Source organism: Strix aluco, chromosome 5 (assembly GCF_031877795.1).
Source record: "Strix aluco isolate bStrAlu1 chromosome 5, bStrAlu1.hap1, whole genome shotgun sequence".
NCBI lineage: Eukaryota > Metazoa > Chordata > Aves > Strigiformes > Strigidae > Strix > Strix aluco.
The window spans coordinates 80,071,320-80,215,498 of NC_133935.1; positions in this window are offsets into that span (position 1 = coordinate 80,071,320).

Genomic DNA, 144,179 nt, shown 5'->3' on the forward strand with positions numbered 1-144,179 from the left:
ACCACACATACAGGCAGGACCATTCATTGGATTTGTTCATGACAGTACTGTCAGGATCATGACACTGGGTTGTGAACTCCTAAAGGGATGGACTGTGTATTGTTCTGTGGTCCCCACCCCTACAACAGGCTATGCCAATGAGCATGTAAGTGCATCTTAATTTTTCCATAGGACCATTTCACTCTTCTGATATGCTTGTCTTATGCTGTAACACTTTTCAGAATGCAATAGATAGTTGGGATGGGATTCAGCTGCCTAAATCTGTATGTCTTGGAGTCCAAGACAGGAGCAGAAAAGACATGTGTCCCTAAAGGGACACCTGCAATTTCCTGTAGGGGCAGCAGGAGACCAGGCATGATACTCTGGAGCATCACAGGTGACACTAGCTTCCTGTGAGTAGCCAGCTGAACCAAGCCAAGATCCTAATCACTTAGGGCTGCTGATAGAGCTCATCAGCTGACCAAAGTAGATGCATGCTTTATGGAGAACTGCATACCTCCTTGGACAATGCATACATCATTAGTGGTGAGAGGGGAAGGTCCAACACCTACCTTCAGACACTGAAGATCAAGATTGAGCATCTTGATCTGTAAGTAGAACCTCTTTCCTGAAGCTTCTTCTCTTCATAATCTACACCTGCATTAGACAAACATGACACATCCTACACAAATGATGTTAATGATTGCAGTATGACACTGATTATGCATCCTCTTCATGATTTCCAAGTGTACATCATCACTTTTAAAGAGAGGACTAAAGTATTATATGTGATCTTAGGTTTATATTGTGTATATGAATGTCTCTCAACTCCAGTGTTTAGAGTACTTTATATTTTTCTTACCAGGTCAAGTAAGGTCCTGCCATTTTGTCCTGTTTTTGAGACATACTCAAATGTCCCCCGATAGATCTAGCAAAGACATTGAAGGAGTCACAACCTAGAGCTGTCTGTGACTGTCCATGACCTAGTGTTCATCATCTCTGTAACTGAGATGTAGTAGAAGATCAGGTAGGATCAAAATGGGCTGAGTGTCTTTGAAAGTTGTAATAATCTGGGTAAGGGATGCTTGTGTGGCATTTAGTGATGTGGGAAGGATAGCCAACTTGATGAGAGAGTTCATAAAAAACAGCAGGAGGCAGTGGTATCTTAAACCACTGTTGCAGCATCCAAAAAAGCAAGACTGATTATAGTCTGCAGTTCTAACCGGATCAGGGCACGAACCAGATTTTTAACAGTAAGGTTGTGAAACCGCTAACTGAAAGACATACTGGCTTCTTACCGGGAATCCCAGTACCTCCCACCAATGCTATATACAGTGTTTTGGAATGATTAAAAGACTAGGCCATCTAGACTGATCTTCCATAGGAGTTTTCCTATGCTACCCCCATGACTTCAGTACCTGCCAACTCTTTCCCTTTTTCTGGGACGGCTAGCTCCTGCCCATGCTTTTCCCTCTCATTTTCTCATACATCTGTTTGAGTGGATGGGTTTGAATGAGAGGTGGGAACATAACCAGGTTAAAAACAGGGTATTTATTTATTTATTAGTTATTTATTTTTCAGAGACAAAGGGTAAAGGAATGGCAAAGGACTGGGAGCAAATCAAGGACTGGGAAGGAGGAAAGGGGAAGAAACAGAATTGCTTCAACATACATGCAACAACCTCTGCCTTGCTTAGAGGCTGTTCTCCCTGAAGTTGAAAGAAACATCAGCCACTGTCCCTGCATTTTGTGGCTCATTTCATGATTTAAATTCTGAGTTTTCATATCTCTCTGCACTTGCCAACAAGAGGAGGGCTGTAAACAGGCTGGAAAATCCCTGCACGCTACAGGGTTTACATTTTGTAATAGCTGTGGTATGTTTGTGTTTGGAGATTAATTTTACAAAGCGAACTAAAGCATGCTTTGTGTGTTTGTGCTTACTACTCCCTTGGCATGAATTTTTCCCCACAGTAAGTGCCTGAAGTAAACTAATGCATCTATATTCCTACCGGTAATTTCTGCCCGCCTCATACTAGTCTTGCATGTGTGTCATACAGAGGGCTTGTGCTGACTGGAGAAGTCTGTTCCTGTGGTTTCAGTCGGGTCCCTTTCTTTCATCTTTTTGCTGAGACTCAGCATTATGGGGAGGTGTAAGCCCGTGCTGTCAGTTGCGCCAGGCCATGGGCTGCTGCTGGATGTGACTCCTGACTCAGCAACATGGCTGGGCGGACACAGGGCTTTGTGGTCACCCACCCTGTCCCGATGACTCAGGCAGAGATAAAAATTCATTCTCTGCCTGAACTCCACTGTTTACAGCCTTCCAAGCTCCAGCCAGGAGCATGCAGTAAATTTCAGAGAGCAGACCATAAACAAAAAAATGCAGTCCAGTATCGGTTCAAGCAGACCTCCTAATATTATAGTGCTGTGTTTCAGAGTATGGGAGTATGTGGTGAGCAATAAAAACAGCTTGCACTGATCATATTATCCATCTCTCAGCTATAAATCTTTTTCCTATAGTAGCTGACACCACAGCCTTAAAGTACTGCACAGTAAACTGGAATTGCAGGGTAATGCTGCCACTGGGCTTTGCAAATTCCAATTTCCCATCTGCAGTCCCTAAGCATAGAAGCAAGCCTGTTGACTTCTCATTTGGGAAAGTGTTGGTTGTTTAATTGTAACCATCATTTGATATTTTTTGATTGCTACTAGTATGAAAAAAGCATTTGTCATCTATGCCGAGGGTCTCATTAATTTAGGAAATATCTGTATATTGAAAATAAGACCCCATTATGCCAAGCACTGACTGAGTGTGATAAAGAGACTGTAAAAGTTCAGAAGTACTGATTGTCTAAATATAATAACAGACAGCTGGTGAATGAAAGAAAAAGGATAATGAATCAACAAAATAGTACCATGAAAACAGTAAAGCAACAATCAGAGTACTCTCATAACCTAAATTCTGAGTTACTGCAGAAGAAGTTTATCTGACCAAAAGGGTACCCACAATACTACTGAATTAGGTTGCTTTGAGGAGAATTGCCTGACTGTGTCACCACAGTGTGTTTGAAAGCAGGGCAGCTGTCCTCTCTCCCTCTAAAAATTATTTATTCACTTAGCATGTGGGTTTGGGGAACTAATGCAGTTTGTAAATTGGACTTTCTTCAGTCAAGAAATAGTAATAAATTTGGAGATGATGAAAGAAATTACTTTGTTTAGTGCTAGACACAAAAGGGCATTTCAGAAAGTTGAGGAAGGGGAAGAGATTTTATCCCCTTGTAGTTTAACGCAACAGTGCAATAATCAGGACACTCACCTAAAATGTAGGACATTTTATCTTGGATGAGAACAAAACCCAGATGTCTGGCTCCTCTGTAGATACTTAATCATCAGTTTATAGGTTTCTTCAGGCTCTGATCCAGCGAGAAAGGTGTTCTCTACAAAGACTTCAGCTGCATGAGTAGGGACCTCTGTGAGATCTTTGGTCCATAGTATGCAGCTCACTGTTTCAGACTGCCACCTCTCTGGATACTGCCCTACAGTGAAGTTTTGACTTTAAATACTGCAAAGCACCTACAAAAAAAGGCCAGCTTTTCTGTGACTAAAATGGTCAAGCACAGCTATGGGTGATGATTTGCCTTGAGGTCCCAGCAGGCTTTCAGAATTTAAATTAGTTGCAGGTGGTGACAATAGGCAGATTGTCTCTAGCTATGGCCTGCCTCCATCAAGTTTTTGGCTTGCTTCTCCAAGGCTTTAGAATCAGGCGCTTCCTTTCAGCTACCCACTATTCTCTGAAGTCCACCCTGCGTTGGACATCCCCGGTTGTTCTCAAGCACACAATGTTTCACTAAAGGCTGATCTTGTAGAGATCCTTTAGAAGAGTCAGGGTCGACATTATTTTTGTTCTAAGAGCTATAGGAACACACACGGGGACAGTACCAAACTCTTCCAAAAAATGCCAACAGAGTCCCTTACCACATCTAGTGTCCACCACATATAACACTGAAAACTATGCTCATAATTTGTCTGTTGCCTTGTTTTTCTCCTAAATCATTTACTTTCCACTATAAACATGATGAGGTCACCACCTGGTTTTGTGACTCACGTCGGGTCCCCTTCCTTCCGCTCCTATCTTAGACTCCATAGGGTTGTACGCACACATCTGAACACTCAGCCTACCAGTGCCAATGTCTCCCTTTCATTGAGCCAGCCACACGTGGGCACACATCCCTCAGTGGTTGTGGTCAGCCCTCACAATGCCGTGGGTTCACCCTCTGATGTTATTGTTCAGCTGAATCAAGGGCCTCTGTGTGCTGTACAAGCCTTGACAGATCTGGGCTGGAAAGTTAAATGCACCTTAGTAATGCAAGTTATTCATGGATCTCTCAGTTATGCTGCAGTCAGAAATGTCTGGGTTCCTATGGGCCTCCCCAGTGCATGTTCAATGCTGGTGCTTTAAAATGTCACAGCTAACAGCCAGAAAGCAAGGTTTTTAGGCATGCTGGACCTGTTCCCTATATTTTCAGTTGAGACTGCCAATCACTGTGGTATCTAAGTACTAGCTGTCCTTTTGAACAGTCTGTGTCACGTAAAGAGGGATTCATCTCACTTATATTCAGTTTTCTACAAATTGCTAATCTCCTTAGTTCACCAGACTCCCTCTGCAGATAAGGTGGAGAGACAAACGTGTCCAGAGTGTTAATTTTCACAACAATTTTTTTGCCCCTGTCTTGCAGTGGAAGTCAGGGGAGGCAGGAGACTCATGAGAGATGTTGTTCATGGACAGCTTTGGCTGGATAGCTTTCAGATTCCTGAGTGAAAGTAGGAGAAAAAAATCACTCGGAGTGCAAGGTACCTGTACAACAAACAGTTAAAGAGTTCTTTCCTTTGATATGTTGCTGTCTTGAGATCTGGTATTGCAAGGTGTTTTGGAGGGAGACATTTCTGACAGTATGTATTTAACAGATCAGAAATAGCATGTGTAAGATCTAATAGCCAGAAGCAAACCCTAGGCAAATTCAGACTAGAAATTCACACAGGCATGCATTTTTAGCAGTATAAGTAATTAACCATTGCAACAGCTCGCTGAAAGATGTGGCAAAGTATCTAACACGTGAAATCTTCAACATGTGAACAATATCTAAGAGATATGTATGCTGTAGCTAATACAGAAATTACAATGCAGGAGTGACTGGGGGAGGTTCGCTGTTCTATACAATATAGAGAATTAAATTTGAAAAACAGTGGTCCTTTCTAAACCCATCTTACAAAATTTGTGAAGTGCACAGTGCCCAATGATGACAGTCAGAGTGGGAGTATGCACAGCTTCAAAGAATTAAGAATCCAAGCCTTCTGAAGTAGAGAGGTGCTTGGTACGCCTTTTCTATCAAGTTGTACATTTATGGCATTGCATACTTGTCTATTCCTTCTTTCACAATTTTGCCCTCATTCTAACTGCAAGAAACTGTTGTAGCAGTGACAAAAAAAGCTCATTCGGGTTACAGGCAGAGTGAAGCCAGTGAATTTTCTGCCCTTTTCTCCCTTTGCTAACTCCCACAAATCTGATCATGTTGAGGGATCAAGATATGTCACTTAAGGAGTGTGGTTGTAGCGATAGCTGCAATGCAAACTAGGGCTACACTTGATGGCCTTGAACCGAAGGCAGTTGAAAGATGTTTAGCGGAGACTGAATGACACATTAGCCCCTTATTCTGAATGTAAAAATGCAAAAATTTACATGCACACAAATTACAAGTCTCTCCCCAAACAAAAAAGGGTGCACAAACTTCTGTCTAGCTGCAATCTTACCTACACCCACTCCCCAGCTGTCCCGAGGGAAAAGCTCACAAACCCTGGAGTGGGCTCTTGGTTTTCACTTGGAGCTGATGATGTTATCCCCTTATTCCAATGATCCCCTGTGTCAACTGTCTATAGTTGCCTATGCCTAAACATGCCCCAGTTGGTTTGTCCCAGTCACCAGAGTCCCTTTTGTGTCTGGCATTTCCCATAACATATTGCCGCAGACCCAGAGATACGATACTTCCAACAACTCAAGTTCCTGGACTGATTCCCTGACGAAGGTTTCCATGCCTGGAGCTCTGTCAGCCACTGGAGCAGATGGCCAGAAGTCAAGACATTGCGTTTGGTGGAAGATGTTCACCAAATGTTGTGACCAGAAGATTTCAGATTTAGCTTTCTAAAGGAACAGAGTTGTACCACAACATTTCCGAACAGCTCCAGTTACAACTGTGTAACACCAGCCAGTATTCAGAAGCTGTGCCAGGAAGCTATCCACTTTGCTGCACTCCTTTATTAATAGCATTTTGCCAAGCTGCCCTCTGGGACAAAATTGTTATATAGTGGTTAAATGTCTGCTAGTGGAGGAATGCTTTATTTTGCCTTTTAACCACAGTCTCACTTGGATTCCAACACACAAACTAAGAGGTACCTGGGATGCATTATAGCTGCATCTGGCTAGGTTTTCTGGCCCTAGAAAAGACCACAGACGAGAGAGAGATTGATTTATTGATCTTTTCTCCCTCCCACAGCTTACACAAGCAGTGGCAACAAGCTACTCCTACACACACACCTGCATCTCAATTTACAGCAGCCTTTTCCCAATGAATACACAATTCCTTTTTTTCTTCTCACATAAATACATCATCTGATACAAACCAAGTAACACTTAGATCCCACTCATCTTTTCTGTAGCCTTCCAGAGCTCCTAGCAAAAACATCCTTTTCAATATTCTGACAAGAAAACCCTAATATGAAGTATGTCTATTGAAGCAGGATAGGGAACATCTTTTTAAAAGAGAAGCCCATTTTGTTGTATACTATGAGTGGGTGAGTGTCCTGAGTCTGTCCCACTGTTAATCTCTTTTGTGCAATAATTCCTTTTATAAAGTAGGTCTGAAACTGCTTTATAACTTTCTGGCTAAATATTTAGTAGTTGTTACTGTGAGAACGGAAGAATAAACAATGCCAAAACTGACACATGGTGAAACACCAGCCAGTGAAGCATTTCTCCTAGTGGCACAAACCAGAATGAACAATAAAGCTCGGGCTGTGTGCCTGTTACAAAAGCAAAGGGACCTAATACAGATCCCATGTGTGTTTTAATGTGAAGGATGAAAATCACTGCATTTTCCTCCTCTATTGAAATATTAGATTATAAAAAATAATGACTAAAGCAACAAGATGTAGCTAGAGGGAAGTTCTAGGAGAGGTTTTTGTTGAAATGAGACAGACAACATACAATGCACAGTCCTTGTCTGAACCTTTTAAAACATGATTTTCAGCTTGTTCATACACTCAGATTACTGGACAAATGAATTGGACTAATTAAAAACTACTATCCTTTGGTGTTTGGCTGCTCTACAAATGTAGAAATATTTTTAAGCCAAAACAATCTCATGACATACGCTTAGTGAATTCTAGTTCTTTGAAGTTTTCATTTCAATTATATGAAAGCTAGGAGCACCTCACATGTGAAGAAAGGCTGAGAGAGCTGGAACTGTTTAGCCTACAGAAGAGAAGGCTCAGGGGGATCTTATCAATCTGTATGAATAACTGAAGGGAGGATGCAAAGAGGATGGAGCTAGGCTCTTTTTGGTGGTGACCAGCAACAGGACCAGAGGCAGTGGGCATAAACTGAAACACAGGAGGTTCCCTCCGAACATCAGGAAACACTTTTTTATTGTGAGGGTGAGTAAGCAAAAGGGGAGTCGAAAGGTGCATCTAGACTGTTAAGTGATTCACAGCTTTTCACCCTGAATCCTTTTCTTCTTAGCATCCACACACACCATATGAGCATGCAAATGGTCTCTGTGTTGGAATGAATCTAGTTTTCTTAGTAAGGAAACTTAGACAGGGTATAAAGGATGATCAGTCTATGCCTGGGCCCATACTCTATGTATTCCACCTGTACCAGATGTGACTGAGTCATGTGAGGGACTCCTTTGTGCTCTCTCAGATCAGTCAGGAGTGTGAAATGCGTTAAAAATTCTTATGTTTTGGCAAAAGAGAAGCAGATGTTTCTTACACTATTGTTGCAATTGGTTGTTCATTGCATGGCTTTTGATAAGCAGTACCATTGCAGTCTTACTGCCCCAAAGGGTTCTGACACAGTAATAGATGTGCACAACCCAGTTCACTGCCATTGGCCAAGGAAGATCTTTGGTATGGTTATCAGTTTGGACATAGGCTAAGAGAAAGTGACCTTTAAAGTTTCTTTTTTTGCACATGTAAAGTTATGTCATACCCTTTTTGCTAGTAAGGAATATATGTGGAAGGGAAGAATGACTGCTACATTAGATCCATATTCCTACCACTGTCCTGCTCCTTCATCCAGAATATCAAGCATGCAGCAGTTTGAGAAATGAAAAACACCAAAAACCCCTCAACATCTAACATATGGGCTTACAGAAGAGCATTGCCATTAAGTATGCTCTGCATAAATGCATGAGGTTTTCCTATGAATGGGGGAATATGACATATAAATTATATGGATCTCACATGAAAAGTAGAAAACTCAACACATCTGTACAAAAGATTTGAGTTCAAGTTTTTTATTCTGTTTTTCTGAAGGGGGTTAATTGATTATGAGACTTAGCTCTAGTTTTCCACTCTTCATTTTGTTTTCCCAGGTCTTAACTTATCCACTGTTGAAGAAGACCAAAGTAAAGGAAATAAGGCAAGAAAACATATATGAAAAATAGGGTAGGATGTATCATCAACGTAGTGGAGGATAAACTGGGACACTATTATATCTCTCTGTTTCTGCAGATTTTCCTCATTTGCTGTTAAGTGCACTGAGCTGATGTTTCCTAGTTATGCTGCAGTTTCACTTCTGTCACTTATACAGCGAATACAATGGGTGCAAAAGGTGCAAAGAGTTCTTGTGATTTGCTTAAACAGGCTTCTGGAAACCTGAAGAAAGATGTGATCAAGCAGGTACTATAATAATAGGAGGGTTACCACTACAGCAAACTCCACACAAGCCAAAAGCCTGGAAGAGAAGAGCAGTGCTCAGCATATTGGACGCTTATTTCTTATCTATTTTATCTCAGTCAAATAAGGTTTCAAGGAGGAACAAATGAAAATTAGATGATTTCTGGACTTTGATATTGCTTAGTCTGGTGTAGGAGATCAGACCATGCTACCAAAACAAATGTTTAAAAAAAATCAGGGAGGGATAGAAAAGTGTTTGGCTCAATTTTGCTTGTCAAGATTTCTGTTAATCAGAATATAATTGTCAACACACTTCTCTAAACTGTTTTGCAATGAAATTAGAGTAATGCATGTGCACTCATATAGCACTGACTACATAGCACATTCTGTATATAGAGTTAAGGATCATTCTAAAATAAGTGGAATATTATGGAATTGTAGAAAAAAACCTTGAAGAGTGAGGTTTTCCTCTTTTTTTGTCTCATCCTTCTCTATGTAGCAGACATATATTGGCAAGATTTCAAGATTTCATTTCTCAAGTTTTGTTTTTGCATGACTTAACTCTGAGCACCTAGAATACTTTAGAAACAGCAATAAATAATGTAAATTTACCCCAGGTGAAACAAGATTATGTACATATCCACCGCAAATAACAGGAAAGCTTATCAGACATGACAGTGATTTGGCCCCATAGAGCACTAACAAGAACTTAAATTAACATATACCAAGCCACAATTCCCAGACAAAATTCTCTCAGGGAGCAGGATTTGCAGAAGCTTCTAATAAGGTAAATGGAAGGGAAACTTCATATTTCCCAATAATATCAGATTAAACTGGCACTTGGAATAGGTGCTACTATCCATCTTTAAAGAATATATTTTGTACACAAAATGTAAAGCCATTGAAAAATAAAAAAAAAATGTTTTGCATATGAAATGCACATGTTAAAATGAAATTATGAATTTTGTCTGGAATTTTGACACAACTAGAGTCTTAATACCTGAATTCCCACATGTACCAGACACTCTGCCACATTACCACAGACAACCATGAGAACTCAAGAAAATAATTTCCCAGAAGACAATTCAATGGTAACCTTTAGCTATTAAAATTGTTTCTGTTGGCTTTTTCAGACCAGGAGAATCATTTCCATGAATGTAATTTAGGAGCAATTAAATCAGTGAATACCGCTGTAGCAAATAATTTCAGTCACAAGAAAGGATGAAAGAACTACTTCATTTGATCCTTTCTGAAGCTGAGGTTTGGGGTTTTTTTGTTTCCCAAAATTCTTTTAAGCTTGATTTCTTTGAAAAAGCAGTGTGTTTATGCTTTTCCCCGCATCCTCCTGAATTTGGCAGTAGACAAGAAAGAAGAACAGACTAAACCAGCCTCAGACTTTGTTTTTTATTGAACCAATTGATTTCTCCACCCTTAAAAAAAACAACCAAACAAAAAAACCACAACATTTGAAAGGCTAATTTGTGTGTATGTTAAAATGTGTTTTTTTGGTCATGTAACTAAAAAGAAAGTGTACATCGCTGCCTTGGTCTGTCAAGGTACATCTATGGTAGCAACTGAACTGGTTCAAGCACTGTGCTGTGGCTACACATATTGTTTCATTTTTCACATCCTTAATAAACATTTGGTTTGTGTCAATTTGCACTCTTTCAGAAATGTCTTGACATGATTCAGACATGGCACAAGTCAGAACTGCTCCTTATAGAAAGCATGAGTAAAGTAAAGCTATTTTGTGTGAGGGGAGAGTTACATCTGTTTGTACAATGCCTACTGCAGTGTGGTCCAGAACTCGATTGCTTCCCTCCAGATAACCCTTGTGGGTGAGGTAAGCGAACATTGTAGGGCCTTGAGGTCCTGAGCTTATCACAGCTCTTGAGTCCTCAGTTCAGCTCCTCTCTACAGCACTACCTCACCTTTGCAATGGATGGCAGCAATGCTGAGAAAGAATAGCAACAGAGGGTTGATCTAGCAGCACTTCCACCACACAGAAGTGGAAAAGTGAGAAAAGTGTTAGCAGTAGCTAAGGTGGTGTTGCTATCTTCATGTGTTGGTACATCCAGTTTGCTGCAAAACTGTCTCTATTTTGCATCACTACTGGTAAGAGGTCTGGGGCAGGAGATAGCAGAGAAAGTGAGCCAAGGTGAATGAAAAATATTGGTGAAGCTAACCTAATAAAAGTTGAGAATAAAGGTGATATGTAAGTGGTAAGAATGTATTACATGTCTTAATGGGAAATGGGAAATCCAGGACTAGTGGAGTCTAGAAATCCAGTGGAGAACTGTGGTACCCAATATAGTACTTATTTTCCACTCATTTCTCAATGCAGTCTCTTTTCGAAGAATGCACATGACAATCCTAGGAGTTCTCAAAGACAAAGCAGACCAGTGTCTTCTCCAGCTCAATGCTATGGAGAGGGGAAGAAAAGGAGTGAAAACAAGCAAGAGGCACTAAATGAATGTGCTGAATCAGGCAGTGTGCCTAGTCTTCTCTACATCTATGTTTGTCTATGATGGTTTTCCCTTTAGCAATATTCACAGGCTCTTTTGATAGCCAAAGCATAGAACACTCAACAAGAAGGCATCATCAGTTATTACCTAATAGGGCCTGATGCCCACATGCTTCTCTCTCAATGACAGAGATGCCATGACCTCATCACCCTTTCCTACATGAATGATCCGTCGTTGTGATAGAACGATTTCTCAGTGTCTAATCTAAATCTTTCTCGCTGAAATTTAAACCTATTGCTTCTCAACAGATGAATAGAGATGGAGAATAGTCCATTGCTTGCTTCTTTGCAGCAGACTTCTACTGTCCAATTGGTGGCTTTTAACAGTCTATGTCAGTGGTGTTCTGTGTTTTGATAATACCTTTTTTCTGCACTAAAGAAAATCCAGATACTATATCACCTCAGTAGTTCCATAATGCAGATATTCAGTAAATTTGATGCTCCCAGGAATACAGTCACTTTACTGCTCTGGTTCAGCCACATCACTCAGCACCTTGGCTGCTCTAGTTGGTGTTGGAGGGAAGGCAAGAGAAGTCTAGAATCTCTGCTAGTCTCCCCAGGGGAATTCATATGCTTGCCACCAGTTGCTGTGTTATTCCCTCAACACAATAGACTGTTCTCACAGACAAAAAATAGTCCCTTTACCACTTACTGAACACCCCCTGTGACACTCCTGTAATACATGCAACCATTGCTGTTAATGCCCGAGACACATTTTTATGGTCTTACAAACTTGAGGGATTCAACTGTTTAAGTATATGGCTTCAGGTATGACTATGGCTGATATGATGTAGAAGTTGGGGCACCTGACGCTTTCATCTGGACAGGCAACTGAGAGTCAGGTAGAACACCTGACAGCTTATAAAATAACCAATATTTAGGCAACTGAGTCTTGCCCCAGGAATGAACCATATGAGGCTCATTTCAGCTGCAGGTACATACACCTAATACCATTAGACATGCTCTAAGGTTAACCATCTAACTTCTAGACAGCTCTAGAAAGGTGCAGCATTGCCAATAAATTGTGTTGTAACTCCAGCTCTATAATAAGCATATTTTAGGATATGTCAAATGACACTAAATACCTATGACTATGCAATTAAATTGAGTCCAAGAGGTGGGATTCAGCTCCATATTTTTAAGATTCCTTATTTTAGCTTCCTTCATACACTCTAGGTATCTACACTCCTATCAGAGACAGTTCAACTCTAAGGAGAGACTCAGCTGCCTAAACATAGACAGATAGTACCATTTTAATTATTTGGGAGTTTCCCTCCTGACCTCCCACTGCCACTCAAGAAGGGCATTGATCTCACACAGATTCTGTGTCCTATCTGCAGGTCCTATGGAGATATCTTGCATACCTTATGCTGTCTGATATGTCATTAAACTTTCATTTTCAAGAAATGGAAATCCACCAATAGTCATTAAAGTCAACTGAGCCCAGAGAGCCGTGGACCTGACCATGTGCTAACTCTAGCATGACATCCCTCCCTCTTCAGCTCTCTTGACTCTATTAATTTCATGGACTTCAACAGTGGCTTAGATACCTCACTCACATACAGAAGTCTAGCTGTAACCCTGCATTGACGTGGCTGAATTTGTGGCTGAATCCTGCCCCAAGCAGTCAGTCTTCAAATCAGGATCTCTGTTTACTTTCCAGAAAGAACAGAAATTCTTTCTATTTGTTTGGCTAAAGAAAGAACGAGCGATAAAGTGTTTCTTTTTGCTAGTTGTTTCCTTTGTACAAATATAACCATGATCACAATACTATTATTATAATTGGAGGATTGTCATGCACATATACACGTACATATACTCTGCCACATGAACAGAAGCAAACTACAAAACTATCTGGTGATACTAGATCAGAAAAATATGTGCCTAGGAAGAAAATAAAAATTGAAAATGGACAATGAATCCAACCATAGGTACTCCAGTTTATAAAAAGAAGGATATTTTCATCTTCATAACAGTAAAGTCTTAACAAGCCTTTATGATGGCAAACTAGGATTCCGCTTGTGGTCAGCAAAAGAACCACAGAATATTTTTATTTCAGTAATCCATATAGAATATGGAAATGCCATATTAAGCAACCAGTTAGATTAATGGTTTTAAGGAATTTAAATACTATAGTTGTACAGAAAGGGAGGAAAAGAAAGAAGTGTGAATGTGTGTGTATATATCTCCATGTTTCTTTGTTTTGAAGTTGCAGCACAAATCAGATCTTTCAAATAACTTTGCTATGGCAATAAAATGGCAGTTAGAAAAGCCATTACTGGCAGAAAGTTATTATTTTGTTTCATAGGATCATAGAATGATTTGGATTGGAAGGGACCATAAAGATCATCTAGTTCCAGCCTCGTCTCCACAGTATGGATTGCTAAAGTACATGAGCCTTATAACAGGTTATCCAGAGCTTTCTATAACAACAGCAAGAGCTATGCAAGCAAGCATGAACACAAAGCTCTGTGCCAATGCCTATTAACTTGTCCCATGTAACTTCTACTCTTCCAGTTCTTGGCCCATGTCCATCCAATTTAAATGTCAAATACAGAAGGGAAAATTGTAAACCTTCTGCACTTACACACTGCATCATTTTTTTTAGCTTTCACTGAATTTTTACCCAGGGAAGGATAGATCAGAGTTATATGCCTCATAGAGCCTGCTTGATATGAACTTTTTAAAGGTTTTAGTTTAATCCTGTGCACCTGGTATTGCTGTGGGTTCAAACAGTTTTATATTTCTTCCCTACCAGCTCTCCTATGATTTTACAAGAACAAAGCTAATAAATTCCACAGCACCAAACACAGAAGCAATTGGAAGCTGTTTTCTAATCCAGACCTACACAGCCTTGTGTCTTTCCCCATATCCCACATCCCTAATGACTGGATTCTCTCTCTGCATGGATATAAAACAGTCTATCATTTGTATTTTAATCCCTTTCTTTAATGTTATTAGACTACATAGGCACATATTTTAAAGAGGTCAGATGGCTTGTTAACACAGTATATATGGTATTGTGTAGTTCTCAGCAAGCAGATTTGGAAGAACGGATTTTGAAAGACCTTAACATGAGCACTTACAAAGTTAAAGAGAAAAATAAAATGTTACTTTCTATTCTTAATAAAGTCAATGTACCTTATGAAATAGCCTAATTGAGGGAGAACTAGCCAGTGCTTTGCCATGTCTCAGCACCATTACTGGATTACAGCTTTATTACTCACCTACCCCTTTGCCCAGAAGTAGCAGCAACATGACATGCATCCTTTTCTCCAAGCAGCTTTCCTTCCTTGCTTGTTTCATAACACTTAAGTGATCCTGAAAAAGGGAAATACACCTTCAGTCCTCAAAGTAGGACCCTACATATCTTCACAAAGGCTAAATTTATTGAAGAACCCTAGTCCAAGGGTGACTTAATAGGGGAAAACTGAATCCTCTCAAAGTCAACTTAAAGTTAACTCTCTTCTGATCTTTAGATAAGCCTTTCCCCTCACCCAGGGAACCTGGAAAGTCTATAGTCTTTGAACCAAAGCTAGTTTTTGTTACCCCAAATAACTGAGGGTAATATTGGGCTCATTGTTCTGCTACTGTTTCTGTGCAGTGAGGCTGGGATATGAGTTCCTTCAGGCATTTCCTTTGCCCATTTTGTCTCTGCACAGTGATAACACAGCATGGTCTTTTTCTCCACTTATAGTTTCCCTCTGTTCAAATAATGGGAACAAATAATAGAAGATATGATCCACAGTACAGCATGGTTTGCTAGTTATTTCCCTCTGTAAAAGTCAATGCAGATAATTGAGAGGATTAAACCAACAATCTGTTTATAGGTCTGCATAACAATTAAAAGTAATTCTTCTTTTAATCCTAGGAAACAAAAGCAAACCATTGTTCTTGATGCTGTGTTTTCTGTTTGGGTGTTTTGAGGACCAAACATTCCTAGGCTCTTTATACACCCAAAGATTTTTGCTGGAATTATAGTTTCCTTTCGTATGACAATGCATCCAAAAGCCTGAAAAAGGAAAAAAAAAAACAACAAAACAAACAGATTTCCCAGAAGTTCCATTTTACCCCAGAGAAAGAGAAAGAGATAGAAAAAGAGGACTGGAAAAGACATCCTCTTGCAGACTGTTAGGGTGGATTTTGTCTCTCCTAACTCTAAGCATTTACATTAATAGGTGTCAATAGCTGAGCTAGTCAACCTGGGCTGCATTTACAGCCAATGATGAGAAATAAGCACTTATGTAATATAATTTATCTGACCTGTTCCAGGTATTTGTTTTAGACTGAACTTTAGAAATGCCTCATTCTCTCTGCTGACTGCGAAAGGAGCTCAGCTTTCCTAGATAACATATGAATGCCTGTTATCGTCCCATTAGATGAATCTTGTATTTTCTCTCTCCTCTTATTTTTAATGCACTTTCTTTTTTGCTTTTCTTTTTTGATAAGTTATTTTTACTCTTTCTTTTTAGGACAGCTTGTCCTTTTTATACATGATCATATAAAGAAAACAATTGTCTAGCCACTCCTGCTTGAAAAATTGCAGAGGAACTCAGCAGCACAGTCAATTGACAGCAATCAACTAAGTGCTGGGTAAGGAACTCACAGGAAAGTGTATCAGATTTGGAATAGCTGGAGAGTTGTTATGTTACACATGGGAGGAGAGTCACGCTGAGAAAGAGATTACAATTTATTCGACAGAATGAATATGTAGACCAAGGATTGACAGATTTCCTCTAACATCCTTCATTTGAGCTGCTCAGCGAGTTCACCAATGTAGTGTGTTTTCTCAAAAAAAACATGCCTATAAAAAAGCAGCACATGAAGGATTTAGCTCTCAAAACACAATACTCCTTACAATTTTTGCTGCATTTCGACTAACGGGTGAATTCTGTTAGTATGGAAATATTTCTAATACTTTGTCAGCATGTACTATTATTAATGAACCTTTCTTCCATAGTACACACGAAAAGGTTGGTATTGAAGAAATCAAGCAAAAGTGAAATTATTTCATTCCAGCAACACCTTTGTTGTTGCTATTGCTTTGGTACCAAAACACAAAGAAGATAGTTTAAAACTAACTTTGATACATACACAGTAGCTGCAGCCATATCTCTGAATATAATTACCAAATAAGTAGGTATTCCTACAAAACTGAATTAAAATAAAAAGATTAAGGAACATATCAAACTAAACAATAGATATTTAAGGTTGCGCAGAGAGTCTATAGAGTCTTCATTCCTGGACATACTCAAAACTGGACTGGACAAAAACTTGAACAACCTGCTCTAGTTTACCCTGCTTTGAGGAGGGGGTTAAACATGATGATCTCCAGAGGTCCCTTCCAATTTGACAATTCTGTGGTTCTGTGAGTCAGAGCATGAAGTCACATTTAATTTTGACTTCACTGAAATTACTGAGAAGCTTAAGGTAACTGAACCTCATACCTGTGTGTAGGATTTAATTTTCAGAATAGTGTCCCAAAGATATGAGCGCACATCCTGTGTTATACATAAAAATGAGCACTTTAGTGTCTCTGTTCTGCAGTCCAGAAAGTCTACATATATATCTAATTGATACGTACAATATTCAAACTTCTGAACAGAAACACACAAAGATGTTTAGAACTCTTTCTTTTCTCATTCAGGGTGGGATTCATTTTGACAGTACTTTTGTGACTTAAAATAGATATCTAGACTAAATTAATCACTAAAGCTTCCTTTTTCATCAGTCCAAAGATACAGGCACTTCTAGAAGATGATTTGACCTATCTGAAGACAGGTTTTGAGAGCACACAAGATGAATATCCGGTGGAGGTCTCCATTTGTTTTTTTTGAGCTACGGAATGTGCCTACACTGCTGACTGAGACTACATGCATAAATTTTAGTGTTGAAGCTTGATGACCTTAATCTGAGTTTCAATGTAGATTAAAAATAGAATAGCTCTGATTCTAACAGTGTTTAGAATTGATTAAAAACTTGCTTTCATTTTTTTTTAAAGTCTTTTGTCTTCAAAAACTGTCTTGGTGAAAATTTCATATGAATGGTGGCTTGAAAAAAATATATGCTGTTATGAACACTCTTCTGAATTCCATTTAGTGGTTTCTTACTCATCTAAAAAATCTTCAGGGCAAACAGTTACTGGGTAATTCTGTGAGCCAAGCTGGAATTAGATACTATGGACAATAAACTGTCCATAAACCATCTGTGCTTCTATCTTATTGAATTGTTTTCAAAATATTCACAGTGCTCACTTTTAAAAAAATAAAGCAACTCCAAAACCAGCAAAGTTGATAACATGACATGAGAGAATTCCATACCATTTCGGTATCCACTAGCTACTGTGTGGAAGGACCAGTTCATTAACTGTTTATTGTTCTAACTTCAATAGCTTATATTCATAGACTGAAAAAGCTTGCAGAGATTCCCCAGAGAATCTCATGGCAATGATTTTTTAGAAACACATTATAATCAGACATGAATTCCATTTTATCCTGATTAAAGTATGTTTTCTGTTGAGTTTTACACTTTAGTCTCATTACAGAAGCAGTTTTGTTAGATTGGTTTATACAACTGAAAAGCAATGTATGTACATGGAGATGTTTAAAGGGATGTTGGACATCTGGTATCAGACAGTAAAACCTTGCTTGCTTGCTTGTGTTTCACACCAATAGGATGCCATAGAAGAACAGCACAGTAAACTGGGCTTTCCTTATTATTATAATTCTTGATTATGCAAGGAAAAATAAATGTTAAGAATCTGGAAAGAAATGATAGATTTATAGCTGAAATCTGTGCTCTGCACATAAAGCTGTGAAAGTGGAATATTTAGTTTACTATTATTTCATGAATCAGTTTACAAAAGCTGACCAAGCATTTCGTAGTTAACCTTGTTAGAGTTCTAGGCAGATGTTAGGAACTCTCTTGAGCCACTCATGGTTCAAACATAAGGATGCCACAGAGCTTTCTTGGCTAATATTAGCTACTACCTTACAGTGTTCTCCTTCTCTTTAGATCCACAAATTACTAGCACTCAGAGTAGTTCAGTCAATTCAGTCAAGATATTTCTTAGAAACCCTGGGGAACCTGTGTAAGTGCTCTGATTACTTTGAAAGTGTTTCAGTCTCCTGCTCTTAAAAATCACTGCCCTAAAGTACAGAGATGTCTTAGGAGCTGCAACATTATTCAGAATCAGCTTTACCTAAAAAATTTTGAAATTGAAAAAGATATATTTACTTAAAAACTCTGATTTCAGTAACAGAGAAACAATTAATAAATCTCAGAAAATTAATTTCTTTATTAGGATCATACTTAAGGTTTTATTCTAGCATTACTTAGGTGGTTTTTTGTGGAGATAGCTAATAGCAGCTGGCATATCATGAAAAGTTTCTAAAGTGGAATCTGTTCAGTTCCTGTTTTTTACAGGAAGATTATAACTAGTTACATCTCAAGGTCCTGCTCTGAATGAAATATTCCCCAGGTAGCCCTCAAAAAAAAATTCCTTCACTTCTTTATTTTAAAAAAAATTTGCCTTTCCCTGTAATTGGCAATGGAACCTCACACAGTACTGCTGAAATTTATCTATCGTGTTTCTCCCTTCTTTTTATAAATGTTGCTGAAATAATAATAAAAGACCCCTATAAAAGTGACAAAATTGAGCTTACTGAGATTTTTACTTAGAGCAAGACAATCACAAAAGAACACAAAGAAGATTCAATTTTCCCAAGTCATTGGCTGAATTTAGATGGATCCATCACAACTGAACTATAATACACCTAAGAGATATATCCAAAGATATTTTTCATAGCTTTTATTCAGCACTGTCCTGGGTGCAGCAGGACTTAGGTGATGATTTTTCCCAGTGTTTCCTGTACCATGTGAATATCCAGTCCCAATTGCATATTTAAGTGCCAAACCCATAAGGGAAATGGGTATAAAAGATCAGCAGTTGGGTGACAGTATGATTCTTGAAAATCCTGGGTTTAACTTCAAGGCATTGCCCCCAACCCAATCCAGGTTAATGCTGTTGTAGCTAGGCTAAAATCAGTCTTCTTTCATTTTTCTATTTTTTTTCTGTATTAGTCTCTGCACAGTGATATATTCTCAGCAGGAGAAGTAGATAATGACTACTTGCAACCTCAGTTATAGGTGATTAGGTCATTTTCAGAGAAATGAGTTGTAATTTTCCAGACTGAGGAGGGAGCAGGATCCAAAAACCCTGCTTGCCAGAGAGCATAAATACAATTCTGAATTGAAACAGTCACTGAAATATTTAAGCTGGGGAAACTGTCTGATTAAGCAGAGATTGTTCTCTGGAGGCTGGATTCCTTCCTCTCCACTTCAGGTACCAGTCAATAAGCGATAGAATGTTATGCATTCCAGAGCATGTTTCAATTCCTTGTATATGCCATGCATTTTTCAATCTACTTAACAACTGGTTCTCCCTCTGCAGGTCTCTATCTGTCCTCATTAACTCTTATGAAGAGCCTACAGTGACCATATTCCTCTTTTAAATGTCTCAGTTAAATATTTAAATTGAGGCAAACTCTATCTGGTCCTAAGACCTTTAGAGCTTTTTGCTAAAGATGTGCTCTGACAGATGCGACTGCTACACAGGAAATTTTAAATTAGGCATCACTGTAAATTCTCTCATGAACTTTAGGCCATAGTCATTAAACTTCATGCTTTTGCTTTCTGTAGTTGATGGCAAAATATTTTCTGTTAAAAAGTCATGTTAAATCCCAGTCTGTCATCCTAAGGTTACACGATTCCAAATAACTCCAGTTCACATGGAGTAATATTAGGAGAAGAATTTCACACTGTGTCTCAGTTGGTACTGCACATTTCCCAAATTTATGTTATGAGCATTTATGTTCTGTAATTAGTGTGGAAAGATAATGGTCTCCATAAAGTCTGATTTCCCTAAAATGTTCAATTGTCTTTACCCGTAGGTTACTATGTTTCATTTTCTAAGACTAGTTTCATTTCATTGAAATTACTTGTCAGGCTTGGATGGATGTGAGTTTCAAATGGCAAACATATATATGCATAGACCCTAATGAACCTGCGGTATAATTATGCAGAAATATGTGCATGTTGGTTACTGTCAATGAATAACAAAAGTACAGAACCTTAATTAAGAAATGGGAATGTGATACTTTTGGATGGTGTTATTGCTTTTTCTGGGAAGAATTATTGCATCTTTAATCACAGACGAGATTCTCAGAAAATCGTTTGCCTCAAGCAAAGAAGAAAGTGGAAGAAGAAATGAGCATACAAAAGAACCCCAGAAAACTTATTTTTCCAATGTGACCAAACAGAAATGTTTGCATGCAATTAATGTAGTTGAAATAAATATATTGTGACCCCAAAGATCATTTTAAAGCACTAGAAGACTCATTCAAGTGAAGCAACTTCATCCACTGCTGCTATCCTAAATTTTAAAGAAAACCCACAAAATGCCAAGAGTTTCTCTGCCAGAACTCACTATCTCACAGACTCTACTAGCCATCATTACTGTAAACAGTCCTTTTTGTTAATCTTTAGTATTATTTTATTGTAACATACATCATTAGCAGACCAATTACATTAACAAGTCCCTTTCTGCTTTGTTTGTTTCTACACATGGCTAAATCTGAGCAGAGACATCAGGAGCATGGCCACAGTGCATAAAGCAATACCGACAGTTTAAACATATATTTACTACTGACCTGGACAGAAGAAACGTTTAAAAAAGGACAGACTGCTAAGTGAGTAATCACTGGATAGATCTCATTTCATTTGTCTAAATGTTTAGAGCACAGAGATGTTCAAATTGGAAGACTTTTTATGGATCCAGTCTGGCCTTTGTTTCCTATTCATGTAATCATAGTATCATAAAATTACTTAGGTTGGAAAAGACCTTTAAGACCAAGTCCAATTATTGATCTAACACTGCCAAGTCCACCACTAAACCATGTCCCTAAGTGCCACAGCTACACATCTTTTAAATACCTCCAGGGATGATGGCTCACCCACTTCCCTGGGCAGCCTGTTCCAATGCTTGACAACCCTTTTGGTGAAGAAGTTTTTCCTATTATCAAATCTAAACCTCCCCTGGTGCAACATGAGGTCATGTCCTCTCGTCCTATCACTTGTTACCTGGGAAAAGAGATTGACACTCGCCTCACTACAACCTCCTTTCAAGTAGTTGTTGAGAGTGATAAGGTCTCCCCTGAGTCTTCTTTTCTCCAGACTAAACAGCCCCACTTCCCTCAGCCGCTCCTCATAAGACTTGTGCTCTTGACCCTTCACCAGCCTCATTGCCCTTCTTTGGACACACTCCAGCACCTCAATGTCTTTCTTGTAGTGAGAGGCCCAAAATTGAGCATGATATTCGAGGTGCAGCCTCACCAGTGCCAAGTACAGGGAGACAATCACTTCCCTAGTCCTGCTGGCCACACTATTTCTGATACAAGCCAGGATGCCATTGGCCTTCTTGGCCACCTGAGCACACTGCTGGCTCATATTCAGCTGACTGAAGTGATAATTGCGTTAATTTTTGAATAATAATAATATTTATATATGAATATTTACAGCTATGGACTTCAATGTTTGTTTCTACAAGGATGTGTCTAAATCACATATTAAAATGGAGGTAAGAATTTGCAATGGCATAGAAGTCCAGCACAGTCACAAATGATTAGTAAGTGGATCACTTATGATAAGCAGTTCAGTAACAGGCCATCCCCTTCTGCTCTAATTGTATAAGATGTGATACCCCTGGAAATAAGGGGATTCTTCATGCCTTGACTTTTGAGCTTTGAGAGCACAACAGATTCTGGATACTATCCTAAGTGACGTAATAAGTTGTCTGAGCATGACTTGCACAGCCAAATCTCAGTTTCTCTGTACCATCACTGTAGATATAAGAAAAGATCCAGAAAAGCCTGCAACACAGCTTGTAGAGCTGATCCACAGCCACTGAGCTGTGCGGGACTGATGCTTACCTATCCCCTTTGAGGAAGATGTGGGCTTTTGTCAGCCATCATCCATTCTGGGGGCATTCTGAAGACATTTTGAAAGATAAGTAAACAGCATGGTGATCTAGAAGGTGTCAAGGCTTCAAGTGCATCAACAGGGTCAGCAACCTGTTTCCTATCCTAGGGTTTAGCTGCCTGTGTTCAAGGTCAGCTCTGATATGGTGAAGACATGTAACCTTGGATCAAAGTTTTGTAAGCACAGCAAGGTACGTAAGAAAACAGTGAGAAACCTCATCTGCTGCTTCTTTACCACAAAAGCTGCACTTCAGCTGTGTCCTTGGTCTTGGACCTTGCCTGGGCTTCACTATAGACATTCCCTTGTTGATTCTGACCTTGCTTTGCTGACTTGGCTTCCTAGCTTGACCTCTGGTCTGTCTCATCACAGCACACTTCCCTGATGATCACTGGACTATTGACTGACCCTGATTACTGTCCTCAGACCTACTCTGCTCTTGTTACAGAGCTGTGGGGTTGTACCCCTTGGTGAAAACATGGCCCCAGCCTGTCACTCCAGCTACTGGCTCTCTTGAGGAGCAGCCACTCCTGCTGCTTTTGAACAGAAGGCTGCAGTGGGGATAGATCAAAAATAGAGGCCACCTTATTTCTGGATATATAACCTGTTAATATTAACACGGGTATACCTTAGGTGATATACTCTCACATATGTTTATACATGTTACACTCAGTAGGAGAAGGCTGTTGAGGGAAATATTCCAACTTTTCTTTAAAAATGCTAGTGGCTCCTGGGTGTAGATAGCAAGGGAGCTGAAAACAGACAGCACTTCCTCATGCTCCAAAAACACACAACATCCCTGCAGATGCCCGGAATGAGAAGCGCAGGAAAGATTTCAGAGAGACCCTTCAACTGAAAAATAATGATTTGCAGGGGATTCTGACAGAGAAAGATAAGGCTTGGGACCTGGTTGCTGGGATTCGAGGAGAAGATTCAGTTGTGCCAAGCAAAACACACATAACTTCACATTCATTCTGAAAGCCATAAGAAACAATAGAGTGTCATTGTACTTGTGGTGTGGTTTGATTGATTTGTTGGAAAGAAAGTAGTGTTGTTTTATTTACTCTGAACTGGAGAGAGAGGAATGTCACATTGTCTTTATTAACTGTATGTTTCCACCCTTTCCTACATAAAAATGCATATATATTTACATATTTTATTTTCTGCCATATACCGCTCTCCTAATTCTTGTTACATGCTTCAGGTACTTCAGCAGGATTAGTTTTATTTTGCGTACACTTCACACAAACATTAAAGTATGACCATATATCTGAATGTCTTTCTGATGCATCCATGATGCAAGCACAGCAATTCCTTTCCAGAAGAGACTGGATAAAGATGTACAGATGAGTAAGGTTGAGTTTTATTTAATTTGGACTGGTTTTGGTGAGACATTGTGATTTGTACCCTTTACTGTTCATATTGGTGTTTCTACCTGCTGTGAGATCAGAACAAAGATGGATCATATTTCTAATCCAACTCTTTCCAAAATGCATGGAGGAATCTCAATTACTTCCACATCAATTTAATTTACATCTGTATGGGAGTAGGAAACTTGTTCCTCAGGATTGAAGAAAGGGCCATCTTTTGGAGGAACCCACCGTGGGATGTGAAGGTTGCTGCAAACATTCAATCAATTTGAGGAATCTGCTCAACACTGTCTCCTCCTGACACAGACTGAATGGATTTCCTTCCCATATATCTGATAAAAATGCTTCTGAGGTTGATGAAACTTCTTTGGACACAAAGAAAGAGATAGGCATACTTTCAAAATTCCTAATCACTAGAAGGAAATAACAGTTATAGCACAATCTGCCAAGTAGTGATAAACTATGATGATGATGGAACCAAGATCTCTAATTAAAACTATGTAGTTGTGGCAAAATATTTTTTTAACTAGAGGTAGGAAAAATTTTTTTTAGATATAGACTATTAAAACCCCAAACCCTTAACCCTATTTTGACCCATCAGAAAATTTTAGATTTGCAATTTAGACTGAACACAGCAAATGCACCAATCTCTCAGAAAATTAGGTATTTAACAACTTCTTGTTTGTGTCCAGCTATTTCATAGAAAGGAGATCCAGGTAAATGGCCCAGGCAGGAACTTCAGTATGAAAAAGAGAAACCTAGTGTTGATTGATAACTGGGGAATGAGAACCCAGGAACGTGCCAGTGAAGTCTCTGGTCACTTCTTCTTGTAACACTGAACCATTGTAGGAACTCCAGGATGCCAGGGTACCTGAGTCCTCACATTTCTTGAAACTTGGAGAGAGACTTGATTCTGTGCCACAAATCTAGGAGAGAAATCTCAAGTATAGCCAGGTCCAAAAGTACTTGGACTGATAGAAAAAAATTCACATTTCCAGCTTTGTTGTCTCAGCCTAAAACGTGGGCTCACAGATCCCGAATATCCAGCCCCAACAAAATCCACCTGTTGTACTTTCTTGGGAACTGTTGTCAAGTGAGTTTCATCAGCTTAATTGTGGAGTCAAGTTAAGGCTCTGCTTTGATAACAGGAGTTTGTCTACTCATATAAATGTAGTGCTTTGGGGAGTTAAAATGGATGTACTCTAAATGTGATTATTGACAGAAATAGGGCTTGTGAAATCAAAGGCACGAATCAGAATAGGAAGCTGTGTTCCCCATGCTATGCTCTATATATGCTTGGTTTTTTACGGTCAGGCACTTATTTAAAAAAATGACATGCTCCATTTAGTGAAAGCAATGGAGCTGCTTTACTGTGAAACAGAAGTAATGAATGCAGTGTGAGGATGGAGACCCCACATATTAAATACAGCTCCGGACAAGAACAGATTCAGTCATCAATGGGGTTGCATGTATTTACAACAGGACTGAGTTTACTACAGTGTTTTGTCTTTTCATTGTCATTCGTTAAGTTACTTAATCTCCCATTTGCCTCCAGAGAAGGAGCGATATGAATATACACTACAGTCTCACTTATTTTTATATGGCACTTCTTATATTTAGACTCCTTCAGTGTGTTATGGTGATGTGATCACTATAATGATTCATAATACAAACATAAAACTCTCTATACTTGTAGTTAATATTCACCAGAAAAGTCTTATCCATTGTTACATGAGAAATATAGAACTGTCACTTCTTATGTGAGTAATGAGTCAAGATAAATCTTACATCTGAAGCCACTGCCATCTTGGAAAAGTTTTAACACACATTTTTGTTCATTCATAGATTGGTAACTTTCGTGACCTTTGATATTCTCTGAAGCTGGACTCACTTAGGAAACATACTGTCATCTTATCATTAAATCCTCATTTAAAAGTTTATTTTGTGTATATTAGTAGGTTTTCGAGTGACATTCATAGGAAGTGATTAGGTTGTGCAACACTTAGATGAGCATTTTGTGTTTACAAATATATCCTATTTTCTCTGCAAGTTTATTTCTCTAACGCCCTCCCTCCTGACACTCACACATGCATGGAATTGTTTTGCAACAGCAACCTGACACTATCTGTCTATCACAGTTAATCTGTTCTTTGGCTGATCAGCTATATTGGCCTACGTTTTATGTTCTGCCAGACCTTGAAGGTGGGGAGATCATAATATTTTGATTATATCTAAGCCACTCTGAAAGCATTCTTATTAATGAGCAAAATAAACAGAACAGTGGAATGACGTAGCACATGAAAGTGCAGCGTTTTTCAGCAGGATAGAGAAGCTTAATAGATCAGCCAGACAAAGTAGTTTTCTGACAAACTGGAATAAGATATTTAAGCTCTTTCATGATTGTAGGACTATTCCCTTTCTCAGCAATGATGAAAGATACTCAGACGCTTCAGTGTCTTTCTGGAGCTCAGCCTCAATAAATTACAAGATTAGAAAACTCATTTGTCCTATGTCGTCCTTCTGAAACACACCAGGTGTCATGTGTGTATACATCCCCTCAGTAATTGTGCAAATGGATTTTTTGCTAGACAGTCTTCCATGAAAAAGACTGATTCTTAGTCAGGTACATGGCTCTGCTGAATTTCCTTTAGCTGAAGATGTAACTCTAAGTTCTCTGTGTCTTTATTTATTTGTTTTGTCTGATAGTTTAAGTTTACCATGGTAGATCACGATGGATATTCCAAAGACATATTTATGTCAGTAAACCAACCAAGTCAGCTGCTTAAATAACCCTCTAAGGCAAGGTTAGAGGTTAAGGTTAGAGTCTTAATCTGCTGAGATCCACATGCACTAGTATCATTCTCATTTCTACATCCTCAATTTCAAAGCTGAGTGGGAGTCCTGTATCCACAGTACGGAAAACTGATGTCCTCCTTTTTGCATGGATTCCTGGTATTGAATCATGGAATACATCCAGCAGGTACTCCTAAGTTAGGACATAAATGACAGGGTACATTTGCCTAACATTAAAGGTGAGATATAGCTCCAAATTCAGAGATATAGGGGCCCTTTTCAGCTGTCTACACATAAGTATCCTGTGGCATTTGAGGTGCCCTTGGTTGTCTGTGATATTAACTGAGGCATGTCCGTTATGGAAGACCTGTGCCCTCCTAGGGCAGTTGAAGGCCAGGCCAAGTATCCTAAGGCATCTCAAATATCACTGCTTATCTACATGTGGGTGACCTGTCACCATTACAGCCAGAAGTTGGGACACTAGTTCCTTGAATAAAGATCTCCGCTTCCCTAAAAGGAGTCTAGAAACCATGGGCATGATTCATTTGCCTCAAGCTTGGTATCTACTGCCATTTGAAATGCCATGGCATCCTAGACATGCATGTGTAGCTGGCAAAAATGACATTGGTTTCACAGAAAATCTGTGACCTTCTGGTGTAGCAGCTGGACACCAGACAGGATTTCATGGGTCATCAAAAATGGCACTAAGTGCCAATTACTAGACACCTAAATTGAAACCTTAGCTTAGAAGTAGAAGATTACATCATAAATACCTAAAGTTAGGGAAAATTAATCCTGTCTTGAAACAACAGATAGCATCTGGACATTTTGCTTTCCTTTATACCAGGGCAGAGGTATACCTTATAGTACATTCATGGCTTCTCCCCATTTTATACTTTTTCCAGTTTTATTTGACATACTTACATACTTCTAGTAATTTTTCCAATGAAGTTGCCAACAAATGCATTTCTGTGTCAATAAACATTTCCAAAATATAAATCTAAATTCTGGAGATAAGGGAACACCTTAGATTTAAAGCTCATTTGTGTTGGGTCCTTTGAGATTACATTATCAATTACCATTTCAATTAGTGCTAACTGAATTGCTGAGGCTTCTAGATGGTGGGCTGATAACAGTAACTCATTTCATCTAGACTAAAAAACTGCCAGGATTTTTCAATCACAAACTCTCTCTTGTGATTATCACATATAGATACTAAAAGGTGGACTTACTAGATAAAAAAAAGCAACTGTCAAATACACTCTAAAACTCACTATTTACCTTGAACGTGTGTGTGACTTTTTTAAAACCTCAAAGTAATAAAGAGAATACAATTTATTACAAAACCCTGAACTTAATTGTCATGACAGTTCAGGGGGTTTCTTGGTGTTGGATGTTATGCTCATAAAGCATGATTTCACTCAAACATAAAGAGGAGATGCTCCTCTGATTTCTGAATTTCCAGAAAAAGATTGATATTGACAATATGGATGTGCTTGCATGTACATACTCTTAAAAATATTTTGCAAATAATGTGACAAATATATAACCAACATATGATTGATTCAGACATACCAGAAGTGGTGTTGATGGTTCTATGACTGTCAGAATTTATGTTTGAAAGTAAAATGGAAAGAAGTCGTAATCCTTTCTTTCCATCCTACATTTTTTTTCCCATGTGTTTGACAACAATCATGCAAGGTTTTAAGCACATGATGTCACTTAAAAGCATGGGTTCCCCAAAACCTTCCCAAAGTCATTGTGTAATGCCAGGGTCCACCCAAAGGCCTTGACTGCAAATCAGGAGACCAGAGAGCTCTTTGTCTAGTCCACATACCACAGCATTCTTTAAGCCTGATGCTTAGATATCTGTTGTATCTGAGTCAGATTTGTTGATATTTCCTTTCTGTTTATAGAAACCTAATAAAAATAATCTTAAAAAAACCCCAACAAACCCACCAAAGGTCTGTATGCTTAGCAAATTTTATTCAAACCATGCTCTTCACATAGTATTTTCACTGGTCTGTCTCTGCCGGTATCAGGAAGTGGCCTTTTCAAACCTCAGAAAGGTTTAGAGGTTTGAGCAAGGATCTCGGCCAATTCCTATTTTATCTGAATCTGGTCTTCTTTATTCCTAATGGTAATAAGATTCTTCTCTCTCCTCCCCCTCCCAAATGCCTAAAAATTGGTTGCTGAAAATAGCCCCAGAGGAAGGATTGTTCAGTAATTAGTGAATCCACCTAAAATTGAGAGGATTCAGCCTTAAATCTCCTTTTCAGACATAGACATCCTATGTAACCATTCCTCTCTGTGCTTCAACTTTCCTTATTAAAAAAAAAAAAAAAAAAAAGAAAAGAGATTTTGCTTTTGGCACGGTAGTGCTGAGAGGCTAAAGCCATTAAAATGATAGAGTGGAAAAAATACTATGCTAAGGGAAGATCATAAGTTCCTTAGGATATATTGGATATATTCACAAGTTTCCAAGTGACTAATTTATCAAAGCTTAATGCATGGTAAGGAACCTGAACATACATAAGTCTATGGGACCTGACAAGATGCATCCCAGAGGCCTGAGGGAATTGGCAGATGAATTTGCCAAGACACTCTCCATGTTATTTGAAAAGTCATGGCAGTCATGAAGTCCCTGGTGACTGCAAAAGGGGAAAAATTTCACCCATTTTTTAAAAAGGGCAAAAAGGACGACACTGGGAACTACCAACCTGTCAGCCTCACCTCTGTGCCTGGGAAGATCATGGAACAGATCCTCCTAGAAGCTGTGCTAAGGCCAATGGAGGACAGGAAGTTGATTCAAGACAGCAAGGCTTCACCAAGGACAAGTCCTGCCTGACCAGCCTAGTGACCTTCTATGATGGAGAGACTAGATCAGTGGACAAAGGTAGAGCTATGGATGTTGTCTATCTGGATTTCTGTAAGGCCTTTGACATGGTCCCCTTCTCTCTATATTGAATGAAATATGGGTTTGATGGGTGGACTGTTCAGTGGATGAGGAATTGGCTGGATGGTCACATCCAGAGGGTAGTGGTCAATGGCTCAATGTCCAGATGGAGACAAGTGGTGTCCCTCAGGGGTCCGTACTGGGACGAGTACTGTTTAATATCTTCATCAATAACATAGATAGTGGGATGGAGTGCACCCTCAGCAAGTTTGCAGATGACACTAAGCTGAGTGATGTGGTTGACACGCCTGAGGGTTGGGCTGTCATCCAGAGGGACCTGGACAAGCTTGGGAAGTGGGCCTGTGTAAACCTCATGAGATTCAACAAGGCCAAGTGCAAAGTCCTGCACCTGGATCAGGGCAAATCCTGGTATCAATACAGGCTGGTGAAGGGATTCAGAGCAGCCCTCCTGAGAAGGACTTGGGGGTACTGGTGGATGAAAAGCTGGACATGAGCCAGCAATGTGCACTTGCAGCCCAGAAAACCAGCCATATCCTGAGCTGCATCACAAGAAGTGTGGCCAGCAGGTCAAGGGAGGTGATTCTCTCCCTCTACTTTGTTCTCATGAGACCCCAACCGGACTACTGTGTCCAGCTCTGGGGCCCTCAGTACAAGACAGACATCGACCTGTTGGAGCAGGTCTAGAGGAGGGCCACAAAAATAATAGGAGGAATGGAACACATGTCCTGTGAAAAAAAGTTGAGAGAGTTGGGGTTGTTCACCCTGAAGAAGAGGAAGTTCCAAAGAGACCTTATTGAAGCCTTTCAATACTTAAAGGGGGCTTATAAGAAAGATGGGGACAACTTTTTAGCAGGGTCTGTAGTGACAGGACAAGGGCTAATTGTTTTTAACTAAAAGAGGGTAGATTCAGACTAGATATAAGGAAGAAATTTTTTTACAATGAGGGTGGTGAGACACTAGAACAGGTTGTCCAGAGAGGTGGTAGATGAGCCATCCCTGTCAATATTCAAGGCCAGGTTGGACAGGGCTCTGAGCAACCTGATCTAGTTGAAGATGTCCCTGTTTGTTGCGGGTGGGTTGGACTAGATGGCCTTTAAAGGTCCTTTCCAACCCAAACTATTCTATGATTCTATGATTGTTTCTTTCCAGATGAATTGTGATTGCTGACAGTAGCATTCTGGCGGACTGCAAATGTGAATTAAATGTTGTAGCAGAAACCATTATGCAGGATATTAAAGATATAGGACATTACTTTGCAAGTAAGAAAGGGTAGGAGATCTACAGAAACTACTACTAATCAAGTCAAGTGCAAAAGCCATTTCACTCACATGAAACCTACCTTTTGGTGAAAACATACTTGAATGGGGTTTATTAAAATTCTGACAGAAATGTGTAATCATCCACTGACTGTGGATATATACAACTTCAAATTTTCTTTGGTGTTCAGGGCTGCTTGGCATCCTAGCTTTGGTTCAAGCTCATTCCTAATTGATTATATTGTAATGAAGGGTACAGAAAAGGGGTAGGAAGAAGAAGAAAGCTCAAAATTGCCTTCCAGGCATAAAATGTGTTTTGATTTACAGTTAATGAAACTTTTTTATTACTCAAATTACTCCTTAATATTGTGGCTGGATTACTCTGGAATGGGGTTATCACACACATATGTCCCATTGGTCTACATCTCAGCAGTCAGGGTGGGTTTATTTTGGCGGACTGGAAACAATGTCAGTGGTTCTCTTTTTATTTAAAGCAGCAATTGGCACACTTTGCAGAATGCTTAATGGCTTGTTTTCAGAGAAAAGAAACTTGTTGCAATTTGGGAAAATGCTTTTATAATCTTAGACATGCAGATGTAGATATAGGTTTATATGTGTATATATACACATACTATTTATGTTTATATGTACGTGTATGTACACATACAGATGTATATATTTTAGAAGCCATTGAAATTTTAAAATTACCTCCTTCCTATTTTAAGACTAAAATTTTCTTCTCAAATATTCAACCCCAGTCATACTTTCCCTCTTTTCATCTCCCAGTGAATATCATTAAGAAGTGATCCTTATGAACTACAGTTGCTGATGGTTTCAAAAAGCAGCTTCAGTGTACTAGTTACTTGCCAAGGAAATTTTAGCAATGTCTCATTTTAGATGTTGAATGGATTTAACAGACTCTTTGCCAGAACAAATGCTAACTGAATCTTGGGAGCTTTGGTTTAGTCCTGGTAGGCCTGAAAATGTTCAAATATACATCTGGGGGCCACTGAAACCACAGGAAGGCTTGCTGTTGATTTCAGCTGTCTTTAGGATTTGGCCTCAGAAAAGCCATCAAGACCCCAATGTGTTTGGGCTCCTCATTTCCCTCTTGACCCCACATGACCCCTGTCTTTTGAAAGAAACTATCACAAATCCAAGCCTCATTCTTTCTTTAGTGGATGAATTTCTGAAGCCCAACACTGTTTCCACCTGTTTTGGCTGAAAAGTATATTTGTTGGGTGCATCTCAGTTCCTGCTTCCTGAAGTCCTTCATATGCAAAAGTCTTTGCTTAGATATTCCCTGCAGACAAATCTTAGCCCAGACAGAATGCAATTGGATCAGCAGCACCACATGGCTCATTCACACAGGTCATTCCAGACAGAAATGCCATTGTTTTTTTTCCAGTTTCCCATAAATGCCATTAATGCAAAACATTATTCCAAATTCAATTTAAAAACATTAGGCTGAAGTGAGTTAAAATTAGAATAACCTTATTAGATGAAATTCAAGACGCATGTAACACATCTTCAGGAACAGTCTTCATAATGTCTGAATAGCTTTATTACTTTCTCTTCAATCCTGTCATTTTTTCCTTTTTAATTAATTGGTAAAACACAGAGGTTTGTACTCTCTAGTATCTGATAGTAATGAATTCTTCCTTTGTAATTTGATCTTGTCATATTGTTTAAATCCTTCAGAATAGACATGTCCTAATAGGTTCTTATAGAAATATTTCCTTCTAGTATTTATATATTCTCTTCCCAAACAAGACCCCACAGAGCTGACTAGCTAACTTTCCAACACACATTCAGTTCTTATGAGGTTAAGCAGGAGCACAAAAATGGATATCTGATAATCTCTAATAGTTTGATTGTTAAAATTTAAATGAAATGAACACTTATTTTGAGAAAACTTTCTTGCAGTCATATGTTTTCCTTTGCTTTGTCCCTGCTTTCTTCGAGTCTCAGCTTCTCTCTCTTTAGGAATGATTTACTAAGTCTATACTACCTAAAGAGACTGAGGCTGAATGCTGCTGAATTAAACAAGCAATAGTTTAAACAAGTATCATAGACAATATAATCTTTTTCAGCCACTTGTGATTTATGTTTCTTGGTGTGTTAAATTTGAAAAAAAAGGACATTTTTGTTTGTATTTACTCTTTTAAACTTTTTCCTAAACTTCAGGGAGAACAATCATATCTTTTCTTCTATTAATCACGATATTCCTGCTATCTTTCACTTATGGAATACATTATTCTCACTTGGAATATAAATTTCAAGTAGAAATTTTTCTTGTAGACTAAGAAATTACACAATAGATTGTAAAATATAGTCCCAAATCTAATTCAAATTGTTATGGCTTTTTCATCTGCTTAATTACCTGTAAGAGACCTACTAAAAATGATTTATAAAGGAGTTTAATGCAGTATTTCAACAACTCTTTTCTGGAATTTGCACTCTCTTGCTGTGTTGCAAATTTATAGAAGGTGATCTATCTTTAGCCTCCCTTGGAGGCTGCTTGCTTAGTGCTTGATGTGATGTTCAGTTTATTCTTTGTTGCTTTTTAAATACAGTAATCATGATCAATAGAAGAAAGATCTTGCCAGCTTTTGAAAAGTATTGTGGCACTTTCTGGGAAACACTTTAATATTTTTCACAAAAGTGGTTACTGCCTCTTTTCTTTTGTGTTAACTTTTTTCATTTTTGTAGATGTTAAAATTTTTTGAGGATTTTTTTATTATTATTTTTTGTGAAGCTTAGAAATCTATCCAGGAAAAACATTTTTTATTAATGTTCTGTTGGATCACAAAGCTGCTTTCTAGAAAAGATAAAAAACAAAGTTTCAATGGAAATCAGTAAACACATAGGTTTATGCTGAAAAATATCACAGAAGCGCTTGTATCTGTGCAAGATGGATGACCAGGGGATCAAGAGTAGACTAGGGAACTTTTGATAGTAGATAGCAGATTGATAGTAGATCAAGAGTAGATATGGGAACTTTTTGATAGTATCCTCAGAGGCTATCCTCAATGGACATTTCATGGGGTCCAATCCCATATTTGTGGTTTGAAGATACAGTGTATTCTTGTGCATGAATCAAGTTTTAGGAAGTGAGTTTGTTCACATAGAAAGCTGCTATCTTCAAAAAATGTTAATTTCATTAATACGTGCATAAGTAGATGCCCTATTTATCTTTTTACTCTTAACATATACCTTTTTTTCTAATATTTTACTGAATCCTGCCTAGTGAACTGCAAGAGTTAGCAGGAATCCTAACTCTGAGCTAGGACGCAGAGGAGAAGGGGTCTCAGACTTCAATATCTTTGCCATACACATATAAAAATCAAATGGAATATTGTCATTTAAGATACATATAATTTTAATAAAAAGCACCAATGGTGTTTATCCCAATGGTACTGTCCTTTTCTAATCACTACTAGTAAAATTACAATACCTAATTACCTCTGAATGGAACTTTTTAATCCAGAAATACTCCCAGTAATCTGCAGAGGAATGAATAAATTATTATATAATGTGAATATGGATGTCATAATCTGACTCTAATCTAATTTGTACATTACTATAGCAAATTAATGAAACCTAGACAAAAGGAGAAAATGCTGTAAATCTGTTTCTACTTTCCATTGTGTGCCTGAGGATTGAAGTATGCATTTATTTGTTTTTTAATACCTGACTGATGGCATAGTGGAGTTCTAATATTTTTTTTAACATCGTGGCATTTCTGGCATGCCCATGATAAAATAAATCTTCCTTACTTAGAGGAACCCTTTGAAAAACAATATTTGAATATATTTTCTCTTGCTGAAGACAGCTGTCACTTTTGCTTCCCTTATCTCCTGGGTATCTAGGGTTGGAAAGGTCTTCTTTTGAATTTATTTTATCATTCTACATTTGTTGCTCATATGGTAGACATTTGCTGACTCTATGGCATATGTGTTATGCAAACCCCAGTGACTGGAGTGTTTTGAACAGCCATGAGTCGTAATTCCAAACATATTAAGAGATTAAAATAATTGCACTGTTTAATTTTACAAGCTTTCCACAACAAACATAGCCACCCACTCCTATACTAAAAGAGAACTAAGTGACGACAAGGTCTACACTGTTTTCTAAGGTTAGCTGTGAAATTACTTTCTTAAACCACATAGATTAAGATAATGGCCTTGCTGTCCTTGCACACCCAAGCCTTCTAGTAGGACTGATTATAACATAACTAAATTAATTATTTCTGATCTTCACCTATAGTTCTTTTTAATAACATCATCAGGAATCACTTGAGTCTGAATTGCTACTGGCAGCTACTATGTGAAAAGCCCGTAAGTACCATAATGGTACATGACCAGGGCTCAAGGACTTGTATATGCTCATCACTGCAGTTTGTTAGCCCAGGTTCTGGCTCCGTTTTGGTCTGTGCCACACAGCCCTCTCCTAAACAATGCTTGGCCAGTGTTCAGAGGACCTTGTTTCTCAGGGGAATCTAGGTATGACCTGTGCTGTGCCACCACCTCTCAGGGCCAGAGAAATGGCCATTGTCCATTTCTTTCACCAAGACAGGTGTAGCCACTGGACAATGCATATATGAAGGCTGTAGTTGTTGTGTGTCTATTTTATAGCTTACTTACATATAAAATGTAAAGCTATACCTAGATAAAAAAAGAAAAACCTTCTAGTAATGCATTTTTAACTGGCTGACAGTTATACTTTTCATCTGGGTTTGAGGATTCTGGGGATTTGGCTTCCAGATATCGGGGTCAGGGACCTTCTGGGAAATTTGCTTGCACAGCCAGGTTCTATGTTCATTTGCATGACAACATGGGGAAAAAACTAAACAATGACTGATACATGCATCTATACAGCCTATATCTTTTTGTCACAGCAGACTCATGTCCACATTGTTTATATATAAATAGATGTATGTAATTTATTATTCTTCATTAATAACAGTAGAATAGTACCTTGGTATAAATTTTGATCTCTATTTTTTTCTTTTTCTCTTAATTTAATCTAATCTGAAATTCTTATTAAAGAGTAATCTTTGTCCTTTAAATATGAGTTATCTAAGAAAAGTACAAAGTACCTGAATCTTATTACAAATGGAGGAAAAAAATCTCACAAGAATAAATTTTACAGTGAGATTTCTGATAATTCCTTCTTGCAGTAAGGTAGGCACTGTTCCAAAGAACACATTCTTTTTTATTTTTATGTATTTGAAGTGCTTCAACTTCTCCTAGAAACCTGAAAATACAAACTTGAAAGGAAGTGCATTCCTGTGACATATGATAAATCACAAGAGAGAAATAAGAAATATCTATGCTTTCCATGATCAAGTATAAAAAAATTCTGTGCATATTTCCAATAGTTTGGGGGATCATTAAATATATTTACAAAAAAAACCAAAGTTAGATTCAATCATTACAAATTTTGGACTTGTTTCTGTAATGTTCCTAAAACCACAAGGATACACTTTCTGACATAGAAGGTCCTGGAAGCTGGGAGATATCTCTGGAAGCTGGAGGACCATAACTGCAAAGTATCACTATATCCTTGCCTGGTTCATACCATGCCACTCCCCCCAATACGTCCACTGTCTGACATGTCAGAGACAGGAAATGGGTCTAGGCGATTGTTTAATCTGACCCTGCATGTTTGCTGTTATATAAAAATCACAACCCAAATGACTCAAGGTTTGCAGAGGAATAACCTTGTACAAAAATCATCTTCTTCAAATCAATGGTAAAACTTCCATGACGGACATTCAAGATAGCAAAGAGTCCCCCAAATTCTTTGGGAACATCCAGTTCTGAATCCAGGCACAAACTGTCTCATCTTTTTGATGCATCTCTGAGCAGAATATACAAATTATTTCTCCTCTCATCACGATTTTGCATCGACATGTACAGCTGCAATAAACTTATCTCCTTGAAGCTATAACTGGGTTGATCCCATCCAGTAAAAGTATGCTGTTTAACTTCAGTCATGCTTGTAAAATGTTGATGAAAGTTTCTGGCCTTAATGTTAGGAAGCATTCAAAAGGGAAGTGGTTTTCCAAGTATGAATAAATGCTGATTAAAATTATATGGAGAAATCCAAATAAATTCAGCTTATTTTTCCGTTTCTTGCATTATCCATTTCTCTATTTAAAAAGAACACCCAAATTTCAGTTTTTGTAGGAGTTTATTTCATTTTATTTAGAGGATTTCTGTAAGAAGAAAAGGGAATATGGTGTAAGAAGGAAGTAGTTATTTGTACTTTTTTAGTTACTTTCTTGACAGTGTTTTGGGAAGTTTTTAAGTGGATTTTCATACAAACCAAATCACAGGATGTTAAAAGAGGTTTGTTTAATCTCAAAGGAAAATTCATTTAGAAAATTAATAGTTTTCATAAAGGCAGAATCAGGTTTTGAAATCAAAAAACAAAAACATTATTGTGTGATTAGGTCAAAGAATAACATGGAACAAATACAATCAGTGACCCTCACCCAGCAAAGGATTTAAATTGGAAGATGAGCATGTGAGATATCTCATTAAAACTAATGGCATATGCAAAGCTAAGTATATTTGTGAATCCCTTCCTGGCCCATGCATGTGATTTGTTTGCACAGTCATCAAAAAATTGCAGAAGACAATGGATATAGGGAAACTAACTGACGAAGAAAAAAATTATGAATGGGAAAAGGAGATTAACTTCAGGAAACTGCTGAATTGTCCTCTCACGTTTAACAAAAGTGCCTGATTCTGTCATGGTGAACACAGAATCTCCAGTTTTAGTCTTCAAAGGGCATTGACAGTAACCCTGGAAGCTTGCTGCAAAGGTTGTCTCTATAATCAGCTACAGCACAGGCCCCAGAAACTTGTAGCCATGTCTCCAAATATTCCTTTCATTTTCCCACATCTCTACCCACACTTTTCTCAATTGACTGTGCTGTAGTCCCATAAACTGAGTGTTATGTGAAGGATTTTCTGTGTTATTAAGTGAAAATCATCCTTCCAAGTTAACTGAATTTCTGATCTTCCCACTGCTAAATAAAGACCTTATCTTAAACGTGGAATCCAGGTGAAGGAGCTGGCTCAAACGTGTGGAGAGGAAATAATATTTCAGCAGGATCATATATGGAAGATTTAGGAACTGCCTCTAAAGCTGACATATGCGCCCTTTATTTCCTCCTTCTCCCTAAAAATATTAATGAGGCTTAGATTAGCTGGTGACATTAAAAATTTAAGATAGTAATCAGGAGCTAAATCACACACTCCTTTATCATGCTGCTCTCCCCCATGGTAGAGAGGTGTGTTGCAGATTCAGAAGGTGGCAAATCTATTCCTTGGGTAGTTCTGATATTTTTCCTTTCATTTCTGCAATGGCTCCTTTCCTGTCACTTTTGTTCTGTCCCATTTCTCCTGTTCATTTCTCAATGATATAAACTCTGCTTAACATCTGGGAAAGCTGTCCAGACCACTTCCTGAACTTAAAGACACTGGTAATAGTAATAGTAATAAAAATAGTGAAACATTTATGTATTTATTACTCCTGTCTCTAAAATACTTGAGGGTCTGTGCAAAAACAAATACTATCCAATCAAAATAAATAGATTAAAAACATAATAAATACATTAAGTAAAATGCTAACAGGTTTGCAGGTGTTGGGACCAAGGTCACCCAGACACATGTGCTTTAGCTCAGCGTAGATTGTAACAAAGCGTGCATAGTCATTAATTGAATTAATCGTATTGCAGCAGTTTCTACTGTACATATTTATTTTGTATATAAGCATGGACCTAGCTTGAAGTCCATTGGAGCAGTCGGTGCTCAATACACCTGATATTCTGCTGACAAATTTTCATTTCCACCTCTATGTCTACAAAGAGTAATAACACACCAAATACAATCAAGCGAATTACCTTAATTGTTGAACCGAGGTGAGATTCTCTGTGCTACTGCAGGTATGTATATATATCCCCTGGTATTCATATGAGTCTTGATATATTGATAAACCTGTAATATTGGTATAGTGTATAATACTGGCATGAAGATATAAATATCCACTGGCAGGTCAGTGCGCTTGTAAACTTCCTCAGCAATCTTTGTCTCTCCTATTTATTTGTTTTCATCTCATATAGACACTACCCAGTGTGTTCTCTCCTAAGCTATGCAACCAACTTTCTACCCTCAGTGACAGCCCAGTACTGGCCATCATGCCAAAAATGGTCTTTTGATACATTACTTGGTAGGCTTGTGTTTTCCTCTGCTGGTGTGATTAAATAAATAGTCTACACTCAGATCTCAGCAAAATCCAGTGGGACTATATGTCCAAGTCACTGTGATACTTTTTTCAAATATCCACACTACGTGATTGTTCTTGTTTCAGCATTTGAAAGGCAGTCATCCAACTCACTTCTGAAAGAAACAATGATGAATAATCTGCCAAATGTCTTAAAGTCTCCTTTCTGCCTCTGTAGTTTTGCATGGATATTATCCACCCCGGGAAATGTGCCGTTCCTCAACTTCATGACGGCCCATTTTCATTTCAGATTGCATAGAGCTGTTTTCCTTGGCACAGGGACTGACTGAATGAATCATCCTCATCATGCACAGCAGGGCTGTCTGGGATGGGATGGTTGAGTAAATTGTTGAAGTGTTTCTTCTTGCTTTCCCTTTCTTTCATCAAGACCTTACCATCTTTAGTCTGACTGTGGTTTTAACAATTCATAAGCATGTCTCACATTTCCTTCATAAGCATGTAGGTGGCATTTAACTCACCCTAATTTTAACCATTCAAATGTTAGTCATTTTTCCTTAACTCATCATCCTGGTCTTCCTCTTGAGTCAGCACAGAGATGCTGGCAGCTTCAGCAGATTCACTGCACCTAAATGTGTCCAAAACAGTTACACTATGTGTCTGTCTTTAATTCGAATATCTGCTCCTTGAGTCGACAAACTGACTTGTATTCTTCTATTTTGACTTTTTCTATTTCATCACATCCAGGACTCTTGATTACTCCTTTTCAGGGTGAACTGCAAATGTACTGAATTCTTGGAGACCTAGAGAGGTATTCAGGTCATAGTGAGACATATTGGTAAAAATCTTACTGAAAGGACTGTCTTAATTACTTTTGTCTGAATCATTTTTATGACATTTATAATGACATATAACTCTGAGACTATCAAAGTTAGGTAAGGTAAAGAGTCTTATCCACTGACTATAAACATGGATGGTAGACTGATAAATGTGGTATACTCTTGCAAGATATGTCTCTTTGAGCATTTTGTTGCAGTTTTGCAGGTGCTGACCCCTTCTGTTTGAGTATAAATTAATGACAGACTATTGTTAGAATGCAAAACTGTTTACAGATGCATGGAAGTGTCTTCCTGCAGTATAAACTCTACATGATAGAAAATATTATCTTTTTTTTTTTGTAGTACTCATCTACCATCATGAGAAACTGCCATCTTCATGGGCAAAGATAAGACTTAATACAAGAATCAGGCAGCAGGATTGAAAATTATGCTGACAAGTTGCCTTTTACAGAGATTCATGGAAGTCACTGGACTGTCCCCACTGAAATCAGTAAGCTTTGTATGCTGTTTATAGGCAGCCAGTAGAAGGAACAAAACTGCTGCAGCTCAGTCCAGTGACTTACACATTCTGAAACATTCCTCTGCCTTTGAGGAATGGGGAATACACAGCCATAACTGGTGGAATTGCTTTTCAAATATTTTTTCTTAATTCACATTCAAGAATTCAGTTTTGAAATACAAAAACTGACTGTAAATTAGGATTGGGAAAGAGATGGGTAAAGTCATAAGAAAATAATAAAGCCTATTTTAAAAATTCCAAATGACATTGGAATGATGAAATTACTAGGTGGTTCCACATCTAGCTGAATGACATTATCCCAGAGGACATATGTATCTACTTTGAGGTTATGACAGAATATCTAATGAAAAATCTGACAAATAAATAGAAAATGTCATGCCATTTAAAAGAAAAAAAAAATCTTTCTATTTAAGCTTGTGTTCATTAGTTTATGACTCAAGAAAGGAAACAGTATTGACAGAAAAATACAAGCCTCTGAACCTTTCACAGTTCAGAGTTCTGAGCTGAAAGGAAAGAATCTGAGCCCCAGACACACAAAGAAATGCTGGGAATGGTGAGTAGTAACAGGAATTCAGACTGCACATACTAGTGTCAGGCTTTTAAGCCTCTCTTACATGTAAGGATCAAGGCTTCATCTCATACAGTCCATACATTCTGTGCTTTGTGTGTGGGTTAATATTATATGATGTGCATCATATAATACGCACAAAAGTGCATTATTAATGTTTGACCAAAGGAAAATGCCAAAAAAACAACTGCACTGAAGTGCCAACATAACGTGATCTACTCTCTGGGGAAGGTAAGTGGCAGAAGCCTCTGTCCACCTCCCTAACATCTCTGGAAGGACTGTCATCAAATGAGACATTTCACAGTAGGCATAACTAGGTCAAAACCACTTTAATTTAGAGGAAGTTTTCTGACCTATGGGAACACAGAGTTATATATATTAACAATTATTTATATTCTGGTTTGGAGTATGCTAGTTTGATATTGAGCTTCCTGGTGTTCTGCATTTGCTACAGCTGTGGGTAAAGACTCTAAAAACTTAATGAAAGTTGTTTTTGGTTAGGCCAATATCCAGTAACGTATTCTCTCAGCAGTCACTGATGGATGTCTAGTGAAGAATTTAAAGACAAGATAAAAATGGAGTGCTGCTTCTAAAAAGCATTCTTTAAATCATTCCTTTACCCTCCAGTTTTTGTTACTTAAAAACTCTTTGTGAAGGATAAAATGTCTTCAAATTTATTAGCCCTTGATTAATTTTTCTTTATGAATTTTTTAGCTGCCTTTTGAACATGTTTTCCTTCAAGGACTTCAACATTTACAATTTTTACTGACTCTCTTTTGCCTGAGAATAAAGCTTTTAATCTTTGTCATGAAAGAATCTATAATCCTGCACTCTGTACCTCTCTGCAACTTTGGTGTCCTTGTAATATTCAGTTTAAATTTTTCCCTTTAGGACCTTAGTTTCATTTTGGTTTAGACAAAACCTGTATCCAATTCTTTATCTTCCAACAGATGACTTAGATCCTGAAAAATATGAACTACTCCTCCCTATGCTACTTTCTCAGTGTTATCATAAGCCTTTGCCTTTCCTAATTTCTGCCTGGTCATATGGAGGGTACTTCATAGTCCTCTACTACCATAAATGCTCTGATTCTTCACTTTCTAGCAAAATGCTTTTTCCCCAGCTGCTGGTGAGTGCTGATATCCTCTGCTGATGACACCTGACACACAGGAACCATCTGTGGAGCTCTTGTGATCTACACCAGATAAAAGCCTGCAAACACAAACTTTTAACAACTTTTTCTTCAGTGTCTTTTCATACGCAGGTACAGCCACAGCTTCCTCACTGAAAGGTAGGCACTAAATTCTTATTCATTTTTTATTTAATTGTCTTTTATTGATTAGACACTCTGAAAATGTAAAGGAAAACCTACACTTGTAAGTCTATGTTGAGATGATCTAATATGCGTTTCCCAAGAGATCTAATATGCGTTTACTGACATCTAATATGTGAGAATTGTCAGTGTTAGGTTAATGGTTGGACTAGACAATCTTCAAGGTCTTTTCCAACCTAGATGATTCTGTGTTTCTGTGATTCTGTTGCATCTATTGATTAACTGGAACATTTATCCTCAGTGACAACTATCATTACGACAATCTACAGATCTATATAAACCACATTGACTAAGGATAGTTTTAGTTTGCTAAAGATTTATTCTTACTAGAAAGGAAATGTTTCCTAATTTTTGATTATATAATCTTTCATATTTTGTCAGGGTGCTTAGGGTGTAAAATAAGACAATAATTGTTCATTTAATATAGGAATAAACAGTGACATTGTGAAAGTGAAGTTCTGTGACTGATATTCATAGCTGAACCTAATTCTTCTACCACGGTAAAAAGCTGTAAAGAACAGATTCACTGTGGCAGGAAAACAATCTGACCAAACAAGATTGTATGCATGTGTGCAAAGAACAAAGAAAGGCAAAGTACGACATGCAGAGACTCATCTGCCTATATGTCAGGATTTTGTATGCTTATCTTGAAACAATATAGGGGCATAAGTAAAAGATTATATATTTTATTATAATGTTTTATTGCCTACACAACCAATGAGTGTTTAGCCTCCTCTTCCTCTCCCTCAAAATGTGTTCTGTTATATGGAAAGAATAGTAAATATATAGATCCATTATATAATCCATTAATTCAGTACAAATTGAACAGACAGATTGCAGTTATGGTACAGATGTTGTCTTTATTGGCTAGAAGTCCAATAAAGGCAGTATTTTGAATTTTAAAATATAAATGTGCAATTTTCATTTGGAACATATACAGAACCAGGTAAATGGGTGCACATGGAAATTACTTTTAAAAGCATTTCTATTTGCAAAATTGCTATATACAGAGCACATGCCCAGAACTCTGGTTACTTTCCATTTCAAATTGCCTATAAAGTTGGAAGTATTTCCATAATTTTAAATTGCCCACATAACATCGGAGGGATTGGAATTATGGTTGCTCCTCAAATTTGTTTTTATAAGCACCTGAATTTGGAACTGATTCAAATGGCATTTTAATATGTGCTGGGTCAGGCCATGCTGATTTAATTTATAAAATGTATTTGTCAAGAAAAGGGGAAATTTAAAGAAGTGGAAAATATAATAAAATATGAAACTAGATGGCAGAAATGCACCCACAGAACATAGCTGTGAAGTAAGTCAATATTAAAGGACAAAATGTAGGACTTTGTGGGCTACTGATGCAAAGATTATGAAAAAGCTCTTGAAAGCATGTGTCTCTCTTCAGAAACACACAGACCTGTGTGTCAAGTGATCTTTTTAGTAGCTGGCAAGCTGAAAACCACTTTTGCTGAGCACACAAGACAAAGGATGATCGATAGTGTGTACAAGTGTCAGCAAATCATAATTTGACTCATACCTTTTGGAATTGATACAGACTCAGCACATTGCTAGCATTTAATCATTGGAGAAGACCATTGATTTTAGTGTTTGATGTACTTATGCATTACACATGCACCTAAAGAACTTGCTGGATTTTTTTTCCTAAGTAATATTTGATTATATGAAAGATTCTCATTCTTTATTTCCTCATAATTTTGAGAAAAAAATGCAATATTTAACATTAATTCATGTGTGCATTATAAACTAGCATTATTAATCTGTTTGTAGAATACAGAAGTTAAAACTAGAAATCAAGTGATTGAGTCAGGATGCTCAGTTCATAAAGAAATATTATGAGTTAACATGTGTGTTAGTGCTTCTCCTAAAAAGTATAACGGACTAGATTTTCAGGATGCTGATTTTCCTGTTTGTCTGAGAACTGGACCCACCAGTAGGGTGCTCCTGGTTTTTGTACGATCCTAAGGAAGGTGCTATGCAATACACAAGGAAGAAAATTGCCACACAGTGAATTGCCAGCAGCGCTTGCAGTAGCACCTGTAGGGACCCTGGAATTTTTCCAGCCAAGCTGCGTCCCAACCCCGCATCAGTGTGCTTGTGGAAATAAGGCTGCAGAGCTTCAGGCTACCTGGATAAAAGTAAAATCACCAATTGTAAGGTGTTCTGGTGGTATGTGTTTATTTATAGACTAACATAAACTTCAATGAAAAGCTCCATGAATGCTGAAAGCAATATTAAAAAAGTGAAATTATGATTACAAACTGCTGAATTTTCTATATTCCTGATTATAAAAAACCCTCCTTCTATTAAAGCAAAGCAGGTATTTCAACCAATAAAACAGCACATTAAATCATAGAATAAGAAATTACCAGAGCAGGACAAATAACTACTTGAAAAAGTGTAAAGCGGAAAAAAACCAATCAAGCAAGACCCAAGCAGAATCCAAAGTTTAAGAAGAAAAACTCCTTTCAGGTACATGGGTGCCTAGCAAAGGGTTTCCTGAAACCTTGCACTGAAATTAGAGAGATGTATGGAAGCAGAAGGAATCAGTGTGGTTCAGTACCCAGCAGCTCTATTAACCATGTTCTTTAGAGATTTATCACCTTTCTGTGGTTTAAAGATGTATTCTTTTAAAAGTCACATAGATTAACAGAGATAGTAATGAGTCCTGGAGATGGTGGCTATGGAGCCATAATGTCAAGCTATTTAAGGCAGGGAAATATTTGGGAAGGAGCTAGAGTAGCAAATAGAGATACTCAAGATAATAGTTTAATAAATCATGAGTATAATGAATAATTATTCATAATGAATCATTGTGGCAATAGCATGTGATGTGTGTTGTCAGAGGATACAAGCTCATAAGAAGATAATTGTGATCTCTAAATTAATCTGCCCTCAGTAATACTTTTTATTAAACTCCAACACAGCTCGTTCACCACACCTTCCTTCTCATCAGTTTGAGTGATTATCTCTGTCATAACTAAATTGTCTGGAAACAAAGAGTCAAGAAGCAAATGGAAGCCAAACTAGCTAGCAGCAAAGTAGTAATTAAAGGGAGTCTAATACATGTAAAATTCATTTAATGTAAATATGTTAAGAGTTAAAACATGTTTGTCTACAGAAGTATTTATCAGAAATCCCATCATTATACCTTGTGGCAGATGCATTATGAGATAGAAGCAAAGGACCATTCTCCAATGTACATAAAGAAATATAGTGCTTTTATCATACAGGGCCACCACTCACTTATGCAAGTATAGACATACTTGAACACAGGTAAACGTGTGTCACTCAATTTAGATTACATCTAGAAATGCTTGTTTCTAGTAGACACAGTCTGAAAAATAGTATTCTCAGATTATTTTGGAATGTTTCTTGAAGAATGAAGCCACTATAAAGGATTTTCTGAAATAACTGCTCCTTTTAAAATAATACTAATAGCTTTGTAAAAATTGGAATATTATTACTTTGGGTTGTTTTTCTCTTTTTTTTTTTTTTGTAATTTTAGAAATAATAATTTTAACGACAAAGCATCAAATGTTCTTATAATTTATGTTTTGGAGAATATCAGGACACATTCTTGATCAAAAAAGTTCAGATAGAAATTGTATGCCAAGGCACTAACATTTCTGGCCAGTTTTCCTGAGAGAACAAATGCATGACCAAGCTTTGCTAGTGATTGCTGCTTTGTAAAGTTTTTACTGCAGTTCCATACACTCAGGGTCAAATCCTCCAAAGCATCCCTATCATGGCAGCCTGAGTTTCAAAGGAATTCAACCTTTACTGATGCACCAAAGGAAACAAATAGGTTTTCAGAGGTGTTCTACGTACTATGTGCTCTCAGAGGGACACAGGATGCAGCTGACCTGAGTGTGTGCAGCAAACTCACTGATTTATAACTATTCTGGTTTCTCTGTGAACCATTTCAAGGAAGAGAAAAACTGAGGGAGCAAAGTGGAAGAAGAGAGAGGTGAAACTATTGTTTTTGGATGCAGTTTTATTGGTGACACAGTATGTTCTGTTCAGAGAGAACTGCAGGAGATTACTCTGCTTCCCTTCAAACATTTTGAATATATTCTAAATGTAAAAACAGATCTCTACTTCTGACATTTTCCCCTCCCCTGGTAAAATAAATGTTATTTGATTTGGCACATTGGTCATCTTTTAAATGTCTCTATCCTGTTTAGATACTAGCAGACAGCTTATGTTTATAAAAGGTCTTTAGAAAAAAAAATAAAAGAAAGGAGAAAAAGTGGTAGGAGAAAGTAAATAAATAAATAAATAAACAATAAAAGGTCAAGTTTTATGCCTTAATTTCTGATTGTCAGTGACTGACTGCTACAGGAAACAGCTTTGTATGTTTGTATGTATAAAATCATGCATTTTTAAATACTGAATGCCTAACAAATCAACCTATGTGTGTCTATACATACATATGTATTTGGTTATACGTGCATAAACATAGTACTTGATGTATGTACATGTAAATACAGATCCAGAACACATATAGTTGCAGTTTACTTATGAACAAATCTGTTTTGTCTCCATCCACTTTGTGTCACCTTGTCAGAGGCAACCTGTGCTCATTCTTCAAGAACTATATCTGGAAATTGGAAATATTATGTCATCTCTACTTCTGACACTGACAGGATTTGTACAAGCCCACCATGTTTCACCTCACTAATGCAACACAACAGCCCTGGCCTTTGGAGTCATTTATGCCTCCCCAGATTTTGTACGTGTGAATAATTCCCTGATATAGCCATGGTCAGTATGAGCAGATGACTTCTACTGCATAGATTTAAGCATGTAGCACTGTGACAGCAAGATCCTGAGACTAAATGTGACTTTTTCTTTTTTTTTTTTTTTAATTGTTTAAATTTTTGTCAAAAATGGAGGGAAGGTGCATTTTTCTTTTGTTCTCAACTGTTATGGAATTTAAAATTACATTTGAAAATATATTTAGGAGAGAGGAATTGAGGGAAAAACCTCTCTACAATATACACAATTCTAATGAGTTGGAAAGTTACAGAGTAATTTCAAAACAAAACAAAAAAACCCAAAACATGGATTGATTTTTATGGAAAGCATTATGTATTCCAGGACTGTGATAGTGGAACACTCAAAAGGCATTTTAATCCTGCAAACTATTATTCTAACACTTCACTCATTTAAGTATTCCCTGAGTGGTCAGTGCTACTTAAGTGAGCAATTCTAGCAGTATATTCGGACTGCTTGTATTAAGAAAGAGAGTCATGACCAAAATTTAGGGAGAAAAAAATATAATCCAGGTGCCAGCTGTCCCAAGGACACCTCGAATACCTTTCCGTGTTCTCTGAAGTCTGATGAGTGTGCACTGTCACCACCACCCTCCAAGGGCTGGAAATTCACTTCTCTGCACACAGAGATGGAGTTTGAGGCAAAACTGAGAATTCAAAGCAAAATCCATAGAAAGAGAAGAAATTGATTTTATCACTGTTTGACATAAAGTAGATTTTTTTAAGATGTAGAAATAAAATAACAGACTAATTATTTGGTATAGTCACTTATGTGGTCTGGTATTCAAGCAACTGCCAAAGGCTCTGTTGGGTGTGGAGTTCAAACTGGTTCAGCTGATACTAGAGCAGTCGTGAGGCATGAAAGAATTTAACAGTAAAGAGGGATTGTATGAGCTTTGGGAGACTCAAAAGCCAATCACATTTACATTTTTGTGGGGGAAGGAAAAGTAGTTCACTGTAGTTTATGTCAGTGTCTTCAATTTCATTTTAAACCTTTGTTTTTACAATTTCATGATTTATTTTTCCAGGTGTTTGCAAAATTCCTGCTTTAAATACAGATGATATAGAAACCAATGGCAGTTTTTGAAAGACAGCATTGACATAAGGCCTTGACACTAGGATATTATGTTCTGTAGTCACAGAAAAAGTGAAAAAAGATTAATTTCCCTGTGATTTTTCACAGGATGGTTTCCCAAAGTTTTGATTATTAAAAGTGTATGATACTCATACAGACCTCATGTATCTCTAATTTAAAGATAAACTGAAATCAGGACAGTAAAACCAGATAGACTCTGCCCCTGATAGTAGAGTATCCTATCAGAGTCCATTATATCTTGTTGACCTGGTCAAAAGTCATGAGCTACGCTCAGGAGGGATTTCCTAGGGGACTTCTTGATATTTAGAATGTACCTTCTTAACATTGTTTTCCCTGTTGTAAGGGCATGATCAATCTTTTTGATTTGACAGAGCCCTCACTCCTTGTTAAGGGAAGCCTTTGGAGGGACCGCTGCTTGCAATGTGCATCAATATTGCTGGGCTTGACAGAAAACATGCAAAGTTTTACTACATGAATTGTAATATCTCTACTGTCTTGCTAGATGGAAATAATGCCTGCAAAGACAAAATAGTTGATTTCCCCTTTTTTCCTGAATCTTGAGAGGGAAGGATAATCAGAAACAGGTGATCATCTTGGATGTCATCAGCTTTTTACACGTTTTTTTTTGTCTTGGGACAGAATATGTGTTCCTACCTCTTTTATTTTTCCCCCTTTAAAAAACAAAACACCAAAAACTAACAGAAATTTAAGGCAGAATCCACTGTGTATTCACCATTTTTCTTTAAGAGTTTACGCATTCACAATTTTTTTAGTTCCTTTTAAAATCTTTGCTGTCAGTATCTGCTCTTGCTTGGTGTCTTGTAAAAGTGTATGTTTTTGGGAAGAGGTTTTCAATGACCAGGAGGCATTTAGTGGAGAACTATCTTAATTAAGCTTGAAAAGGCAATGTTGTTTGCTCTTTTAAACTTTGAGAAATACAATACAGACACTCTAGTTCCCTTTGACATGCTTGGTTCAATTTCAAGTCACTATAAATGAGATTCTGACATGCCAAAAACGTACAGGACATCAATATTATCCCAGGACATCCAGCCAGATGACTATAGTTCACGGATCAGTATAAGCAAGAGTATAGACATGTTTTTTAAATTTCTGCTAAACACATGTTGTTAGTAATTTAGACCTGGAGGTGCATAACATTTCTGTTCAGTGATCTCTGGTTAATTATCTGCTCTGAGTATCCCATATGTTTATTTTAATCACTCTTTGTCCTAACGATGCAACAATGTTCCATTTAGAAAAAAATACACTAAAAAAACTATACATGAACAATTTTCTTTATACTAAAATACATGAGAGCCATGGATTAATAGATTACAGTGTGAAACGTGTATATATATATATGACACACTAGATGAAAGGTAAAATATTGACCTGGAACGTACCATATTTAGCTGAGGTACTGGTTATTCATTATTTTCAATAATGTATCAAAATAAAGAGAAAACAAAGGTAATTTTTTTATTTCTTACTTGGACCTGTGAAAGTCTATATGTAATTGCAACTCCAGCAAAATCTAATGCTACAGGAGAGCAAGGAGTACCATTTTTTTTTTGTCAATTTGCAAAATATTTTTTGCCACTAAATGACATTTCAGTCTGGAGAAAGGGTTTTATTCAGTTTTACACATAGCTAAAGTAAATATCTGATAGCTGAGCTTGTGCGATTCTTATGAGAAAGGATTATTGAAATTGCTTAAGGAACAAGATTCAGACTGTATAAATTCACTTAAAGTTACCCAGACCTACAGTTACTTTTTCCCAGGCAAGTGCCCAAACCACCCAGCAGAGCCCATGCCCTCTCTATCCCTTTGCTGAAGCCAGGCCACTGCAGCAACTGCCATAGACATAAGGATCCTGAGGCCAGAGGGATCATGAGCCTCTTCTACCACTTAATGGTTAGATCTCTTAGCTAAGAGAAGCAGATCGCATACGGATTCCTGCTCCTACTACTGGTGTTACACCCAGGAGTATATTGTTACTGACTGAAAAAAACATAAGAGAATATTAAGGCAAGGAGGAACAGACTCCAGGCCTGTCCCTACTTCAGTACATCCCTCTCTCTGTTTTTCCCATTGAACAAGATAAATTCGGAATTGAAGCATTTTCACAGAACATTTTTATTTTGATGGAACAGTGCTTTTTGACAGAAAGCTGCTCCACTGGAGGGTTTTGTCCCTACCGTCTGTAGTGAACACGAAGTTGCTATATCAACACAGAGATATGAACAGGAATAGAATAGAAAAGACGTAGCAGACTACAGGGCCCTAATGTTACAATATTGTTCTAACCTTTTCATGCATGTGAGCATTACTGAATTTAGAGTGCTTCAGGGAATGCCCAGTTGCAGGAATCCAGGGCTAAGATCCTGTCTTACAGATGCTGTGGAGTGACTCATAAAATCAATGTGAAATAAAAAAAGGAGAGAAAAAGTTAAACTGCACACACTGTAACCTTAGCTTTGAGCCTTTCTGTATCTTGTTAAAGTTAAAAAACAAGCAAAAAATTGCAGAGGACAGCTGATGGCCAATCACGTTTTAAAGCTGATAGGCTCTGCAGTCTGTTCCTAGAAGTACACATTGTGCTCCTCTGTCTGGCTACACACACTGGTGAGAGTCATGTGGATGAAATTAAGGAACTGACTTAGGAAAGGAGAAGGGAAGAACTCCTCTGCAGTGGAAGGTACACATGGATTTATAGAATGTTTTGTTATAAAGGAGGCAAAAAAACTTTATAAAAACTTTATTAAAACTTTTTTATCAACTGGAGGCATGAAATAGTGAAAAAAGCCTAAGTATTAGGTGTATAATTGATACTTTATTCCAAAGGAAGGCTGAATACTGCTTCCCTTAAGTTCCTGGAAAATACTAGGCTTTATTTCCAATTGTTTTATTGCAACACAATTTATTTAATGCATGGAGAGCAGCCAGTGGGAAAAGTCAGTTATTGTTATGTCGCCTAACAAGGAGCAATAGAAGATAATTCTGAAAATTTATTCCAAAGACAGTCTGAAACCCAAGCAAAAGATAATAATGACTATATCCTAATAAAAAAGGTAGCATTTCAATCTGATAGAAGTAGTTTCTAATGGAATATTTTACAAGATATATTCAAAGGAATTAATCCTGGAGCTATGGAAAACAATGACAATAATCCCATTGGTTTTAGTGAGCCTACAATTTCAGTGTAAGATTTTTGGACGGGGGGCCAAGTTAATGAGAAATCTTAACTCTCATGACCACAGGCCTATTCTGAGTAGTAAATTATTTACTAAACCTGAAATCCTTTGATCTCTTTTTCAAACATATAGTATATAATATATATTTCAAGAATATGTGTAGAACAGATGGACAGGTAACATTTTCAGTGTGAAGAAAAGAATCAGGACTCAGAGTCAATTGAGCTGCAACTTTTTCATTAAGGCTGAAGAAAATGAAGATCAGCTATGTGTTTGTATTTTTACATTTACTACGTTTGGCTCAGAGGGAGTGTTTTTATGAGCTTCATAGCCTATCCAAAACCAGAAAATACTGAAAATCTATTCAAGAAGTTTCTCTAAATGTCATAACATTTTCCGTACAATTCCAGGAGAATAGAGTAATTTGATCTTTTACTGGAAATCTTGTAGCAAATAATTCTGCCCAGATCTTCTGCTGCTGTATATTAACTTATCTTCATTGATTTTGCTGACATTTTACCTCTGCACCAGGTCTTTCCCAAATCCCTTTTTAAACTTTCTTTAATTTTCACAGGATTTGTCTTTTCCTCATAGGCTTATGAACCCAAGAACCTGAAAGCATATTTCACAAAGATTATCTTTCTTGTTAAAAAAGTACAGATCAGTTCATGATGCAACTTCTCTGAGAAATTTCCAATTTTTAAGGGAAAATTGTGAATAAAATGATCATCTGGTTGTCTACAGTGTATTTGTTTCTGTTATTATGGCACTACGAAAAAACTCATATAAAGGCTTCTTGTTAAAACATTTCTGTTTCCAATAACTAACCATAAAAACTTTGTGGTCTGAATAATCTTCAATTTATTGGATGTTGCATTGTCAGTTAGCAAAAGAACATGAAATAGCCAAGAAGCAATCACTGAGATCATGGTTGTGTTGACACTGACTCTACAGCTTTACTTCTGCAGAAAATAAAGGAAAATATGAAAGAAAATGTTTACAAGTCTCACCTAGACATGGTCTGAAATAAAAAAGCTTTATGCATGGCATAGCAAAAAACACCTGGGTTCATAGCAACTTTATATGGCAACAGCTGTAACAGAGGACAGCATCACAAACCTGACTTCTGCTGAGCTCTAATCTTTCATATTAGTGTTGGTTCACCAGTAGGAACTCCTGGGAGAGAATTATATGTCTTCATTGGCTGTTCACACTTTTAATATATGCAACATGCTTTTCTTACCAGGTTTTGAAGTGCCACAGTTGTTGAGTATTAGTTCAGAACTGTAGAGAATAACCTCTTCCTTATAACTGCATTTTTATTGTTGTGGGTTATTTTTATGATTTTTTCCCAATTAGTTAATGTTCTTCTATCACAGTTTTATTTTGTTTTCCAAAATATATCAAAACGAGTTGTAGGCTTCCAGGTGTGGCAATGCAGAACACCAAGTATGAATCTTTTATCATCCTAAGGACTTTTGAACTACAGACAGTCTTACATAGGCTGAGTTCATGATCCAAGGAAAGAGTATAATTTAATTAGGTGTAAATTACAGATGCTGAAAGTTCCTGTTTGTTTCCTCCTTGCCCTAAAGCTTGTATAAGCACAGTTTATACTTCTCATTAATTATGACAGGCTTTAACACAAAAGTTAAACTAGTAGTGAAACATGTAACTCTAAGGAGGGAATTGGTTTATTCAGTCTTAAGAAGTCTAAAAATACCTACTGGATGATGTAAAGACTCCTAGAGGTGCACAGTGGAAGGATGAGAGACAATGAATACAAGTTGCAAAAAAGAAATTCTTAGATGTTAGGACTTTATCTTATTTTATTTTTAACCAGAAAGATGGTCAAACACTAGAAAAAGGGCCCAGTCTATGCAGACTTTGTACTTCAACACTTAACTGGACAAAGTCCTGAGCACCTGCTTTAACTAGACCTTCTTTGATCAGATGAACTCTAGAGGTTCCTTCTGGCCTAACATGACTCTACAATTCAGATTCATCTCTATATTTGAGGATTAGAGGAACATTTTTGCTATACCAAGAACTTAAGTGTTTTTTTCATTTTTTTTCCTCTAAAACATATTTTTGATTTGTTATTCGTTTAAAACTAATTGGTTGTATGGAAATGAATGGTCAACTTTGTTTCTGTTCAGAATATTTTTTTTTAACTACCAGTTTTGAGGGTTAAAAATGGTGACCAGAGTAATATGCTGGCTTCCAGCTCTCTATAAGAAAATACAGGGTCCAGGACATGTTTCTTTGCAATAGAGCTTTAAAACAAGTGTCTGGACAAAAGGTGTTTTATAACCACTGGAAAATTTACAGTAATACATTTCAGGTTTGTGATAAGCATTACTTGTTCATTAAAGAGAATCAAGGTTAAATCCTTCAGGAAATGCTGTGGAGCTGTATATTTTTAAAATATCCCTTAATAAAACCACAGAAATGTTCTATATTTCACAAAATATTTATTGCATGCCATTAACTGAAAACAATGCCATCAAAGCTGTGGGAAAGAGGTATATGAGTATCCTAACAGTGATATGAAATTATTTTGCTTGCAAGGTTTCCATTTCCAAATCTACCATAACACAACAAAATATTGAGAGCAAATCCATTAACTGAACCAGTGGTTCAAAATCTTGCTTTTCACTCTGGAGTTAAGCTAGCTAAAGAGCCAGAGTAAAGGTTATGAATAACTTCAGTTGCTTAAAATTCTTGTTAAACACATCTATGCATTATCAGTTATATGATACATCCAAGTGTTTCCTTTAGGCTTTTATTATTTTAGCTTGGAAATATGTGGAAATGTTTCATGGGACTAAAAATTAAAACCAAGCTAAATGTCTGGAACATTAATATTACCATAGAACTCTAGTAAGTGGCATTAATTACTGAAAGGACCATTGAAAATTCCTACATTTTTCAAGCTGTGAGCAGCAGCATCTGTTCTTCAGAAAATACTGTGTTTCATGATGTGCACTATTTTCTCTTAAGACTCTAGTCTCACAATCCATTTCCTGTACAAGAATGATAATGTCTATCTATTTATTTGTAACTCTTGCCTTTATAATTGTGGAAAAAAAAAAAAAAATGTGAATTTTAAGATACACATAGCAGAAAGCAAAAAACAGTACCGAAAACGTTATCCCAAAATTTCCAGTCTAACTGGTGATTTGAAACTTTTTTGTGTATAAAATTCAGATCTGGAGACATATGTCAAGGTTCTGCAAAATATTTGATGGTTCTTAATAAGTTCAGAAGCTCAAGTCATTTAGAGAAACCAGCAATATTCTGACAATGCCTTTCACATCAACTGAATCTTGACTTTTTTTATAGGAAGGCGTTACTATTTGATTTTGAAAAGACAGTTTAGTGTTTGATGGTAAAAGTACTGGTTTTCCTGAATAACTTAATTAACATAATTATTATAATAGTATTTGAAATTTATAAAATGAAATTATGGAAATCCAGAGATACAAGTACACAGTAAATCATGTATTTCAATGAACTTTGTAACTGTTTAATGTAATCATGCAGCTTAATCCTTTTGCCTCCTGTGCTCTTTTCTGTGAATTTTGACATGATGGAGGCAGTGACTATTTCAGCCTTATCTCTAGCATCCAGTTCACTTTCCAGACAAACTTTTTCTTTTGCCTGAATTCTGATGTATCTGCCCAACCTTTCTAACTTACTTTTCATGTCTCTCAGACTCACTGTGAGCCTCTGCCTTCCTGATATTATTCTTGCATGTTTTGTCACTCCTTTATGCCCTTCCTTAGCAGTGAATCCTTAGTTCCATTTCCTTTCTAATTTTCTAATATTTAAAATCTCAGTTGACCTATATAACCATATTGGTCATTGGCATACTTTCTACTTTTCTGTGGTGTTGCAACAACACAGGGTAGGATTGGAGGAACTAAAACAAATAATCAGCGCCAGCTCTAAGTTTTTTGGGTTTTGATGTTTTTTTGGTTTACAACAGTCTCCAGGGAAATATTTACTGTGTCGGATCTCCTGATTATACAGCCCCATTCATTTACTCTCCATGTTTAATCTCTGTGTGCAAGGTGAAAGACACAGAGTCCCATTATACCAGGTCTAAGGCAACTGACAACGGGGAATCTTCACAGAAAGCTTTGTGAGAAAAGCAGGGGCAAGAAATCTTTACTACATTGCTTATGGCCTCCTGAGACCTTTAAAAATAATTTCATTGTCGATCAGTCTGACAAAGAAGGACATGATGGTAAAGTCAAGCTTCTGGTCTTGTAGAGATTGCCCTTCTGAGATCCACCACTGGCAGAAAAAGTACAACATTGCCATCTACATTTGAACACGATCACTCATGAAATAGTCTTTATCCAGCCTACAGTTCAACGACTTCATCTCCCCCACTGCATCAGAGTTCCCTTGGTGATACTTTTCTATAGCTGGTCCATCTTTACGCGTTGGAAAGACTTCAATGGGTGCAATATCAATCACTTCAAGATTTACATTTGAAATGGTTTAAGATTAAAGAAAACCTATTTAACTAACTATGTAACTGAAGACAAGGGATTTTGAGCACAGCAGGCAGTGTGGGAGGGTAAAAGAGTGTGCAGAGGAGTAAGTGATATTGGGAACTTCTCTGTGTTTTTCGTATCTCCACTTAGCATAAGAATAACTGATGCAGAGGAAAAAGAAAACATGTGGCATATTGGATGCTTTCCAGACAAATGAAGAAAAAGTCTAAAACAGATTGACTGGAATTAGTGGAAACATGTTGAGTCTAAAGTTCTAAAAGAATATGATCCTGATTGGGAAACATATGTTTGAGGATTTTATATTGAGAAGAAGAATTGAGATTTATATTGAGAAGCTTGAAACTCGCTGGCCCAGGTTCCTCTTGGATAGTTATTTCTACTTGTGTGTAATTGAGATAAAACAATGCTATCAACGAGCCACACTGATAGATACAACCTGCTGACCAGGCTCTCTGTTGGTCTGCTAAAAGCATCCATGAACCCTAAATTCTGATGCTCACAGTGTTTAAAGCCTTCTCCAGATAGGTCATTAAAGATAGTAATTACTGAGCATTGTCTTCCTAGCCCACAAATCTTAATCTCCTTACTTGGGCAAATAGTATGTATCTTAATTATATAAATTAAAGCTAATAGATCTCTAAATGAAGCTGATGTATATCCAGGTCACTGGCAATATGGATCTGAGAGTAACTGATTCTTCACTCATCCTGGAATCAGACCCTCTCAGAACTTTTGTCAAATCAAAACCATTCACTAATTTCAGCTGTTTTGCATCCAAGTTTACAGCAGGGCAACCTACATGGTTTTGGTAAATACTGTATTTTGTCATATGTCACATCAGATCTCTCTTGAAATCCTTATGCTTATAATCTGTAGGATAAAGAACACAACGGTAAAGCCATCAACAGCTGAATAAGGTGAAGTCTTGCAATAAAGTATTATAGCTGGCAAAAAAAAGAGATTCTGTCTCAGCCTTAAAAATGAATATATTTGAGGATAAAAGGAAGGCAAAGGTGTTTTTTTGTGTTGGGGTTTTTTCTGACATTTTAACCTTTTTATTTTTTTTTCCCCAAACTGTATTTAGATGCTAAATTATATTCTACAATCTAATTTAAAAAACAGAGTTTATTTCAAGTCAGATAATTTTTTCCTTCAATGCATAATATTTTTTATATTTTGAAAGGAAAATTTATTTTTTTCTTTTATAGAGTGTTACATCAATTTCCTTAACAGTTTAGCAAATGTGCTTAAAAACCCAGCTGTTCCTACACTGATTATTCTATTGATACCATTCACTTCCATTACTTGTACATTGATTCAATCCATCCTACTTCATTACTAAGAACATTCATTTGAAGGGAAACATGAGTAGATATTGCTCTTTGTCACCTCAGGTTTACAACCATTAAACGGTATTCAGACCCAAATATTTTCATCACGCTATGGGTAGAATTAGTAATTATTTACATGAGTTGAAACCTAGCAGCTGACATAAGAAGAGAGATTACTATGTTGTGTAAGTCAAACTGAGAAGATTTGGGCCAAATTCTTATTTAGTGTCACCTGATATAGATCTGTTGGATTCAGCACAGTTACATATATTTATAGTAGATGACAAGGTTTTATTTATAAGACTATTTCATTCATTGTGGAGCTGGTTAACAAGTTCAAAGGTAGACATGTATCTATATGTTTATATTTATGTATGCATGTATTAAAGTGTGCATCTTGGAGCATGAAGTATTTTATTATGGATCCCAACTGTATTATGTCAGTGAGAAGACACTTCTGTCAATTACTTCATTTGATGGTAGGGAACATCCTTGTTATTTTTCTCCATCACTGAGAACGGCTTGAAACTGTGAGCTCAGAAACAGAAGTCAGAGAAACAATACGCTATATGTGTTACTGGAATTCCTGTAAGCCATTGCTTTGAACTTTTAGGGTTTGACAATATTGATTTAAAGCAACAGGCTGTGCAATGTCATGTCACATATCATTTGCACTTTGTGTAAGATGATAGAGAGTGTGGACATGTGTGTGTGTGTATCCTCTGTAGTTTATAAATCAGATTAAGTTCAGAAAAGCAAACGGTAATTTCTGATGCCTGGGTTAAATTTAAAAAACTAACTGGATATCCAACAGTGAACACATTCCTGGTGAAAATATCAGTGAGTTATTAAACTATAAATTTAATCTTAAAATTCTATACTTCTAGTAATGAATACCAGCTTGTTGAGAGCTTTTTGTACTGTTCATAGAATTCTGATCAGTAAAATGAGCATTTGGAAGTACTGGGTTTTGCTGACAATGGAAAACAGAGGTGTTAAATATAAATCATGGTACAATGAAATAAAGTAAACTAAGATTTTTTCTATAAAAATGTTATAGAGCCATTTTATAACAGAACCAGCTTACAGCATGTAATCACATTTTAACAGCTGTTGCCAAATTAGGTAAAAGTTCTGATAGAAAATTTGTTAATTATATGATTTAGGCCTCACAGGCAGCATAAATCAGAGAATCAACTGATTCAAGGAGATGATCTTATTATTAGTATTTTTATTCCAATAACAAATACTTGTCACAAGCCTCAAGCTTGGGAAATACAAAGCTGGGTAGTACAGGGTAGAAAGAACTTAAACTGTTCTTTGAGAAAAAGGTAGGACAGAGCATTATTCTTCTTTTATAGGATGCAGAGAGCTTAAGGAATACATTTTCTTGTATCCTCAACTGCATATCTCTGGTTTCTCCATGTTGAAATGGAAGAAATGAGTAGGCGTGCACCCTTAGGCGTTTACCTCAAACACCTATTGTAGAGAAGAATGAATTGCTAAAACCAAGACACTCCTGTAGGCAATTAATTCCTCTCTACAATAGGTCTTTGAGGTAAAAGCCTAAGGGTGCATGCCTTGAAGGTGTGGAGATGTGGCGCCATGGTCCAGGATGCACCCTGCATTAGACTGCTAAATGATTAGGTGGCTCAGGCAGGGTGTGGAGCTGTGCATATGCTTCACATACTGCTACAAGCAGGACTTTTAGTGCACATCCTTCTCTCAGAGATGTCCCGTCCCTTGGTCTAGATCATCATCTGAAGCAAGAATTTGTTTTTGCTGAAATTTTTCACCTCTTGTGAAGTATTTAAGTATGTACTAAAGTAGAGATTTAAATGTGTTTCAAAAAATTTACCCAGTCACCTGCAGTAGAGTTTTCTCCTTGTCTCAGATGTTATTTTAGGCAGGTTTCAACAAGAGCTAGACCTCAGTGTGTTTTATTGTTTGAAGATTTAGACAGTGAAGGTATGTTTTGCAGGTTCAAATCCTTTAAGTCAGATTTGAATCTGTGATATCGAATCTAATGTCAAAGAGCTCTGTGTGCTGAGTTATTTACTATGAAGGGAAAGTGGTTTATTTTCTTTTTGCATGGAAGGATTTACAGCTTAAGTAATCCTCATCTTCTTCTAAGGGTTTCCTTTTGGCTACAAGCACTTCACTGAAAGTTCTGGCTTTTCTGAATTCTATTTTCAGGTCCTTTTTTGTTTTTTTTTTTTTTGTTTGTTTTTCATTGTGTGGGAAGCTGATGTGACTATTGCTGTGAATTCCACTCAGAGGTTATATATGTAAAATATATCACCCATAGAATCTAAGCACCCTTAATATGCTCTAATATCTGAGATCCCCTAGCTTGTGACTACCTAATATGGCCTCTAGGAAATATTAAAACCAGGTTATGTTTTATACTTTCCTCCTCCAGTGACATTACAACCTTACCCTGGTCTCTAAGGTCTCCTGCTTGGGGTTGACAAGCATCATCTCTTCATTTGAGGATCTGGGTCTTATTCAGATTTTGTCTTTCAAAGTACAGCCACAGAAAAGTGAGTTTGTAGGATTGTAGGACACACACCACTCCTACGCCCTTTTATATGTGACTCTTGGAGTTATTTTTTTGCCTGAAATGAATCTATTTTCCACACTGCCTACAGGAATCTGAATCCGTTGCACCTACTCTCTAGGAGAATACTTGACATGACCCAGATACTGCAAGACTGATGTCTTTCTCTCCTGTGGAAACAGCTGTATTTTACATGGAATACTTAAATATTAATTAGGTCAGAACAAGAGAAAACAATCTTTTCTTTTTTTTTTTTCTTTTTTTTAAACAGTTACAGAACTCACCTGAACAAAAATAGTTATGGCTCTTATTTCATTTTCTAATTAATAATTCCCTGGTTTATATTAACTAGTTTGTAGAGCAAAGGCTAGAAGTAAACCAGGTTACTGTCATGGGCCCAGTTAATATTTAATTATTCTATGTAAAGTGGAGCAGTTTCAACCAAAAAAAAAAAAAAAAAAAAAAGACTGGGGCAAGTCAAGTTCAAATTCCTTATGGCGAAAAAGAAAGTCAGATTCAGACTTTCTGTTTCCCAAGTAAGTGTCCTAACCCCTGAGCTATGCATTAATAGCAGAGCCTGGAATGCAATATCTTCATCAAGGTTTTGTGCAGAATCTCATATTCCAATTATGTTGAAGAACACTGTGTGGATTCAACCCTGTTGGGCAGGAGGTCTTGGTCTGTGAACTTGAACGTGGAAGAGATGAAAGGACAGATGAAATGGAGGCAGATTCTTATGGAGAACGGTAGATGGTTGTAAAACATCATGATAAAAAGAAGGAAACGGGCCTACAGTACTTGCAAATTTAGGAGCAGTTGAAAAGGTGGTCCATGAAGACTTCAATTCTGATTTTTGCTTCTAAAGAGGCAGACCTATAAATCCCTTTGTGACTATAGCCAAAAACTCTGTTTCAATGAAAAGTGATTAGAGAAAGTATCTAAGCCACTTAGCAAAATGGTCGGGAAGCTCCCAAATCACATATCTGCTTTCAGAAACATCATTCTTAATAAGCTGTTCTTTCTTAGGACATATTTGGCAACATCAGGAACTAAAGCCAGATTTTCTGAATTTCAGTTTAGTGTATTAACCATAACAGCAGCCTGTTCTCAGAGCTTGAAGTTCATAAATGCAGGTATAAATCATCAGTAATCCACTGGAGAGATGCCAGTGTAAACCAAAGCTCAGTGTAGGACGGAAAAGATTCAGGCAGTAAAAAGTTTCTTATTCCTCTCCTCTTTTCCACTTTTTACCTTTACAATTTTAATCCTCTTTGAAGGTATATGAAAATAATTATATTAAATATAATCTTTGTAAATGAAAAAAAAGAGAGAGACTTATTCTGGTACTTCAGTGCTTTGTTATGTCACTATAACTCTCTAGATTTTTTAACATTAACACCAGAGCTAATGGCAAAAATGTTTAATTTTCCTTCCAAGGAGAAATGTCAAAGCTTTTCAGACCTTCCCTTTCTCCTTCCCTGCTGGTCCTGCTTATATTATACTACTCCATCTGTTCCTGGTGGCATGACTTGGAAAAGCCCATCTGTGTTATGACTACCTGACATAAGACTATATCCTGTTTCTCTGTTCTCCAAGTTATCATCCAGAAACTCTTACATTTTGCCTGTTATGTTGGATTAATTGGATTAGTCACCTGATTAAAGATTGTGTTTTGCAGGATCAAGTTCTTCCTCTCTTCCTCTGTGATAAAGAAAAGAAAAATATTTTCAGTTTTTTTCTGGAAAATACAGATTTTTTTTAATAGAAATTTAAGATTTTTTTATAGAAATTGAAGAATTGTGGGAACTGGTCTTATTCTCCATGGAGAAGAAAAATCTGGGAGGTGATGTAGTTGAAATTTTCAGTATTAAGAAAGGAAGATAAGTGAAAATACAAAGTAAGCTCAAAGGGTGGGCTTTTGTTATTATTACTTAAAAGGGAATACTAAGGGACTAAATTGAAATATTAGGTAACAATGAGCAAATAGGGACTTGGATAGGGTTGCTTCATTCTCAGAGAAAGAAGCATATGGAATAAGTTACTAGTGAAGGTAACTGAAGTACAGTCTCACAGAGATAAGGGCATACCTAAATCTGTTTCTGGAAGGGACAATTGAAGAATAGGGTGAAAAAACAAGTAGGGTGGATTAAGCTAAACTATGCCAGGACAGGCATGTCAGCACATATGAACCTTTTCTCTCTCTGCAATTCTGCTGTTTATTTGCTTTCTTTTATTACCAGCCCATAGTATCAGATCCATACTGTCACTTTAACTCTTTCACATCTATGAATTTCCCCTGTGCTATTCAATCCCCAGTGCATCAGTGAATTCTGCCTCGAGCATTCAGACACTTAGGACTGGTAAAATGATGTGTTCTTGGTATGCAAGCATTGTGAAGCAAGTGATAGACAACTAAGGTGAGATTCTTCTCACTGTACCTAAGTGGAGTATAAGCATCTGCTGCTGAACAGATGCTGTCTTTACATTAACTGAACAGAAAAAAACATATTTTAGCAAGCCATCTGAACTATTTCAGTAGGATAAGATAAATTGTGCCATAAAAGTTTCTGTTTGTTTTCACTGAATATTAAAAGAGCATAGAAAGTTCACACAGACGTAGAAAGCCAAATCTTCGAGGTCAATAGTTATTCACATGAATTGACACCACTCTTAATGCTTTGTCAAGAAACAAAACCAGTTCCATCTGAGTTAGTTACCTATCTGAGGCCACTTCAGCAACCTTGATATGGACTGTGATTCAGAGACACCTGAGCAAATGGACTTGCCTTGAAACCAGCCCAGGGAAGTCAGTGTAAAGCTGATCCAGTTTAGAAGCAGAGTTTAATGGCTTTAGTATAGGTCTGTTATAATGTTTCCATTTGGTTTTGAGAAAAATAATTTCTCTGAATAACACTCCATTGGGTTGAGTAGATGTAACCTGCAATAGAAATGAAATCCTTTCATGAGAAATAATGCCTGATTTTCAAGTCCTCTAGTGGGAATGTTCTTCAGTTACATATAGAGACTGCTTTCTCCCACATATTCTTTTTATGTTCTGCATCTTCTAACCTTCAGAATAAAATCAAGAGCAGATAGACTCAGGAGAGCTGTAAGTATCTGTATTTCTCCATCTCATCTCCTGAAGCATCTAGGATGGGACAAACATTGGAGATGTGATACCAAAATTGATATATCTTTCAAAACATTTTTGCACACTGGGGAGCATCAAAACTTTTATGGCTCAGTTCTGCTTAGACACTGTAGTTTACGGTTTTCAATATTCAGAATACTATTTAGAGCACATGCCTCTCTCATGATCCTTTCCCTTGAAGCAGTTAGACTTTATACAAAACACTTAAATATCCAAAAGAGAGTGATTACAGCCAACTACTTAGGTCACACAGCTAGAATATGGGACATAAGGATATAGCACTAACAGAAGGGAACGAGAAATACTTGCTCTCGAGTAATCTACAATACATTCATCTGTATCTGTAGATATTAACAACTTCAAAAAGAGAATTTTCTCTTAGCTCTTTACTAGATCATTCTTCTGTCTGAACTAGTTAGCTTATCCCCAAGGCTGTACTAATTACAGATTATGAATCCTTCAATATATCTAGTTTACAGTGTTTAAGAGTCCTCTCCTGGGATGTGTCTGAAGTCCGTAGTGTAAATCAGATCAGGAAACTAAGCCTTTGTCTCCCAGAATCCAAGTAGTGGTCTTACACGCTGGACCGTTGAATTACAGAAAAGGGAATAAATTAATCCATCTGAACATGTGCCTTGTCCAAACCTTTTCTCTATTTTGCATTCAGCTGCTTAGGGTTACAAACCTAGACATACATATGGTTTTTTGTAACTGATAAATGCAATTTCTGGATATTAAATACCTATCTGAAAAATAATCCATAGCTGTTTAGAACAAACTTAATCTTGTAACACTTGTGATAAATGATATTAACAGGAATGCTATGGGTAATGTTGTTAACTGAGCATCATGAGAGACTGTGCATCATGCAAAGCTTAGTTTAATTAAGGAACTTATCAATTCTCTTTTTCCACTATTTTTTTCCCCATCTATTAAAAACATATTTTTCCATCTATTAAAAATATGATGGAAAATTTTCAGTCTATTTTATATTATAATGAAGTCTCCGACTTCATAAGTTATATCCACTATTGCAATTGTTAAATTCCTATTAACTATATTGCATTACTACACCTGAAGAACTTGAAATGATTCTTTCAAGTATAATAGAAATCATTGTAATAGAATGAATATATTTCAAACTGATTTGTGACAATTAAGATGTGTCCAAATATCTTTCACCTCAAAATCCTGCTGGATCATACATGTAGTTTCACGACCTTTAGAGGTTTAGTTTAATTTAAAATGTGCCACTGGGTTCTTTGATTGCTCGGAGAAACTAATGAACGGCATAAAAGAATTACGTTCTGTCATTTCTCTCACTCTTACCACACTCTGTGTTATGCAATCACTGCAATGCTCTTACTAAGAACCTTGGCTGCATTCCACTTTGAGGTCTTATTTAATAACTTCATCTCTAGGACTACAAAGAATCCTAATCAGTTTCTATCCAAGTGCTGAAATTAATTTTGTGGAAATCCATCTCTTTATGTTACAATGCTGGCTATTGAAGCAATCTTGAGAGCAGACACCATGTGGGGGGAAGGAAGGACAGGAGCAGGAAGAGAAGAAAAAAGAAAGAAAACTTTGGCCCCAGCTCAGAGAAATCAAGCTGTGTTCAGTGACGCTCTGAAAAAAGAGGGTGGTCTCCTCCCTACCAGAAGTCACGCAACAGGAGCAGATACCCTCTCCAAGCTGTCGCTTGTGCAGTTCTCTATTTCCTTACCTCAGAGGAGTGAAAAGATGCTTCTCCTGAGAGGCTAAATAGGTGAAAGGGTTTCTATTCACAGCATCTCTGAAGGTTACCACAGATGTCTACTGGGATGTCTCAGTGATTTTACTGTCAAACTTATGTACCTTGTTCAGACAATGGAGAGTTCTGAAAAATCTTAAATTAGGTACATAAAGTAGGTTTTAAAACTCTTTAATTTGTTTAAAGTGGTATCTCAAGGCTCTGGATAGGATATATCTGAATTTGTGCATGACTTTTTAGATACCTGCTTCTGTCTTAGCAACCACAGTGGACCATCTGAATATCCTGAACATAGAGCAGTGGAGGTTTAGAAGACGCAAGTGAAGATTTGACCCGCTCTTGGTATTTCCTTACATCATTATATTAGAAAACCGTCTGGAAGTGCCTCTGTTCAAAATTTCCTATCATTTCAAAGGCGTTTGGGTTAACAGTCATCTGGGTAACATAGCAATTCTGGTTAATCCATGACTTCTGCTTCTGCAGGAGTAAACAAGGAATACTAAAGAGCACAAGATGTTAGTCAATATTCACCACTAAGCATGTAAATGATGCCTTAGTCAACTGAGGGTTAACATTAACTGAGATACTCAGAAGTAATCTAGAAAAAAAAACTTCGTTTCACATAATTGCCAGATGAAAACTCTGATGCCGTGCAGATGGTGCTGAAAACAAAAAGGGAGGGACAGTCACGAGCGCTTTTTGTTTAATTTAAGGTTCTATTTTTACCTATGTGATTGGTGCAGTATACACAGTAGTATGTATGTAGCTCTCTGCACACTTCTCTGCTTATTTATCCAACTGGTGTTGACACTACAAGTCTGTGTTTGGCAAAAACTCATGGTCACATGTCAATCTTTTTATGAACACATGCATGCAAGCATAGAGATGAACAAATGGATTTGGCTTATTAACTTATTGATTTGGAATATAGTAGGTTCAGTACAGAGATAAGGGTCTTGCCTTAGTAAATGCTACAAAGGACAACATTCTCCAACTCTGTTCCTTTTTATAATTAAAATAGGCAATGGATACAAGGCAAAAAAAGTGTTGTCATTCATAGCAGAGCTTTCAGTCAGGCAGAAAACATTTAGTGTCAGAGATGTTGCTGTTTACCTCAGAAATAATATTGTTAAACTGTAATACAGAAGTGACCATGTCTTTTCCAATATTTCATTCCTCATGAAACTGTGCCAGGTACTAACACTGTCTGCCGGCGTCCGACTGACACACTCCGGTAGTAATAAATGGGGCACTGTATGTCTAAGCTCCCTAGCTGAGATACGACATTAACTCTTGACCCTCAAATGAAAAGAAAACTCAGTATCTCCTGTTACTATTATAAATGTTGACTTTAGTATTCATTATTAAAGAACACATTTTGGTCTCATTCCACACTGCATCATGCTATGTATGGATCTATAACAGTTTTCATTTGTACTGTTTCTTTTCACTTTGTCTGCATCTGATAAGCCAGAAACCTTGGGGACTGAACCAAAACACAAGCATTATTGAAGAAACAGGCCTGGGAGATTTTCTGCTTCATCTCATGACACCATGCTTGTGTAATGTTATAGAGTAATACAGCCTTTATTGTACAGCATATGAAAATGTGAATACAAATGAATTACATTGTTTATATTCCATATATACAGTATGCACAAATCCCACATTCAAGTAATACATTGCTTGATATCTCTTAGGGCCTCTTTTGGGCCACTTCATAATAAAGATGAGCTGTTGTAGTTCTCAGTGATGAACTTTTAGCTTAAACCACAGAAAATTAGGCTTTTCTGATCCAGTGGCCCTTATCTCACTAATACATGAGCCAAAAATATGGTTATTAGTCAGAAGATTACATGCTTCTTTCAAACGTATTGACTTTGAAATTTGAAAAATAAATCAATTGGCTGAAATAAACCACACCCTGTTACTTCATTGCAGAGCATTAATAGTTTAATCCATTAATTGCACAATGGCAGGAATTACTTGTGGAAGTTCTATTTGTTAGTCTTCCTGGTCTGACCAATAGACACCAAAGTAATCTATTTTCTTATGAGTGGAATGGATATGAAAATTTGGAATTGAAAGGGGGTGTTTCAGCAGCCAACTTGAAAATGTTAATTTTTCAGTTTAATGTTACATAATTATGGAAGACTTTATCATGGATGTCAGGGACTGTCTGACTGCTGAATTATCAGTGCTGTCCCTGGTGGCATTACGGGGAAAGAGGCTGCTGTAGCTACTGGATTAGTCATATATTTAAATTAAGCCCAAGTTTTTATTGACTCTTAACTTTGCCATCTAATCTCTGATGAAAACTGAATGCAATGTGGTTTCTACTGAACAAATCTTTTAATAATCATTGATGTACTTCTCAGCTGAGGCCAGACTTTCAGTACTTTGATCATCTTCTATTCTGTCACCTAAGGGATGTCTTTAAAAGTCCCAGATTGAACTGTGTGAAATGTTTTGCCAAGGGAATACACTCATTTTGCTGTGATACACTCATCCTGGTACCACAAAAAGCATTCCAATCCTTGTGTACTAATCAGGATGGAAACTCAAGTAGTCATGGGAAATATCACCATTCCATGTGCAGAGCAGATACACTGGTTCACCTGTGGAACAATTGCATTCATCTCTATTATATGAAGCTGTTTTGCAGTCATTTAAGGAGCAGAAAGATAGAATAGACAAGAATACCTGTGCACAGGCAACACCTGGTGTCCAATGCCTCACTTCCACAAGCTTGAGGTTGGAACTTGCTCTGCCATCATAAACTGTGGTATGGAGGAATTGATCTAATTGTCCTCATTCTAGGGAACAAGATGTTCCTGTCAGTTACAGCTCCATCATGTAAATCATCTTAACTAAGTATTCATAGATGGTGAGAGTCAGCTTCAGAATAAGATACCTACATTTAGGTGTTTACATGCAAGCTAGGTTGCTGAAGAATAGTTGCTGAAATACTAGGACCTAGTGTCATTTTAGGCACTTTGTAATAAACCACATGGTCTTCATCTGTTGCTCTGGAAGGGTACAGATCCTTTATAAACCCATGTCATATCTTCCACCCCATGTGAATATCTTTGACACCCAAAACTGTCTCAAATGTCACTACAGGCCTGTGTTTAGGAAGCCAAGTCCCACCCTGAGCACATGCGAGTGTGAGACCCTGAACTGAGCCCTCAACATCTCCTTCCATGTGAGCAGAACTGAATAAAACTTTAGGGTACACTGACACAGCTGAAGGTGGTGAAGAAATCTACAGAACATCTAAGCAATGATGGGGGGACAACAGAATCAATGTCCCATGGGGACCAGCCCTCCAGTCACCCAGGAAAAGTTATGCAGTTCTCATTTTGCTATTTAAACTAACAAACAAACAAAAAACCAACCTTGGTTCATCATTTTACGCAACGTGAACTCAGTTTTACCTGTTTTATGATCTTAGCAATTTAAGTAGGCATTTAGAAGGTGATTAATTAACACTACATAAAATTAAGGTGGAAAAGGAACATTCACTGCCCTTGAATATGTGAACTGTGCTACTGCATTTAAATGATGTTGTCTTGTACATTACACCCAGCTTAAAACAGCATAAAAAAGACTGGTCTGAAAGAACCTGACAGATTAATATGCAACATGCCTAAAGGTGACCTTTTCTATAATACACATTAGCTTTTTTTCTCTTCTTCTGTGTACAAGGAAATACGCAGTTTCTCCTTGTCCATTGTGCTCATTTGTAATATAGACTGATACTTGTGAACCACACCAGGCAAAAATGACATTAGAGCCAGCATATATAAATGCATCCAAGCCGACACAAGTTGACAATGAGGAAACAATCCTGGAGAGGTAAATCCTCAGAACTGTATTCAGTTCTTAATGCAGCCTTGCATACAGAATTTGTCTGCAATTAGCAGAGATATTCTAGGCATTTCATATCTTTTTTTTTTTTTTTTTAAATGACAGTACACAAGCAGAGATTTTTCAGTGTTGCTGAGCCAGATTGCAGCCCTTCTAACCAGGAACTAGTCCCACTAATGTCAAAGGGCTGATGGATGTCTTCAACAGCAGCAAAGAGTTCACAGCCTTGCCCACAGAAATAGGCTCTTAAATCAGAGCATGTTCTTATCTTTGAAGCTTGAGTAGCCATTGACTCTTGGGCTGTTTCTGCCCATCAGCTGAGAGCTATCGGGGTCTGCAGTTAGCCCTTACAATTACAATTCTCAGGAGTATTTCCCCGGCTGTCATCAAATCTGTCAGAGATTACTGTTCTGTCCTTTATATGGCCATGGAGCTGGTAATTGCTCTCATGCTGACTGCAGAGGCATGGGTGAAGATTGTTCCAACATGAGGCAGAGCAGCTCAGCAGAATACTGCTCTGCTAAAGTATTGGACACCGAAGTAAGGTTAAAGTATTTCCTGACAAGGATTTGCTTGCCAGTGCACCAAGACTACAGCCTGCCTGCCAGTCCATTCACCTGAACACCCACCTGCCTGTTTTCAACTCTTGTCTGTATTTGAAGCATGAATTCTTTAGGGAACAGAATAATATTCTTCCCCTCTTTATATAGATGAGAAGCACAGAGCTCTAAAACCCACACAAATTCAAATGCTGAATGCAGATGATAATTTGTGAATCTGTTCTTCTCCAGCATAATCATTGAGAGTAAAATTGAAGTAACTTAAACCTGTCACACATTGTGGAGAAAAGGGCATTCATTTTTAGATCACTGTATCTTTGCATGAACTCTACCAAATTAAAGGTCAACCTTCAGAGTTAAGTCCTCTACAGAAATCTTTCAATGTGTAATTCCACTTTTGCAAGTTACAGTTTGGGAGTTTGTGAACCAGGGTCACTTTATTCTGCTGAATACAGCTAAAAATCATAACAAAGTATTGGAGTGTTACTGCAGTCTTGCTCAATTATTTTGTATTTCTTGCAGCAAAGCTTAGTGAATCATGTAAAAACACATTGTTTTGTTTTGCTTTGGAAGAACACTCTTCTTACTGAATGATGTGTGCATAAAATATGTTGGAAACCAACATGTTATTCCGCAATGGGATTCCATTTTTGATGGGAGCTTCTAGGGGCTGCACTAATACTGGTAATAAATAACAGGAACAAACCCAGTACTCAAGCTAAGCTACACCACTGGTTTTAGAGTCACAAAAATATCTTAAGGGAGATGAAGTACCTTCATGTATGTTCAATTCTTTGCTCTCTCCTGTTATTGTAAGTTAATAACAATGACTCTTTCAATTAGGAATTGGACTGAGTCCACCAATTCATGTCACAATACAATCTCCTCACAATGATGGAGAACACCAGATGACCATCAGATATTGGCTGCTTTGTAACTGTTAATGCAGGGATGAAGAGTCAGCATTCTTTTCATTCTAACTTGAAGGATCTCATATGTAAAAATGGAGATGAATGAAGTAAACTAGTGTGTTCATTTTTTTTTCTTCTGAAGGAATTTATTTTTCTAACAGTCAAAACAATAATCAGTTTCAATTCATTTTATGTAAAATGCATCCACAATAGCCAAATAAATTTGATATAATAGACTCAATGATGATTAATAGACATTCAATATTTGTGTGGGTTTTGTTGCATATCACACTGTTAGAGTGAGGATTTGTTCTAATGAAATCTAGTTCCCCTGATATTGTTGGTTTTCTTTATACTAAACCCACTTGAATTCTGATTTTTCAAATCCTGTTCACATCAGTAATGCCTAGATCTGAATGGTTTCCATATGAAGAAAGAGCAAATGCACTAGGATTCTTAAGCTTGGAAAAGAGATGACTGATAGGGGGAAATAACAGAGGGCTTTAAGTCATAAACTATACACAAAATGTGAACAGAGAGTGAATATTCACTCCATCTCATAGCACAAGAACTAGCAGACATATAATGAAAGCATTAAGGAGTAAGTTATACACAAAAGTGAAGTATTTTTTTCCACACAACATATAATTACATTATAGAGCTCATGACCACAGGATTTCATGGAGGTCAAAAATATACACAGATGTAAAAAGGAACAAATTAATGGAGGGTAAATCAAATAGTGTTATTAAACTTGACTTGCCAGAAAGAAATTCTGGATCAGGAAGTTCTGAAACCACTGATTACTGGAAAATTTGCCAGACCAAGACATTTTTGTACATGCCTTTGTTTCTTTTCTCTTCGCCTGCATGTCTGCTACTACCCAGTCTCAGAGACAAGATGGTAGGTATGAAGAATCTTGGTCTGATAGGTCTTTTCCCCTCTACTCTTAATGTCCCATAGGATGCAAGTCACCTCATCCATCAAACTTAGATATCTACAGCATAAATGCCTATGTGCAAGTCCTCGTCATATTCAGATAGCAGAAACAGCCACTCCTAGAGTAGAGAAGTTTGGACTGTTGCAGGCATCTATGTCAGGGAGGAGTTAAGTGAACTGTAAACTTAGATAATTCTACCCCCCAACCCTAAAGAAAATATAGACATCTGTCACAAATAAGGGCATCTATTCCATAAATTAGGTCAGATATGTATGACCTAACTATAGTCCTATTACTATAGCCTTATGTAGATTGTAATGACAAGATTTTCCCTCTAGCCCTCATATTTGTGCCTTATTTCGCATTTAATCCAGTGGAGTAAGGTACTACAGGAAATGAAAGAAAAAGGATCTGGCTCAACATATTTTTCTTCATCAAAAGCATCATAAAGAACAGTTCATAATCTGGCCCAAATTTTATAAAACATCTACACACAGGCTTCAGTCCCATTGAAATTATTAGATTTAAGAATGTGTTTAAGATCATTGCTGAACTGGGACCAGAGTGAAATATGGTAGAATGAAAGCCACCAAAATGTCCGAGACATTGAAATATAGTTCAGTTCCGTTAATAGCACGTTTCTGTTTCAAGTAGGGCTGATCTGACAAAGAGAAGCAAAATTACTCCAGTATATAAAAAAGGTTTCCACTGTACTGTTGAATTCTGATATAAATTATTAAATCCCAGAGAGATTTTTTAGATCAAAGGATCTTTGTACTTTCATTATGAAGCCATTTCTACAGAGAAAAGAAACCGCAAAACATCCTGCAAGGCAGATCTGAAAATATGATCTTTTAGAGCAATTCTGACTTTCTTGCTTTCCCATTTATTTTTTGTGCTGCATCCAGAAACTCTTCTGGTATGTTGCATCTAGCTTCAGAGCTAACATATAACACAGACACCTAAGGTGTTAGTCAGATGTTGCTCATGCAATTACAGATCACTATTTTGGAGTTAACCAGGCAGGTACCGAGAGACATTAACAGTCTTTTTCATGAACTTTACAAAGTACATTGTTACTTTTTCTAGTTACAAATTCAACTATTTCCACATGTTCCTCTAAAAAGACATACTGTACTTTTAAAGATATAGTTGTGGATATACATTTCAATCTTGTAATTTCCATGAAAAAAAGATGATCTGCATTTTTAACTTCTCAGCCATCCAGGCACCAAAATTTTTCCAGAGGTAAAAATATCACTCATTTGGGACATTTTATTTGCCTGAATTAGCCACATTACAACTGCAATTAGGGTGAAATGTTTTTACACCTTCTGCTTAGTAATTAGTTCAGGAAGTAGACCTCATAGAGTCTTATCACAGTAAGTCCATGTTTTCCCACATTTAGCCCTACAAGAAGTAATTAGGCATGTGGAGTCCAACTAAGTCCATCACAGCCATACTTCAGGTCCTATTAAGCCATGCAAAGCTAAATGCTGTGTCATTTACACATCTCTACATGCATGTAATACAAATTGTCAAATAGATGTAAGACTGGATTTTGCCTATGAGACACAGTGTTCACTCTGGGGATGGTGACTGGTGACATTTTCACTATGCAGCTAGGCTGTGTCATCCTATATTCAGAAAAGTTCCCTCTATTCCAAAAATAAGTGTTATTGTGAATAAACAGAAATACAGAACAGGATACTGCCTTTCCTATTGAAGTTGTGTTTTGCCTTTCAAAAATATTACAATTTTTACAGATCAGAGAGAGGGAGTATAAACCAAAGGAAAAAAAAAGGTCTCTGATATTGTGAATAGGGACACTCAATTGACAGCAAGGAATTTTGACTTCTAGTCTAATTTTCTCCAATTAACATTTACTGGAAAACACAAAATAGGACTTTAGATGGGGAAACAAAGCCTGTGACTCTTAAGAAGCCCTAACCAGTAAATTACACAGTTACATCTTATTTCTTTTCTTCTAACCCACTCTTGGGGACAGTAAATCTTGTATCCATTTCCTCATTGGAGAGGTAGGAGGTGTCTCTCGCCCACTCCCATTAACCCTCATGACATAAATTCTGGTTGTCATCCACTCTCTTGGGAATGAGGAGATATGGGCCTGATCCCCTCTGTCTGAGGAAGGAAGGGAAACCAGTTTCCTCACTTCCTGTGTGAGTGTTCTAAGTACTGTATTATTATTTTAAAAACCACCTCTACAATTACTTACTCATTCTATGTCCACACATTAGGTCTTGTCTCAGATGGATTTCATAAGAGTCAGCACCTTTCTATTCATTAGACGCACTTTAATGGGCCATATGCAATGAGTCAAAGGCTCAGATGGAGAAGTAGCTTTTTGCCTCAATCTTGATTAGCTTTAGGTAGAAAGTAAGTAATGAGGCATTAGTTCAGTTGCTAGTTGATTGAAGCTGTCCTGATCTGAGATGCCTTAAAGTTGCTGGACATACACATATACCTACCAAAAAAATCTATACCCTTTCAGAGTGGGGAAAAAAAAAAAAAAAAAAAAGAAAAGCATACTGGGTATCCAGTCTTGAGAAAAGGCTCCAGACACATACGTTAAAAAACCTGAAATAATCTATTAATTTCTCAGGTTAGTGTTGTTTCCAACTGAACCTGAGGCAGACACAGGCCCCAGAAGTCAAGTAGAGATTCACCACAGAAGTGTGGGATTTGGAGGTATCTGCATGAAGTTTATTTGTATTGCAGTTTTCAACTTTTGTACTGCAGCTTCATTTAAGTCCTAACTCAAGTATCTAAGAAAGAACATAAGATAAATCCCTTTTGGGATCTGAGCTTTACTTACCAAGCCAAGCACTACATTTGCTTTGCATTGCTCAGCTGCAGTACTAGAAGAACACACTAAGGAAGGAATTGTCTATCAGAAGCAAAAGTACCAGGTTACACATGTCTGTGCAGGGCTGATAGTTCACTGGAGAGGGATGGAGCCAAGATTCTGCCAAAATTTTCTTCTTTTTGCTCTAGTTACCCTGAGCATAGATTCGCAGATCCAGAAGGTCATGAAGGGCCACGAGACAACCTTAAACATAAGCTCCTTTATATTCTTCTACACTCCATAAACTCTAAACTTGTCTGATGAATTCTGGCACATCTCACTCTTTCCTACTATACAGAGGGCCTATTCTCTCAATACTATATAAAATTACTAGTCTTGTTAAGCATGTGAATCTGTAATGTCTGAGAATCATTCTTGCTTATCTGTATGTCTTCACCTAAATAATACTTCCAAAAGTCAAGTCTTACATTTACTCAAGGCACTGAACTAGCAAAGCATAAAATTTCTAAACTGGGAATGTTGGCATTTCTGAGATCATCAGCAAAGATTGGTTTGCAAACCTAGATGGAGTTTTGATTTGCTTCAGTGCCATACAACAGTTTGGCTTTTAAAGCCTCAAATTGCTTTTTTAGTACATTTAATTAAACTTCTAAGACCGCTTGGCAAGCTTAAATTCCACTTGTTGCAATCAGCAGCATGGTGATTATTTATAATTTCATGAAGATTGTTTCCATCTGTACTTCAGAGCAATTAGGGAGTTTATTCATAATTCATTAATGTTAAAGACCTGTACATAAAACATGATTCTGTGCTCTGACTTGATGTGCTACGATTTAATGACACTTAAGAATACCTGACAATTAACCATGTTTAAACAAACGATTTATATAAGCAGAATCAGAATTAGAAGCCAGTATTGGAATATAGCTTCTTGACTCTGGATTTTGTGTTTGATTTTGCAACATATAAGCAGAGCAATGTCTTTTTGAAGGTTAACCATTACATCTGTCCCTTTGTGATATAGATGAAAGGCTGTTTCTAAGTATTAGAAAGGCAGAATGCAGGGAAAGGGTGAGAAAGAAGAAGGGTAGATTAGATCACCTCTTCCTGTCCAGGATTTCTTGCAATTTTTGAAGACTCCCAAAATTGGACACAATCAGCAGGAAGAGTTGAGGAATATGGATCTAGTCCAGTCTGGTATTTCCTGTGTTCTTTGACAACCACTGACTGTGATTGCAGAGATAATCCATACTTAACAGTAAACCCAGTTACTGCAGTTAAATACCAGTGAAATTACAGGTAAACAGCAATGCAGAAGAAAAAGTCAGAAACTTTGGTCAAGATTAAATAAGCAATCTTTATAATTTAGTCATGGATTTTTAAAAAAATCAACTATCAAAAAAATTGAAATATTATTTGAAATATCATCTCACCTTAATGCACTTTCTCTGTAGTCATCTTCAGGAAAATAAATCAGATGGAGTGCAAAATTTAAAGACTGAGCACTTCAGTCAACATTCAAGTGAGTTGCAAGAGAGCTAAATGTCTGCTGTTATTAGACACTGCGTTTATGGCACAACTTCTTGACTAGATGCTCCTCTTATCTGTTTGTAAAGAACAATGTATGAATAGGTTAAAAATATATAAAAATTCTTGAAGAAAGCAATAGCAAATGTTGGAATTTATCAACTTTCATTTTGCCAGATTTTGCTTGCAGTGTCCTCTGACATGTTGGTGGCATCAGCTAAATCCTTCTCATCCCTCACCTTGCAGAGCTTCTACTTGCTTGGTTTGGGGCAGTCTGGGACAATTTAGCAAAGGACGTAAACTTTTGTAAAGTTTCTTTAAAGCTAACTTCAGTGGAAGAGGGAGGTTAGACACGTACTTTGCTGAATCAGCGTTAAGACACAAATCAAGATGCATGTTAGGGCAGATGTCACAAGCAAGCATCTAGAGAGAATCACAGGTGCTGACACTGAACAAACCCAGAGGCTTCAGAGAATCCCAGTTCAGAATGGGGAATAAAGGCACTATAGACTGTACAGTATCGAATCTGTGAGCTGGAGAGAAGTTGTCCAAACTTTACTACCACTCCTTTCAACCTTAAATATAATTTTCTACCATGGTGATATGTTACCACAATGTTTGTTCACACCAGACTAGAAAGCTGAAAACTCAGTCACTAAGTTGGAAGCTTGGGTTTAATAAAATTTACCTCTCATGTAATTAGTGCCTATCTCTGAGGCACATCTGTAAAATCTTAATTGTAATAACTTTAAAGATGTCAGGATTCTACACTAACATACTAAGTGCATAGATATCCAGAAATTTCTGTGTATGTGTTATATATTAACATGATTTGCACTGTGATCTGTTCATCCTGGATTTCTTCAATATGGTTGAAACATGTAATTTGTTTCCACAGTATAGACTAACAGCACAAATGAAGTTCTTATGTTCTATCTATCTTACACAATAGAATAACATGCATGTCAAAACATTTAAACATAATCAGACATGGGTCCTTACCCAAATCCAAAGCATTGCTAAAGTTTTGGAAAGTATTAATGGTTTATCTCTCTGAAGCTCCAAAATCAGTCCAAATCTTTATCTGAACTCATCCCATCTCTCTGAAGCTCCAAAATCAGTCCAAATCTTTATCTGAACTCATCCTCTTATGTATATCTTTGAGTTTAATGTAACACAGACAAGAATAGTGACATTATTTGCTGGTATAAATCAAAATAGTGGTACAGACTGAACATGGTCTCAAAGCCCACCTTACAAAAACTCAGCAAAATTATTTTGTGTCCAAGCCCACATTTTACACTGGGTAGCTGTTGGGCATGAAAAAAAAGTTATTTGGTCACAGGTTTGCACTAAAAAGATATGTTATAGTGATTCTTGTAGATTAAAAATACAAAATAAAGATGCATAAGGATTATTAAATGTCAAATACATTTTTTTGGCACTTCAGTATTACAAATTGATGGTAAACTTGGAGAAAATAAAAGAAGACTGATATAAATTAACTCAGGAGCTAAAAGAATTGATTACAGAGATGGGCTGAAATATTTAAATATGCACAGCTTGTACAGATCATTGCAAAGTAAATTAAGCTTACTTTCCAACAGTTGGAAATCATTAAGACAGCAAAACCAAATTATTTTATGTTGTATTAGAAAATAATCCTTAAGAATTCCTTTATTAATTTGCAGAGACTTTAGATGTACAACAACAACTATACCATGAGCTTGTAGTATATCACTTAAGAAACTGTACCTGAGTCTAAGACTGACCTTGATTCAACAGTTAACGACATACTGCTGAGAACAACTCCTCATTGGTAGAAACCAGAATAGATGCTATATCCCAGTAAAGTATCTCTTTTTTGTTTTCTTCAATCCTTCTGGTCAAACAGAGTAAACTCTCTGCCTGGCTCCTACTCCAGTGGTCCCTTGAGTGTTGGAGGTCAAACATGTGTTTCTCCTTGTTTCCATATAGTCATAGCTGCATGTTAGTTATAGCACGTGGGTATACAACCCAGGTGATACAACATAAAATGGCAGTCACTGTTTGACACTGCGTAAAGTCAGTGGGTCAAGGCTCAATTTCTTTTTCATGTAATTTCTCGGCTGCCACAATTGTATATTTTCTCTGGCTGCTACATAACCTGGACATACTGATTTAATGACTTTTCCTAAGAGCAAAATCCACTGTTATATTCAGAAAAATGGCTATATATTTAAAGTTTCCTTACATCAATATTATGACAGTACCCACATTGTTTTATAGACCCATGCTGACAAGCCATTAAATTTGTTTACATTAGAGCATGGCTTAAGTTGGAATTTGGAGTTGGATTTCAAATACCCCAATATCCACAGATGTTAGGAGAGGGGTCTTTGGCTTAGATTACTGAGGAACAGTAGAAAATTTGGATCTGGATCTAAGTATGATTTTGAATTTATGCCAGTCTTGAGGTGTTTTGCATCAGAAGCATAAAATGGGGTTCTTCCAGAACAGGGGTGCCCTATTTAAAGGATGCTATGTTTTTAAGTCAAAATGACATTGCATAGTGGGCAAATACCTGCTGAACAGTGGGAATTCTTAGGGTCTCATACCTCATTTTTCAGCCTGTTGTACATATTTTGAGGAAAAACAATTTCTTTGACTTCAGTGAACTTTCTCTTGATATGCCATATTGTGACAAGAGTTAAGGGCTCTATGGGAGGTTTGGCTTCAGTTTCTGGTCCTGTCACAGATGCTCCTCTGAGACACTGTCAAGCTACATCATGATGTCTAGTCTCATTGTGAAAGAAGAATAATTCTATTATAGCTCCCTACAGTTTGGTGAAGATAGACATTTGCATGGTAAAGTGATCCTTGCCCGCAGAGACAAGTACTGCAGAAGGGGACTCTATCGTGAACATGTACACTGAAATCTGGCAAGGTAACAGGCAAATCTTTATGTCCAGGGCTTACTAGCTCAGGCTAATACTGCAGGCATGCAGCTAGGCAGCTTTCAGACACAAGCTCACTTGCAATCTGCCTGTTCTGCCCAGGCTTAAAGCAGGCAGAGCTAGCTTGGTTTGTCTGCAACTTCCAGCATGCTTTAAATGAGCACCAAAAGAGTGACATAAGTACAGTACCATTTCTCCTTACAGTGTTTCAATCAAGTAGCAAAATTAAAAAAAGAACAAAAAACCCACCCCCAAAACCTCAAACCATCTGCAAGAGTAGGATTTCACCAAATTTCTTTTTTCTGTTGTCGAAAAAAGTGGCACTCAGTGACAAATCTCAAGCATGTTTTCATGTCAGGATAAGCTCTAAACAAAGTACTGTATTTCTTTCATGGAGAAAATAATCAGTGTTGGTTTGTATTTCTCACTTTGGAAATTAGGTCCATCTGATGTCCAGTGACTGCACATCAAAGACATCCCCCAAGAACCTTTTTTCATATGGCTACATGTGTGGTATTATAGAGATGAATAGGCCAGCTCCTAAGAAGTGGGACACTGCATTAAAATGTACTCTGTGAACTTAGATTTATGGAAGATCAGAAGACTTTATAAAATAAATAATGTACATTTCACAAATATATACAATGTACAGACTATTTACCAAGAAACTTGAAACGGCTGTTGTGGAAGTGTTCCAGTTTGTCAAGTAATCTGGTTATCAGGTTTTTAAAAAGACCCAATGTATATGGCACAGATAAAAATGGACTAAATATATTTTTTCCAGAAGGAGCAGGATAGTAACAGCAAATCTACTTTATAAAGCAATTAACAAACACTCCTTTAACTGGCAAGTTCTTCCAAGTAACTTACAGGGAAAAAAATAAAAAGTCATCTAATTTGGAAACATGCTTGCAATGCACACATGCATAATTCTATTTTAAAACAGGCCTGCATAATCGACAGCAATGTAATATAGAGGCTCCCAACTAATCTCTAAATTATCTAGCTCAGGTCATGACAGCAACCATTAACCTGTGCTGAGGGACAGGGGTGCCAGACCTGGGTCCCTTCCTCTAACCATACCAGACCTCTGAGGAAAAACAGAGCTTGTCTGCACAATTTTTCAATTTCCTATTAAAAATTGGAGTAAAAAGTTGTGTGATGACAACAATACTGAATCTACACTCTGTGTATGTGTATGGACAATTCCTCTGATTTTTCTTTACTGCTCTCCATGGTTATAGTTTAACCTAGATTTTTTTGTTTTGTTTTGTTTTTTTGTAAATCAGATAGAAAAAAATCACCCCAAATGTGGAGCTTCTGCTGACCTCAAAATGATAGATCTGTAAAAATATCCTGTTATTTTCTGCACCTTAGCAACACTAAGAAAAAAGCATGGGAGAGGGAGAAAGTGGAAAAGTCAATGAGATTTGGAGGAAATAGAGGTAAATTTTTAAAATAGCAGAATACTTCTTTACAAGGTTCTCTCAGTGAAATAACACTGCTCCAAGATAACAAAATATTTTGCTTGGAAATGGAAGAAAATTGAGGAAAAAGGCTTTAAAAATATCTTAAACATGAAAAACAATTTAAATGAAAATAAAAATATACCTCCCACCTCAAACAAATATTTCAAAAGATTGACTTAAAATTTCAGATTTTCCTTAGTTGTAATGGCACAATTTTTGGACAATGCCTGTTTTGGTAAGACTTTAACTAGTTTTCTTCCTTTTCTCCCTTCTCCTGACTTGCAGGGTGTGGTTTTTCTCTAGCTTTGGTCCCTTTTCACAGACACTGAATTTAGGCTACCAGTCTATTTCATAGGTCTGTCACAAATTTAAAGCTTTTTGGAGAGAACATATTTCATTTTGTTACAATGGTCTACAGGATAAACATGATTTAAATTAACTGCACAGATACTTTGGATAACCAAAGGAAGAAGACAGGTTCTGTAAAACTACTACTTATCTTATTCTAAGAGAGTTACTCCTAAGATGACTTGCTCATATATGAACCTCTACATCAAATTTATGTGAGATGAAAACCAGTCTTAAAGGTAAAACTCCCGGTTCATTAATCAATTCTGATTATCAGTCTCTTGAGAATGACACCACGTGTTGTTAATTGACTAATCTAATCAACCTTGTCCAATAGCACTGATTCACAGTAGCTGAGGATCTGACTCATTCTCTTTCACTTACATGAAATCCCTCCATGCCTGAAGTCTTTTGAACAACTGCAAGTATGACATAATTTTGTTTTTCTGGAACAGCTGAAGTTTCTTTTCTGCTTGGAACGCTAAACCTTTGAATACTTTGTTGTTGGGTTTGGGATTATGGACAACACAGAGGGATCAGTTATCACTTTAATAATTCATCCTAATTCTTGTCCAGGGAAAGCTGATAGTTCCAGTGCTAACTCACTGAATTTGCATTTGCATGTCATGTACTCTTTAGTTAACCCTTGGCAGGAAACTCCTAAATGAGTAGAGAAATGGTGTTTAGAACTGGGCCAACTTTATAAATCCCTTAGGTGACATTTCTGTGTCTCAAACAGCTTCCAGATGGACACCTCAAGAAAGCTTGTTTTCCTGTTTTCATGCTATTGAATCCACAAACATATTGCTTCAGTGTCAGATGGTATGTTTAACTGTTGCAATGTAAAAACCAAGTGACCAAACAGCTTTAGCAAAGATACAGAAGCACCACGCTCAGAGCCAAAATTTGGTCTCAGGCTTCTGTAAACCTCAGGTACAACAATATATCCTTAATTTTTTCATTTTCTTTAAGACTTTAGTTTTAACTGTACAGTCATAAGAAATACAGAATTCATGGTGTGAAGAGTTAAGAAAGCAGTATAATCTTAAAAAACAAAAGGTCATATTTTCATAATGCTATAATAGTTCAAGTCATAATAAATTCCATCTGGACTTTTGGAAAAATATATCACCACTAAAACTCAAAATAGCCAAATAGAAAAAGTGGACTATGGGGTGTTAGTGAAAACACCACTTAACAGTTAGGGACCAGGTTTGATCTCTGATATGATTTCTGACATTTATGGACCTGCACAGTAGTTCTTGTTCAGCACTACACAATAAAATACACCTGGATGTCTGACAATAAGGTATGTCCTCAGGCATGAAAAACAAGACACCCATTTCCCCCAAATGTTTACATTTCTCCCTGACAGTGTATTTTTCAGAAAAGTGCTCTGATAAGTACACAGTCACTTTCACAGAAAATTCAAATTTCCCCTCCAGTGAGTGCACATTCCTGAAAGTAGAAGTCGACATGGCTAAAGTATGAGGTAGATTATTTGCAAATGTTTACCTATTAAGAAACAAATGACAGACTACAGGATTTTTGAAGTAATACATGATAGATAGCTGTCTCGTATAAAAACATTTAAAAATATATACATTCACTGAGTCAGTTAAAAAAATAGCCTTTTTTACACTAGTGATTCACAAGGAAATTACGCTTGTGTGCTGTTATATACATTACAGAATTAAGTACTTAGCATGGCTTATAGATGTTAACAGTATATGAGATTAAGTGAAAAAAACCCTATGTTTCAAAGAAGTGAGAAATATGTCTTGTTTCCTGTTGTTAAAAGTGGACAACTGTCACTAATTTAAGTCTTTCAACCCAGCGTTAGACTTTTTTTACATTTCTTCCTCTGGCTTAACTTGCTATTCAGTTTGATGATTTTATTGCTTAATTTATGCTTTCATTAATTACACAGTGATGTAGTTATCATGGGCCAGATTCAACAGAGATGTAAACCAGTGTAATCAGTAGCATTATAGCAGCTTGTATTTGGCTGCTTGTGATCACACTAAAGGTTGCCCTCAAAGTAGGTTGAAGAAAAGCCTGCTAGCCAAAATACATATTTTTCTAGGACTGATGTTAAAAAATTAAGGAAACTCCAGTCTGGAAATGTTTTTATTTCTGCATATGTTTGGCATGTCTTTCCTTCTACCTTCTCTCCTCTTGCAAACTATCACTGCATATCATCTCAGAACAAAACATTAAAACAGTTCAAGCATATTTCAATATGTAATATGTAGCCATTGGAAAAAAAATGGATGTGCAAGCATTTTCACTTTCTCTATCCTCAGTGGCTCTTTCTCCTCTAAATGCATGTTTTCAGAATATATTTATGGGGGTACATTCATGCCATATTCTGTTAATAATTATCCAGTACAAACTCCATTGACTTCGAGGGGGCATACTCAACAGAAAGCAAGATTTAGTGTATGAAATATCAGAATATTATAAGCAAAGTAGTGTGTATATGTAGAAGACATTTTTCCTCTCTCTATTTAAATTCCGTTTTGAAAAAAGGGGTGTGCTCTCTAGGATATAAAAATGTGGGTCTATAGAAAACAGTGTCAAGAGTTTTACATAAGACAAACCTTCCTCTGTAGAAACCTGAATTCTCACCTTGACTTTTCCAATAAACTTGAGTTATGCTGACAGAGTTAAAATTCAAAATTAACTTTTAAGTCTGAAAATGTTTGGTTTCATTTTCATTTTTTCTCTCCGTCTCTTTTTCCCAGGAGTATCAGAACCACTACAAAAAATGGGAGCTGTTTTGAAGGAAAGTGTGCTGCTTGTAGCAGCCTGAGGACCACATTTTCAGTCAAGACAAAATCATGCAAATCCTCTGTCAATAGAGATGCATTCATTCACATGGACTGAATAGTTGGCCCTTCCATGAGTACTTGAAGACAACCTGGTAAGTCATCGTGTGAAAGTGTTCTACCATGGCTAGTGCAAGACTGCACATTTAATATCTGCCCTCATAGTTGTCTCCACTGAATTAACTCCCACCAATTTTAATGCAAACTGTGTGTGTCAGATCTGGATATTGCACTGCTGCCAGTAAATAGAACAGAGAAGGGTCAGACTGCAATACTGCTTAGTATAAATCCTGCAGTCATTTTCCATCTCTCAGCATTGTTTCCATCTGTCTATTGAAGATAGCATTCTTAATCTCAAATATTTGTGGATAATAGATAATGGATAGGTTTTGGTCACAGATTAATGTTTCCGATAACAAAACGACAGAATTTAAGATAAAGATAGCAAGTTAACATAAATTTTTACAGAAAACCACAACTACCAGAAGAATATGAAAATTTCTCATGAATTTGTATATGTTGGGTTACTGAACAGTCCCTCCCAAGTGTAGAATTTCGTTCAACTTTTTGAAATAAAATTCAAGAAAAAGTAACATACCTGCACTGATTTCTGATAAGGGAGAAATTATAAATAGTTATTTGCTTTTAGAATTCTCTTGAGGGAAGCAGATAGTTGATTTTTTTTTTTTTCTTTAAAAGTTTCTTACTGGAAAGGATAAAATAAATTTGAATGGGTCTAGGATGAAGTCCCCTGTTTGTTGGTCACACATCTCAGAAAAAAAAAAAAAAAGCATAATTCAAAAAGCAGAAATAAGATTTCCTTTTCTGCATTAGAGTGTGGGTCCATTTGTTTTGCCTCATTTGCTGTGGGAAACAAAAATGAAGGTGACACAGAAGAATAGGGACCCAAATAAACCACACCAATACTGGCAACTGAAATAAAAGACTAAAATGAATGGAAAGGAAAGATCTGTAGAAAAAGAGAGCTGTTTTGAAGGAAAAGGTTATGCAATAAATATATCTGTTCTGTGACCACAAAGGCTCCTTGTAAATGTGGAAAAAAATTAACAAGAATCATAGTTTGTTCTGTTATTAGGAGTTGGTGATCACTAATTAAAAACATTCTGTGAATCCAGACATCAGCCACCTTTGAGGAAGGAAGAGCTTAGAAATCTGGGTTTGGGTTTGTTCTGTTTTTTCCCAAGAATGAAAAAAATTGTAATGTAGTTTGGAGATCCAAAAAGGCATTGCAATAAATTGTAGAGCAGTTCTGGTGCTCTTACAGAGGCAATAGACTAGGAGAATAAATGAATGAATGGATGGCTTTAAAATTCTGTGGTGACTCAGATGGAAAGTCAAGGCTCAAAAGTTAGTCAATGACTTGGAAAAATATGGAGTAATAGTTTGAAGCCAATAATATTTGTACACTGTTTACAGGAAACGTTGTGGCAAAGCTTACAATAGAGTTCAACTTTCCTTCTGTAACTACCTGACTGTTCTTCCCCACACCTTTTCCACTTCCTCACCCTCTTTCTTCCCTGTGAAGCTCTCCCTGTGCTACTGACTTGACAGCTGCTGCACTGCAGCAGCCAGCGGAGGCACCCCAGACAGGGGCTGCTCCTAAATTAAGCAAGGAGCCACTCCGACACCAAGATGGTCTGGGATAAAGGGAATAGAGTGGCTTTTTAGAAACATCTTCTCCATCCCACATCTTAGCTGCAATGGGTCCAAGCTGGGCTTGGATGAAATGTTAACACACAGGACCTGATTCTTAGCTTGTGTAAATTGGCAAAAGCACATTGACATCAGTGGACCTATACTGATTTAAACCATCTGAGTATCTGACAGGGTTTTTAGTTTATCTCCCTTAAGTTGTGCTTGGTTTAATCACTATGTGTGATACATCGATACGTATTAGATGGACTGGTTTTAACTAGATGAGGAGATAACCATCTGGTAACTATGAGAATGCAAAGTCGGGTTCTCAGAGAGCCGTACGTTCAAGGCACCCTCACTCCTGCTGCACAACAATTTCCTTTTAAATCCTTCTATACTTCACATACACAGAGCAATGAAAAAAGGATTAAAAACTGTGTCTGCATTTATTAGATTCTGGTGTCATTTGGGATATTTTCTGACTACATCCAAATAGTTTTTCCAACTACCTTGGCTGATTTCTGCAGCAGAAGAGCCATGTTCTTCTAATCCAGGAATTCGTTACTGCATGTTTACTGTTGAACTAATTTAATGTCATTCTAGAAATATTTTTCCCCTCTTGAGATGCCTGCCTCAACCTGGAGAAAGAATCATTGATTTGCTAATGGTACAGCACATAAAATTCTTTTTTGTTGATCTTTACCTTGTAAGATGTATTACAGCTGTAGCTCTTGCTGTAGCTGTATTATTTAATGCAAAATGAATTATACCCATATAAATGTATGTTATTCATTTTAATGGGGACCAGGAGATTTACACTGTGATTAAAAATGTTTTTGCTGTAAGTCAACATTTAGAAATCTTCAACAAAGTGTTCAAATATATTCAAAATACACAACTAAGTATGATTAGAGTCATCCTCCATGCAAGAAAACAGATGCAGAGTATGGAGCCTGGTCTGGTGAAGGGATGAGACACCTCCAAGTTAAGCACCACATTGCCTGACTGCTAGGTGTCTGTCCACAGGAGCTTGATCACAGTAGCCTGCATCAGGTACCAAGTTTGTGTATACAGAACATGGGAGAATGTGGTGTCTCATTAGAGCAATCCAGAACCTACACATTAAAAGGAAAGATATCCAGGAGTAGCCTATCAAAAACATCAATCACAAGTGTGGACGTGAATGGTTCTCCACCATGCAGTTTGTGGTCTGTGTCAGAGCTGGGATGGAAATGTTTGTATTCACTTGAAATCTCAGCTCCGTGAAAATGTTATCTGGGGCAAAAAAAAAAATAAAATCAGGCCTACTTTTTTCACATTATGCCATGCCAGCATTATGCCAGCATTTTCATAACTGCTGAGCATTAAGACAACCCTCCAACAGAAGGGAGGACCTTATGGTTTCATACTTTCTTTCACCTCGGAGGATTCCAACTTACATCTGAGTTCAATTTCCTGCTCTGTTAGCTGTTTATGCAGTTTACATTAAACAGTCATTGGAATAATAAAAAAAAAAAAAAAAAAAAAAAAAAAAGAAGCACAAAGAAGAGTTTAGAAACTAGGTTTTCACCATGCCCCAAACTGCTGTAATACAAAGTAACTTCCATTTCGCTTGTGCTTGTCTTTGGCCTGTGAATTGCACGCTGGGACAGCTGGAAAACAATGGTTAACCCCTTCCAAAATAGCTGATCTGGCTGTGAGTAAGGTAGTCTTCTGAAAAGGAGTTTCGAATCCCTAATGCTAAAACAGCCCTGGACCCCAGGTATCTTACTTGCTAGGAAGCAAACTAACCCTTGTGCAGGCATCATGTTCTCCTCCTCAGAAGCACTTTAAAAGAAGGATCCATCCCAGCTGAATGGAAGGCATCATGATGCTTTAGACTCCGATTTCTGTATTCCATTTAACAACTGTTTAATGTAAAATACTTAAACAGGGACCAAGGCAGAAAAGAAAATAAAATTCTTCATTTTCAGCTGAAAGACTAAATGTTTTTTACTGGTTTGCTTGATAATCTAATAAATGTTTCATTCCTTTGCTTAATAGCATAGTACTAAAAGGAGGGATGCAGGAGTGTCTGTCTGTTCCCAGCTCAGTCCCAGAGTTAAGGAACTTCCCTAGAATGGAGAATTTCTGAATTTGTACCCTTTCAGACTGAACAGGAAATGAGACCCAGCTCTGCAAATTCTGCAGACAGTGCTCTAACCATTAAGGTATGACACAAACACTGATTGACATCTTTCTGGTAGTCGCATTTTAAAAGGAAGTGGTGGCAAGAAGGGAATTGAGTATCTTAACACCAATGGCTCATCTCAGAAAACATATTTGCAGGAACTTCCATTTTTCTAGATCACAATTAATGAACAACACTGTTCAATCCTGCTAAAGCAAACAAATAGGAGAATACATTTTAAATTTATAGCAATATAATGAAGACACCTTGGAAGGAAGAACCAGTAAGGATTTTGTCACCTGGCTCTAGTTAACAGGCATGTTTTTCAGAGTCCAAATTCCACTTTAGAGTGCTAATTCTTTCTCCAGAGCCCTTTTTTCTTCTTTTACCTTCAAAGTCTGATTCATTCTTACCCCTTTTCCTTTTGCCTGAGGAAAGCAGAAAAAAATGTTTCACTTCAGTGATGCAGATGATTGCATGAGTCTCAGGCTAACAGTGAAACAGGACTAGAGAAGCAATTTATGTAAAAATGCACAGGAGTTAAACAGTGAAGGTACCACTCGATACACCTGGGACTCCTGGGTGCAAAACCAATACTGACCTGATTTTCTTAGCAATTCAGGTAGACAAGCTCAACATTTTTTAAGATGTCGCTGACTACTTAGCTGCCTAAATGTGTCTGCAGGCATCATTTTTTAAAAATCTGGCATTCCTGTGTAAACTAATGAATCACATTTATCACTGGAAAAATATTTTGCTGTCAAATTGGAAGCATAGAGAAGACTTTTTTTCCCTTCCAGCCTTTAAAGGATCACATGTATCTGTTGTTAGGGAAACTAAAAGAATCACAGACTCACAAAACTGGTTGAGGTTGGAAGGGACTTCTGGAGATCATCTTGTCCAAACCCCTGCTCAAAACAGGTTGTTCAGGCCTGTGTCTACTCAGGGTTTGAATATCATCAAGGATGGAGATTCCACAGTTTCTCTGAGCATTTTGTTCCAATGTTCAACCATTCTCAAAGAAAAAAGTTTTTTTCTTACGTTTAAATGGAATTTCCTGTATTTCAGTTTGCACCCATGGCCTCTTGTCTGTTTGGGAAGAGTCTGGCTCCCTCTTCTTTACAACCCCTTTTCCCCGCCTCAGATATTTATACATACTGATAAGATCCCCCCGAGCCTTCTCTTCTCCAGGCTGAACATTCCCAGCTCTCTCAGCCTCCAGTACCTTAATCCTCTTCACGGCCCTTTGTTGGACTGGTTCCAGTAAGTCCATGTCTGTCTTGTACTGGAGAGCACAGAATGGAATTCAGCACCCCAGACGTGTCTCATCAATGGTGAGTAGAGGTGAAGGATCACCTCCCTCAATCTTCTGGAAATAATTTGCCTAATACAGCCCAGGATACCCTCTAGCTTCAGCCACAATGCTGGCACATGGTCAACTTGTCCACCAGGACCCCCAGGTTCTTTTCTACAAAGCTGCTTTCCAGCTGGTCGGCCCCAGCCTGTGCTGATGCCTGGGGTTATTCCTGCCCACGGGCAGCTGAGGGCCAGTCATTTGGAAGTTGCTGGTTGAACACCACAGGACTTACATGACTGAAGACAATACAGTGCAGCAAAGTCTTAATGTTCGGGTTTACAGAGGAGGAGAAGGATATATAATAGACTGGGTGAAAAAATAGTTTTACTTTAGAGAAATGAACAAATGATTGTAACTAGACAACTAGTTATCCAATTACTGCCACCCTAATTTTAAGATCCCAGTGAGTGAAAGACTGGAGTATTAGACTAATAAGGGAGGCCTTCTGATCCTTCAATCCAATGTCTTTTTGGAAAATATCCATTTCTTGTAAAGGAATTATCCAAAATCTTCAACAATACTTAATAAATAACTAAATGACACTTGGCAGATTTGACTGCACATGCTGCTGTTATCATAAGTTTATTTTAAGACTGGTAAATTAGCAGATGTTTTAGATGGTTTGTCCTTTTAATCCCTCTCATTTAAATTCCCTATTCTCCAGTGACTCATTAACATTCAAAATCCCATCTGCCCTTTTTTATATGGGGTTAATGAGATCCTTATAAATGGATGTTATGTATTACTTTGAATTTTTGATTTTTTTTTTTTTTAAAGATTGATAATGGCACACAGTCAATTCATTACCCATTCTGGAGTCCATAAGTGTTAGTAATTTTTAACACAAAAGCATAGCCATGTGGCATGTCTTAGAATTAGTCCAGTTAAGAATGAGATTTTAGAAACCAGATCCAGATATCAATCATTTCAAATAATTTCTCCCCACCCCTTTATTATTAACACAACATTGAAATGCTTTCTTATGAATTTTTCCATTAATCCAACTCCCCTCTACACACAGATATAATACTGGGACTTGACAGCTGGCCTGTTGGAACCAATTGCTTAGACTCCTTGAGGGGAAAATAAACCTTTTAAAGAACCCTTGGATTTTACAAACAGGTTTTAAAAACAAAAGATCTATCAAATTCTGAGCCTAAGAGATTTGCCAGTACAGCTTTCAACATCCAACTTCATTATCCTCTGTTTTACATCTGTACAGCTAAGAGAAGGTATGGGAGAGCTGTTGATAATGACAGATCACATTATTATTTTCGGGATAGTGTTGTTGAGTCAGGGTGTTATTGAAAGTCTGAATTTATTATGCTCAAGGTGTAACGTTTTTATTTACTTTTGACCCTAGATGCTAAAGTGATTCATACCACATTGTTTGTAAAGACTAGAGGCTCTGTTTAGTTGTTTGTACATAGGCACCTCATACAATCTGATATTCCACACATCAGCCAAGATATGACACAGTATTTTGTACTCCTGGAGAGGCATCTGTAAATGAGGAAGGATGCCTCAGGGCTTTTCAGTGACATTAGGTGCTTGAGTGCACAACCAAATCAAACCTGAATTCAGAGCCAGCTCAGTGCATTTCTCTGCAGGTTGTTTAGCTCTCAGAAATCAGATCTTGCTCTAGTATATCGCCCTGAGCACTTCAGTCTTTCAGCAGTAAGATGCTGACATCCTGTTTTCCACCTCCTCCCAGAAAAAATGCTCAGAGTAGGCACAATTTGTAATTCAACAAAACATTTGTTCAGTGGGTGCAGCCAAAGCAAAATCATTTCCTTCCTTATCTGCAGTGAAAACTGTGTGTCTTCACCTTATATCAAAGAGCAGTACAACACAAAATCTCTAACTGATCTAAAGTCACTATTAGATTATTTTTCATAATTTAGTGGTGAGTGCTGGTTTAGCTATACTGCTTCTTTCAACAGCAAAGAAATGATTGCCATTTTTATACAACAACACTATTAACATTACAAGTAATGGTGTAAGAATAATTTCTGGGGCTGACTTCTTAGCTGGTGTAACATGACCCACGACAAGTTTAAAACATGTGAGGAACTGGCAACGATTGCAAACGAGGATAACATTCAGCAAAAAGGTGTGGTGAGTTTTAGCCCCAAGAGGATTGCCTGAAAAGTTCATCCAAAAGCTTACATCAACATATGTGTAACTAAGGAGATCCTTGCAAACAAGTCATAAATCAGGCACAAAATCACCCTAAGTGAAAAAATAATCTCAAAGAATAAATGGGATTACTGAACAGAAAGTGGGACACGGGCACTATAAAACTCTGATAAAGACCTGTTGATGTGGGAACACTAAGAATCAACATTTATGAAAAGTCTGGAACGAGACTGTCTTTACTCACAAATGAATAAAATTAAAGTATATTCAAACATCAGAGGGATCCTTATAAATATGAAGTAGAAAGAAGGCAATAATTGGAACAAGTTTTGTTTGGTGGTGTTTTTTTTTTTGCTAACCCATTATTTAAATGTCAGTCTAAAGGACTTCCTTTTAACTCCATTTGTCCATGTCTGCTTTATGTCCTTCTCAAGCAAAATCAGTGGACGAACTTCTCAATTTGTGTAAAGTTTGTTTAGAGAAAATTAATTAAATGGGGACAAACCAATTTCAATTACCGAGGATACTGCCTCATAGTAGATTGCAATTACGATATACACTATGAGAAACAGGAGCACAAGAATTTCTGTTTAGTAATGTTAAGGACCTAAACCAGCCCAAAATTAGCTATTCTGATAAACTAGAGTCCATACTGTTACAAAATTAGGCTAGATTAACCCAAACTCTAAAGCCACATGTAACTGTTATTTGCAGAGTCATAACAAGTCCATCCTGACTATGAGCCTTGAGTTAAATAAAGCAAAGAATGCTTTTTCCCTCAGCTTTCACACTGCATGCACACATACAAAACCTGCTGTGGTCTGGCTGCTGCTGGGAGCAGAAGTTACAGCTCTGAAGCAGCCACGTCAGTATGCACCAGTAGCCATGCTTCTTAGCAAGTGTTACAGGTACAGTAAATCTGCTCCAAGATGTGTGATGTTCTGATGATGATGACTTTTGCAGATACACCAAAGAAAATTATTTGCTGGCGTATAGTCTAGATCTCCACAGATCTCTCAAAATGTTACGTACTTTTTTCTACCAATAAAGAACTTGGACTTACATGACCTTTAGAAACGCTACTTTGCCTCTCCCAGTTTGGCCCGGGCATAATAGATCTCTAATTGCTTAATCGGTACTTATTCCTTTAGATTTTTTTACCATAGTCTGCAATTATTTTGCTTCCATTTGGTTGTGTTTCATAGCCTACAAAAAATAACAATCTTTTTCACTACTATAAATGTCCTCATAACTTTTAAATAGGTACAAGCAAACAACTCACGTATTATGTACATCATACAAAATCCTATAAAATAAATAATGCCCTCAAGGTTTTTGCAGTAAATCAAGTACAAATGCTGGCTTCAAAAGTTTGTCCGCCAGTAAGAACGATTTCAATTATAATCTATTTTATGAGTTTTACTCCAATTGAACTCTGTAGCATCACAAGAGATTTAAATGTTATAATCCCAGTAGATCTTGTAGAAACTTTGTTCAAACTGCTCATCAGAGAAGTATTCTTAAATTATCATCCACTATCTATGCTCTTGAACTAATAAAGCAACTATATATGTAATGTAAGAAGAACTGATGACCAAAATAAAAAGACAATCTCAATGTGTATAACACAATTACTTATAAAATGATATGGACTATCTTTAACAATATAAATGAAGCCTGTTCATCCCAATGAATGCAATTTTAGTTTCATTTTGTTCTAGATAACAATATTAACATAAATGACAGAGATTCATTGCATTATGTTTCAGGATCATTGGTATATATCTGAACTATAAAATATAGGAAGACGAGCCAAAAAGGCTAAATATCTAGACTGAGGTACATATATCGCTTTCTGAATTATGATGCTCTTATAAAAGATGAGAAAATTCTGGTTGATTTCCAAGTTAGTGGGTGCAGTATGTACATATCAGAGCTGGTATGATATTAGAGACTAAAGCTGATTTTTTATGTGCTTATTGTCTGTTGAGTCAACTCCAAAGACCGCAAATTAACTGAAACAGTTTTGTCCTACCAGAGCGATGGTCTGATGAGAGCAGGCCTTCATTGTTATGAAACTTACTATGTTAAAAAAGTACATATAAACACAATTCACAGGAAATCAAGGAAGCTGTTGCTCAAGGCAAATGTATAGCTACAATATGCTGGACAGATGAGGACAAACCTTTAAAAATAAATGATTTTAAAAGTTTTCATTTTCCAGACATATGCTAAGCTGCCCTTGGGACAGGAAGTCTTACAATATGGTCTATTCTATTTTAACGTGTCTTACAATATGATCTATTCTATTTTAATCTCCCCCACTTGAGGATTTAGAGTAGGCTGTCCCCTCCGTAGCAATAATGTCTGTATGCCAGGAGACAGCCATCCCGTGGGGAGATAACTTTGACACAGTGACATAAAGCACACTTCGTGTTTAGTGACCCTTCAGGGCTGTTGTTGTGTGCCTCACCTTTCTATAGCTCTCCTCCCTTTTGGCTGCTGTTGTCATTCCCAGCCCCTTGCTGGAACAGCTTGTCAAGGGATTTCCTGTGGTACAGGGGAATAGGTCATTCTGAAGGCTGAGCACAACCCTGAATGCTCTCATCTGCTGCGATGAAAACCACTGGTCCAAAATCAGCATTTTCTTAAAACTCTTATGCAGTTACCAGCTTCTTCTTGAGATGCCAGAGGACCTTCAGCACCTAAATTTAATAGATTACAATTTCTAGGCATTAAAACTCCTGCCTGAAAGTGTTTTATCCCTGACATCACTGACCAACTCGATCCTTGCATGCAAATATTACTCTGGATGGACTAAGTAGGCATTTCTCTGCCTACCTCATCTGAGGAGCCATTCAATCTAGTGTCAGAGAGAAGGGGGAGAGGTGCAAATATGTCTTTAGCCTTGACGAAAGGACTGGGAATGAGGAGCCTGAATTTCAGTATCTTTGCCAATCTATCAAAAGCGTAAGAACAGCTGCACTGGTTCAAATGGGAGCTTCATCTCTGCTTTCCCCATTTCCAACTTTGGGAGTCTGAGGGGCCAGGAGAAGGATGTTAAGCAAGGGTTTAGGGGCATGCTATGTCCAGCCTTTGCAGAACTGTATTCCCTCCCCGTTTTCATCAACTAGAAGTGCTGACTCAGGCTTAGCACAGACCATATATTAGAAGCTGATCCTTGCCTATATTTCCTACATCAGGGACAAGTTTAAGAAGAATGACTAAGCTCCTGTTCTTCTCTTCATGTAGACAATTATTGGTTGGTCTGAGTGCACCAGAGTCATCCCTCCTCTGAGGTCCTCCTCTGATGTGTTCTTGAAATGCTCAGTACTGACTTTGATGGAGGCTATAACATCAATTCCTCTGCTATCAACAGTAGTGAACTATGTACCCAAGTTTAACATACATTTTCTACCTGTTGATTAAGCCTAGAAAATCTTTCTGGATAGTTTTCACAGCAGGTGTCATCCTAATGGGAATAATTTATAAAATTGGCATGCAAACTAATTAAATTGAATGATAGAAATAACATCTAGTCAAAGGAGGATGGATCCCACCCCCTGCTGTTTTGTGAATGGGGTATGCTGATGGCAGACCATTTTCCCTAGATCTTGCCCTGCACAAATATCCCCCTGTACCCTGCGTCATAAAAAGACACAGAAAATCACACCTATCCCATGACCAGAATGGCTCTGAGAGTCCCTACGCCTAGGGAGAGCAAGTTTTGATCTTCCCCAAAAGCAGCAGTCCTCAAATTGCTCAAATCACCATCAGTCCCAGTAACACCTCCCTGGCCACCAGTATCCAGGCTAAATCTCTGTGCAGTCACATGCAGCAGGGGTCAAGGACTCTGAGTACACCCAAGGTGTCCCTGCTGCAGTGTGGCATGCCCAGCACCTGTAGAGAGTTCTTCTCCCTCCCCCAAATTTTCCTGAACCCCTCTGAACAAAGAAGAATGCATGAGAAGGTCTCTCAGGTTTCATCACCAGTGGGCTGATGCCCTTTTAAACAGACAAACCCAAGGAACAGTGTTTGTAAGCAGATGCCTAGGGAAGAGGAAGCAGACAGTCAAAAGTATAGGATACTTCCATCATCATATTGTTCCACCTTTCAACTCTTTGCAGCCTGAAGAATTTCTGAAGCCTGGTGTGGTTTGTCTGTTTGATAACCCCTAACAGATGTCTCTTCTAAGTACTTGCCTGATCTTTGATTGAATCCACACAGAATTCTTGCACACACAACATCCTTTGGCAAGGAATTTCACAGAACTGCTACGCACTGTCAGAGAACCACCTCCTTTTTTTCTTTTAAATCTCTAGCTTCATTTGATGTGCCTTCATTCTTGTACTGGAAGATAGCAAACAACCAAGCCATCATCGCCCAGTCCATACTTCTCATTATTTTATATAGCTTTTGTAACATATCTCCTTTTAGTTATTTTATCTCCCTACTCAGATATTTGATATTAAGCAGTCACTGGTGAAATTTTCTCCATGTTGTACAGGGAACCTGGATTGTCACAATTGTGACAATACAAGAGCCAGTTTTCTAAGAGCTGTGCATTGCAGTTTGATTGCTATTGTGAATCTCTGCTCAAGTGAACTTCTTGACAATTATGTTTCTGAAATTTATGTGGTATTAAATAATGTTTGTATGTGCTCAAGATTTCCTATACTGAAAGAACTTCATAACTTTAATTTACGTGCTTGTATCATCCCAATCTCTGAGTTTAGCATTATGGACAGAGAACAAGACAGCAGGTACAGGTGAACTGTGGCCTTTTCCAGTCTCACATGGGATTACTCTATTCAGAGTTACCATCCTGAAATTGTTCACCTTTTCTTTACTTAAATTGTATGTTACATATAAATGCTAAAAATTCCCTATTGTTACTTTGGGGATGGTAATAATAACAGTAATTAATGTTTGTTAGATCTCCCTCTTTGGATTTCAGTGTCAAAGCAATAATAGTCAGAAGGACAAAAGGGAACAAATAACTCCGATAACAATTTCCTAAATCAACCAAAGAGCTGAAGATATGAGATACTAATTTGGATCCGTCCCACACAAAGTTGGGACAGAAGGGAAGAGAGATGATTAACTACTTCAGGTTCTGAAGATGAGAATGCTGCAGTACATGCTGGGAAAAATGAGACTGATACAAGCTGGTATTTGCAAAGGTCTCATTGCAGAAAAGTAGAGAATATCAGCTGACATGGAACTAGACAGCACAAAATTTGATAATCACACTTCAGAGACCTGAAGTTCCAAACAAGTGGATATGACATAAGCTGAGGCCTCCCTTAAAAAGTAGCACAACAATTAAGAGATTATTTGAGAGACAAAACACAGGGTTTATGCCTCCTTTATTTTGAGGCGATGGAGATACCTTTCCAATTTATGTCTGCACTAGTGAATGTGACAAAACCAAGGCATGTGCCCAAGAACTGTCAGTCGATAACTTACACAACAAAATCACTGGCAGGAGCAGTTGAACTGTTGGCCCAGGCCAAGTAACATTGTAAACAATACCCAGATATGATTCAGGAGCTAGCATAGGCAAATAGACCATATTGTTGTGGCTACTCTGTTGTGGTGGAGAAGAGGGTTTAGCTAAAATGTCATATGCCACTTAATCCTAGGATCAGAGAATGGCTTGTGGATTATTTTGCCTACTACTAAATATGCAAGCACAAAAGTTAGGAGTAATGCACTTAAGCTCCAGAGACAGGTAAAATTTCAGACAACATACTGCTTGTATTTCTAACATGTTTCCTGTTGCCTAGATCTCCCAATCAACTAGGTTTGCTCAGGGGACTGGATGGGTTACTTTTCTGAAGCTTATCATAATCTTTTTCTTTTTTCTTGCTGTTGCAGAGTAAACCTTGGCACCTAGCACAACAATCTGGATTCCATTCTGAGAGAAAATCAAAGCTCATTTTGGACCTAGACTTACTGTAACACCGAAGATGAAAAGAAACAGGGAGGATGCCATGGTACAGTAGGGAAAACAAACAAATTAGAGAGCAGGATAAGTTTTTCTCACTTTATGTACCTCCAATGTTGCCTTTTTCATACAAACTTAAACTCAGAAAAGACAAAAAAGCTCAATCTCAAAAGAAACATGAAAAATACCAGCCATCCTAAACCTCAGTTAAACATGTGATGCTCAGTGATGGTTTTTGAAGAATTGGGGAAAAATTAAAAGATGTAGCTTTTCCTCTACCCTGGGTGGCAAGGGTAAGAAGAGATGATGAAATGGGGAGGATATGTTTCCATGGTAGTTTTAATCCAGCTAGAATAATTTTGTCTTTGGCTTAAAATGTATTTGAAAATATAAATACTTAGATGAACCAGTTTAAACTTTTATGGGGGAGGGAATTTATGTCTTTCTTTTCCTATTGTGGGAGTAGCTTGTATGAGTTTAAACTGCCCAAGTCTGCAGATATGTTTCATTTGGGGAATTATAAATAAATATCCAAAATGCCTCTTTGCTATGTTGAGGTAGTTAACTTCTGTTAGGGGTTTTTTTAGGATTTAATAGAATCCAGTTCCTTGGGACACCTCTGGTAATGGATAAACTTCACTGAATTTAAGACAATTATCTGATTGATCATTGAGTTCATTGTGTGATGAAACATTATGTTTCATATTCTCAAAAAAATACACATTTAACCAACAGAACAAACGGAGCCACTTTAATTGTAGAACTAAATACCAGTTGATTTAACAGTTCCAGCCTTAAGGATATTCTATATTGGCTTATAGGTGAAAAAATAAAGTAGATACCTGTTTTGTTCAATGAAATTCAGATAACAAACATCTTGAATGTATCATGAAATAATAATGACAAATATTAAGCACCGTGAATCAGTCTATATTATAAAGAGGATCAGTGAATTTAGATTTAGGTCTGTCATTTTCACTGAGGGAGATACAAAAGCAGAAGAAATGGGAAAAAAAAACAACTTTTTGAATTTCATGGTTTTTCTCTCTGAGTCAATAAGTATTAGATAAAGTATCTTCAGGAAACTAACACTTGAACCTACAGCCTTCTTGGTATGTATAATTAAATGTAAAAAAATCTATGTCTGTGGTAGAAATGTTGTTACTCATGACAGTGTGGATGAGCTATGCAATAGCTTCTTTCACAAGAGCGAGGAAAGAGAGGAGATGGGAAGATTTCATTTTTATAAGGCACAGATTTTCTCTCCCTTCTCTTTAGATGATGGAAAATGTATTATACATGTTATCCAGAACCCATATTTTACTTATAAAGTCCTCCCCTAATTCTTACAAAGATCAAAAGAACTCAGCTGGGGAGAGGTACCTATATGATGCAAGTTATCTTTTCTACTAGAATTGAGAGTTTGTAACTATTAATCAAATGGTTCATAGAGGAGGTACTTCTGGAGAGCACAGAAGGCTCAGCAGCATAGCTCCAGCCAGAGAAATGGATGACTGATGCTCTGAGTTTTGGAAAAAATTAAAGTGGAATGAAGACCTGAACCAGACTTTGGTGTATAGTCAGTCTTTTCTGAACTACAGAGAGAAGCCAGCAGTCTGCATGACCCCATTATAACCAAAGATTTAGAAACCTAATGTTTGACTGCAAAGCAGAAATCTGGAGGAATTCTCATCTCTGAAATTCAATACATGAGCACACTTGAGCAAGTTCTGCATCCTATTACACATTGCTTGTTTTAATTAATGTATGTTGTATTAGAAGTGGGTAGAAGAAATATTCTGACAGTTTTATTATGTTTGGGACTCTATCAAGGGTTTAGTATATGAAAGGCCAAGTGCTACTGACTGTACATTTCCCTTTCAGATAATTTAAATGGTAGATTTGTTTTGATGTATTATCTTTTGGAAAGCCCCCCTGTTACCTATGCCAGGTATATGAACTGTGTAGTGAGCAGTACTAATCCAGCACTAGCTGATGTGCATCACTGCAGCAAAATCAGTATGTGTGATAATAAATTAATGCACTAAAATATCGTGGTTTAGCCAAAGAACTCCTCTCATGTTACCCAAAGTCTGGATAGGGTGACTGCATCAGTGTTTTTAATTATGAGTCAGTGGAAATTACATTATTTCGTCTTCCTGTGTTTTTTACAGATCAACTTGATATTCCGACGACCTATGATTATTCTTACCATAATGGTTCTTCCTTGGTGGGATAATCTAAGTTTTATGTTTTGCTGTTGGATTTGGCATTATTCTTCAGCTTAAGCAGTCCAGTCAGAGCTACTATTTCAACTTTTCAGTGCTCCTCACAGACATTTATATATTGTACCTTACACTTGAACAAGCACGTAGAAGTACTAAGCCCACATGTACTTTTTTGTTGGTGGTGATGTTTTTTTTACATATTACTGGTCATAGTGTAAATTAAAATGCAGGTTAACAACTGATATCTTTATTATAGAAATGGGGAAGCTCAGACTTGCTCAGGTAACAGAATTTGGAACATCTCCAACTCTGGTTCTTGGGACCCTCTTACTGTGATGAACTGCTTTTCCTGAAGCTATCTTTCTAAAATTGTGCTCTATTCTAGGAATCATTTGGAGAGATGTAGTGTGATATACAATAGCTAAAGTTCTTGTCTTGATTTCAGTTCTGATCTGACTGAAGTAAATGGTTACTTTCATATTAACTTTAGGGGATCCGGGATTTCATTGTATGAATCTTGTACATAGGTAGGAGAATCACACGAGCCTAACCCTTCATGCATGCTGCCAAACTGTATGAAGAGAATGAGTTGTATTGGTTAAAGTACATAAGGACACTGCTTCACCAGACTTCATCTAAACGCCTTGTTCAAGTAAATTGCTTAAATGTTAGTAAAGAGCTACCAGAATGTTTAGAGGTATTTATCCCACCAATGTTGAAATGTGAGCAACTGATGTTTACTGATGAGTACCCCTCTCCATTGACTGTAGTGGAAGTGTAAATGAACAGCACACAGAGAACACCTACATTTTAAGTAGATAAAATTAGATTACATGAAAGTATGTAGTTCTTAAAAGGGAGATTTTCCAGGAAAAATTAGGATAGTTGGCCTTACGTGACCCAGTAACATATAGAGAGCTTTGTGTACCTTTAGTAACCAATTACACCTACAAAGGTACAAGTTGGTATTTCTGCTGCTTCTGGAGAGCTTTGGCACAAGCTCTTTGAAAGGCACTATATTAGAATGTGAAACATTTGTAACATACCAAGGTTTTGTAGTATGATGATTTTTATTTTTATAGTATTCCGTTGCGATCACAAACTACAACTGCACTGTATTAAGTGCTCTACAGGTGAAAAATAGAGACAATCTCAGACCCTAAGGCTTGCAGAATCTGTCTGGGCCATCTGAACCATCCATATCGCAAGACTGAAGTAAAAAATGACTGTATCATGGGGTCACCAATGCTGTACTTGCAGTCATGTGGCAGGTGAAGGATTTAGACTTTTGGTTCTCAGACAACCTATTGCACCAAAAATTGTTCTAATGTCATAGAGTGTTTAAAATAAGTTTGGAAATCAGGTGAGGTTAATGGAAAATGAGAAGAAACATGAAGGTCCTTGTCTGAAACGAGCAAGTAGTGAAAAAAAAAAAAAAAAATCACTGAATGGGCACAGAGTTAACATTTAGGTAATGAAAGAGAAAGAAATCTGGAAACCTGGAAAAGACCTTAAAATTCATGACAAGGAGCTTCTGTTAGACTTGGTAGAGAAGAGAGAGCCAGTGACAGGGTTAAAGGGAAATGTTATACCGTAAAAGCACAGAAATGATGTGCAGTGCTCTGAATAGGTCTGAGCACAGCAAGTTGCATGTCTGGAGGCCAAAGGAAAGGATGTTGTAATAATCAAAACATCCAGCCTTCATCTTAAGCAAATTCAAGCTGAGTAAATGAGTAGGAAAACTGCTTTTTAACTTCCACAGGAGAAAATTGGCAAGTTTAAGACAAATTTCATCTAAATTTTGGATTCGTCACCTGAAAGGTCAGTAGGGCCATTGTCCTGGACTGCTGCAAATTGTCTTAAATCCACTGACTCTAAACCTGGCCTAAACACTACATATGGACTCGGTTCTTCTGAAACTGTCTCCCACCTAACAGATTGCAGAAAAAACAGGAGCCATAAAAATGTTGATCAGCAGAGATTAAAAGCATAGTAAGAAAGCCCTAAGAGTTCACAAAAACAGAGGTTCAGCCCTTCATTCATCTGCCAGTCTCTTATTTACTTTGCTTTACCTTGGCTTTATGTTAAGCTCCTTCACTCCACTTTAATGCTGCACACAGACCTGTTTCACTCTCTTGATTGTTAAGGTTTTCCTGAGCACAGCCCTTGGGGGTTGGGAGAATATGTTGAGTGAGAGCTTAATCGTAAGGCAGAATTACAAGGCATCTTGCCATTATGTTGTAGACTCAACATTGTAACTTCATAAGTTTAATGAGACTCTTTGAGGCAAATACAATAAAGAAATATGCATTCCTGTCTCTGTGCTGCTTTGAAGGAACTTCAGAAGAGATATCTGTAAGAAAGGGAAAAGACAACAGCCATATTTTGAAGAGGTAAGGCTTAATTTCTGAACAAAGCCCCAGTGTTCCAAATAAGCACTAAGTTATGCTAAGGTTTGTGTGTGGCTTTTGTGAGTAAATCCCCCTCATCTGCACTTTCGTAAAACCAGTCTTAGCATACACCTGAAGCTTCTAGCAGATGTCAACTGCAAAAGGGAGCCTTTGATAGGCAGACTTCTGAGGTGGTAGAGAGCATGTTTAAACATGTCTTCTAAGCCTATAAATTTATAGGGTGAAGTCTCTTACCTTGTAGGAGGGGTGAAAGAAGTGGAGAGGAAGGCTACTATGAAATCTTTACCAGAAATTGATTTCTTTGGTAACCTAATTTCTTTAGAAATTGAAAATTTTATCAGGAGAATAATAAGAAAATAATCTATTTTTATGTCATTAAAAAATCCCTTCATGTTCTGGCACATTTCATCATATTCAGACTTGTTTCCTGTACTGCATACCTTCTCACCCATGCAGTCTGCTCTGTTCCTTTTCTGTGTTCTTTTCTTCCCACACTTGATGCTTCTCTTGCATTCCCTTCCTATGAACTGTTAATTTTTGATTGCTGAATTGCTCTCAGTGAACTTCTGTTTGGTGTTTTTCTAAAATCTTCTCCTTCAAACCTCTCTCTAAAAATGACGATGAGTTATTGATGGATAGACAGACCAGAAGACAATGCACCAGAGGAAATCTTTTATAGGAAGGTCTTTCCTTTTGATGTGATTTTATACCCTGAAAATGAGGAAATTAACATTATTTTCAAATAGAAGTACACAAAGTCACAGCAGCAGCTCTGGTTCTAGACAAAATCTAGACTTGGATCTGGTAGATCATGGATCTGTCCACAAGTATTGAAACTAGAATGTGAGCCAGATACCAAAGAAGGACCATGCCTTTTGGAGCAAGGTCAGAGTGCGGTTCTTTCTGACAAGAAAGTGGAGATGTTGGACATAATACTCTTCACACTGGAAGGAAAGTAAGAAATAGTAAATAGCCACTGTCCCGTATGCTTTCCTGAAGGATGAGAGAAATTCAAGCTCAAATGGCTGCCCTGTGTGCTGCGAAGAAAGAATTTGAATCTGGTTCTTGCAAACAACGGGTGTTTGCTCTAGCCACTGACATCTTGGTAACTTGAATTCAAGCATGTCTGTTTCTGGTTTTGACCAAAAATTGTGCACTGCATATGAGAAGATTTTCCTGATGAAGGTTTTATCAAAACCAGCATGCTCCTTTGAAAAGCGTTAATGAATTGGAATTTCTTGATGAAAACGTTCCATCAAAAAATTCCTGAATTAGTTATATTCTTCATTTTAGCTAGATTTGGATCTGGTCCTCAATTACTAGAAAACACTTCCTTCCTCTGCAGAGTTAATTAACAAAAGTTCTTTCAGTGAACAAAGACAGACAAATCATTAGCTTTTTTCATTGAAAGGTTTGAAATGAATATAAAGGAAAATCCTGTGCAGGCAGGTGAGGCTAGAATTATGATTGTCATGTAAATAAGCGTACCAGGAATCATATATGATTTTTAGATAACTTAAAAATAACAAAGCAATCTTGTGAGGTGAATAAGGACTATACAAATATTTTTTGAATGAATGAGTCTCACTTGAAAACTTTAACCATTGTTTTAATTTTACACATTAGATCATTTGCAGTACTGGTTGGTTTTTTTGTTTTTTTTTTTTTAATACTGATGTTATTTAAGAAACATGAAGGTTGCAAGTATCTGCAAACCTTAATTTTCACAATATCACTTAAGGAAATAAAACCATCTCAAGTTCATAAGGTGTTAAAAAGCTTTTGAATAAAACAACAAAGCACTAAATGTTAAAGAAAAATCTTATTCTGAGAAGTCATTGGATATATCAGACTGATTCTCTTATCTTTTGAAGAATATGGAGCAAATATCAATTAGGTACCTGCTAGTACATAACTGCACTCAATTTTTGACTGTCCTGCTGTTAAATATGAACTTAAAATCCAAAACCTGGAGCTTGTTCTATACTGCAGATGAACAGCCATTAGGGAGTGATGCAAAACCTCAGTAGGAGGTATGGAGATAAACCTAAAAGATACCCACAGAAAATTTAAGCACAGGAGTTTCTGATACCTATTGCACTGCACCTTCTTCCTCCCAGAAAAAGTTCAGGTCACAGAAGGAGACAGCCTCAATGGTCTAGGTTCTTGCAAACAACGGGTGTTTGCTCTAACCACTTGCAGACAGGTACTTCCATGTATTCCTTGGAAGGTCTAAATAGACCCATTGTTTTCTAAACATGTCTTAAACCTCTTGGGTTGGGGTGTGAATTGACAGAATTAGTTGTATATTTAATTTAAAAAAAAAAAATCTTTATATCTGTTTAAACCAGAGTAAAAACAGTATAAGCTACACTTTCCAGTCCAAGATTACCTATAGACAGAAGACATTTTGGGGGGGTAATTTAGTATCTAGGTCAGGATAAACTTCCAGAGTTTTCAAAGAGCAAGGTGAGGAAATCTCTGGAAAATGGTGGGTTTGGTTTGCTTTTTTAATAATAATAATAATAATGATTATTATTATTGTTTTGTTTTCATGAGTCTTGGCATATTAGAGTATTCCAGAGAAATGGAAAAAAGTGAATTCTGTGCCAATGTTTTAAAAGGGTAAGTGGGACAATCTGGTAATTTTATGCCTGACAGTTTGACATTGATACAGGGCAAAATAATAGAATGGCTGATATAGGGCTTTATTACTCAAAATCTAAAGTAGGGTAATTTAAGTAAAGTCAATCAACATGGGTTTATAAAAACAACTCTTGTCAAACTATCTTTCAATGAGATTACACATTCCCATTGATAAACGTAAATGATGCAATATACTTAAACATTGTAAGGTATTTGACTGTTATCACACAACGTTCTATGAAAAGGGTGCTTTATAAAATCAACATATGACGTATTATGAAGATTAAATCCTTGCTAGCTCTTAAGCCTCCAGATATACCCATTAATGGGGAATTATCAAGTGGATGTGTTTCTACAGATTTTTTTTCTGGGTCAGACTACATTACCAGTCAATATTTTTATCAACAGTCTTGAAAACACCCAGTTCCTAAATACCATCACATGGGAAATTGTGAGGGAGAAGAGAATGAATTGTAATGAAGAGAACTGTTTAATGTGGGTTTTAATATCAACAATCAAAATTTATACACCTTATAATAAAATTGCAGACAATGCATTTATAGTATGAGAGTGCTTCCTGGGATGCAGTGACCATGAAAATAGATGGTTGACACTGTGGATATGTAGTTGATCATGATCCCAGTCTGATTCATGCCTATCAAAAATAATGTAATGAAAACTGAGGGAAGTGAGTGGGAAGCTTACATTACCTCTGCATTTGTCTTGTTTACTGCTCTGGGGACACTGTGTCTTGTTAGAGTGCCTCTGCTCTAAGAAGCAGGTTTAAACAACTAGGAGTTCAGAAAAAAGTCAGAAGTGTAATTGCAAGTTTGAGAAATATGCCTGAGAGTGACAGGATCAAACAACTAAAGGGATTTAGCTTGTCTGAGAAAAAAAAAATAGATAAATTGTCTGCAGTCTGAAACACTGACAAAAAGCACAGAAATGTGATAATTATTTTATGTTTTATTTGGTAGTTTTTTGGGTTTTGTTTTGTTTTGTTTTGTTTTCAAGCTAACAGACAACATTATGTATGTATGAGCTGAATACTGAAGGAACACAGACTGTATGTAGAAAATTGCTACCATATAAGAGTGAGAGAAATTAACTACTGATACAATCTATCTAGAGTAACAAAAATTTTCTGTATCAGTAAAACATCCTTAATTAAGAATATGTGTTTATCTAATGATATGCATATATTTTTTTCAGATGAAGAGTTTAATATATCTATAACGTTAATACCAGGTAACTACATGCTATTGCTTGTTGCAGAAGGGCTTATGCAGGAGACCAATGTATGCTGCATCAAATTTCAACATATCTGTGAATACCAGTAACATTCATGTTGATGGCCATGTTTTATTTACTAACTTTATGGTTAAATTGAATTATGGTGAAGTATCTAAGTGCCATCTCAAAGACCCACTAAACTGCAGTTCATGAAAAGTATGTTCACAAAAATTCACATTACAATTGATAGAGGTTTGGGGGTTATACTGAATGCAAGACTGAGCTTGTAGCATTTAATCCTTTCATGAAAGAAGTAATAAATTACAACAAGTTGAAAGGGAGCCTTATAATTCTCCTCCTGTGAAAGTTAGGAATGTTTCAAATTGAAAACATGTAAAAATTCAAAAGCTGTTTGCTCTGACCAGTAGAGCATGTTCTCAATCCCTGACCGCTGGCATGGAAAGGAAAACAAATGGGTAAATAACAGAAAGGTATCAGAGCATTGGAGAAAAAAAAAAAAAAAAAAACAAAAACAAAAACAGAATAAGTGAACAATCATTAATATTAAAGTTAAATAATAATTTTTTTTTCTGTTGTTGCTGGTGCTATTTCCTTTATCTCTTTGATCCCTGGGGCTACATGTGTAATTACAGAAATGAGCAGTAGATTGAGGAAAGTCTAAACGCAGAGAATTGACTTGACAAGATACTGACCCACACCTTGTGCTGGGAAGCTCAGACACGACTGGCTGGAAGGCAGAGAAATCTTCAGAGCAGCCCAGGAAGAAACTCCCTGTGCCAGCTAGGGAAGAGGTAAGGTTAGGCTACCCAAACATATTGATTCACAGCACCTCCCTGGCACCACTTTTCAGGAGAGTCATCCAGGTTTTAAAGTTGGCTTCCCCTGGTAAACATCCAGTGAGGTGATGGTACCAATTCTAGTTCCTGCTTTACTACAGGAGGGAGTGGATTTTCTTGCTCCCAGATAGTGCAAACTGTGAAGCTTATTCCCAGTAGGCAAATAGGAGCTATCACCTGCAGTGCAAACATCAGTGTAAAGAACTCTGACGTGCAGCATTCAACACAAAACAGATACTGTCAAGATCATCTCTGTATAGACTAGCAGGAAGGAAAAGCAAACACATTCTGCTTATACTCATTTACACGTTATGTTGCCATAAGCTTTCCCCAAATATTATGTAGATGGAAAAGTAGACCTCATGCTGCTGTAAATCAGTAGTTGTGCTGTGGTGGCAGAAGAAAACAGTTAAGGGATTCAGTTTTCTTCCAAGAAAAATCATACTTTTCAAATCCATCTGAATCAGAGCCAAAGGAATATTCCTTATCTGGCTGCAATAAGCGTTCTTTCAAGCAGGGATACATGACTGACACACTATGCTCAGGCGAGGTCTATGCTGCCAAGAGGTGGAGGGGGAGATGAATTAGTGGGATATGGGTACCTATGTTTCTTAGATTAAGAGACCCTGAGGGATTTAGGCACCCACCCTCCCATGCATTTTAAAAGGGATTTGGGTTCTTTCAGCCTTGCAACCTAGGAGTCCCCTGAAATTTCTTTTCATAAGCAGTAGTTCATATTTTTATTAAGGAAACCACAGATGAACTTTGCACCTGGGAATTCTACCACACACATCCTGAGCTGGAAATTACTGTGCAGGAATTATGGTGTTTAAATTTACGCATTACTGCAAAATTGCTGCTACACAACAACATCACTGTCTTAATATCTATGGTTATTTTACTTGCATTGGGAAAAAAATTAAAATAATAAAAGAAAAAACAGTTGGAGAAGAGACTTGATTTGGTTGCACCAGACAAAACCATGACAGCACAGATCAACTGACAGAGGTCTGATTTAGGGCAGGGCAGGATTTAGAACTCCTTTTCCTTATTTCAAATTGGCTCCCAAAGTAAACAGGTAGCTAGAACAACTCCTTTGTCTCTAGTGTATTCTCTCATGAAGTGAAGTCTGATCATTTTTCACTGTTTCAGGGAATGTCTTTTGAATGAGACAGATTGCATCCTAAATCAGTAGTGCTAAAAGCCACAGATAGAACTTTATGCAGCAACTTCATGTAATACCAAACTGTGGAAGGTGAACACTATCCCCTCCACCATTATTCATACATAACCATTTCTCCCAGTTGAACCATTGCATCCATTTACCTGATGTGTAATTTCCCAGTTTGCCTGCAGTCAGCTTCCAATTCTCTGTAGTCTGCTTGCCCAGGTGCTGGATTAACCATGTCCTGGATGCAGAGACTGAATCTGTCTCAATATAAAGCCAGTTTAGTTCAAATAAGCTTTATTATTTCATGGACAACTCCTCCATGGTAACTATTCTGCTCCAGAAACCTCTGACCCCAGACTCAGTAGAGAAGTGATTTGTGCTGAGTCTGAGTTAAAAAGCCCTATAAGGCACCAGTTGGTCATGTGTGGAGGAATCTCAGCTCTCCCAAAAGAAGGACCAGTGCAGATGCTTTGTGGCTCTGGATGGAGCCATCTCTCCAGTATGGCTAGCACTAAGATGAATGTATATAAACACAGCTTTACTCCATGACTCTTTCTAAACCATGCAGATGTTTGCACTGGATTTTCCACATTTCAGTTATGTCTTGCTGTCATGGTTTAACCCCAGCTGGCTCACAGCCACTTGCTCACTCCCTCCTGGTGGGACGGAGAAGAGAATAGGAAGGGTAAAAGTGGCTTTGTACCTGATGTGTTCTTTAAAATTATATTATCCGGGTTTTGTGTTATCTAGACATTGTAGCCTCATTAATAATAGAGAAATATCAGAAATATCAGAAAACTTTTTGTTGCTTCTTTTAACACAGAAACAGTTGATTCCCCCAATTCCTGTTCAAAGCTATCCTTCCTTTGCTGTACTTGAGTCCACATGTCTAGTGGGATCCTAGCTGGGAGATATAAAGTATTTTGATGCTGATGTCTTACAGCTTCTCCTCTGAAGGATCACCCACTTTGCGTAGCCTAATTTAGTACAAAGGAAAAGAAAGAGAGAGCAATAGAGACAGTCGGAGAGGAACATGTTCAGGACTCTGCAGCACTCAGGTAATACAAGCCCAAAACTCTGATTGCAGGCCCTGCTCCAATGCATATTTAATAATTTTATGCAAAGTGTGAAAGATAGTACAGGAAGGATTTAGAGGGCTTCCAGCCCAGAAAATTCTGGCACTTGCCTGGAATGTGGTAAATAAGGGGCAGTGAAGGGCTTTAAAGTCAGGTCTCCCATCTCCCAGAGGCGTGCTTCAATTACAAGGCTCCTGAGGAAAAGCAGAGCTCCTTTTCCTTACCCTAGCCATCCTGCAGGGAGGGAGGAGAGAAAAAAGAGTCTAAGTGTGCTCTGAGGCTTCACTGCAGCCGCAGAACAAGGTAGGTGTTCTCCTGCCTCTCTTGTGAATCTTGACATGACTTTGGCAAGAGGCAGAAAGCCTCATAGTTCAGGCTCTGAGGACGTGTTCAGCAAAAATATTGAGAGAGGCTAAAGACTTTACCTGTGGAAACAGAAGTACCTAGATGCAACATGTAGTGTTTGGGATTCAGGTAGCTGTTTTGTCATTTGGATGAAACAGCCTTCCATACACTCACTGTGGATGGGAATCATTAACAAACTATGGTCAAATTTGCATCCCTCTGTTTGGGGCATATTCAGGAAATTCAGCTGCCACTCATTTTCTAGTTACTCCTCAAAATGGACCAGTTGAAATTCTTCATGCTGACTAATTTGTAGACCAAAGAAGACCTCTTTACAAAATGGCAACCTTCCTAAAAACTTTTGTCATTGGTTTTCATGCATGCACAAATTTTAAAACACATAATTTTAAATTTTGGATGCCATACTCAGCTTTCTGTTGTCATGCTTTGTTCTCCAGTTTTGATTTGTTGTTTTCTAAACTGGTTTGTCAAAATTAAGTAACTTTTTAGAAAAGTGTAATTTTAAACATGGGGAAAAGAGATTGAAATTTGCATTGAAAGTTTTTTTCCTAAACTCAACAGCTGACTATGTGAATGCAAGGGGAGATAATAAGAAGGTATTTTAATTTTTTACCTTTTTAAAAAAATAAGATAAACTTGTTATACTCTGAAGTTCAGCTGCTTTGGAGATTAAATATAATTTAACAAAACATATATATATTTCTTCCCATGATTCACAAATAAAAAGGTTTGACTTCTGTTTTTTGCTCCCCATAGGAAAATAAAAATACAATTATGTCATATCTAAAAATCTATTCAAATAGGTTAGGTACAAATGTAATGAATTAAAGACATGCAAAAAGAATACATCACTGGTATCTACATTTGGGGGACCATCCCAAAAAAATGACTGATAAAACAATTCTTCTTCAGATCTTTAAGGAGCAATGCACAAGCTTTCTATTAAACAGTTCTGCTAAGTTATTTCTTAACAGACTCTTCCCATTATAATTTTAACCTGTTCCATATGGCTGAAGAGGAAAACAACTAGGAACTGAGAAATAGAGAATGACAGAAGTCATGCACTTTTTGTCTCATTGACAAGCTCTTGCAGAACTGGCTACAGGGGATTTATTAGGAAAAAAACCCACATTTCTTTTATCAAAAATTAAAAAATAAAAGATCCTACTGAGTAATTTTGAAGTTCCCTGTGGTATATTCAATGCATTTGCTGCTTGTCATCCTAACAATGCACAGTGTATTTGCTTATACCTGGGGACCAGTACAGACTGGAAGCAAAAATGCTTACTTCCACACTGCAAGAGATGGTTCCCTTGCACCTTCAATCTTGCAGCTGTTGTAACTCCAAATTCCTTTGGAGTCTCCATGCACGATCTTGGTACCCCCAGACAGCCTTAATGGGTAGGGAGGCAGGAAGGTATAAACAGACAAATCAGGCAAATCCCTTTTTTGTCAATGCAGGACTTCTTAAATCATGGTTTAGGCTTAAGAAAAATGTCTTTAGGTTCTCATTCTCAGTGCCTCAGGTCTTCTTTCTTTGAGTACCAAACATGAAATGTGAATTAATTAGTCTGTTATACATATGGAGCAAGTCTCAATTCAGTTGCTAAACATAGGCACCCAACACCAATGGAGTATCCCATAGCACTGGAGATACTTATTTCCACAGGACAAGCACTTCTGGCAGATATGCAGCCCTCTGAAGAAGCACCTGCAGGTTAGTATAAGTGTCCTGCAGCGCCTAAAGTGGTGTCATCTTTTTATTAAATGCAATTGAATCACACTGAATATACAAAGGCAAAGAGTCTGACACATGTGGAAGATCCAGTTCAACCTATCTTGAAATAAACAACGTAAACCAAGCAAGGACTTTCTTTCAACTATTGTCATGTCAACTACTTCGAATTGTAGAAAATTATGTCAGAAAAATATATGTTTGAAGGTGTATACAAAACTCTGCCATTTTTATCCAAATCGATCAGTGAAATAGAAAAAGAGTAAAGTTTTGCCTAAATAAGATGAGTGGAACCACGTCCTTAGACTTGCACTTTTAAATTGCAAACACATGCATTGATAATAAGAGTGATGAAAACTAAAATATAACAACGACGGCCGTCTTGGGACAAAATCTACTATATCATTGTCAGAGACAGAGGCATGATCAAATACTTTTATTTTCCACCACCAAGCTTAACTTTGTATTTTACCCATGTTGATTTGAATCTCAAACTTGAAAATGTGTTTGTGTTTTCCATGGGCTTACTTAACACCAATAAGGATAACTCATCTTTAGCAGCAAATAAAGATGTAACCCTGTAGAAGCCCAGGTGGGAAGTCCCTCCAAAAACTGAGCAATTTGGCTTTGTATCCAAACATTGTAGGAGGCCAACCCAGAACTCCAAGAATTGGAAAGATGCCAGGCAGAGGACAAAGCTTTCAAGCCTGTTATTGAACCTTGACAAATGACCTTATAACACCACAGTGTACACAATATACATAGGTCTGGAATAATATTTTCCTCACTTGTTCATGTCTGTTACAGCTCTATGCAGAAGTTACAGCAAAGGTTAGAAACTAATGATGGCTCCTCAGCTGCTGTTCACAGTGTGGCTGCTTAGATCAGACCATGAATAGCAGAATGACTCCTAAATTGAAGCATCATAACCTGAGTCCCTTAATGCTCAATAAAAATGTCTCAAAGAGTCTCAATTTTCCTGTATGTGCTACCTGTGTCACAAAACTGCTCTTCCCACTCTCCACTTGGGTTTGTAAGGTGGAGAGTGGTGACCCCAAGCCCTGCTCTGTCTCTACAACATGTTAATCCACTTCTGTTGGCTGGACTAACAGTGAAATGAGCTCCTCTGCCTAGGTGCATTATCCATCCCTCAAGCAAGTGGGAAGCAAAGAGCTCTGCTGTGACACTCAGCCTGCAGTGTTGGAGGCATGGGGCAAGTGTTCTGGAAAAGCCATCAAATTTTATCACGGGCATTTCTGAACCTATTCAGCCACCACTTCTTCTGCCAGATATTCTTGCAGCCTAAATTAACCAATCTGCATTTCACCTATTTAGCCAAACTCGAGCGTGCAAACATAAAAAATAAAACCCTCTACAGTTTTCATTATCTACAGGAATATATAATTTCAGTCTAAGCTCTTTAGACAACATCAGGTGCATCTTAGCAAGCTGGAATTTATAAATTTAAATTGCCTTCCCATTTTCTTACAAACAATTCAGTTTCACTTCATGTTTTCACTTGGTTTAATCACAGGAGGCTTTCATAAATAGTGCTAATCTGAATTCTAAGTCTAGAACTGTATAAATGCAGAGAAATTAGGCATTCTGCTCTGTATTCTGATTATATATACATGAACATATGTGTGTGTATATACATATATATATGTGTGTGTATGTTTATACATATATATATACACACATGCACAGTAAATATTGCTGAAAGTGAGAACCATTCTGAGACTGTGAAAGTTGTCCTTGACCTGTTCTACCTAAGACCAAAGAGTGGATCCTATATACTCATTTCAACATGTGGAATAAACTAAATTAAGTGAATGGTGACATATGGTTACTGGCACCTCTATATCAAAGAGAATGTGTATAGCAAAGTATTTCTAACAATCAGATATTTCCACATCTAGGAAAATCCTGATCTAAATGTAAAAAGTCATCTGAAGGAATATGATGGATGGACAATGACTTGAACCATTTAAAACTGCAGTGAAAAACTTTTGAAGGATTTACTTGTAAGTAATGGTGGAAACGTACCATTTTCATTCGACTTATTTTCAGGCAGGCATTTTAGGATTGTTGTCCCCTTAGGATCTTTATCCAGACGGGAGCCTTCAGACAGCTCACCCAAGATCTGCATTACCGCTCCAGGCATTTGTCTTCTATGTATTGAAGAAACTTAGGGCTACTACATACTGCACTGGCTGCTACATCTAAGCATTGAAATCTGGATACAATGAGTTTGGCCTTAAGAAACTTAAGAAGTCATTTTCACGTTAGATACAAATCCAGTCTTTGGATTGAGTCAGTTAAGCATTTGATGTTCAGCTCTTTCAAATGAAGGACAGAGCATTGTGACTTGCCAGTAACAGACCAAAATATTGCAAGATAATAAAATTTTGTGAATACTGGAAAGATTAATTATATTAAAAACCTTCAGCTTAAGCAAGGCTATTTCCTTGATTTCTTTTTCTATTTAATTTTCAGGCTGTAACAGTAACTACTTCACTATGTGCCGGTTGATTTCCTAAGAGTGTTAAAGCATACAGTAAGTCAGACATAGCCATTTCAAGGATGCAAACAGTGAGGCAGAGAAACCCTATGCCAAGTTGTCCTGGAAACGTGCCTGAAATAGGGTTTAATCATCATCATAAGTACAAGGATTTACTAATTTAGCTAGGATTTATTAACTTAACCATTGGTCTCCAAACTGTGAAATCTAATAAGTACTCTAGAACTGTACACAGGGATTTTAATAATTTTCCTGTTTGTTTGCAAAGAGAATTTCAAGCTATCAAAGTGCATTACTACATTCTTTTTAGGTAATCAATTTTAGTGCAGTTATATGCAATTCAAACAGAAAAAGAAGACAAAAATCTCCCTTAAAAGATAGAAAAGACAGCTTGGAAATTTGACATTATTTTTCAAGCTTTAATCCCATGCAAACTTGGACTCACTTCTTGGGAGCTCACTGCATTTCAAAAGATATTTATATGTCCAATTACCCAGTGAGATTTCAAAAGCAACTCGTGTACAAGTTCTATTGATTTTTTGTAGAACTAACAACAGTTTTGATGATTCTATTGAATGCCTTCAAAATCCGTACTTGAATTCTTAAAGAATCAGTGCTTAAAGTGGAAGCAGCTTCCTAGCTTCTTACGTATTTCTCATACATTCTTACTGCTTCTTGTTCACCTGAAAGGGGGGAACTAAAATGGGTCAAGGCACCCTTATCACCCAGGTCCTTTCAGTGTGCTCAGTGACAAAGTCTTATATTCCTTTACCTTTTCTAGTAGCTGAACTCGACTCTTCATTTTGCTTTGGTCATACCACTCCCAGGTCATTGAGTTTTAATCCTCCACAAAACAGAAAAGATGATGGTTGTAGGGGGTGCCATATAGGTGCATTTATAAATGCAAACTATTTTGAGAACCTAAGGTGCGAGGATTCATTCCAGTGCAATGTTTCAAAAGCTTTCTGTCAAATATTTACTTTCTTCTCTCTACTTCTTATACAGTTACCCACAAAAGTGAGCTGGATCGGCAATACCAAGCTGTTAGGCATCAGCACAACCACCATTAAAGCGCTGAGTTTGTTACACAGTAGTGTGTGGTTGTGCTGCATAACTGAAATAACCATCACATGTTAAAGCAGACAATGTAGCACTTTTCCTATCAGAAAAGAGCCCTTAGTTTGACAAATCACCACACAAGCCATATAAAACATTTCTATTCAGAGTTAACTTCAGTGATACTATAAAAATCCAGTTTTCTTATCCACAGACAGAAGCCCTTTCACTCACAGACAGTACAAGGGTAAGAACCAGCCAAGCACAACCTTGAGGGTTTGGAGGGACAAAACCAGGTTGCTACCATGTTTAAATCTGTAAGCTGAAAAACATGGTTGTTATGTATGTTCAGGATGCAGCTTGCCCTCATTGCAAGCAGATAAGGGCTATAGCAGTTACCTACTGAAAGCATCCTGTGCTTTCCCACAGCTCCTCTGAAGAATGGTCAGAAGAATGGACAAGTTGTCCCCAAATTTGCCTAAAGTAAAGTAAAGCAAATGTTAAATTTAGTACCACAAAAGGGACTGTATCACTAGGGTCCTAGAAAGATAGATCTTTATAATGCCAGTAAAATCATTGAACTTTCAGAATACAGCTACGTTACACTTACCACAGTGAGAACAATATGACTAAAATAACCAACTCAGGTCTTTGCAAAAGTCTGCTTTTACAGATATGAAACTCAGGTCGCAGTAATTTGCCTTGCTTCTTTAAGATATTTTGAAATATGTAGTGCTCTGTCCATTATATCTGTTAATATTAGTAGACTAGTTATTAGTGAAGCATGTTGCCATCACAATGATCTAGCCTGTCTTAGAATGATCATTGTCTATGTCCAAGCAGTCAAATACTCTGTTCACAAAATGAGAGGAAAAAAAAAAAAAAATAGTAAGAAAGAAATTAGTGCTTCAATATTTAGAATAATGGACAGAAGATTTCAGAACAGAAATAAACCAGCTATTTCTACACATTTTAACATTTCAGTTTTATTGCTGGCAATTTCATTTTCCCATTTGGTTTTGAATACATGTAAATAAGGCTATACCTCAGAACAAAGAGATTGGCTAGAGCTGAGAAAATAGCATAATGTGTAAGCTTCCCTTTGATGTTGAGTGGTTCACTCAACAAACAGTTCAGTTTGTCCAGAACCCAACTTTAACAGCAGCTTGATCAAATTCACATGTAATGAACCTGTCCCCTGGGTATATTACTGACTGCTGAGGGATTGATCAGGAAAGCAAACTTCTTACCTATTTTGTTACCAACATACTCTTATGTATCTATCTAATTGTTTCTTAACACCAGTGTGTGTAGCTTCCCTCAGAACATCAGAAAGAAGTGAAGTCAAAACAATGTTCTTTACATTTTTTATTAAGCTTCTGCTTTTGAAAACAGACTGGAACTTTGCCAATCAGATGCAAAGCAAGCTTAGAGAAACCAAATAATACCTATGGCTCTAGTAGCATGATCTAAATATGTTCCAAGGTTCACAATCTACAGCTGTTGGCAAATAGTGAATATCACACATAAATACCCTTTATAAGAGATGTATCTTTATTTAAAACTTGATTCTTATATAAATAAAGTATTTCAGGAAAGTAACTTCAAATTGTTAACAGTGATATGAAGCAGTCTCCACATGTCATTTATTCCTACTTCCATGCAAAAAATGTTGAAAGAGCTAAAATATTCTTGGCTTCTAAAGAAGAAACCATATTGGATCTTTCAGCTGTTTCCTTTGGGAGGACATTAAAGTCAACCCTGAAACATCAACAGGACATCTAAGGAAAAGGAATGGTAAGAGAGAAATTACAAAAAGAAGTTATGATAGTGGTGGGGTTCTTGAAAGTTAGATAAACATTTCATGATTTAGCTGGCTTAAAAACATTAGCCTTACTGTTGCCTGTAGCAGTATTATACTGCAGTCAGCCTTTGTACAAATGATATCAGGCTATCTATTTTATTCTCTCCCAATTAAAAAGCTCATGTTTCTTTTCCACCAAGACTTGCTGATAATAAGAAAAAGAAATATTGGAAACAACTTTTGAAGGTAACTTCAAAGTTTCCTTTTTGACGGTTAACATAAGATTTTTCCTCCACCAGTTCACCCAACCCCACCCTTCTTATCAGCTCTTCAACATATTTTTAAATTATTCCTTTACTCGTTGGTCATTAGATTTTCTCCTTTTCTGCTTCTAGAACTCTGCTTGCCTATTAATTTTGGATTCTTCTTCCAGATTATCCCTTTTTCAAAACTAATTTCTTTCCTGTCAATTTGTCCTAATTATCGTTATGGTCCTTCTACTCATCCAACAGCTCATGTTAGAAAACAGAAGCATCCTATTTCCCTGAACTGGAGACTATCTAGGGAAGATATAAACCTAAATAAGGAGAAGATTCTTTTTTCATTACATCTTTCAACTGTGAAAGAATATCGAGTTTTTTTCATGCTTAACTCAGCAGTAAGAAAAGCATTAGATTTAAAAAAAAAAAATATTACTATTATTCTTATACTGGGCAGATATGCTTTAAAAACGTTGTGGGGTTGTTATTTTTTAATCAACCTTCAATTGCTGTGGGTCCAGATAAATGCAAATTTGAAAACATTTGTTTATACTGTTCAACAGAAGCAGCATTAAATTAGATTGTTTTGCTCATGGGAAAGGAAAAGTTGTGCAGAAGTGAGAGTAAGAAACCTGGATGAGAGGGGAAGCAGGCTTTCTGGCAGTGGGAGAGACAGGTCATACCAGACCTGGGAGGGACAAGCATCAGCAACAGCTGGCACATGAAGCTTCCTGAACCCAGTTATAATTTTTTGGGACACTTGTATAGTCAAAGTAAGCAGAGAAGCCATAGCTGCTCTCCAGAAGTCTAACCAAGGTTCTTAGCCAGGCCCTGAGCTAGAGGACAGGTCAGAGTACATCTGGGGAAAATGCAGCACGTTAGAAACATCCCAGATCATTTTGTTTCAGATGCTTTCTGGAAGAACAGATCTTTATTTTCCAGAATCTTTTGAAAGACAAATTATCTGAGGCCTGGGGCAAGAACCACAATGATCCAAGAACATCAGTCTGTGCTGGCCCCAAACTGTTACCTCAGATATCTTCTGATTTTTTTGTGGACTAGTGGAAATCTAATAACTTTCAGACATCCAAACCAACCATCTGCCCAGGACCATCATCAGCAATGTATTCCATGCCAGCTGGCCAAGCATAGCCTACACACCTCAGTCTATCTGTATTTTTCCTTTCTCTTGAGCAACATTTGTCATGTAATATGAGGAAACCAGATTGGTTTTTAAGGCTACATCCAACCTCATCAAAGTAAACACAAGTCTTTTCAGTGACCTCAGCGGGAATTGGATATGGTGCTTAATCTTCTACTGTCTTTGAAATATAGACAATGATTTTGAAGAGTCCTTTGTGGGTTTGCATATCTTTTCTGCATCTAAGTCTAGTACCTTATACCATGTTTATACAGAACTGGGTGGCTTACTGCTTCTCTTTCCAACTTGTTGTTGTTGTTTTAGCAATATATTAAGTCCTTCAAACAGGTGATTAGCATAATTAATTTTTTTCCCATTACTGGCCTGAACTTTTAAAAACCAGATGTGAGTCTTGAGTCATACCTCTGAGGAATTTACACCTCATCTCAACAGTGTAGCACTGCTTAGCTGCTGAAGAAGACAGCTGAGTGACCAGGTCTGTACCTGCCACAGACAGACTCTTCTTTGAGAAAAATAATTAGAAGAAACATTTATTTTTCGTGCTATTGTTGAAATTGTACTGAAAAACTCCTGGAGTATCTGAGGCTAGCATCCATGGCAACATAATATTTGCAGGCTCGAATCATAAGAAAGCTGTAAATGGCTATGTGAGTTCAAAACAAATATTTAATTCCTTCAAGCAGGGAAGTCAAAAGACACATGCTTTAACAGATATGAAACCAATAAAGGTGTATGACTATGCATATCCCTAACTTGATATTTTTGATATTACTCTGCATGAGGCGATATTGCCTGCCTTTTTCTCCCACTTCCCCCCAAAACTATTCTGGATATAATATTCCAAAATACATTCATTTCACTTTTAAATGTGTGTAAGTGAAACAAGAATAATATTGAAACATTTGTTCATTCTTCTGACAGTCATTCCATGATGACCCCATTTCAAGTTTGCATTCTTTCTCTCTCTGCCTATGTACACCTATCCAACCCATGCTGGCACACATTTCTGACCTCCATTGGCATTCTAATCTGACACAATATCTGATCACTATTCTGCTACCAAAGATGTTTGAACAAGTCACAGATTCAATAGAACATGTCTTCAGATTGCTTGGGGGAGGAGGAACCTGAATACACCTTTCATCATGTTACTATTTCTCAACCATCTGTCACCTACCTTTCTGCAGTTGATCAGTCCCTCCTTAGCTTTAGATAACATCTTTTTAGACACCCTCAGCTTTACATGAAGGGAAGGACACAGCAACAGTCCACTTTCTACAGCAAGGAACATGAGATTCTTTCCACAAAACATGATCTCCAACACTTCTGCTGTGGTGGCCTGTTTCTTTGGAAGCAGGGCTGCCCTTTGTGCAGTTTAGTTTTCCTCCTTGTTCTTACGTCACTCATCTAGTTTGGGGGAACATGGAGAAACACAGTTTTCTAAACTGTATTAAAAGTACAGGCCTCACAGTTTCTCTCTACACAATGATGTCTTTGGTTTTATTTGGCTTCACAAGTATGCTGAAGAACAGATATGTCCCTAACTAAAGTCACCAACTAATGCTCCCTGATATGGAGACTTAGAGGATTACTTAGGTGCAGTGCCCAATCATTAGACTAGATATTAGGAAGCATTTCTTTACAGAAGGGGTTGTTAGGCATTGGAATGGGCTGCCCAGGATGGTGGTGGAGTCCCCATCCCTGGAGGTGTTTAAGAGTAGAGTTGACATAGCGCTGAGGGATATGGTGTAGTTGGGAACTGTCAATGTTGGGTTAATGGTTGGACTGGATGATCTTCAATGTCTTTTCCAACCTAGACAATTCTGTGATGCTGTGATTAATACAACTTTAGCCCCCAGTAAATGCAAGGTGATTGTGAATGATTTGTCTTATAGACATGTGCCAAACACCAAAACACAGGCTTTTCAGTATTGCACCAAAATATTTCTGTCATCTCCTGTTCTAAAATTTTGGGGGTAAGAGATATCTCTATTGATTATATTGTAGTAAGCATAGTAGGCTTCTGACTTTATTCATAAGACTAACTCCAGAGCAGTGGTATTTCTAGGGTCCCTCTTTGTAATAAAATAAAACAGACTCTTTAATAGGTTAGAAAAGGACTAAGTGATGTTTCAAAACAGCAGTTTACCAAATGTTAAATCAATGAGTTGTAAACTAAATATTTTTTTCCATTCATCATCATAGTCTCTTACCTGCTCCCTTAACAGAAAATATTATTTAAAAAGCTCCTAAACACTATTCTGATCATGAGCTCCAGACCACAGAACAGTGAATCATGGACCATGGTTAAGAAAGTACTACCCATCAGTGTCTGAACTTTGTCAGGAACTGACTCTGCAGAATTTTTAGGAGGATTCCATTTTTCTTCTACATTTCTCAAAAAGTCTGTTTCTTGAAGATCATCAGTTTGTGAATGAAAGGGAAAATATGTTACTAAGGTATTTTAGAATCTTCTACTACCTTACAGAGAATGAATCTTTTTTATCTGTTTTGTTCTGTCAAGACATTCTTCATGGAGGAATTTAGATATATAATTGGTAGACAAAATAAAAAATAAAAGCCTAATGCTCCTCTGGTTTTCCTATGGACTGATCCAAAAATACTACAATTTTCGTGTCAAAATACCTTTTGTTTGCAAAATTAGGGACTGTGTTATATCAAAGACATGTTCACTGCTTGCCAAAAGCAATAAAATCCAGCATTGTTTAAAACACAGAAATAAAGCAGAAGCCTTGAAGCGGAATAATTGACACTTTCAGCTAGACAGTACAGCACTGAGGCACTTCTAACCTTTGTAGGAGCTGGTGGTGCTTAGCATTTTGAATTATTAATCACTTATCCCCTAAAAATCATTCTCAGGAAAGAATTTTCAAGTAGTTTTGAGGTGAAGGATCAAATTCAGACTTTGAGTATATGGAAATAACTCCAAGTCATTCTGTATATTACCCAACAAAATAACCTAAGTTATTCTCAGCCAGTTCTGAAAAGGGACTTGGGTACCTGTATTTCACAGACATTAAATATTATTTAGGGCCTAAATGCCTGAAGATCTTTAGAAGTTGGGTACACGTGCACTAACTTCTATTCTTTATCCCAGGCTCAAATTATTTTCTGAGATTGTGGGTATAGGAACTTACAATAAGTTATATTCCTGTTATGTAATTCAGAGAAATGCAAACCAAACTAATTTTCTCTAAATAAACATCAGATTTATTCAATCAGATTGTTCACTGTCAGCCTAAAGAAAGACTTCTCTAAACTAGTTAGATTATTTTCCCCCCAGCTGTACGAGTTTCTTTAATAGAAGGTGTTACATTTTCGTACAGATCTGGTCAATGGACTGGGCAGAGCAATTGCGAAGAGCAGAGATGACCATGAGTTCATATGCAGAAGATGTATTTTCTAAGAAATATTTCTAAAATATATAATGCCAAAGTTCTTCATCCATGCAAAAGGACATCAATAGTGGTACCTTCTATAGGTTGTTCTGTGTAGCTCTAACAAGGCAAAACAGTGTATGAGAACAGGATATTGTTATGAATACAGAACTAATAGTACATCCATGTTATAGGTATAGACAAGAAATTACTGTCCAGAAATACAAAGAATACTAGTAGAAAAAAGATATAGAAAAATAGCTGGACTTGGACTTCTTTATAGTAGACATTAAACAGTGTATGCCCTAATAGATACATTTCTTGGCTAAATTGCACCTATAACCAGAAAATATTAATTCATTCTGCTGTTTGATCTTTACACTTGAATTTAGCAAAGCTGCATACAAAATTCTTGCCAACAAATCAACACAAGATCATAATCACTTTTCTTATTTCTCTCAATGTTATTGTTAGAATCTTAACATGCAACTGTTTGAATTTTTTTTATTATTTTTACAGATATGTACACTATTTTACATTATGTATGAATTATATTATGTAGGAAAAGAAATTCTGTGCTGGAAATCCAGGTCTTGGATGTGTCTGGTACTTGGTTCGTCTACTTTGAAGGCCTTCTCAAGGGCTGTGCCTGATTGATGGGTTGCCGCCCATAATGAACTGAACATGAGGCAGATCTTCCTCTCATCACACATTCTCGTCTTTCAACATGTACTGGGACAGTTATTTGGCAGCCAGCTGAAATGACAGAGTAACTTGCAAAAATTTTGAAGCCTCAGCTTAATGCTTTTTGGTAACAATAACATCTGAAGATGACAAAACCAGAACTAGGTGGAACATCAAGCATTTTAGAACTGCAATTTGAATCTCAATGTCAGACAAATGGATGTTGGTCCATATTAGCCTTTATACATTGATCAGGTAAATCCAGAGTAAATTAATGAGAGTGGTGTGACTGGAAGGTTTGGGAGAAGGTTTTTAATTAAACAAATTTAATGAAAACAATGCAATCACAGTTATATTTAAACAATAACTTTGCACAAAAAGACAAGCGTCACATGTTGTCCAAGAAAATGTCTCTGATGGTAATCAGAGAGAAATAGAATTGAAAAGATGTAACTTTATAGCTATCAAAACATATATACAGCCAAAAAAATAAATAGAGAGTAGCTAAAACTAAAGAAAAACAAAACTGAAGTTTTACAAGAAGCAAGGGCTCAAAACATCTGTCTGTCTGTTTAACTCCATCAAGATCACAGTCATTTTTCGTGTATGTCATAGCTTTCAAATCTCTTTCAGAGATCCCAAGTCTTTCGGTCATTTTCATTTTGGCTTTGTTGAGCATGGAGACTTGAGGGCAGGATCAGGCACAGCACTTATAGGCACACGACAACTATTTATTAACTAGTGCATATAGGCATGGGCTGGGACAAGTGTGTTGTAAGGAAAAGCTATGGCTTGTCCTGGGGTAGAGGAACACACGTGGCAAGATACAGGCTAAGATATATTCACACACAACAGTACAGTCACCTGATGCGTGTCTGCTGACCATATTGTCATCATTGAAGCGCAGAAGTGTTAAATTCTGCCAGTCTTTGAAATATACTGATCCTCAGTATTGCTGAGTTACCACCATCTGAATCTACCTTTTCCCCTCAGATTTGATGCCTTTTTCTACTGGTGTTTTTCTTCTGAATATTATGAACTTATTAGTAACACAGCAATCTCACTTTTTAGTTTCTACCTTCTTATTATGCACAACTTATTGTCCTATGTGCTCTCTCACAGATTAAGGCAACAGCTGCTTAGTGCTAGCTGCACCTAGATCACAAGCTGAACCTCCCAAAACTAGGTTCAGGTCACATCATCGGTCATGTAAGTCTAATGACACATGAAAATGGAAAACTTCCATCTACAAGTGACCAGGACATTACATTCCCTCTCATACATGTATTTATTACCTGTTGACTTGATCTCTACAGTTCATATCTAGAGACGAAATCACATTCCAGCCATGTGCTCCATGCTCTGCATTGACAGCTTACTGATCTCCCTGAGCAGAGGTCCTCTCCTGGGTTTCAGACTTTATTTACTTTATTGTGATTATAGTCTATCACAGCAATCCATGCCTGCTGGCACCACTAATCTGCTCATCAGTAGTTAAGGATTCCTGAGCTCAGCTGTCCTTGTTTGCTGTCCTTGTTTGCAGATGTTTTGCACAGCTGCTTAGAGCAATAATTCAGTATCTGTCAACTATTAGGACACTGGGTTTTTTAGCCACCAAACTCCAGAGGCAGCGGTAAGTGTTTTAGGTACTTCAATCTGAAAATCTATGTGACAGGGTAATATCTTCCTTACAAAAAGTACATTCATATAGTAAACCAAACTTGCCTTTCCAAGGAGAACAGTGAATCTTTATCAACAATGTGATGACGCTAATCTACTGCCAAGTTCATTATTTTTAAGTTTTAAGTCTTCTTTTAAGCACAAAGTCTGAAAGACCCAAATCTGGATTTCATCCTAGACATTAACTCCTTAGAGTCAGTGAGGGTTTGTACATTTTATGAAGTTTTGACATGGCAGATGGAAGAGTCTCTGTGGAACGGATATAGATGATTTTCTTTTTCTTTCTCCTGTTTTTTCCATTAGCACTGGAATGCCTCAAAAATGAGAAGGAAAGATCCACTGTCAACAACTATTTAAAGGCTCCTTCTGCATGGATCATTTGTAGAACCATTAGAGCAGGCCTGTCACTTAACTCCACATTGAGAGGGCAGCCTAATGTGACTCCTACTAGTTCAGGGTTTGCTCCCTTATATGTTCACTTTGGATTGCTCAAAAAGCATTTGCATACAATGTGACTGGATCTGATAGGAAAAAAAATTACATGTAGAATTTCAAGAAGGGAAGGAATAATCATCTCAGACTTTTCCTTCAATACCTCTGAAGAAGTACTTTAAGACCCTCACCTAAAAGTTAATTGGCTCTTGGAGCCAATTTCTTCCTTTCCATACACTTTTTAATTTTCCCTATTAATGTCCTAACAATCCTACTATGGAGCCTGTGCCCTCTCAGAAGTGACTGAGAATTTGCTACTTTTTTTTTTTTTTTCCTTTTTGGTTGGCTTGTTTTCTTTAAACACTCAGCAAGTCACCTAAGGAATTTTAGTTATTCCTTGATAAAATACCAGAAAGTTTTCTTCCAACTTGTTTTTAGGTTCAGAACAGGGGCTTATCTGCATTGTTATTTAGAGTTGCATGAGTTAATCTAGATGGTTACAATCAGAAAGTTATCAAACACTGGGCTACTAAATGCAGCTGCAGTGAAGCAATAAAGGCAGAAGTGGAACCTGCCCAGAATTCTTCCTTTCTTACAGATTTCTTCATAAGGAACTCTACACTTATTAAGCGTTCATTGTTAGTGCAAAAGCCTTTTGTTAAAGGCCAAAAAGGCTGGCTTTTGTTGTTGCTTTGTTTGGTTTTTTTCTCCTTGATACTCCAATAATAGTGCCATCTACCTTCTCTTTATTCTATTTAACACACACACACACCCCCCCATCAAATTAATTTGTACCTTTACACTTACCTTTGCAACATGCATATTTTAGCATCATCTAGCTATGGAAGTTTGGTTTTTTGTTTGTTCCTTTGATTCTTTCTTTTAAAAGAGATTTTTTAGAAAGAGCCTCTCTGTGCTATGTCATACAAGTCCAGTCCCCGTGGAAGATCATTCAAAATGTCTTCATTAGATTTGAAAAATTTTGACCCCAGTGCAAAACTTAGTTCCATCAAGACAAGCCTTATAATTTTTTTAAATATTATTCACAAGTTTAGCAGCTGCTTCCATAGACTCATACTTTTTTTCTTACACAGTTCAGAGTACTTTCTCAGGAAGATCTGAAAGGTTCGTTTAAATGCATATTCTGAGTTAAGTGGTGAGTTAAAAGCATTAACATGATGAATGCCTCTTTCTCCCTCTGCGTGCTGTCTTGTTTGATAAGAACAAAATTTCCTCCTCTCCACACATAGCAGAGATATATCAGGTATTGATATGATACTGTTTTCTATTTGAGCACAGGAAATAAAAGGTTTTCAGAGATGTCTTGACACCTTTACAATTTTGTTTTCAATTTAAACCTGTAGACATAGTTTGCCACCTTGTGGCAAACGTGCTTTTAAAAACTATGAATGAATAGACTTCTTGTCACAAATCATGTCTTTCTTATTACAATCATTTTCCGAAATCTAAGTCCATAGTTCAAAACTACAGTCTTTAAAGCATGGACCCTCTTTTATAGGAACAAAAAAATCCTATTTTTTTTTAAGTAATCTCTCAATTTAACTAATTGATGTATGCTGCTGATATCTGCAGCCCAGAAAAAACATTTAAGCACTGTTCACACCAGCCTTGGAAGTCATATAATTTATGTAGGTTGTTGACAGCTAAGTAACTGAATGCAAAGTCTTTCATGCATACAAGGTGCAGTCTTATTAAGAGAAAAGTTTTTTCTTAAGATCAGTGATTATGGTTAAACTATCAGCAAAGACCAAGGTATTACAAGTAGCTGATGTTTCAGTTTCACGGTGAAACCACAAATAAACACTGGAAAATTAGACTGAGTCAACCAGAAATAAAAATACTGCAGAATTATTTTCTGTTCTTTTCCAGTCATTTTAGATAGAAAGAACAGCTTGAGAACACTTACATGTATTCAGCTAGGATGCTAGAAAGAAAGATCTAAACACCTTTCCACCTAATTTAGAGCTACAGCTATAGCCATCCTGAGTATCTAACCGTTAGACAGTAGAAGCTGCTTCTTCTTTTCAGGCCATTCACTAGTCAAATAGTTTATAAGAAGGCCTATAAACAATGTTGTGGACATAAATCTGAAATTAAGAGACATAAAATTCGTTGCCAGTTGTGGACTGGTTGCAAAGGGGCTCTGAACCTCATTTCATCATATCCCAGAAAAGTTCTCTAGAGAGTGAGTAGGTGTATCTGAGAACTACTGACACTCCTATATTGGTTTGATTAATTATTCCACAGACCCTTTCCTTTCCTCTGTTACTGTTTTGATTCTCCTATTACTGTTGTCTCAACCTGGGCAGTCATTTGAAGAGTTTTTAAGACACCTGAAATGTTTTTCTGTTTATTAGCTACTAACTGGGAAGAAAAACCTGTTCTTAATTGGGCCAGTTAATTTGCTAGTTTATGGAAATGTCAGGATTTACTCAGATTTAATAACTCCAGCTTCAGGATGTCTTATCTTTAATTTTTGCCGAATGTAGATTCTGTTTTGCCTATAAATTTCTTTTGGCCCACAGATCCCATCTAGAGAATCTTTTTGTTTTATAAGTGTTTCACTGCTTTGGTACAGGCTATGAGGCATAAGGTAGACATGAAAAGAAACTCATGCAGTTTAGGCTGATTAGTAACTGTCAGCAGGTCTTCACTGTCCTAACAGATTAGCCTCCTAACAGCAACTACATGAGGAGTAACCAGCATTTTTTAACATACAGATATTCTCAAAAAAGAAGAGCAGAGCAGTACTTCATTGGAAAGGGTTTTCCTCAGCTGCAAATGTTGTGTTTTCCATCAAGTTTTTAATATTAAGCCATAAAGGACAGTTGGAAAGCTGTCCAAAATATAAAGACCAATTAATGTAGTTACTTCAAAGTGGCAGAGAGTTCCATGAGAAATCGAGTGTTTCTGTAGCATATAATGTGTTAGCTCATTTTGGGATGTTATAAAACATAGTTATCTGGATTACTTTTTCTCCATGTACTTAGGAAAACTTCAATTTCTGTTCTGAATGAGAGATGAAATCAGACACACAACTGTTTCTCAAAGGCACAGGTTTCTATAGTCTTCCTGTTCTTATGAGCAGATCTTTCCTACCTCCTCCTCCCTACTGTCTAAATACATATACGATTTGGATTGCTTATTTTTTCCTTATACTTTGAAGATATATTGACATATTATCCAGTTTCATATCATTTTATTAGCTGATATAGTCACACCAAGACTGAGTCTCCTCTTCCACTTGTGGTTTTTTTTGCCTTTAGAATGCAAATACAAGCCACCATCTCTGCTCCATCCAAGGAGCAATCATTGCAATTGCAAAATGAGGGGAAACTAAGTGGCTTTAACTTGCCTAATCTCTCAGTATCTATATACCAGACTAGTTTCCTAGGTAAGGTTACAGGAACCTTAAAGTGTTTTTCACTTGTTGCAACTATTTTGAAAACCAGGAATAACTAATGCACGTTAACTCAGCCTTGGCCATTTCCTAGGTTCAGGACAGGAGAAATACTCTACTATTTAGCAGTAATGAGACTGAAAATCTGCCCAAAGTGGATTGATTCCTTTCTTCCCTTTGTTTACCAGGAATCTTTTTGTTCCTTTTTCTTTCTAATGCATGGCACTCAAGAAGAGGACAGAATACCTGAGTTCTATCCTAAAAACATAAAGAGTTCAGGCTCAAGAGCTTCTTGATGCTTAAATTAAGAAAATTTAGTCTTACAGCAGTTCAGTCATACCCTGCTAAGTTACTCTGTTCTTCCTCTGTGTAAGTATATAACTGTATCAAGACACCCAGGAGCACTAAATATGACTTATTTCTGAGCCTCAAGCATGTTAAAAAATCAGCATAAAATAAAGATGATAAATATTCTAACATGCAGTAGATTATAATGACTGTTTCTATACTACAAATCTGAACTTTTAAACAAATCAGAAACAAACCAACTTTTTAGGAAGATGAAAACTGCAATTTCTTGTAAACCTGAGATCCAATACTTTAAAGAAAAGAGGGGAAATACCATTTAATGCCATGAATCTTCAGTAAAAATGTGGGAGCCATGTAAGTTAAAAATGCAGTACCTAATCTTAACTTTTTTCTTCCTATCTAAACTACTAGCTTTTGGACTAACATGAAAGATATGCAGCTCATGCTCACAGTGGGTAGATGACTCAGTCACTAGAGGCAACTGCCCAATTAGGAAAAAAGTGCTCCTAACAGCAGCTGAAGAATGAACAGCTGCAGGTAGCATTACTGTATACCTCAGATGGTATAACTGATATGCTTTTCCCTCCATGCTCTAACATAAGAGTGTAAAATACTTTTAGAGGAATAATAGATAAAGTAGGTAAGTGTTGCATGAATTTGTATCATTGAGCATATAATTTGGAAATGTCTAAACAGAACTGTGTTAATGAATTTAAATTATGTTCTTTACCAATGACTTGATTATTAAACCAAATTAACTTCAAGTGTTCTAGAAGGTATCCAGTGTTCAGACAAAATATACTACTTATCATCTGTAAGTATTTGCATACATAAGCCTGAGGTTATTTTAAATTGTTTTCATGAAAATACATTCTTGCCTTTGCAAGGTGCAGTAGAGGCAAGGGATGCCGGTGGGAAGGGGTAGATGTTAATTTTCTTTGGGATTATGAGGAGGTTTGGGGGGTTTTTTAACTAAGAAAACAAAAGAAAACAAAATTTTTTTAGAAAGCATTGATTGAGACTCTCATCCAAAGGGTTAGGCTCAACTCTTCTATTAATTTTGTTAAACAATCCCTGTCTACATTCCAGAAATTCCTCTGAATTTTTCCCTTAAGCTAAATGAGAAATATTTGAAAACTGTAACTTTGATTTGACCAAGACTGTTTTTTTTTCTTGGTAATCTTAACCTAAAACTTTGCCCACATTTAAGCATAAAATTTAGACTGGGATTTAGACAAATACACGTAGGTGGTCATTTTATCTCTATAACAAATCAAACCAAAACCTCTGGCATGAGCACCTGTAGGGAGTTCAGATTCATGTTCGAATCCAACTGCTGTGGCTTAAGCTCTCTTCAACAGATATGCGTGCAGTAACTGGAAATCATCTCTTGATGCCTGGAGGGAACCCTTGAGGGGTGTAACATGATTTCTTCCTGTGTCAGGGAATAATGAATGCTAAAAGCCACCCAACCAGCATATTAATGCCTACATGTTTTCTTCTGTATGCTGAGTAAAATTAACTTTTCGTGGGTTCCTGCAGGATTTTGTGGGTTTGCCTATTACAGAAAACCATATTTTTTTTGCAACCCTTTCAGTAAAATCAACAGTCTTTTGTATGTAAAGAAAATTATCTTATCTGACATCTGCATGTGGGGTTATTAACTTCACTATGGCAACATGAGGCTTTTGCTGTCAGTGTACTTGACCATGTGTATTCCTAATTTTGCACTTCCTCTCTCCTCCCAGTGAAACCAATACTTTATTAAAGGAATGCAGCAGGGGATTAGAAGCAGCAAAGATAATTAAGCTTCTACCTGTTTTATGTAAATGGGTGACCACCTACAGCAAGAGAACCTATGTGTTATGCCTAATGGAGTAAAAAAGATGTTCGTGTTCATGCCTCTCCCACATGAGAAGAGTTTTTAATCAGGTCCCAGACACAGGAAAAGTTTCAAATGGAGCCTGTGCTTAGACTCTGAAGTCAGTCAGGCATGCAGCAGAAATATATGGAGCACAAGACTTCCTTATTTCCCGTGCTTGTGGAACTCCTCGTTTAAGTAATTAGTCTTCATGACTGTATACAAATAGCTTATATAAAGGGAATGCTTCTGGTACAGTTGTTTTTTATGCGAGAGCAGATGAAACAGCAGTTGTGCAAGAGATTTCCCTTTGTGAATTAACCTAACAACTGCAGGGTCAATTACCTCTTACCCTCCCATACACTGACTTGGAACAGCAGATGTCTTGTGCTGTCGCTGCCTGGAAGGCATAAGAGTATGTGATAGGTACATTCTTTTAATTAGCATTCTTGCATGGACTTACACACAATTAATGTTAGATTTAGTGCATGATGAAGCACCTTGAAAACTGTCAGAGGGAAGGCAGCTGGACGAGGTGGTTGTTTTGATCTCTTGTGTACCTTGAATCTACCAGGAAAAGGTCTGACTTCCTTCTAATAAACATTGCCAGTGTACCTTGTGTCTTAAGTACGGCCCATTGCTTTTTAGTCTCATTTCCTAAAAATCTTGGCTGAGTAAAATATTTCATTATGCCCTGACATGAAAAAAAACCCGTGACTATTTCTTAAAAAAAACAAGTTCTGTGGGAGACATAGGTTCTCAGAACTGCCTGAGCAATACTCTGGCTCTTCAACCCTGTTACGATACCACAGCATCTCAGAAGAAAATGCAGCAAGATATTCTTGCTGAAAGGTTTTTTGTGGTACTCTTTCTGGTTTGGAGTATGGGCTTTTAATTGTGAAGATCAGAAATCTGTGGAGGATAATTTGAAAGTAGTATAAGACTTTTTTCTCAATATATTCACAAGACATAAGGGCATCTGTGAGGCGTGGGTTGTAGTTAACTGCCTACAGAGAAATTTTCATATGAATACATTTTGAGATGTCTGTAAAATAAAGCAACCAAAATACTATCATGCAACTTGGCTGCAGTGTGGGATAGTGGAGGAAAGGCTTTCCTCAGAGATGCCTTTTCTCTAACAGTCTTCCATTTTTATTTCTCATAATGTGATTTCTTCTGTTTTCTCTAATATTTTGTAATTTTTTAGAGGGTTTTTTTTCAAATATAAGTGCTTTTATAGGGGAACCAGGTATAGATGAGAATCTTTTACTGTTGCAGTCACTTCCGTCAAAAGAATTTGCCTTGATCGTAGAAGAGCCAGCCTTTTCCTCTGTGCCTTTCTCACAGTTTTAACTGATGTACCAGCACTCTCTTTTTTCTTGTCACTAACAATTTTGCAATTTAAAAATCCCTAGGCCCAGCCTTTTCTGGAAAGGTGAATCTGACTGTGAACACAACTTCTAAAAAGCTACTCTGGAACAAAAATTAAGATCAAAATAGTTTTGGGGGGGGGGGGGGGGGGGGGACACGACGACGGGACGGGACGGGGATGGACCAAAGAGGAGAAAAATTAAAGAGAGAGTTCTCTATCCCCTGGCATATCTGTCATGACCCTCTCTGTTTAATTATAACATTAATTAGGGGTCTCATCCTGGGATATCTAAATCAGTACACCCAAATGAGTAACATATTAGCACCTTTCACCATGACAGCACTTTCTTGAACATGTTCCTCCAAGCTCCTTCAGACACAAAGTCCTTTATCCCTATTAGCCAATAAATCTGTCCTTTAAAAATACAGAAGATTTTCTCCTTCAATATTTCCTTCCTGCAGTACAAAGACCAAAAGGCAGCTTTTTATTGTCTGAATGATGGGAAGCATTTTAAAGAACATTAACAGGATTTTTCTAAAAGCATATATTATCCTGCTACTGGTGCTTTTATTCTCATTATCAACAAGACAAATCATTTTTATTCAACTCTATTTATACATGTGGTAGACCAAGAGAAAATGTTTTTAAAAAGGCTCAATGAGGTGCTACTTAAATGTGGTTTTCAGCTTTAAGTGATTTATTATCTATAAATTGAAAGATTTCATTCCAGAAGGCACTAGGACGCTGCACTCTTTCTCGTTATTGCAAGCTGTATTTGAGCTAAGATTACAGCAGGTGAAAGTTTTAATGTCTGTTCAACAGATCTTATGAAATAATTGCATCCAGGAACCATTTGGCTCTCATTAGATCCAAGACTGAAGGAACAAAATCTTTTGAAGGAAGGAAAACTCCTTCCCCCAAACAACACCCCACATTCACACACAAATATCCTATAGGCAAGTTCTTTCTCTCCTCAAAATATGCTTAGTAAGCATAGAAACCCAACTCCATGGACCTACCACTGTTTTTTAAATCCCATGATGTTTTCATTTCATAGGGCATTACTAATTAATTACGTGTCTTAGTCTTCTTCTGCCTTCCAGTGTTTTTCCCTCTGCTATATTTTATAGCTCTGAATTTTTGTGTGGTTTCAGTTCTCAGCCTATTTTTTCTTCCTGTTGTCTCCAGCTATTCCTTTCAGCAGTGCTATGGCTCTCCAGTATGATAAAGTATCAACATCACTAGTCTGAAAAGTAGTTTCAGAAGAGGAAGAGAGTAAATGCACTGTTTTATACTCATGATTCCTGCTTTCTTTTGTTTGTTATACTTTGTGTAGATTATGATCTTCAGAAATTCATTCTGGCCCAGAAAATTGCTTCATAAATCAGACACAAGAGATTCTGTCTAAATCTTCTCAATAGACCAGGCATCTGAGAGTTGGCTCAGAGCTTCACTTCTTTCTCCCTCAAAATACATTTTTCTGTTTCTTTCCTGAGGCCTTTGCTTCATTTTCTGTGACCAGAGATGTTGCCTAAGTATGAAAGGAAAAGGAAACTGTCAGCAACTCAGACTGGGTATATAATTGGCAGCAGAACATTACATTTCTCAAGTCCAAAACCTCTTTTTTCCACAATACATGACAACTGTAGACCTTCTGTCATCAAGACTTATGTCTCAAATAGCAGCCTTGGGAAGGCCTTAAGGGTGAGCAACTACTGAGATTTTCTTTGATAATCAGATAATTAATTCATGAAAAACTGTGGGAGTTGAGCACACAGTTACTTATGGAAATTCTGAGTATCTGCATTTTCAGGTGCCAAATCTAGTCCCGTGCATCCTGCTGGTTCCTAACAAACCTTGAAGTCTGAGCACTGTCAGCACCCTCTAAAATTACTCGAAGACTGACATGGGAAAGTCATTCTAATGTTCTGGGATGTGTTCTTATGAAGAACAGAATATAGGAAGATCTTTCTTTCATTGATTTTTAACTCATTAGAGGTCCATTGAAAAATAACTAGGAAAAAAGAGGAAGAGAGGATGAACTTTCAAGGTGCAGATTTGTTTGCCAAAATTCCATGGTCATCACTATGACTCATCTTATGTAATCACTATTTAAATTGCCTGTGTTTCTGAGATGCCTCTATTCTGTAGCTTTCTCAGATGGTTTTAGTTACGGATACCCAAGAATAGTTATGGTGAAAGTAGTGCAAAAGCACAATTCACAGTGGCCCTTGAGATGTAGGTCTAGCCAGTACAAAAAGAAGCTAAAACCAGTCCATTTATATCCTACCATCAAGAAGATGGGTAGCAGATGTTGAAAAATATTAATATATACTTCAAGGGGAGCAAGGGTGGTGTCCTTTCATCATAAAACACATTAGTATTGCTGTGGTTGATTGTCTCATCATCCGCTGTAGATATTTTCATCACTGTAACCACCTAATATGGTCTTCTGCTTCTTATGGAAGCTTGACTCTAAGGTTTTGAGAGCTGAGGCAATCTCCAATGCTGCAGAAACAGCTGCAGCTATGCTACTAAAGTATTTTCAGTCTTACCAATTTGGTGGTTTGACCTTGGCTAAATGCCAGGTACCCACCAAGTCGCTCTATCACTTCCCCCTCCCTTCCCCCTTTTTTCTCAACAGGGCAAAGAGGGGAAAGAAAATAAGATAGGAAAAAAAAACCAAAAACAACCCTTGTGGGTAAAACAAAAGCAGTTTTAATATAAGCAAAGTGAAGCAAAGGTCCGCGTGTGGAAGCAAAAAAAGAAAACAGAATTATTCTCTACTTCCCATGAACAGGCGATGTCGGGCCTTCTCAGGAAGCAGGGCTCCAATACGCATAGTGGTTGCCTCGGAGGACCAAGGGTGACCCCACCCCCTTCCTCCTTTCTCCCAGCTTTATACTGAGCAGACGTCATATGGTATGGAATATCCCTTTGGTCAGTTCGGGTCAGCTGTCCTGGTTGTGTCCCCTTCCAAGATCTTGCCCACCCCGTCCCACTGCGGGGGGGAAATGCTGGAAAGAGCCTTGGTGCTGTGTAAGCACTACTCAGCAGTGGCCACAACACCAGTGTGCTGTCAACACCCTGCCAGCTCCAACATAAAACACAGCACCATGAGGGCTGCTACAGGGGAAAACCAATTCCGACTCAGCCAGACCCAGTACACCAATTTATGAAAGTTTGTATATCTATCTAACCTATTTGATCAGTATATTCCTCCAGCGTCACGTTGGTTTCCATTTCTTCATAGGTCATCCTCTCTTGTTTTATATTTCATTTCTCAAGCAGAGACAAATGGTGTAGTTAATGATGACAGGAAGTGCAGAGACCAAAGGCCTGGGTTTACTTTCCTTTCCTGCTATGATTTCTCTGCTTGTAAGGAACTGAAGGAATTAATGCCTCAAACGTTCATTGACACAGAAAACCTCAAGGACAAGCTGAGGCCTTTGTGATTAGTCTAAGGAGCGCTGCCAAAGGAAGCACAAGTGTATTGAAGGATGCATGTCCCCACTCCCTTACGGTTGCATTGTCAAACTCCTTAGAAAAGTCTCAAAGGGGGGAATTGTACCACTAATCAATCACTGGCTCTGCTGTGTAAACCCAATAGTCTGTGGCTCCATTGTGTAAGCCTGATACAATCCAGGCCTTGTTGGTGACTTCACCATTGAAGAGGTGGTAAGAACTGATAAGAGGTGAGCATCTGGCCCCAGAAGCTGGATGATTGCTCAAGAAGCATGAAGTCAGCAAAAATCTGTGGGCATTGGGGAGAAGTAAAAGCAGCAGGATGAGTATGACCACTGACTCAGTTGAACAAGGGGGTTGGTGCACCCCATTCCCCGCCAATGCATGCGCAGAACCCATGCTCTGCCTTTTTCCTCATCTCTCATGGAAACGAGTTCATGGAATACCTGTCTCTCTTTGTCTAGCATGTTAATCAGTTAACATGAACTTAAAATGTGACAGAAAACCTTGTTGTGTGTGCACCCAGCACCCAAGATTACCAGACCTGAGCCAATGCTGGAACCTGGGGTGGTGACTGGATTTCTTTGACTCTCTTTCTCTCCTTTCTTTTTCTTTTCTTTCCTTTCTTTTCTTTCTGTCAGATTTTTCTAAGAGACCACATTGCTTATTATCCTTTTCCAGGTTGAAGTTTTGTCTACTGCAAGTAAAACATTTTACCCGTTCATCTGGTGTCATTTCACCTTAATTTAACCCCAGAGGATCACAGAACCTTTACGACTCCCTGGGCTCTAGGTCATAACACTGTTTTCTTGGACACATTTTTGTACATCTCAGTCCCTTCTACGGTTAGCAGGGTACCATCAAGACACATACCTGAAAAATGCTGTGAGTTGCTAAGATACTATAATAATAGAGGGAGATTTCACACTGTTGATAGTTTGAGACTGTGGTGGTACCACCCACCCTGTGCCCTGATAACCTGGAAAGCATCAGAGTTTTCAGATTTACTAAAAAGTAATGTTTGGCAGGAAAGGGTCTTCCTCTTCAGTGTTCTGAAACATCTCATCCCTCTCCCAATGCTCAGACTGCATGAGGTGACTATCCTATGAGTTTAAATATTTTTTTATACCATCTTCAGGAGAAGACGCTGTCAGGGAACACAATCATTCAGAATAGACTTGTTACTTTTGGAAACAAAAGTCTTTTCCCTGAACAAATTTATTTAAGTGTTCCAGTTAAAGCACAATTTCCTGATTATTTTTCTATTTTAAAAAGTCTTATAAACTGTATGTTCCAGACCCTTTCTCTCTCCTCAAATAAGGATTATTGTGTGCTATAGAGCAAAGATATGTAGAAGTCCCACGCAAGTAGATCTGTAGTGCATGGCTATTTCCGTTTCACCATGAAGAACAGGCATTGAGGGATCTAAAATGAAGGAAGATCAAAGACATTATTTGCTGGTAGTGCAGTAAGGCTGGCCAGAAATGTTCAGTTTGCTAACATGATTAAACAGTGGTTAGGGATTACTTCAGTAGGAGTACCTGACTGCTTAGTATTCATTACATATAGCCCTTTTCTAAAAGAAATGTAGAGGATCTGAGATTTCTCAGGGAATCTTTATTTCAAATAAATACTAAGAAGGAAACAATTAAACCATTTCCGTAATGCTGCTGTAGATACCAAGACTTGGGAACATTGCAAACGGTGTTCAACTAGATGCTAAAGCAAAGACATTATTAAAATAAATGGTTCTACTTGTGAGTTTAGAGTTGAAAAAGTGCCACGATGTTGCTGAAAGAAGAAAAAAGCCAGTAAAAATTGAAATAAAAAGAAATTAAAAACATGTACTTGTGTGATAAGACCTCAGATGTAGTTGACCTTTCTTTTTTTTTCCTTCATATCATTACTTTTTTGAAATGGAGATTAATGCCACATAATCATCCAAATGTTAACTCTCTTTTCTGCTACCTATGTGCTTATCTGCATCCTAAAAGATCCTAAGGTGACAGTTTTGTGATAGGAAAAAGCCACAGATTCTGCCAGTTTTTTCATGTTAAATATTCCTTAATTATATTAACTTTTTGGTAATTACAGAATTGGGACACAAAATTTAAAAATACACTCTTTCTTCAGTTATCAACCTAAAGGACTCCCATAGGGGAGTCCCCTAAATGTATAAAATACTATAAGGAAAGCAAGTTATTTGCCTTGCCTCTTACACGTTTGATCTTTGATATTCTTTAATGTGAGAGTCTAAATAACAAAGATATTTTGTGTGGAGCTTGAGGAAACAAGGGAAGGAATCACTGAATCTAGAAGAGAGATCACAGATATCTAACATGGGACTAATTCTACCGAAGCCTGGTCTAACTTCATAATGTGAGGAATCAGAATCAAGCCTCCCTGGCTTGAATGCCAAAACTAACATATAAGCCCTATCTAATCTTATTTCTTTTAGAAGCACCAGGACTATGTTATTTTTTTAAGGGCTGTTTATACCAGTGTCTAATCCCATTATCCAAAAGCTGTCACAAGCCTCATTCCCTGCTCCTTCAGGTTGTGCTTCAGCCCACAGGAATCCTTACGCAAAGCATTTATAGAAAGGTGTTTAAAGGCACTCACTAAGCCACAGAAGGCGCATGCTCTAGCAGCTGATACCATCACTGTCAAATGAATGCACTGAATGTAGGAAGATTCTTACCCTGATTGTCCAGTCACAGTCATATTGGTGAGCCCAAATTCTTGCCGATGTCCTACTGACACCTCTCCTACGTGGAGCTCTCCCAGGCATGGGCTGTCTGTCTATACAAAACTGAGTATCGTCAGTCCTTGGGTACACACTTTTTATAATGCTACATGGTGGTGTAGCATTACAAAAAGGACAAATTGCGTAGAAAAAGGCATGTCTTCACAACACATTACTATGCCATGCAGGAAGAATTTTCAGTCCCAAAGGAAGAATAAATTATCCACATCAACATCTTTGATGTCATTCTAACTATCATCATCAGAGGTTACTATCCCTATCTCTGACTCCTGGTATGATGATGGCTACAGCTTAGATGAACGTAGGCCTATGTGAAAGGAATGTTCTTGCTTATATGCCTCTACGTGACAGCAAAAGCACTAATAGTGATAGAAATGAAGTGATACCAACAATCATAGCCCATACATCAACCACAGTGAGACGGTGTTGAGAGCTTTTTTTTTTAACTATTATGATTTTATCCCTGTAAAAACACAGAAAAACAAGAAAAATCTAAGTACTCAGAAGCTCGAGAGAAGGATAGCACCCTGATGTCCAGTGTGCAGGAGGGCAGGGTACTGATGGACACGTGAATAAATAGCCAGAGGCTCTCATAGGCCCCAGCTAACTTGTAAACACATGTGCGTTCCATATGTTCACTTCTGTTCCAAAGCTGGTTTCAGTCTCTAAATAGAAGGCTTGGCAAGTAAGTTACTAGTCCTGGGGAGCCTGGCTTTTTATCAGACCTGAGATGTTTGCTCAAGAGAGCCAGCTGACTTGCCCTTCAGCAAATGTGCCCCTCCAAGTGTTGCTGCGAAGTTCCCACATTGCTACCTCTCCAAAACTGTCCTCTGGATGGCATAAATCTTTAAAAACTAGAAGTTAATTTTTCGTTTACTTAAGTCCCTGTATATCTGTGTTATCAAACTATATAAATACAAGATCTTATATTTATAACCGAGGCCACAGTTTATAGCAAAGAAAACCATTTAATATTTTGCTCAAAAGGATAAATCAACAGGCATCTTCCAAACTGGCTGCAGAGAGGAGCACCAGGGACAATGCTGCTGTTGTCATCCAGGAAAGCACCCACAAATAGCTGTTCAGAGAGCAGACTGAAAGCTAACAGGAGTGCTGGGAGATCCACTACTCTGGCTGGGTCATTTCATCCTGGGAAGGACAAGGCAAAAGTCAGAAAGGGATTCACACTGAAGCACAGCAGTAAACTTTTCCTTGATAGATTCAAAAAGCTTTTTTTTTTTTTTTTTTTTTGACAGGACAAAATCCATACCCAAATTTTCATGATGCAGTAAATAAACTTGGAACGTGCTGCTTTCATCCTGCTGAAGTGCTTTGTTTTGCTTCTGAACTTTAAGACAGCATAAAAGATTAGCAAGTAATGTTTTGAACAGAATAATTAAAGTTTAAGAGGACAAGATACATCTATTATTTTGCAGTCTTAAAATGCATTGCTATTTTAAATATTTTTTCATAATCTATTCAGTTTTGGGGTTACCAAATAATGGTTTTCACAAATATTATCAAAGGATTCCTGACGTGTTCTATTCAGAGATACAGAAAAAAACCCTTTAAAAACACTGATAAATCCTTCATTTGATCCAGAGTTGTGGTTATTATTATAACACACAGACACATACAAACTTCTGAAACACTTTATACTGTAAATAGATTTTTAAAATACAATCCTAATTACAGAAGATTGGGAGGGGGAGAAATTAATAACTTCATTTTTATAAAAAGTTCATAATTTTTGTACACCGAAGCCGTGCTTTTTGGGAGTTCAGATATAGTATCACTGATTTACAGAACAGCCAAGGACTTTACTCCAGAGATACCAACACAATCAACATTCTGTTCCGGCCTTTCAAGCCAAAGCATTTGCACACATTTTTTCCTCAGCCTTCCCTTCTGCTTAGAACATCATGCTTGTCTCCAGAAGCCAATTCCTAAAATCTGACAGATGTTTAAGTACTTTATAAATGGTCCTAAAAAATTAAGGAAGTTACTTCTTGATACACTTTAGATACTTCTTCAGAGCATGTGATATCCCTGGTGATATCCTTGGGCCTCTATATCTGAGGATGGTCCATATTTTCTCAGAATGCACTGCAGGACTTTCAGATGTATGAATCAGCCTGAAGTGTAAGTTCTGAGATATATCATAGACCCAGACTACAGCAAATCTTTAAGTTGCTTAAGATACAGTACATTTCCCTTTACCATGAGCAACCAGTACCATGTCCTTTTAAAAAGGAATATTCTTTTTCAACAGACATATAGATGAAACATCCTAACAAGTTATCTGAGGCTTAATAAAGTTTATGGATAATAAAGTTTACTAGTGAGATCCTATGTCTCTGAAAGATCATATATAAATTTAAAACTTCATAATTAATATTGTCTTTCCATTTTTTTTAACCACCATACTTCTGAACTCTATAAATTTGAAGGAGGCAGCCAATGAGAAAGACAGCAGTGGACATTTCTAAGGCCCTCATTTCTATGTTCATTACAATCCTTCCAGAGATCCATATGATATCCAGTGGTTGTTCTCTCCCCCTCTTTCCTTTCTTTCTCTTGTTTCTTTTCATAAAACAAACAAACAAACAAAACCCCACAATGAATAAAAATAGGAAAATTAAAAGTCTGAATTTCAGAGATTGCTGACACAGATTCCGAACATGGAAACCGTTTTTATATAAAGGTGAAATACTGAAGTTAGCAAAACTCACCTCAAGACTGAATTGTGTATTGACGATCGCCTGTCACCCAATTAGTTCTGGTTTTTTATGGTATAAACTGGAACCGAAGAGATTCAGGCTGCTTTTCTGCAGGAGTACGATTTTGCTACCATCTAGTGGTTAAAACAGATCTTTGCACTATTCTTTCCAAGCCAGCATTCACGTGCTACACTGTCTGTATTTGCCCTAAAAACTTTCTGCAAATCTTATATGCATCAGGAAAGACATGACAGGTGAGAAAATTATAGAATGGTGCCAGGAATGGAGTCCAAAAAGGGTTTTTCTTAGATCATAAAATCATAGAATCACAGAACAGCTTGGGTCGGAAGGGACCTTAAAGATAATCTGGTTCCAACGTCCCTGTCATGGGCAGGGACACTTTCCACTAGACCAGGTCGTTCAAAGTCCCGTCCAACCTGGCGTTGAACACTTCCAGGGAGGGGGAAGCCACAACTTCTCTGGGCAACCTGTGCCAGTGTCTCACCACCCTCACAGGGAAGAATTTCTTCCTTATATCTAATCTAAATCCACCCTCTTTCAGTTTAAAACTGTTACCCCTTGTCCTATCCCTACACTCCCTGATAAAGAGTCCCTCCCCATCTTTCCTGTAGCCCCCTTTAAGTACTGGAAGGCCACAATAAAGTGTCCCCAGAGCCTTCTCTTCTCCAGGCTAAACAACCCCATCTCTCTCAGCCTGTCCCCATAGGGGAGGTGCTCCATCCCAATGATCATCTTCATGGCCTCCTCTGGATTCACTTCAACAGGTCCATGTTTTTCTTACGCTGGGGGCTCCAGCAGTATGCCATATAGGGTGTCAGAGAGAGGAATAGAGGGGGAGAATCACTTCCCCTGACATACTGGCCTTGCTTCTTTTGATGCTGCCCAGGATATGGTTGGCTTTCTGGGCTGTGAGAGCACATTTCTGACTCATATTCAGTTTTTCATCCACTAATACCCCCAAGTCTTTCTCCACAGGGCTGCTCTCAACCAACTCATTGCCCAGCCTGTCTTTTTTCTTGGGATTGCCCCAACCCAGGTGCAGAACCTTGCACTTGACCTTGGTGAACTTCATGAGGTTTGCACAGGCCCACCTCTCAAGCCAGTCAAGGTCCCTCTGCATGGCATCCCTTCCCTCCAGTGGGTCAACTGCACACAGCTTGATGTTGTTGGCAAAGTTGCTGAGGGTGCACTCAATCCCACTGTCCATGTCTCTGATAAAGACGTTAAACAGCATTGGTCCCAATACCAGTCCCGGAGAACACAACTAGTCACTGGTCTCCACTTGGAAACCAAGCCTTTGACTGCAACACTTTCAGTGCAACCATCCAGCCAATTCCTTATCCACTGTCAAATCCATGTCTCTCCAATTTAGAGACATTGTGTGGGACAATGCCAAATGCTTGGCAAAAGTCCAGGTAGATGACATCAGTTGCTTCTCTCTCATCCACCAACACTGCAACCCCATTGTAGAAGGCCAACAAATTTGTCAGGCTGTCACCAATCACATCCTGTGCCCTAGCAGAGTTTTCAGGAGAATCTGCTCCATGATCTTGCCAGGCACAGAGGTGAGACTGACTGGCCTGTAGTTTCCCAGGTCTTCCTTTTTTCCCTTTTTAAAAACGGGGGTTATGTTTGCCTTTTTTCCAGTCAGTGGGAACTTCACCAGACTGCCATGACTTCTCAAATATGATAGAAAGTGCCTTAGCCACTTCATCCACCAGTTCCCTCAGGACCTGCAGATGCATCTGATCAGGTCCCATGGACATGTGCACCTTCAGGTCCCTTAGATTGTCTCGAACCTGATCTTCCCCTACAGTGGGTGGTTCTTCATTCTCCCTGTTCCCTTCTTTGTCTTCTGTATCTTGGGCAGTTTGGCTGTAGCACTTGTCAGTGAAGACTGAGGCAAAGAAGTCATTGAGTACCTCAGCCTTCTCCATATCCCAGTAACCACATGGCCTGTTTCCTTCTGGAGAGGGCCCACATTTTCCCTAGTCTTGCTTTTATCACCAACATATCTAAAGAAGCTTTCCTTGTTGCCCTCTACATCCCTGGCCATTCTTTCAGGGCTTTGGCTTTCCTAACTGCTACCTGGCTGCTTGGACAGTTTCTCTGTATTCCTCCTAGGAATTGCTTCTAATCTCTGTAGGCTTCCTTTTTGTGTTTGAGCTTCTTCAGGAGCTCTTTGTTCATCCATGCAGGCCTCCTGGTGGTTTTGCCTGACTTCCTCTTTGTTGGGATGCATCGATCCCTGAGCTTGGAGGAGGTGATTCTTGAGTATTATTCTGATTTTTGGGCCCCTCTTCTCTCCAGGGTTTTATCCCATGTTACTCTGTGAATCAGATTTCTGAAGAGGCCAAAGTCTGCTCTCCTGAAGTCCAGGGTAGCAAGCCTGCAGTACGCTCTCCGAGCTGCACTAAGGATCTTGAACTTCACTATTTCATTATCACTGCAGCCAAGGCTGCCCTTGAGCTTCACACTCCCCACACCCCTCTTTTTTGGTGAGAACAAGGTCCAGCATAGCACCTCTCCTCTTTGGCTTCTCTATTACTTGGAGAAGGAAGATATCATAAACGCATTCCATGAATCTCCTGCATTGTTTGTGCCCTTCTGTGTTGTCCCTCCAACAGCTATTGGGGTGGTCGAAGTCCCCCATGAGGACCAGGGTTTTGTGAACGTGAGGCTGCTCCTATCTGTCTGTAGAGGGCCTCAGCTTCTTGATCTGTAACAGATCCCCACTATAATGTCACCTGCCCCTGCCCTCCCTTTAATCCTGACCCATAAACTCTTGGTTGGCTCCTCATCCATCCCCAGGCAGAGCTCCATGCACTCCATCTGGTTACTGACATAGAGGGCAGGCCCCCCTCCTCATCTTCCCTGCCTGTCCTTCCTAAAAACCCTGTTTCCTTCTATTTCAACACTCCATAGGAGCCATCCTACCATGTCTCTGTAATGCCAGTAAGATCATAGCCCTGGAGGCATATGCACATCTCTAACTTTTCTTGTTTTTTCTCCATGCTATGTGCATTTGCATAGAGACATTTAAGTTGGGCCCCGATGAAGCTGACTGACTGGCTGGAGTGTCTGGAATTCCTTTGTGCTGCTCTTCAGGTGCTCTCCTGCTGACCTGTAATCCCTCTCCAGGCTCTGGGCATCTGTTGATAGCACTGGCATCAAGATGGTAGGGATGGGATGGATTAAGATGAGCAGGAGGGTATGACTTATTTACAAAACAAATATATTGCATAATTGTATTTCAGGATTTTAGACCTCTACTGATTTCAAAATAGAAGTCTGGGAAGCATTTTATGTTGACTCTTTCTAACAGTACCAGTGTAGCAGTTCCCACTCTCAGTCTTCAAAGGCAGACATAGTGACTTACTCTCATAGAGATAATAAGAACTAATGGTAAAAATTTTATTATACTAGATGTTGGTCCCAAAGACAGATATTGTCTAGAGATTCTTTGCTCCATCCTGAGTTTAACTGTTGGACATAATCACTGGAATAAAAATAAAGGGATCTGCTCAGAAAATGATATTTTACTGGACGGCAACAAAACATAACAAATAAACTGTTTAATCGCTGCTCATTGCTCTCTTCAATCTTGTTGATTCTGCATGGTCAAACTCATTGTGCCTTCTGTGGAGAAATAGATCTATTTCTTATTCCATGATGGGGAGCAGCTTTTCTTGTGGATTTTTACTAACAGCTACAGTACTGAGTCTGACATCTAGTGACAGACATACAAATAAAGAATAAAAGTTGGATACAGGAATGCTGAATGGCTTGGAGCTTTTGGTAACTCTAGGAAGAGAGTCCAATTATTAAATGAACTGTCCATTTGATCTTCTGAATTAATTTATGCACATTTAAAACTGAACATAGTGAATACTTACATATTTTGGACGTATAATTTTTGAGAAGGATCTGTGATATGGAAACATTATTCACTAATTTTTTTATGCAAATCAAAATAGTGGTTTTGTAGTATCATCTCAAGGTCATGCATATGATCAGAGCCCCACTGTAACTTTCCTTAGTGAAGGATTAGCAGCTTTTTAAGTTCTCTAAGCAAGCCAGAGGAAAGTTTGACAACAGTTAAAGTTATTTCTAGCTCTATCAGCAGGGAAATCAAGGCACATAATATTCTACAGGAAGTCTCTGACTCAACCCAGCATAGAGAACAACACCGGTAATTTCCACAACCTTGTCTGCACCACAGACTCATACACCATGGCTAGTTTCAAAAGTGATTTCTTGTGTTAGTAAACACATTTTAGGGTAAATATTTTTTAAATGTGATCTGGATGCCAAAATATTTATTTCAAAACTGTTTCTACTGTCTTTCGAGATTCCTGAAAACTACAACTGTTAGTGCTTATTTTCTTATGTGTTCCAGACGTTGAAGTCTTTGCTTCTTCCCCTAAACTTACGGAAAAGTCTAGCCTAGAGATAATAGGTAAGTTGAAGACTGTACATAAAGTAAATGGCACAGTAAGAAATACTACAGGAATAGATGGAGGAGAATCAACCGCAAACCAATAAAATACATAGGATGAGGAGTGCTCCAGAAAAGTGTGGGAAAAGTGTGAGAAAGTTTTTTCTTCCTAAGTTTTAAACATTTGACCTTATACAAGTGTTGCTTTCAGCTCACAACAACAGAATGGTCTAGAAATTATGACTAAAATGGAAACATGGAAGTAAGATCAGTCACATCTGTAAATCTTGGCAGGCCAAGATGCACAACCTGCACATATTCAGTCTCCCTACAGCCTTTTCTGTTGCTGAGCCAGTATCTGAGGTGATGTCCAGTGTATGAAGTCATAAAACAAGAGATATTGTGGAGCTGTACTTGTGCCAGGGAATGTATCACATAGCACAATTTGGAGCATAATGGTTTTAAACTAGAAAGCCTACACCATAGCTGCAGGCTTAAGGCTCCTCCTGCCTTATAACCCCAATACATACAGCATGCTTCTATGAACTGAGGACAGCTAGTACTAAGCTAGGCAATGAACAGAAACATTAGCTTCATCTAGAAGCTGATAAAGTTGTAGGACTATCTCAAAGCTGGAGAGTTTCAGGCCTACTAATGTTTGAAGTGTGCACTATAGATTAATATCTTTTTAAAGAAGCACTCCTCCAAACTAAAATCATCAAGGCAATTCAGCAGTCCATTGTGTGGAAGGTGCTTTGAGGTTGAACGTATTGCCACTGCAGATCCAGAAGCCTCAACTGACTTGCAGAAACACGACTCCACAACCTATAAGGTAAT